Source organism: Cydia splendana, chromosome 17, assembly GCF_910591565.1.
Source record: "Cydia splendana chromosome 17, ilCydSple1.2, whole genome shotgun sequence".
Lineage (NCBI taxonomy): Eukaryota > Metazoa > Arthropoda > Insecta > Lepidoptera > Tortricidae > Cydia > Cydia splendana.
This window is the reverse complement of record NC_085976.1, coordinates 5,923,232-6,034,786: the sequence shown is the minus strand read 5'-3', so window position 1 is coordinate 6,034,786 and position 111,555 is coordinate 5,923,232. Positions and strand designations below refer to the sequence as shown.

General features: G+C 39.2%; 4 protein-coding genes and 2 long non-coding RNA genes across 6 annotated transcripts; 4 read left to right on the top strand and 2 right to left on the bottom strand.

The window, feature by feature from the left end:
• The first annotated feature begins 2,928 nt into the window (after nucleotides 1-2,928).
• LOC134798723 (large ribosomal subunit protein uL22) lies at nucleotides 2,929-7,519 on the top strand. Its single transcript, XM_063771107.1, has 5 exons — nucleotides 2,929-2,989; nucleotides 3,190-3,277; nucleotides 3,363-3,635; nucleotides 6,854-6,940; nucleotides 7,376-7,519. Exons 2-5 carry the CDS (start codon nucleotides 3,197-3,199, stop codon nucleotides 7,496-7,498), a joined length of 564 nt encoding a protein of 187 aa, XP_063627177.1. The 5' UTR covers nucleotides 2,929-2,989; nucleotides 3,190-3,196; the 3' UTR covers nucleotides 7,499-7,519.
• Nucleotides 7,520-14,552: 7,033 nt separating this feature from the next.
• On the bottom strand, nucleotides 14,553-18,366 carry LOC134798547 (uncharacterized). The gene is made up of 3 exons (XR_010145212.1): nucleotides 18,076-18,366; nucleotides 15,621-15,698; nucleotides 14,553-14,849 (listed from the first exon to the last, which is right to left on the bottom strand). It is a non-coding gene; the product is annotated as an uncharacterized LOC134798547 (long non-coding RNA).
• Nucleotides 18,367-37,455: 19,089 nt separating this feature from the next.
• LOC134798546 (uncharacterized) lies at nucleotides 37,456-39,998 on the top strand. Its single transcript, XR_010145211.1, has 3 exons — nucleotides 37,456-37,606; nucleotides 39,540-39,629; nucleotides 39,897-39,998. It is a non-coding gene; the product is annotated as an uncharacterized LOC134798546 (long non-coding RNA).
• A 126-nt stretch (nucleotides 39,999-40,124) lies between these two features.
• On the top strand, nucleotides 40,125-62,586 carry LOC134798545 (cytochrome P450 4C1-like). The gene is made up of 7 exons (XM_063770928.1): nucleotides 40,125-40,317; nucleotides 55,816-56,015; nucleotides 56,898-56,946; nucleotides 57,506-57,713; nucleotides 58,238-58,389; nucleotides 58,614-58,793; nucleotides 62,276-62,586. The coding sequence occupies exons 1-7, from the start codon at nucleotides 40,161-40,163 to the stop codon at nucleotides 62,455-62,457; spliced, it is 1,128 nt and encodes a 375-aa protein (XP_063626998.1). The 5' UTR covers nucleotides 40,125-40,160; the 3' UTR covers nucleotides 62,458-62,586.
• Nucleotides 62,587-69,548: 6,962 nt separating this feature from the next.
• On the top strand, nucleotides 69,549-95,247 carry LOC134798719 (alpha-tocopherol transfer protein-like). Its single transcript, XM_063771103.1, has 7 exons — nucleotides 69,549-69,673; nucleotides 70,649-70,736; nucleotides 72,678-72,837; nucleotides 86,270-86,516; nucleotides 87,772-87,882; nucleotides 92,311-92,444; nucleotides 93,882-95,247. The coding sequence occupies exons 2-7, from the start codon at nucleotides 70,649-70,651 to the stop codon at nucleotides 93,985-93,987; spliced, it is 846 nt and encodes a 281-aa protein (XP_063627173.1). The 5' UTR covers nucleotides 69,549-69,673; the 3' UTR covers nucleotides 93,988-95,247.
• A 2,900-nt stretch (nucleotides 95,248-98,147) lies between these two features.
• On the bottom strand, nucleotides 98,148-108,132 carry LOC134798654 (alpha-tocopherol transfer protein-like). Its single transcript, XM_063771022.1, has 6 exons — nucleotides 107,996-108,132; nucleotides 105,370-105,529; nucleotides 104,172-104,427; nucleotides 103,509-103,619; nucleotides 99,351-99,487; nucleotides 98,148-98,303 (listed from the first exon to the last, which is right to left on the bottom strand). The coding sequence occupies exons 1-6, from the start codon at nucleotides 108,081-108,083 to the stop codon at nucleotides 98,177-98,179; spliced, it is 879 nt and encodes a 292-aa protein (XP_063627092.1). The 5' UTR covers nucleotides 108,084-108,132; the 3' UTR covers nucleotides 98,148-98,176.
• Between the last annotated feature and the right edge of the window lie 3,423 nt (nucleotides 108,133-111,555).

Genomic DNA, 111,555 nt, shown 5'->3' with positions numbered 1-111,555 from the left:
TATGCCTAAACTTAATCAAAATAATTGTTTGAAACTACAGTTGATTTTTTTCTCGCTAGAGATATCTCACTCAGCTCACTAAAATACAAAACAAAATATAGAAAAACTTGTGTCGCTCTACTAAGGCCCAGTTGCACCAACCACAATTAACATACAATGTCAAACAACTATGGAATTTCCCATGCAATAAAATTTAGCGAACGCTTTAACAGTGACAGACGGTTTGGTGCAACCGGCCCTAAATCTCTACACTGATACCAATGAGTGTATCTCGTCTTGTAGAATAATGTAGATAGTATTAGAATATGTAGAATCTAGAGTCTATTAGTTGTAGAACTACAAGCAATCCTATTGAATTGAATTCATCCCATTTGATGTTAATCAATCTAGTCTAGACCTAGTCATTATTATAGGTAATATTATTACTCATTGACATTACCTACTGTAAATATCTAGATGTACTTACATTACATTCGCTGTAATTATAATAATGTCTTTGTAAATATTCGTTATCTGCGACTGCGATATCATAATAGGTACTTAAGTAACTATTTTTTTTTGGATATGCGATGCCTACTTACTTGTCTTAAGAACACCAAAGTTTCGTCACTCGAAAATCGGTGGAAAACAGCGATATACTAATTTTTGAAATACGAGCGATAGAAATTTGGAATCTAGTTGTATTGACCTTTCGTTTTCAATTCAATTAGTCTAATTTAAATGCCTAGTAGTGGAGATATTATTGATTGAAATACACGAAATCGAGCGGTCGAAATTCAAAAATCGGCCCCCAGATCTACATGATTATTTATTTTATTGTTTACTATAATTTGTATGTATACTAATATAGCATATCATAAACTATGTCGTGCACAGGCTAGTTAACAAACTGAAGAAATAGTGCTATGTTTAGACTCAAATAAATGCTATAAATAATTAATAACGATCATTTTTTTCACGGATTTAAGCCTCCTATCCTAATGCCATCTATTGTGTTTTTGCACGTAACTTTTAGAAATTACTTCGAATCGAATAATTATTAGCAATTTTTTGCCTTATAGTAAGTTTAGTAATGTTAAATACATATCATCATAACTCAAGCACCTACCTACCGTGGGTACATGAGTGTATAAATAGTAATAATTTAAAATTATGTAGTTACTTGGAATACATTATTATTTTTGCATTTGTTGTCACGGATTGTGGTGCAATGCCTTTTAGGGCTACTTGCACCATCCCACTATTTAACCCGGGGTTAACCGGTTAAACCAGGAGTTACCATGGTAACCAGTACAATTTGATACTGGGTTAACGGTTTAACGGGTTAACCCCGGGTTAGTGAATTGTTGCAAAGTGGCCCTTAGGCCCACTTGCACCATTCTACTAACCCGAGGTTAACGGGTTAAACCTGGAGTTACCATGACTACCAGTACAATTTGACACTAAGTTAACGGTTTAATCGCTTAACCTCGGGTTATTGGGATGGTGCAAGTGGGCCAATGAATTAAGTAAATAAAATTGGTAATATTTCACCTCTATGTATGAATTTATTATTATTTATAGAAAGCTGTAATGTGTTAGCCACAATAATAAAAACAAATGTACTAACCAACTTGTATTATTTTGTACTAACTGTAGGTACCTAGCTGTAATTTTCTAATCTTCATACCTACTAAGGTTTTTAGGCAAATTAATTAAGTATTAGGTAGGTAAGTACTTAAAGTATAGATAGACCGAAACGATATTATAAGTAGATAATTTCTTAAATTTACGATAAAAACAATGTTGCTACCTACGGACTGTACTTTTTTAGCAGTCGTCGAGACGATTCCAATGATCGGGATCCGAAACGGGCAAAACTTAATGAAGTAAACTTACTTGCCATGATTACATAATACATATGAATGCCTACGCCAGGGGTCGGCAAACCGCGGCTCGCGAGACACATGCGGCTCTTTGGAGGTATCTATACAATTTACGGCTCTATACGTCATAACTATGGGGTCGAAAAGTGCTCGAGTGGAGACCACGGACTAGCAAGCGCAGCGTAGGACGTCCACCCACAAGATGGACAGACGGCCTTTGTTAAGGTCGCCGGAGGACGCTGGATGCGGGTCGCTTCCAACCGGTACGAATGGAGGTTCAAGGGGGAGGCCTATGTTCAGCAGTGGACGTCTTATGGCTGAGATGACGATGATGATGATACGTCATAACGTCACCCATAAAATGAACCCTTGAGACGTCATACATAACTAAAATAAAAAAAAAAAACAACATTTGCGGCCCTTTAAGCTTCCTTAAACTAAACTGGTGATTTATACTGCAGTTGGCTTTTCTTCTCAAAAGTTTGCCGACCCGTCTACGCTAACTTTCGTCTCAATCGTGAAGGTACAAATCAACTGACGAAATAATGGTACCTATATATACACATTTTTAAAACATTTATTTACAATTTACATAGTTACTTAATATACAAACTATGAAAGTTAAATACAAAATATCGCTGGTTGACGCGGATAAATTTCATTACGGCAAAGAGAATTTCAAAATTCTCTTTGATTATACGGTTACTTTTGCGCCATCTAGTATGAACATTAGTTGAACTAGATTCAATCTAAAGCCATCACAACTAGCGCCACCAACAAAAATTGCTTATGGAAATGGAACTACGTGTACATCAGTTTGTTTTCATAAGAGTCCGATAGGTGGCGCTATAATCAGATGTTTATTAAAATAAAGAAGACATTACATTTTCTTTTCATTTTTCAAATTATTATTTAAATGTAGGTACAAGTTTTAATAATACCTTACACTGAGATATTAAATTTATTCGATATCTGAAATTTGTCTGAAATGATACCGAAAATTATTAGAAAAATACTGCTATATTGGCAATAGAGTATAATTTTGCCACTGACAGCACTGACGCAAGTGTCAATGTCAAAACATTTTGTCTATGCCTTTTCCTGTTAAGTTATTCCCGTGAGAGGTTGGTTTCGTGTTTAACAAAATCCGTTTTTATCTAAAATTATAATGACCATTGAATGGAATCTCGCTAATATGCTTAAAGGAACAGTGTTTACCGGTTATTCGAAAGTTTATTTCGTTAAAATTGTGAAAGTCAGCAGTGTTTCAGTTTATAACCTCTTTTGGTGTCTTGCGTTTGTAACTCAAAGCCGCCTGTTTCAGAAACAAAATGGGACGTTACTCTCGGGAGCCGGATAACCCAGCCAAGTCATGCAAGGCGCGTGGCTCAAACCTCCGTGTTCATTTCAAGGTAATTTCGAGCTTTGATCGTAATGTTTATATCCGACTCAGGTTATGTAGATAGTAACATTAGTAACCGAGTGTTTATATTGCAGAACACTTATGAAACGGCGATGGCGATCAGAAAGTTGCCTCTGCGCCGTGCCGTGCGTTACCTGAAGAACGTGACAGAGAAGAAGGAGTGCATTCCCTTCCGTCGCTTCAACGGCGGTGTGGGTCGTTGCGCGCAGGCGAAGCAGTTCGGCACCACGCAGGGCCGCTGGCCCAAGAAGTCCGCGGAGTTCCTGCTCCAGCTGCTCAGGAACGCCGAGTCCAACGCTGACTACAAAGGCCTAGATGTTGACAGGCTGGTTATTGATCACATTCAGGTATTTACCATTATTTACTATAAGTGAGTGCTTATAGGAGGTGTGAGTGCTCTGGTTAAATACTATCCCTTCACAGTCTTAAAGAAACAATTTGGTTTTAGTAAAGTGTATTTTACTTGAGTGAAATCTGCTTTTATACTGGTGCTACTGGTGCTTCTGTTGTGTTAGGTACTTTGTAAGGTTCATTAACTAAGTGACAAAATGAGTCTGTTATTATTGTGTAAATAACAATAATTGTGGTAATGTTATATTAAAAGTGTCAGATTTATGTAGAGACCTGTGTCAGAATATAACTGACCAAATTTATGTGGTACATGTTGTGTTGTGTGGTTTTAAGGACTTACCCCCTTATTCATAAATGTCTACTAAAGTTGACAAGCCGATAATAATCGTTTGTCCCTTTCCATCATACCAATATGTCAGAAAGGGACAAACAATTATTGTCGGCTTGTCAACTTTAGTAGATGTTTATGAATAAAAGGGGGTTAGTTGATTTGGGACTCCTATTTCTTAGGTGTATGTGAAGTCCCCAATCCACATTGGGCTAGTGTGGGGACTACAGCCCAAGCCCTCTCGCGCATGTTAGGAGGCCTGTGCCCAGCAGTGGGACATATTGGCTGAATTATTTATTTTTTGTTTCTCCTATTTCAAAGGAATATTCTCTTTTTCTATTTGTAGCCTAGTAGGGTTTCTGCTCGAGAATTCTCGAGGCGAGAAATCTCGAGAAATTTGTCCTAAGTCGAGACGGGAAAAAAAATCTCAATGCCTCGAGAACTCGAGAAATAAATCTCTTATGATAAGTAAAAAGAAAACAAGCGTGTAACACGTGATGTGTCTATAGTGTATTTCTTTAAGTAGTTAAATTAATGTAAGCAATGTTTTTTTTTACATTTTTAGGTACTTAAACCATTAATTTGGTAGTTAACCAACCAAATACGAAACTGCCTTGATCCATCCCCTATCGTTCTGGTTTCAACCAATTGTCATGTTTTGAAACTTTTGAACTATATGACATTCATGACGTGTATTTTTAAGCTTGTATTTTTATTGAATAACGCTTTTAAAAAATGTACTAATGAAAGCAAAATAATGCAAATGATCGTATGTGATTTGTTAATTGTTACATATTTGTCGTGATTTCTTTTTCAAAAGTGTTTTTCAATAAAAAGACACGTCAAAATCACGTATCTTTATTTCTAATGCTAAAAAAACGAATTATAGGACCATGTAAGAACAAATATTTCAAAACTAAATTTCTATTGATAAATCAAATCATCCCGATATTCCTATTAGCAAAATATCATAATTTTAGCAGCTTCATTGTTACGTTGAGTAAGTATTTATCTTACGTAGTAAAACTTCTGTAAGTTTGTCTCATCAAGTTAAATTGACTTGAATATTCTTGCCTAATAAAATATCATATTGTGGTTTGTTTACATTTTGTTAAATATGTACCTAAAGAAATCCACTATAGCTTATCACATCGCCGGCGCGCACCCCTGCATCTATAGTTTGTTATTGTTTGTTGTTGATTTTTTTATTATCAAGTGCAATTTATGGTGACGAAAAAATTACCATATGTTTTATTGATCTCACCTACGATTCGTATGAGTCTGATTTGTAATAAAGCAAAAAAATCAAAATAACATGGTGTTTTTTACAATTTTCAAAATTTCTCGAGAAACTCGAGAAATCCTGGTCGAGAATTCCCGTGCCTCGAGAAATGAAAAGGGCCGAGAAACCAGAAACCCTATAGCCTAGTCTTATTCCTTCTAAACACTGAAATTGTTAGGAAAAAAACATTTGGATCAAAAAGAATAGATAGTATGGGTCCTGTCATTGTAAATTTTGTAGTCACTGTAAATTTACTACCATCTATCGACACACGACTAAAACTCAAAATGAAAATGTATAAAGTTATCAAAAAATGTATATATGTATATGGATAAATGATTTTATTATTTTTATATCATTTTGATCCATGTTCATTCACTGTTATCTATGTGTTAAAATTGTTAAATATGAAACGGTGTCGTCACGCCATCTAGCCGAGGATAGGCTAAAGGTGTGTGCGGCATCTATTCGAGAATGACTTTTACTTGAATTCCGAGGCACGTTTTTTCCTTAGACTTTATTCGTCTTATACGAAGTTACATATGTCTTTGATTTGGATATAGCAATTTCTCATGAAAGAGCAATAATCAATAACAGATTTGTATAACTCGAATGGATGTCAACTGTGTATTAATTTAACCAAGATTAAGTCATTTTGGTCTTATTTTTGCCTTTTTTGCTTGACAATGTGTATTTATTGCACAACCTGTTTTCTAAAGGCAGAAAGTAAATGGTGTCAGGTAGTTTACAGGAAATAAATCATTTTATTTTTTGATACCTGTCACCAACATGCTATACTAGTTAGATTAGCTAAGTTTAATTCTTTATTTCTTTATTCGTTATTCAAACAAACACAAGTTAAGCAACCATCATCATTAATCCCCAAGTTTTGGTCCTTTCTGTGATAATGTGTTTTTCTGCATTAATGCCGAAATCTAATACCTTTAAAGAAGCAATTCTTGTTTATTTATATATATATTACGGGGATCTCGGAAAAGCCTCTAACGACTTTGATGAAATTTACTATATGGGGGTTTTTGGGGGCGATAAATCGATCTAGCTAGGTCTTATCTCTGGGAAAACGCGCATTTTTGAGTTTTTATATGTTTTCCGAGCAAAGCTAGTCTAGTTTCATTTACTAATCAGTTCTGTTGTGGGACAGAAGTAACAGCCATTGGAAAACCAGGTTGCATTTGGAATGTTGTGTCAGAATATGACAAACAATTGGATATGTTTTCCAACAACTATTTCAAATGATTACATATCATTTGTAACAGTCATTGGTGGGGTAGTAAGCAAAAAGAACACAAATACCAGATTGGTTTAGCATTTTGTTAGTTAAATGATTTTAAGCCTATTTTTAAACTTTTTGTTGGGGGTGCTAAGCAAATTGGGTCACACATCTGGGTTGCTATTGACAACATTTAGGGTTAGTCAAACCGTCTGTCACCAATAAAATATAAAATTTTATTGAATAGCAAGTTTCATAGTTATTAACTGAGTGACAATGTTCTGTCCGCGAATGTGGTTAGTGCAATTGGCCCTTAGATATTTGTAATGAATATTGACAGTATGACGGTACTCATAATGCATGTGTGTTGCAGGTTAACCGCGCGCCTTGCCTGCGTAGACGCACGTACCGCGCTCACGGTCGCATCAACCCCTACATGTCCTCGCCCTGCCACATTGAGGTAAGCAAGCACAAATTTAAAAGTGGAAAAAGTAATGGCTTGGGTGAGACTTGAACTCCGGTAGCCATTTAAGAAATGTAATACTCTTACGATAGGTATCGCTAGGGTCCCCTTAACCCATATGGTGGAAAGATTTGCTGACTTGTCAAAAATTAAAGTAAGCAAGCACCACCTTCATTTATACTATTTATAATATAAAAGTATGCAGTCTAAGAAAACATCATGTCTCTAAGGTTCGTATTCCACCAGTCCAATGTGCATTAAGTCTCACTCTCTCACTAAGCAAAATGTGAGACGAAAATACACATTGGACAGGTGTGCCCGATAAAACGACTCGGCCAAATGGAACAGTATTTCATACAAAATGAAATTACCTCACCCCGTGGCGACAGATGGATAGAATCCATATAATTGATAACCACGTACTGTTTGCAGGTGTGCCTGTCGGAGCGCGAGGCCGCCGTGGCGCGCGCCGCGCCCGCGGACGACGCGCCGGCCAAGAAGAAGCTCTCCAAGAAGAAGCTGGCTCGCCAGAAGGAGAAGATGATGAGGGAATAGAATAAACTACTCTAAACAGTATACGGCGATTTTATTGATCCACCCACTAACTTGGTCCAGCAAGGTCGCTCAACTGGGGCCTTTCTCCCGTGGGGCGATCCAAAAATGACTACTATAGTTCGTTTTTTTAGCATTAGAAAGAAGGTAAACAATCTTGACGTGTCTTTTTATTAAGAAATATTGAAAAACGCTTTAAATAATTAGATGTTACTTATGAAAGCAAATAAATGTAAAAGATCGTATATGATTTATAATTCTAACATATTTGCTGTGACTTTTTTTTTCTATGGTTATTTTTAATAAAAAGACGTCAAGATCGCTTACCTTCTTTCTAATGCTAAAAAAACGAACTATAGCAGGGTAAATCGTTAATTACTGGCCACTGTTTAATAACTAGCCACCTCATACTAAAAATGAGTTCTATTCATCAGTACCCTTATACGCTAAAAGGAATCCTGCGGGCTCAGCACGGTTCCATTTTTATCGACTATCACTATGCGCGTCCCTTTCGCACTTACATACTTGTTAGAACGTGACAGGCATGGTGACAAGGGATAAAAACGCGACCGTGCTAAGCCGCCTGATTATAAATAGGTGAATGGAATTAATTTTTAGTATAAGGTGGCGAGTAATTGAAGACTTACCCTAGTGGTCGACTCCACAACTCTTACCCCTCTGCTGAAAACCTTGCACAATAGGGAATATTACGCAAAACTCTGCGTAGAGGGCGTCACAAGCGCTATCACAGGGCCTACCGCGTAACACGAACATCGAAAGTTCGGTTTCTGCCTCTTATCACTCTTGCCTATTCGATCGATAGAGAGGCAGATGACGAAATTTCGCGTTTCGCACAGAAAATCACAACCAAAATCTCCAGTTACTAAATGCTCTAAGGCACAACAACGAATATCAGGTTGAAACTGTCATCTAAATATGCGTGCAAACGCGTTTGCTCGCGTCGCAGTTGAGTACGTACTTAGCCTGGTAAAGCGTTTTAATATCGAACCGCTGCCATGTAATTTTTTTGGAAGTTTAGCACATTAATTTATTTAGAAATGTAGCAAGTAGGTATATGTTATAACCCATTTTATTCTCTAGGGAATTATGGATATTTGATTGATTATGTCACCAAGTAATACAAATAAAGAAGGATACGAGTCAAATATTTATTTTCACCACACCAGCTCGGAAAGGCTTACTTTGCACTTCAAAAACTGATAGCAAAGTTGCATTTTATTCACATGTGAGGCAAAGTAATCAAATGCAAATGTTGAGTTGTTTTCTTATGTTTGCTGGTAGAATTGACTTTTTAAATGATGATTTTGGATGATTAATATTTAAAAACATTCATTTGGATTTGATTTTGTTTGATATTTTACATTTAATATTTGCTTCGGGTTGGTGTGGTGAAAAATGTTGTGTTTCACTTGGGGGCAAATTTTGTTTAACCCTCGTGCTTTGAAACCCACGCAACGCTCAAAATTCCATTTTCGAACCACTCGCTACGCTCGTGGTTCAATTTTGGAATCTTTCGCTTGCTTGGGTATCAATATTAGCACGAGCGGTTAAACAACAACTTTGCCCCCTTGTAAAACAAATAACTATTAAACTTCACTATTCATCATGCATGAGTTTTACTTTAAGTAATGTTTCATTTTCGACAGATATGCATTTTAATCGAGGTCCAGTCAGTTCAATCATGTACCAGAATCGGTTTCTCGAATCTTTATCAACGCTTCCAACTGGTAGCACGCTGCGACGAGATTTTTTTCCAAGTTATAATTCGACTCTGCTTGTCTCTTAGCATTTTTTCTTGCTTCTTCCCTTTTCTCTCTCGATAAAATAATTAGCTGATTTAATAATTCGTTTTCAGATTTTAGTTCGTTAACGGCGTTTGTCATTCTGTTCATTGTGATAAAACGTTTACGAAAATACTTACTTGTTTTTATTATTATTCAAAGAGCATATAATCACTACGTTCTAAGAGAAGGAACTCCATAGTACGTTTTTGTCAAACGGTTGGTTTTGACAGGACTTGACTGATGTATGACTGATGAGCATCTATTCATACCAACATAAAGAAAATTGTTTATAGCACAGATAAAGAAATATATTATCTATATATTTATCTATGGTTTATAGAAAGCAGTGCTGTGAAAAATCGATAATAGTGAGTTCTCGAAACGATAATAACCGACATGATAGAAAGTAGTGCTGTGAAAAATCGATAATAGTGACTTCCTAAACCGATAAAAACCATCCTAAACTCATTCAATTTTTTATCTTAGAAAATAAAACACCTGTGAGTTTATTACAAACTTTATTAATTTCTTAAATTGATACTTGGTATATACAAAAACTCATTTATTATAAATAATAAGTGTTCTAAAATGAATATAAAACTAAAATTAACTACAATTAAGATAACTGAAGCTAAAAATTTTGCGCCCTTGGTAGGGTACCCATCACGCAGGCAGCGTTCCCGCGCTGGATTGCTATGGCCAATCTTTGCGCGAGAAAGCTGCCTGCGCGAGGATCACCTGTGGCCTCCCTTAGGAATTTACTGAGCACCTTGTGGAGTCCCCAAGCCCCCCTACCCCATGGACCTAGTGTCTCGACGCCAAAGGCTACATATTCGTAGTATGCGCCGAGACAACTATATTTATTCGCCTTGAAGAGTTCTCGGACGTCAGCCGCCGCCCCGGCCTGTTTGCTGGTGGCTAAAATGTAGGACACCGCCAGCGTATCTGCGCAGGTGGCGTCGTACACCAGCGCCCGGCCCATCCGTCAGGGGATCAACGACATCCCGTCGGGGCGTTTGCCGTCGTCCCTTGCGATCTGGGGCTCCAGAGCCGCAGGGACGTCGGCGCTGACGAGCGCTCTCCTCAGGATGTCGTTGAGCGCGGTATGACGGGATAGGCGGCCGGCGCCCGAGGAGCAGGCGAGTCCGTGGTGGCCAAGGCGATCAACAGGGGCCCCACTAGAGGCACAGCTGTGGTCCACACATACATCGGCCCCGACCCGGAGTCCGATAGCAATTCTGAGTGTTTGGCTCGATGAAAGTGCCGTTGTTGGGTGATGGATAGGCGTGCAGCCATAAAATTAGTAAAATAAAATAATGTATTTACCAATAAACTATGGTATACATATTTACCAGGGGCCCCCGCACTAGGTGAGACCTGGGCTATAACCGCGAAAATCGAAGTTCGCAAATTGCGGGCATTTTTCTCTGTCACTCTAATTACACCTTTAATGGAGTAAAAGAGAAAAATCCCCGCAATTTGCGAATTACGGTTTTCGCGGTAGCCCCTCTGTATCGCGGGGAACCATTTAAGGCAGGGGCCTTAAATGGCCTAAGGGGCCCAGAATAACCCACGCTGGCCCATTGTGTATAGTTGAATTATCGAGAAGATGGAATTGCATTTGTAGTGGTTGTATGCTGATAGTACAAGAAAATAGAAAATTCAAATATAGAATGCCTGTAAACAAACAATACTACTACATATGCAATTCCACGCTCTCGATGATTCAACTATACAGGGGTACACAATGGGCCAGCGTGGGCCATTCTGGGGGCCGCATTTATGCGTTAAAGGGAGCAAGTGATATTGCTATCTCATTCTACCGCATGGCTGCGTCCCTTGGACTGGCCGGCGCTGGCCCATTGCGTACAGGGGCCTTTAGATTTGTACATGCAGTATCTGAATTTAGTTACTTAATAGGTATAGCATGCAAGTTACAAAATTACTAAAAATGACACTTAAATATTTGCGTACATTATAAAATATTACTTAGTATAGCTTCTAGCTGTTTCCACGTAGTTAAGTGATTGAAGAAGAGTGTAGGTAAGCTTTTTGGCCTCAATAACTGATCTGTCTTTGATTTGAGATAACAATGCTTTAGCATGGCACTGTAGGTTGAAGCCTTAAGGTGGTCCCCAAATCGTTTACCGAAGGCGGAGAAGACTTCTGGAACAGGTAGGTTAAAGATTCGGTTTTTGAGAAGCGAGACGTAACAAGTCATGAGTGTAGACGATTTGTGTGTAAGCAAAACGATACTGTGCAAAAATAACTGCCGAACAGTCAGGCCCATAGCTTCAGCGTAGAGTTCAGAAGTTGGAAATCGAAAGGGTCATTGTCCAGACTCTGGTCACAGCTAGGAGCCTTGCGTGGTCCCTTCCCGACGAAGTGTCAATTGGGGATTTTAGAACGGCAGTGGGGGCTAAGTTGTCCCAGGCCCCTATTGCCTCTCGGGTCTAGGTGGCACATCTGGCAGTTTAGCTAGCCAGGCTTTCTTGGCCTCATCCAAGCACGCGACCTCGCAGTTTGTTATTTTAAGGATTTTACCTGCGAGATCAGACGTGCTATGGATTGAGGACAAGAATGCCGGCAGAGCAATACTCGATATTTTGCGTGTTCCTAAACCGCCAAACCTAATGGGCAAAGAATCTTGGGTCACATTTAAAATCGATTCCAGTTGTGACTTAAGGAGACTATCGATAGGTTGGACTAAACTAGCGACTTTCCAGATAGCGCAGCAACGGAGCAAGTACGTAAATTTGGGAACCAACAACAACATTTTAAAATAAATAAGGCCGAATGGCTACTAATTTTGACTAAACGTTCTGAATCTGATCTAAACTCGAAAAACTTTGAAGTACCTAGGCTGCTAAAGAGGGTTCTACGTTTTCGGAAATGTACAATTCACATTTGTCGAAGTCAAGTTTCAGGTCAATGGCGCTAAATTTCTGTATAACTAGGGATAAGTCACGTCGCTCTCCGGATAGCCTGGAAAGAGTAATAATAACGGGAAAAGTTGAAGGCACGACACCTCAGGGCCCTCCTCCTACTAGATGGTGTGCTCAAATTACGGTACCTATGCTATTAAAACTGCACGAGGCCATGCGCTTGGCGGAGAACAGAACCCTATGGAGGAGCCTGGTCTTCAACAGAAGGATATGATGTCACGATCCTCAGTATTGAGGGACCGACTGAAGAAGAGGGATAAGTCTGCCAGAACCGTATTATATGTGAGTCTCCGCTGATGGTGCCGTCGTCCAGGTACCAAACATGCAGTATGAACGTGAGACTATGAATAGCTGAATTAATAGCCAGACTTAATATATGGTATATATATATATGTATATATATATATATACATATTTGTTCTTATTGCACAATTTGAATACTGAATGTACAAATATGCTGTACCTTTGTTTTTAAACACTGAACTGTACAAAATATATTCTGGTAGAATTTACAAACGGATACACTGTACTCGTTACAAAATCTAACATGTTTGTCTAAAGATTTTTCAAAAACTAATCTTAGAATTAATATATTTAAATAGGATAAGGTAAACACAAATATAACTGTAAAAAGGAAGTAGGAACTAACTGAATTACCGTCACACACTCAACTCAACAGTCGAAATTATATATACCTAGGTCTATTATATACTTTAAGCCGTATCAGCTGTGGGCTGTGTGTGATAGTGTGTGTGTTAATTATTACGCTATGAGCTGATCCTCATTAACCCCTGACGCAGAATGGCTACAGAATCACAATCTCCAAGTTAATACGCATAAAATAAAACTCATTCAGTTAAGACCCTACCAAAACGAACCCATAGATCTAACTTTAACCAAAATAATAAGTTTATGGCAAAAAAAATATTTTTGGTACAAGCTTTTATCGCTGACTGTACTTTTATTCCACGGGCAACTAATACGAGTACTCATCGAGACAATTCTATAAACCCCAAACACAATTAGGTTTCGTTGTTTTATCACAGAGTTCCTATGGCCACCTCCTGTCTCGCGTCTCGCCTTACTTATGTATACAAATTTCCAGCTTCATTGGAAGTCGGGAAGTGGGTCAAATTTAACTTGCAAGATTTGACCCGTACAAACATAGTTACATATAGTCTGTACTAAATATGGTGTGCATTGATACCATCAATGAAAATAGAGTGTATAGAGGCGGATTGTCAAAGTAAATTATGTAGCCACTGTAAATTTACTGCCAATATCTTTCGACAGAAAATTAAAACTGTTAGAACGCCATTTGACTTTGATCCATAAGGCTGATTAAGACGGCGCGCGAAGCGTATATGCGATTTTAGCTACATTGCGGACTGTTGGTTAAGTCCAATTCAACCGCCCGATCGAAAACCGCAATGTAATGGAACTGGCATGCGAGTTGTCGCATCGACTAAATGAGCCCTTTTATTATTTCACTGATATGTGTAAATTTGTTAAATATTGAAATTAACGCCATCTACTCGACTGTAGGCCAAAGGTTATGGCGCCATCGCTCGAAAAGATTACACCATACCTTTGGCCTACTCTCGAGTAGATGGTGTTAATATTAATATTTAACAAGTTTACACATATCAAATACTATTACTTATTCTGTGATATCAGTGAAAGAATAATGACCAAAGTCAAATGGCGTTCTAACAGGTTTAATCTTCTGTCGAAAGATGGCAGTAAATGTAGGTACTGTAGCTACATAATTTACCATGACAGTAACTCTCTATTTAAAATTCTCTTTGATACCATGTTTCAAAGATGGATTTAAAAACAATTTATCTGGTTAAAGTCCTAAGCTACCTATTAGGCAGACTCTTAATAAAGTAAACTCGATTTCACTTTCATGAGCTTCTTCAGCAATTCTTTCTTCGTTGTATTGTAATCTGTAACAAGTAAAATTAATTTAAATGAAACTCCGTAGAAATCTTTGGTCTCTTAAATGCATTCGTACAATGCAAACATAAAGTACATCCGCGGAAAAATTAAAAGATGTATGAGAACCTTTTACCAAGTGGATGAAATTAGGCTTGTTTTAAGCAATGGTATGTATGCAGGCAGAGATTAAAAAGTATTATTTGGTACTATTCCGCCGTATACATCCTTTAAAACGAAGATGAGATAATAATATACTGTGCGTAAATATTAACCAATAACTTTGGAATGAATGTTTCAAACTGCTGAGAGATAAACAAATTTTATTTTAATACGAGTAACAATACCATATTCACTTACCTAGTCTTTTGATTTGCTCGCTGCGTTTTTCGATTATCAGAAGCAAGAACTAGAGCAGCGGTCGGCAACCTTTTAGCAGCCAAGGGCCACATAGTAGTTAAGGAAGTTGACGCGGGCCGCACTTTTGTTAATATGTGTGACTTTAATCAGACATTGTTGTTTGACAATATTACATACAAAATAGCCAGGGGGGCTCGCGGGCCGCGAGTGAGAGGGCCGCTTGTTGCCGACCGCTGAACTAGAGTATCCCTATAGATCCGCCAGGTTGTTTGTCAGCAAAGCGGGGGCGTTTAGCTGGTATTGCCGCTGAAATCAAATAATCCGCATAATTATAGAGGTACTAGCTGCTCACCTCTTTATTAGTAGTATTAGTACCTACCTACTTAAAAATGGAGACCTATAAGCTCTAAAAACCACGGACCGGAAGACGCAGCGTGGGAAGGCCCTCTACAAGATGGAGTTGTATGGGGTCGGCGCGTGACCGGCCGCTGTGGAGATCGTTGAGGGAGTTCTTTGGCCATCAGTGGACGTCTTTCGGCTGATATGATGGTTATGATGATGATGAAGCTTTCGGAAACCCGTCGCGCGAGTGACTAAAAATACGTAAATGCTCTACCCATCCATGCAGTATCATACCATGACCGTGCTGTCGTGAACGTATCAAGCATGGAATGTAAGTTAGTAATAAATAAGAGCTCGTCAACATAGGTAGAGTTTTTTTGATACTCCTACAGTCAGCAGCAGATGTTGCTAAGCGGACGAGGTGTTCAAAATTACCTTGATACCATCTTGATACGCACTTATTCTCTTAACAATAAAAGTCGCGTTAAGATCATTTTGAACACCTGGCCCTTATAGTAAATAACCTTATAATCGGTCAAGTCCTATAAATTAAATACCTTTGTACTTAAATTACATACTTCACTGCAGGCTTCACTTATACGGACTCTACTTGTCTGGTCTAATGTATGGTTTTGAACCATAACCATTTCTTATTCGGTGGACAAGTCGCATGCTCAATAGGCAATAGCATTAATTGAGCCAATAACATTTTTTTTTTCTCAATTCTACGCTTACCTTTATCCAGTCGAATGCTTATTCCAGATTTCAGACAAGCTTGGCCTGTACTCGTAGATGCAGTAGCTGAAGTTTGTGCTGGAACATTTCACACGTTAAAATTTTAAAAATAAATTACAAACATAGGTACCAACATAAAACATTAATAGTTAGTACCTTCACTTATTTTTATTTGTCAGTCGTAGTTAGCTGTTAACCAAGCAGGTAAGACTTAGACCGTTTAAATACCTTACTTTGAACTTCTTATCTGTTTTATACCGATCCATGTTTTACCTAGTAATAGCTGATACTAATGACCTGCTTGAAGACATGCATATCGGCGTCCGCGTGAGAGCAAATCTCGCATACTACCGAATACCTAGTAGGTAAAGAATCCTCAAGTAAACTATTAAAGAGCATGCGAAGACCATCTCCGTATAAATCCTTAAGCGGACGCACACATTTAACCGGTTTCGATGAAACTTGCATGGGGTATGAACTTTAAGATGTTTTGCCCCGTTTCCAATGATACCACACTCGTAGTTCGTACCTATCAATAAGCGAGATTATCATACTAATACGTACACGTACATTAGAACGTTATTGATAAACCGGTTTTGATAAAACTTCCACTGAATAACCTACTAAGTTGAGATAAATGTACCTATGCCAAAAATATTTAATAGAAAAAACCGACTTGTCAAAACAGTCTGAAATGCCATAAATGAATGACGACTGGTCTGGCCTAGTGGGTAGTGACCCTGCATATGAAGCCGATGGTCCCGGGTTCGAATCCTGGTAAGGGCATTTATTTGTATGATGATACAGATATTTGTTCCTGAGTCATGGTTGTTTTCTATGTATTTAAGTATTTATATATTATTTATATCATTGTCTGAGTACCCACAATTAACACAAGCTTTCTTGAGCTTACCGTGGGGCTTATTCAATTTGTGTAAAAATGTCCTATAATTTTTTTTTTTATATATGTAATTTATTGGCTGGCATTTAACTGATCACAGTGATCACCATATATAGTAATCCACTTCGTCACCTTTACCTAGTAGCATTTCGTTTCTGTAAGGGTCGCAGTTCTTACCTAACCTAATATTAACCTTACCCACTTTTATACTCGTAGTAGCATTTCGTTTCTCTAAGAAGCGCTAGTGGCCTAGCGGTAAGAGCGTGCGACTTGCAATCCGAAGGTTCGCGGGTTCAAACTCGGCTCGTACCTACCAATGAGTTTTTCGGAACTTATGTACGAAATATCATTTGATGTTTACCAGTCGCTTTTTGGTGAAGGAAAAAATCGTGAGGAATCCGAACTAATCCCAATAAGGCCTCGTTTATCCTCTGAGTTGGAAGATCAAATGGCAGTCGCTTTCGTAAAAACTAGTGCCTACGCCAATTCTTGGGATTCGTTGCCAAGCGGACCCCAGGCTCCCATGAGCCGTGGCAAAATTCCGGGACAACGCGAGGAAGATGATGATGATGATAATGATGATTTCGTTTCTCTAAGGGTCACAGTTTTATCCTACCTAACCTAACCCACAAAATCGAAATCGCCAAATGTGTACTATGCGTCGTTCAAGAGTTCTGTTCTGATAATCATCAGCAGTTCCACTTCATCAAATGTGACAGTTTTTAATGTAAATGCTTGATTTTCTGATTAAAATACATAAATCTCTGTACGTATGCCTTTAAAATTTGAGGAGTTCTCTCGATTCCTCATGGATCCCATGTTCAGAACTCGAGCTTGACATAAATGTGGCTTAAAAACGTGAGCTATGCGTCGTTGAAGAGTTCCGTTCTTGGCCATCATCAGTTCTACTTCATCAATTGTCACTTTTTTCAATGTAAATGCTTGATTTGTTGTATGCCTTTAATTAAAGATTTGAGGAGTTCCCTCGATTCCTCATGGATCCCATCATCAGTAGGTACCTACTCGAGCTTAACAAAAATGTGGCTTAAAACCTTAACTTGCTTAATAGTAATTTCGAAGACCTATCGAATGATGTGCTTATGTTGATATTTCTCAAGAAAAAAACAATTTTAGTTTCATACGACGACGACCGGTCTGGCCTAGTAAGTAGTGACCCTGCCTGTGAAACCGATCGGATCCCGGTAAGGGCATTGTATGATGAACACAAATATTTGTTCCTGAGTCATGGGTGTTTTCTATGTATATAAGTATGTATTTATCTGTATAAGTATGTAATGTATATCGTCGCCTAGCACCCATAGTACAAGCTTTGCTTAGTTTTGGGCTAGGTTGATCTGTGTAAGATGTCCCCTAATATTTATTATTTATTTATTTACCTACCCATGGAGTGTATTTTAAACTACGTACCGAAGCGTAAAGTAAGTACATCAACACCACTTAATTAACGTCCATTAAGAGAAACGTGGACAAACTACTTGAGATCTGTGTGAAAACTAAAATACTTTTACCTAAAAGCAAAACTAGCATAATTACCATTTTCACTGTTTGATGTTGACAGAGGTACTCTGGCATGTGAAGATCTGATCTGAATCTGGTTTGCAGCTGAAATTTAAATTATTGTAAAAGAAATAAGGTAGAAGTACTAGTGCTTGACGCTGCACTAGTATTCGACATGGGCACTTTATGTCAAAGTAATATAGGTTAAATTTGAACAGCGAAGATTTTTCTGTATTCAAATTTAATCCTTGTCACTTTGACATAAAGTGCCCATGTCGAATACTAGTGCAGCGTCGAGCACTAGTACTTCTACCTTAATTTAACATTTTTAGATTAAGTACTATTAGGTATAACTCCATACGCCGTGCACCGCAATAACGCGGTTGGGAGCGGCAATTTATCCAGAAAAAAAAAAGATCTTCATGGACTTTCCATGTGCGACGGTAATCGCTTATTTACAGGTGATTCGTGTCCTCGTTTGCCTCCTATATAACTTATATAGAAAAGCCTATGTTTATTTTAATATCCTTATATCTTATAGTTCTTGAGTAAAATGGCTGTGATCTACGGACGGACGGACGGGCGGACTGACCGACGGACATGACGAAACTATAACGGTTTCATTTTTGCCATTTTGGCTACGGACGGAACCCTGAAAACGATCACAATTCGGACTAACCAATTCGAAGAGAAACGTGGGTAAACTGAGGGCCTCTCGCGAAACACGTTCGCCGTGTTACTTCTCTGTCGCACATACGTACGAATTTACAAGTGCGACAGAGAGGCAACACGTCGAACGTGGTTCGCGGTAGGCCCTCTGAAGTCTGTGTGAAAATACTTTTAAAGATAACTAGCATAATTACCATTTACCTACACTGTTCGATGTCGATGGTCTGGCATGTAAAGGTTTGCACCTGAAATTTAAAATTCTGGTGAAAAATTATTTTAATATTTTTAACATTAGGACATGATGTCACGATCCTCAGCATTGAGGGAACGACTGATGATGATGAGATGATCTATTTTTTATGGGTAATCAAATATACCTACTGTTACTGTCTGTCTTTCGGGGCTCCCTGAGGATGGGGGCCCTGGGCACGAGCCCCGTGTGCCCTTATGGGAAAGACGTACTGACTTATATATTAAACCACTTATTCATAAAACTTAGCATCTACCTTTGTTAAATTTGTCCCTTTCTAACAAACACAAATGACAAAATGACAAAAGCGTTTATGAATAATGTCATAAGAATACTGTTGTTGAAATTGAAATAAGTACCTTCAATTCAATCTCTCATAGCATAGCATACTTAGTACCTATTGATTGAAGTTTCTTGTTAGATGGACATTGTTTCCATCAAAAAATAGGTAGGTAATACTAATAAGTAATGAAAAATAATGAAATAGCTGTAAGTACCTACTCTGGACTGGAATAACCGTGATGTGCACAAAAACAGGCCAATTCGAACATACACTGAAATCAGAATAATAATTTATTTTAATCATCATCATGCATTCATTGTTAAATTTAGTCATCGTGCGTCTTGCCCGCACCAATACATGTACGGAAAAGTACGATATTTGAATGACATTAGTTAGATGTCATTATGATCCAACCTCACAAACACCCAATTATTTGACAAATTGTTTACAGTACCTATATTAGGTACTCAGTAAAATTCCTCCTCCTTAGAAGGTAGGCAGTGTATGCCGTTTATACATGTTTTAGGGTTCCGTACCCAAAGGTTAAAAGCGGGACCCTAATATTACTAAGACTCCGCTGTCCGTCCGTCTGTCTGTCTGTCTATCACCAGGCTGTAACTCATGAACCGTGATAGCTAGACAGTTGAAATTTTCAAAGATGATGTATTTCTGTTGCCGCTATAACAAGGAATACTAAAAACAAAATAAAATAAATATTTAGTGGGGCTCTCATATAACAAACGTGATTTTTTTGCCGTTTTTTGCATATGGGCACGGAACCCTTCGTGCGCGAGTCCGACTTGCACTTGGCCGGTTTTTTAAATTATAATATTAGGTCTTGGTACAAAGTTTGTTTGGGGTTAGCTGGATGAAGGGATAACTTCATCTTTATAATTTAAAATGTATCTGTTGCTGTGCTGGACTGTTTTAAACTTACCTACGATAAAATGTTTATTACTTACCTAATCACTTAGTGCTACTTGCATCATACCACAAACCCGGGGTTAACCGGTTAAACCATTAACCTAGTGTCAAATTGTACTGGTAACCATGGTTACTCTAGGTTGAATCAGTTAACCCCGGGTTAGTGAATGGTGCAAGTGGCCCTGTGGGCTACAACTAAGGCTAATTACTAATTATGGCTAATAGAAAGTTACCTCGTCTACTTGCAGCATGTTGAGGAAATTCTCATAATAATTGGTATTCCGACAGTGGAGGTGCGGAAAGATTTAACTTTGGATAGGCTCTTTTTAGGGTTTTGTAGTCACCTAGAAACCCTTATAGTTTCGCCATGTCTGTCTGTCCGAGGCTTTGCTCCGTGATCGTTAGTGTTAGAAAGCTGCAATTTGGCATGGGTACATATATCAGGCATTGCGGCAGCGATAAATTAAAAACTATAAAAAAAATGTTTTGTTCCAATAGCGTGGGGTACCGTTGGATAGGTCTTTCAAAACGAATAAGGAGACCCTTTTTTGATATAGTAAATTTTTCGGAAATAATCGCTCCAAAAGAAAAAAAATATGTGCCACCCCTGTAACTTTTGAACCATGGGTCCAAAAAGTATGACAAAAATCGTGAAACAAAAGCTTAATAAATAATTTCAATGAAAACTACTTATAGCAAACATGACCGGTCCAGTCGTTTTTGAGTTATTGCTAAAAATCTCCTTTTTCTTAGTAAAAAGACGTACAAAGCGCTGCAAATAGGTACTCCCTGTAATTTATAATGTACCTACATGATACTTACGAATATCCCCCGTTTGGCCTATTTTGACAGAATCGTAACTACGAAACTCTACACTGAGCAATTGAGCATGGCTCGACATGTAGCTTATTTTCTGTCTTGCCAAAGTCTCTCCGTTCAAAATGATCGCCACAAACGTGACGAATCTTCTGCAACTTTTCTATGGGTAAATGAACGAGATCTTCTTTTCCAGTCTAGCTTATCTAACCCAAGTTATACATCTGTAAGCAAAGTGGTTTTGGCTTCCTTTTCATTGTGTACTGTAAACATAATATTGAGGGACACAAATGATGCAAATTAAAATAAGTATTGCAAACATAAGAGGAAGATAGTAGTAGTAAGTATGTGCTTTAAAGTGATTGCGACATTTGGGTTCATGCAGGACTACTTTCAGATAACTAAAATATGAAATTGAATAACACGTAAGCTTTTATAGTAATAAAAGGTCATATTTGAAAAAGAAATGGAGATTATAGAGATTCGATGATGATAAACAACGTGCGTTGTGTCGGTCTAATAAGTACCCTGTGCCCTAACTATTAGAAGAGACTTACAGGTAGCAAACATAGCAAATTCAAATAATTCACCGCATAAGTAGCAAATAATATTTTTAGGAATTTATAAATTGAAATAGACGTCATCTTTGAATGCCTGGGAAGTATTTGACCAACAACTTTGATAACTAGAGACTGATGACCCCACAGTCAAACTCATTGTTGAGTTTTGCTGGGCTATGACTATTTTGAAGAATACCTCTGTATTTTATTAAATAAATAAATAAATAAATAACATTTAGGGCGAGCAATACGTGCTTGTTCCTCCTATTACGGAGTGGCGGACACCGGATTCGAACCGGCGTCTCGGTCGGTCTTTAGCTTGTTACGCGGCTGATAAATCAAAATGTTTAATAAAATAATTTGATTTGTTCCCTGGTATTTCGGAACTTGTAGACTTACCGCTGTTCATCCTTGAGAAATTTGGCAAAGAATCCTCCTCGAGTGATTTCTCAGACACCGCATATTTCACAATATCGGTTTTTGTCGGCCATTGTACTATTTTACAACAGTAGGTACGGGTTTCTGTTTCAAATCACCACAAAACTCAGGAGAAGCAAACTCAACTTTAGAAAACTGTTATTATTTTGCAAAATTTGCACACGAATTATGTCAATTTTGTATTTCAAAATGGTTGCCGCTCGTATACGCATAATGTCAAGTTGGCATTTCAACAGTGCTGCCGCCAATGCCACGCCGCTGAACTAATTATGACAAATATCTTTGCTATACGTTTGTTCGTAGTAAGAGAGTTTCTCGCCACTGATTATTATTAACAGTTATGACGTCCTAATAATTGGTCGTATTCAGGTTTTAATCGAATCTCTCAATTTACATGCTTTGTCCGTTATTTCATGCAGTTGTTTGCGAAGAGATATATTTTTCTGCTTCAATTCAATGGCTCGGGTCATATCAAGATGTTGTTTCTCAGTTTCGTCCCACAGCTGTTGCCGTAGTTTAAAGTTTTCCACCAAAAGTTTATTGTAATAATGCTGATGTTGGTCTATGCTTATCGGTTTACTTTTTTTCATTATTTAGTTCACAAACTCACTTAAAATTTCAAAACATTCATAACTGTTACGTATCTATTACTATATATGTAATCTGTTTGTCATGTCATGTCATAGTGTCAACAATGTGAACGCGTCAACTATGTTTTGTAAATAGGTAGGGTCCTACCAACCAAAAAGTTTGCTGCTTTTAATGATAATAAAAATCGGCCAAGAGCATGTCGGGCCATGTCAGTGTAGGGTTTCGTAGTTACCATTCTGTCTGAACAGGCTAAACGGGGGGATATTAGAATCGGACCAAGAAAAGTCTGCAGCGGATTTGATAGCCCACGCAGTGCAAGTGTTATTTAATACGTCATAATTTAATAGAAGTTTGACGTTTAAAATAACACTTGCACTGCGTGGGCTATCAAATCCGCTGCAGACTTTGGGTCTCATGGGTCTGACTCTAGAGTAAGATCAAGAAAACTGACACCGCTGAACTAGTACCTACTACCATTTTTAGGGTTCCGTACCCAAAGGGTAAAACGGGACCCTATTACTAAGACTCCGCTGTCCGTCCGTCCGTCCGTCTGTCACCAGGCTGTATCTCACGAACCGTGATAGCTAGACAGTTGAAATTTTCACAGATGATGTATTTCTGTTGCCGCTATAACAACAAATACTAAAAACAGAATAAAATAAAGATTTAAGTGAGGCTCATAATTTCATAAAAGTTTGACGTTTAAAATAACACTTGCACTGCGTGGGCTATCAAATCCGCTGCAGACTTTGGGTCTGACTCTAGAGTAAGATCAAGAAAAGTGACACCGCTGAACTCCCGCTGAACTAGTACCTACTACCATTTTTAGGGTTCCGTACCCAAAGGGTAAAACGGGACCCTATTACTAAGACTCCGCTGTCGTCCGTCCGTCCGTCCGTCCGTCCGTCTGTCACCAGGCTGTATCTCACGAACCGTGATAGCTAGACAGTTGAAATTTTCACAGATGATGTATTTCTGTTGCCGCTATAACAACAAATACTAAAAACAGAATAAAATAAAGATTTAAGTGAGGCTCCCATACAACAAACGTGATTTTTGACCGAAGTTAAGCAACGTCGGGCGGGGTCAGTACATGGATGGGTGACCGTTTTTTTTTAGCCGTTTTTTGCATTATGGTACGGAACCCTTCGTGCGCGAGTCCGACTCGCACTTGCCCGGCTTTTTAGTGCCCGTAAGGCTCGTCCTGAGATATACGTCAATGGTTGTGCCTAATTTCTCACGTCATCATTTTGGTTGTTAGTGGTCATGTCGACCATATCCACTTTAATATTTCTACGCGGAAGATGCTTGTAAATAACAATTACTTAACCTTTTGGACGCCAATGACCGATACATCCGCACCGCAGGTTCAACGCCAAAGATCGATTAATTGGTCACAGACCACAGAGCAACATAGACCTACGTGCATATGCATAAAGTTCAATTTCAGTTTTGACACTTCGGTGACGTGGCGTCCTCCGAGAGACAGCTTTTGTGTTTGACATCGCGTCGAAAAGGTTAAAGGCGGAAACAGTGGCTCACCTCGAACTCTGGCTCAGTCACCCAAATATCGCCTATCTCGTGTTGAAATTAGGTTGAGTGAGCTACTGTACCCGGCCTTTTTCTACCGAGCCATAGTTTCCTTGACCCTACCTACACCTTGAACTTATATCAGTCGTAGGTCACATGGGTAGGTACCCGATTCACAAACGTATTCCACCGTGTAGCTCATCACCAGTATAGTTTGGCTTCCCTGAGCTTCCCAAAAATTTCGCAGCCATTAATTACCTTGAATAAAGTGAATCCCATGTTTTTTTTAATCACATACTTAACACAACTTAATACTAAACACAAAGGTACTCCGCCACATGCTTCGTCAAAACCATCAATAAGCTAATCCCCACCCTGCACCAAGCGCGGAACAAAAGTTTCCATTATATACTGTAGTGTAGTGTTATTATAGTTTTTCAGTTATCTATTCTATTCTATCTTCTATACATCTATACATATAATAAAGCTGAAGAGGGTCGAAAGTCTGTACATGGAAGATATTCGAAAAAAAGTCGGCTGGGGATACTTAGAATCGATAACAGAACACGTTCCAACAGTTTTTAGAATTCTTGTCTGTTTGTCTGTTTATCTGTTTGTCTGTTTATTTGAACGCGCACCACGTGAAAACGGCTGAACGGATTTTGATGAAAACTTTACTAATCTGTCGAGAACATCCCCGGCAAGTTTATAGGCTATAAAAATTGAACTCCTAAAAGGAGGGGTAGCCACAACACTCGATTGACTTAAGTTTGCCCCTGAATCTTATGGCGCTACTTAGGAAGGAGGGGCAAACTTTTTTCAAATATGTGCTACCACTATAGAGTACCCTGGTAAACTAACAGATGACGCTGAATTTAATACGTGTTGACATGAATAAGCCTCCGAGGAAGGATTTTGCCAAATTAACTCTAAGTTTAGAAGAGGGGGTACGGATATCAACAAATTTAATTGAATAATTATGTTGATTTAATAATACAACAAAATTAAACGACGGTAAATTAATTGCCCCTCATTGCACAGTGCCATCTTTTGGGGAACCGAGTAAACATTAAGTAATCAAGAAAACTAAAAATTAGTTTACATAGTTACGTAGTGGTAAACTAAACATACATATCAACACGCGTATAATTGCATAATTATTTAAAACTACTACTACTAAGTTACGCTCTTCTAGCGCCCAAAATTAGGTAGCGAGTTAGAGAAGGATATAATAATAATAATATAATAATATAAGCCTTTTATTCAGACAAATTTTACAGTTTAAGAGTTTACATATTATTGTACTTAACTTATCAAAATATAAAATTTAACTTATTACTGTTTCAGACAACATCGGTTTGGTCTGTATGCCGTTTGGCAAAGGCCTCTTCCATCCCTTTCCATTTTTTCCTGTCTCTCGCTAGTCTAGTCCACTGTCTCCCTGCGAATTTTACAATTTCGTCTTCCCATCTCATTTTTGGTGGTGCTTGTTTTCTTTTTCTATCTTTCAGGAACCACCATATAATTCTCTTGCTCTATTTCTCTTTGCCTCTGATCATATGTCCTGTCCACCTCCATTTGAGTGATTTAACTTTAATGGTTACATCCTCTACACGTGTTTTAGATCTAATCACCTTATTTCTAATTCTATCTCTCAATTTAACTCCAATCATACTTCTTTCCATGGACCTTTGACATACTTGTAGTTTGTTTAGGTTGCTCTTAGTTAAAGTCCAAGTTTGGCTGCCATAGGTTAAGACTGGTAAAATGCATGTATTAAACAGCTTCCTCTTCGTGGCTATATTAATTTCCTTATTCTTCATTACTTCTCTCAGTGACCAGTACCGTTTCCATGCGTTTGTTGTTCTTCTAGCAATCTCTTTCTCCATCTGGTTATCCATGGATATTGTTTGTCCCAAATATATGTATTCATCGACATACTCGATGGTTTCTTCGTTTACCACTATAGGTGTCTTTTTGGAGTTGGTCATTGTTTTTGTTTTTTCTGCATTCATTCGAAGCCCCATTGCCTCGCTCTCGCAAGCTAGTTCCTTTAGCATATTTTGCAGGTCTTCAGCTGTTTTTGCTATCAGCACTAGATCATCTGCAAATCGTAAATGTGTAAGAGTAGTACCATTAATTTTAAGTCCGTATTTGGGATTCCCATCCCATTTAAGATTACGAAATATTCCCTCAAGCACTGCAGATAATATTTTTGGAGAAAGAGGATCCCCTTGTCGTACTCCTTTGTTTATTTTGATCTCTTCTCCCTTAGTTTCTAGCTGTATTCTAGCAGTGCTTGCTTCGTATATATTTCTTATTATCCTGATGTACTTTGGCAATACACCTTGCTCCTTCAGGGCTTCCCAAATTTTGTTATGTATGAGGGAGTCGAAGGCTTTGCTGTAGTCAACATAAGCTATGTAAAGTGGGACTTGGTACTCTTTGCATTTTTCAGTTAGTTGCCGTACTGTGAATATGTGGTCCAGCACTGAGAAATCGCGTCTGAACCCGGCCTGTTCCTCTGGTTGATTTTCATCAAGTATGTGTGTTAGTCTGTATAATATCGTCTTCGCAAATATTTTATAGACATTGGACATCAGACTAATAGGTCTATAGTTGTTTATGTTATACGGGTCGCCTTTTTTGAACAACAATATAATGTTTGAGGTAGTCCATTGGGTAGGTATTATTTCTTTAGAGATAATTTCGTTGAAGAGAGATGTTAGTACTGGAACCGTAACGCCTTTAGTAGCGATTATGAGCTCATTAGTTATACCATCTGGTCCAGGATATTTCCCCTTTTTTTGGGAGGTGATAGCCCGTTCGACTTCGGCTTCTAGTATGGTTGGTATTTCCTCCTCCTCGCCTTGTTCCAAATTTATTGTATTCTGTTGCTCTCTGGTTTCGTAAAGGTCCCTGTAAAACATTGTCGCTACTTCAAGTATATTTTGTCTCCTTGTTTCGCAACCATCCATGCGATTATTTACTTTACTGATCCAACTTTTTATGTTGTCTAATTCTTTCCATGCCTTTTTAATACCTCCAGTTTTGCTCACGTGCTCCTCTATGACACGTGCTCCATATTTTTTCCTATCTTTTCGTAAATTTACTTTTATTAGTTTACTTAGTGCCGCTATGTGGTTCCTGGTTTGTCTACTCTTTCTAGTTTCCTTTATAAGATTTGCTCTTTTTTCAATTAATTTTCTTGTGTAGTCAGTTATTTCCTTTTCCAATTTGTTATTTGTTCTTGTAAGCTTTTGTGTTGTTTGTTTTATTTTCCTTTCCCAAAGGTTGTATTTTTCTTGGACGCTTACATTCCTTATTTCCGTGTTGAAGTTGCTCAAGGTATCCTTGCTAATTTTATCAATTTCTTCGAAAGCATTGCCACATATCTTTAGAAGTTTAGGGTTAGGATTTGGTCTTGGTTTCTTTTGAGGTTTCACTTTCAACTTAGCTCGCACCATCCTAATATTTGAATGGAAATTTATGTTGTTCACAACGCCTGTATCTTGAAAGTTTTTGGGCTGGTTGGTTAGGATGAAGTCGATTTCATTTTTAACGCGTCCTCCTGGAGAAATCCAGGTCCATTTTCGCGATTCTCTTTTCTTGAATTGACTGTTTAGGATGGTTAAGCCATGTTCAAAAGCAAAGTTGATAAGGTTTTGCCCATTTCTATTTCTTTTCCCCTCTGTGTATTTTCCTAACACATTTTGTTCGCCTTCCTTTCTTGAGCCTACTTTAGCATTAACATCTCCCATGACTATGATGTAGTTATTTGCGTGTTTGTGAACAATGCCATTCAGCATATCGTAGAATTTGTTTATCTCCTCTTTTGTCGATTTCTGAGTAGGTGAGTACACTTGAACTATAGTCCATTCCTTGGAGTAATCTGGAAGGTTTATATTAAGGACTGCTATTCTTTCTTGTAACTCCAACTATCTCCCTTATATATTTCTTTAGGTGGTTTTTAATTAAAAATCCAACTCCGTGCCGTCCTGCCGTTTCACCTATATGATGCATTATAAAATCTTCGTGTTCTTTTATAGCTTCTCCTTGTCTTCGGACCTTACTCAGTCCTAGGATGTCCCATTTAATGGCTCTTAGTGCCAGGGTAAGCTCTGTTAGTCTTTCCGTGGTTCTCAGGGTTAAAACATTAAGTGTTGATATAAACAAGTTTGAGCATTCTTTCTTTCTATTTGTTTTTTGGGTTTGAAATTGGGTTGGAAGGTTTTGGTCCGCTTTGTCCTCCACGGTGACCAACCGGCTTGGAGGTGTAGTAAAGTTGCTTTTGGTTTCTTTTTGTTTGTTTTTGATGCCGATGCTGTCTGCGTTTCCCTATGCTTTATCATTTCTCCATGGTGATGTCCTCGCCTCCTGCTGTTGTAGTGTGCCTTATGTAGTTTTGCTGGTCCTTGATTACTGGACGATGCTCCATTGCTATCTTGCTGTGGGGACTGAGAGAGGGCCCTCTTCTTGTTGTCGGTTTTCCCTTTTACTATCAGTTTATCGTATCTTATATATGCTACATTCCCATTTTTCTTTTCTTCGTCCAATTGTTCTCTAAGTTTCTTCCTCTCTTCTAAAACCTCTTTGGGAAAGTCTTCTGTAACATAAACTTCAGTGTTCTTTTGTTTTAGAGTTCTCTTGTTTTTCAGGATTTTATTTCTTTTCCATTGGGATGAGAGATTGATCAGTATTGGGCTTTTGTTAGATTTCCCTAGTCTCCTGCTGAACTGAATCTCATTTCTTTCGAGTGTAATTCCCATGACTTCATTCACAATTTCTATCACTTTTTCTTCCTTTTCCCAATTTTCTGCGATTACGCCATGGAAAATGATGTTTCGCTGCCTCTCTCTATTTTCTACTAGCGAGATTTTATTTTCTAAGTGCTTGATCTTTTCGTCACTCTCTTCTTGTTTCTTTCGCACATCCGTGATTTCGTCGTTTAGAGAATCTCTAAGCCTATGATATATAGTTTCAGTCTGCTGTTCCATCTCATACTTCATTCTGGTAAAGATTTTCTCAAATGCCGCTTCCGACAGATCCATTTTATATTGGTTTCCGAACGTACAACTTGGCAAAAATACTTGAATCTGATGGACAACTTATTTTTGTTTTGTGGCAACACTGCCTCTGTTGTGTCAATCTTTCTTGAGGTAGGTAGATATGAATTTTGCCAAATGTTATGTCAGTCACACTTTATTTCACTTAAATTTTACTTCACCAGTTGGGTTCTCACAGTAGATAACGTTTCCAGTGGCTTTGCAGACTGTTTTCTTCCGTTTGGCGATAGTTGCAAACACAATCAACAGTTTTTACACTAGAGAAGGATAGCATACCATAAGAAACACAAAAACACCAAGGTATAAAATTTGTAGGTAATGACACTAAGGACCATTGATTCGGGAGCGACCGCCTAGTCCGAGGTCAGTCTCGTTTTGGTTGTTTTGTAAAAGAAATTGTATCTCAGGTCCCTTTTATTGATTTAATCTTAAAGATAAAAGTCTTCCTTTGATAATTAAATAGCAATTAGGTACCTCCAATAATCAATTAGTTTTATGGTGGTAGTTATTTTTAACAAGGAAGCTGGAAAACTGTCATTCTTCCGGAGTTTGATCAGGTCTGGCCAAATGTATAAACATTAGAATAATTTAATTGCTATATTCAAATATATAACAGAAGATTTCCCTAAAGAAGTATTGGAAGAGAGAAAATTACTGAAAGAGCAAGTAATACAAGAAAAGGCAAAAGGAAATATTGCATTTATCCGTTATAACAAACTGATAGTAAAAGAGAAAAACGATAGTAAAAAGAGAGCCCTGTCAGTCTCACCGCAACAAAGTGGTAGCCAAACACCGGCGAGCCAGCAAGGACCGGCGAAAGTACCCAAAGCGGGGACATCAGAAGATGCACGGGAAAAAACGGTGAACAAAGACATTATCAGGCCAAACATACTCAACTTCTTAGGGCGAGGACAGCCATCTTCATCAGAGACCCAAAAAAACTAACAACTGGGTGGCGACAGCACACCCAGAAACATAAAGAAAAAACAAGTACAGAAAATACGTCAAAAGATAAGCAAACTGATCAACTTCCAAGCAGCCGGCTTCGGGTCGGCTTCGGGTCACCGAGGAAGTTTACGACCACAACCTTCCAAAGACATCAACCTCAAAATGTTCAAAACACAACCAAGGAAACGAAAAACAACTTAACATAATAACCTACAATGTCAGAACACTGTCTTCCTATGAACGAGTCATTGAATCAAAAGAAGCTCTGGCAAACATAAAATACGATATTATTGGTCTATCCGAAGTGCGACGGCTTGGTAATGAAATATCCGAATATGAAGATTTAATTCTTTGTCACACAGGTCACACGCCTGGCAACTATGGAGTCGGATTTATAATAAAACCATACCTCAAACAATATATAGAAAGCTACATCGGAATATCAGAGCGAGTTGCTCTATTGAACATGAGCTTTCTGGAATCTGGATAAACAAATTTCTTTAATACAAGTCTACGCTGCTACCGAGGCGGCACCCGAAGAAGAGGCCAACTCTTTTTATTATACCATAAACGAAGCGATCAACGATTTCATACTTATGGGTGATTTTAACCCAAAAATTGGTCAACCCGAAACAACTGAATCTCTTGTAACACAACAATACGGATATGGAGTGAGGAACACCAGAGACCAAAAACTTGTGGACTTTGCTTTAGAAAACAAACTTGCCATCATAAATACTTTTTACAAGAAGAAACCCAAACTTAGATGGACCTGGTGTTCTCCAAATGGGCAGTATAAAAATGAAATTGATTATATACTCTCAAACCGTCCACACATATTTCAAAATATAGGAACGCTAAACATAAATTACCCATCAGACCACAGACCGCTCCGAGCAGTAATATCACTTATAGTGCCAATCAAAAGCAGAGCTAGATACCAAAAAAACAGTACAGCCCTCTTAGAAACGAAGAAGAATTACTAGTCTATAAAGAGAACTTGGAAAAACAAATAACTGCCCTGCTAGAGAGTAAACAAAAAGACACGGTGCAATCTTTACACGACAAATTGATACACTCAATCCAAAGCAGTCTACAAAGCGCATCCAAAGCAAACAATACGACTACTAAGAAAACCATAATTTCAGAACGCACAAGAAACCTGATGGAAAGAAAACAAAAACTACAGAAAACTAAAAACAAAACTCGGGCAATGAAAAATGAGCTTAAAGCATTATATAAACTAACAAGTAAGTACATACAGTTGGACTATCAGAAACATAGAACTACAACACTCGAAAAGCATTTAGAACTAAAAGGAAGCTTAAAAAAAGGATACAAAGAACTGAGAACAAAAAAAACATGGATTGAAGGATTAAAGGCTCAAAAAGAGACAAAATATGACCGCAGCGAGATCATTAATATTGCAACAGATTTCTACCGAACCCTATATGCCTGCGCTGCAAACAAAGTACAAGAAATAGAAGTCCCGAGTCACAGCAACATCATAGAAATAGATCAAACCAAACCAAATGTAGAGCCAATAAACTATAAAGAAATTACAGATGCTATTCACAAATTGAAATCAGATAAAAGTCCAGGAGCCGACAATGTTACAAATGAGGCTATAAAGGAGGCCCAAGATATTTTAGCGCCACCACTACTAAGTCTATTTAACAAAATACTAGAGACATATGAAACGCCGTCACAATGGTCAGAATCTGATATTATTTTACTATATAAAAAAGGAGACCACAAAGACATCAACAATTACAGACCCATCAGTATACTACCAGCAACATATAAACTCTTCTCTACAATCATAAATCAAAGATTAAGAGTCACACTAGAGAAGAAACAACCTATGGAACAAGCCGGCTTCAGAAAGGGTTTCTCAACCATAGATCACATACACACCTTAGAACAAATCATTGAGAAATACCAAGAATTTCGACGACCACTATATATCGGGTTCATCGACTACCAAAAAGCATTCGATACTGTTTCTCATGAAAGTATTTGGACAACTTTACAGGATCAAAATGTAGAGACAGAATACATAAATATATTAAATAAAAACTTTTTACAAAAAAAAGCAAACCGACTTCAAAAAGGATGAAATAAAATATTATCCTTTTTGAAGTCTATGCGTTACCAACTGATATGTTTGAAGTCGGTGCCAAGCCAAATTTTGAAGCATACCATGATTTTGGTGCGATTCGATAAGGATGTACCTACGTTGGATTGCCTTACACGACGACAATGAACGTACTTTCTGTAGGTACAGTCGACGTTAAAAATATGTTTACACTTTTCGCCTTATTACAAAGGAGTAAGGTGCAAAAGTGTAAATATATCTTTGACGTCGATTGTATCTAAGAACACACCTCAGAACACACGATCAAACCTTCTTGGCGCAGTCTGTACCATGTTTGTCGGCACATTAGTGGAAATCCAATGCATTTTTTTTTCGTCGGTTTTTTTAAAGAGCATTTCTTACTAATGCTCGAACAGTCTATAGAACGCAAGTGTGAGATTGGGACTGAGTAATTTCCCGTCCCTTATCCAGAGGACTACATTTCAAAATATAAAACAATTTAAGAAATTTACCTTCTTGCCAAATTTCACCTAAAGCGGTTCAGTTGTTTAGCCATGAAAAGGCGACAAAGAGGCAGACAAAATTACTTACACATTTGTAATAGTTATTAGTGCAGTTCTAATGGGATTTATAGCTATAAAGCTGATTATTTTGACTGGTATTGTTACTACTTGGCTTGGCACCGACTTCAAACATATCAGTTGGTAACGCATAGACTTCAAAAAGGATAATATTTTATTTCATCCTTTTTGAAGTCGGTTTGCTTTTTTTTGTAAAAAGTTTTTATTTTTCCATTTTTAGTTTTAACGCATTGTTAAGAGCGCGACGCATGAATGAAAAACAAGATCATGTTTAACACTAAATTCGTGTACCTATTACTTTAATAAATATGTATGTAATCAGGAATTTTCTCGAGTCCGTCTGGGAAATTATAATTCCTGTCACTACTACACTAAATCCATCCTCCGCCCCGCCACTGGCCCAATCCCTCAACGCCCCGATCACTTAACCTCACAGCGCATCAACCCCTGATCCAGGAACCCCTCGACCCTGAACCAGGAATTGTCTCGAGTCCGTCTGGGAAATTATAATTCCTGTCAACTAAATCCATCCGCCCGCCCCGCCACTGACCCAATCCCTCAGCCCCCCGATCACTCAACCTCACAGCACATCAACCCCTGATCCAGGAACCCCTCGATCCTGAACCAGCAACCCTTCAACCGCCATTCCCCGACCCGTTAATCTCTGACCCCTTAACTCCTAACCCTAACCCCCGATCAGTAGCCTTACCAGCTTACCACGAGTTTGACATTGATATATTCGCTAGCATGTGTGTAACTTTCTTCCCATGCATCTCGCTCGTACTAACCTTAGTGTGAGCGAGATGCATAAAAAGTTACATTTAGATGCATATATAAGACGTTAGCGAATATGTCAATGTCAAACTCGTGGTAAGGCTACAGTTGCAGTACATCAAATTGGTGGTTTTCGGAAGCAAATGCTCGAGTTACTTTAGAAAACCCCGAAATCACTTAACACGTGCCTTTAAAAATTGAGGAGTTCCCTCAATTACTCATGGATTCCATCATCAGACCAGAACCAAAAATAATACGGAAACACCTTGGAGGTAACTTCTTCCAAACAAAAAAAGAATTACTCAAATCGGATCACAGGTGCCAGAGTAATCGCTGAACATACTTACATTTAAAGAAATCATCATCATTATCATCAAAATAATCATCATCATCAGGTCTATTTCATCAAATTAGTGGTTTTCGAGAGAAAATGCTCGAGTTGCTTAAGAAAACGCCCAAAACACCATGCATGTGCCTTTAAAAATTGAGGAGTTCCCTCAATTCCTCATGGATCCCATCATCAGAACAGAACCAAATTAAAATGGGACCAACTCGGAGGTAGCTCCTTTCAAACAAAAAAAGAATTACTCAAATCGGACTACGGATGTCGGAGTAATCGGTGAACGTACATAGAAAAAAAAAAAAAAAAAAAAATAGCCACAACCGAATACAGAACCTCCTCCTTCTATGAAATTGAAGTCGGTTAAAAATATATATACCAAGAGCACCAGCAGAATAAAGCTAGAAAATATTGGTCCAAGTTTTCCAGTGGAAAAAGGAGTCCGGCAAGGAGACCCCCTGTCCCCAACAATCTTCATAGCCATATTAGAAAACATCATTGGTAAACTAGAATGGAAAAACCAAGGCTTATATATCCAAGGCAAATATCTAAGTCACCTCAGGTTTGCAGATGATCTGGTGATACTGGCAGAATCAGCCTGCAGTCTACAATACATGATCAAAACTCTCCACAATAGTAGCAAACAAGTAGGCCTTGAGGTAAACATAAATAAAACAAAAACCATGTCAAATTATAAAAAAGTTAATATAACATTAGATAGCAGACCATTAGAATATGTTGATCATTATATATACTTGGGGAAACAGATTGGTTTCAATAGCACAAACAACGAACTAGAAATAGAGAGGAGAGTCAAAAGTACATGGAACAAATACTGGAACTATAAAGAAATATTCAAAAGTGAAATGCCTACTACATTAAAAAAGAAAGTTATGGACACATGCATTATACCAAGTTTAATACACGCATGCCAAACATGGAATTTTACCGACAAGGTAAAAAATAAAATAATCACATGCCAGCGAGGAATGGAACGCAGCATGCTGAATGTGAAAAAGATATATAAGATAAGACACAGCACAATAAGAGCAAAATTAAAAACTATTGATGCTCTTGCTCAAGCAAGGAAATTAAAATGGAGATGGGCTGGACACGTCGCGCGTCTGAAGGACCGCAGATGGACAAAAACAGTCACGTCATGGAAAGGGCCTGATGGCAAACGCCGCGCCGAAAAGGAAAACCAACTGCACGCTGGGATAACGACATTAAAAAAATTGCCGGGCAGAATTGGCAAAAAACTGCTCAGGACCGAGAAAAATGGCTAGCTTTGGAAGAGGCCTTCACCTGAGGGGTTCCTGCTTATTAGACTAAGAGTAAAATTACTAACAAAAATAAATTTAACTAAAAAACAAATAAATACTAACCAAATCTAACTAACCAAACAAATCATGTACCTATCAAATAGCAGGAAATAAAAGGCTTTTTATTTTATTTATTTATTATTCAAATAGCCTATATTACGCTGATTCTAACAATATGTGATTTAATATACTTCAAACATAGAAAAGCTTAAATCGACGATTTTGTAAAATTTTCTTAATCTGTGCTGATCACCCACACCGGGGCCCCGCCACTTGACTACTTTTCGCGTTTTCGCTGGCGCCACTTGAAGGGATAAGCGAGGCCTTCTGCCTTACGGCAAAGTTGATCTTCTGCCTTAATTATACTTGGGCGTGGATCCAAATCCAAGCTTTCCTCTTTCGCAGCTGGCCTTCTGCCTTGCTCACACTTCGCCAATTTAATTCACTTGGTCAATGCCAAGCTCTGCTTTCTTGCATCTTTTCTGTATGAAAACAACCTCGCTGAGACCCTTAAATATCGAGTCCTATATGCGAAGCTAGGCTGATAAAAAACTGTCCCATCCCTTCTCTGTATGAAATCCTGGATTCGCGCCTGGTTGGGACTAAAAGTAAAAATGTACAACTGTCTATCAAATTGCGTTTTTTATATCGAAAATTTTTCGCGCTCGTTTCGCTCGCGTTTTCAATAACATTCTAAGATGTGACAAAGGTGACATTCGGGTGGAGACTGCAGCAGCATTAAGTACTCTGTTGCAACGTTACTGCTGCGGCACTGTCAATTTTCGTGATAAAATGATGTGACTGATTTCCATTCTTAGCTATAATGCGGCAATGAAACGTCACTCAATTTACCAAAAAAATTCAATGTAATCTTGATGACCCTAGGGAGAGGGGGCACCATGGTCTAGAAATGCTTTTGGCATCAAAATATCTTAATCCGGCATTGGTCGTTTGCGGAGTCAAACGATTTGGGACTCGCATTTTATACGCATTACCATGCCTTTCCGAAAAAATCGAATCATTCGCGAAAGTCTCGCAACGCATTGAGGTTACAAGGGGCACGTGGTCTTCCTCAGGAGTCTGAAGAAGACCACGGTGAGTGGCGCTCCAGCCCAGGCAGGCCGCTTCGCTTTTGCTCGCGCGCGTATACCTTACTGTATCGTCCGATATACACCTACTACTCTGTCTTTAAATCACGTGTACAATTTGAATAAGGGCGAAAAAAAAACTATTTATTTTGGAGTGTAGTTTTATTTAGTGGTACCTAACTGTAAAATATTTATCTGGACTACAGTCCTCTAGCATACCCATCTGTCAACTTTACTCAAAGTTCCGCCTCCAGGGAAGAGGGAGAGAAATTAGGATTAGAAATTAGCCGCTTAAGTACTGACACGGACCGAATTCCACGCGGGCGGAGCCGCGGGCACAGCTAGTTACTTATATGTAAAGTGAATTAATGACATTGCCGATAATGCAAAAAACATCCGATGAGTTAGGGCATCCGGAGTCCAACCGGTCTTTATACAGATCTTTTGAAAAGCCTAGGTAACTAGATATGGATTTATTTTTTCAAAAACAACCTTCATCACAGGCAACTATTTCAAAAGTAAAGACCAGCCTTTCATTTAATTCTGACCAGTGGAATGGCACAACGCGATTGGCTGATGGTTTTTCAGAGCAGAGCGCGATTGGTCGCAACTATTAGTTGCGTTGGACTGCACGTTTAGCTCGCTTTCATGTGCTCACCAGTGTGCTGAGCTGAGGGCCTACCGCGAACCACGTTCGACGTATTGCCTCCCTGCCACACTTACGCGTGTACGAATTTACAAGTGCGAGTGCAAGTGCCCTCAGGCCCCATTTCTTGGTGTCCGTCCGTCTTTACGAAGTAATATATCAATAAGTCAATGGTCAGCGGTCAGTTTATGTTGGAAATTCTTATGATAAAGTAGTCGAGTAACTATGGAAGCGTTTAATTTATGTATAGTTACTACGGCGCCATGTTTAGACAAGGTTAAGAGGCCCTCAGACGAAAGCCGATTGGGATGTCAAATCATTTAGCTATATATAGCTTAGCGCGAAGTGCGGAAGTTAAACATTAACGTATTAAATCTTGAGCAACCGGGCAAGAAAGTGTAAAATTTTGTACTGCGTGCTTATCGAGGCAGTCACAGCTTATGTAGAGCTATTTGAAGCCCTTTTCGCATAGTTATAGGGGTTAAAATGTTTTGGCAGCTTCTGCTGGTGGCGGCAGCAGTCGGTGCCGCTTACTACTACCTGTCGCGTCGTAGGCTCTACCGACTTGCTGAGCAGGCACCTTCAGGGCTGAAAGCCTATCCGATCATTGGACATGCTTATATGTTCACCGGAAGCTATGAAGGTAAATTATAGTTTAAACTAGTAAGTCCCGTCCCGTCCCGTAGTAAGTCCATTTTCGATTGGTAGAGAAAACCCATACTTCGGACTTACTAATTTCCACTTAGACTTAATGCCATCAAAAACAACATGTTCGTGTAAAATGTTGCCAAGACGAAACCACTCGCACTGTCAATAAGTTATCAGATCTCTTGTAGAGCTTCTAACTCAACAAGCCCTAATTTCAAAAACTCTACACCTTAGACAAAATATGTTCAGTTATGTTAAATAAAAGTAAACAAAATCTACCCTCAAATGGCACCTTAACCCAGACACAGATTATATAATAGTTCTTACGAACAGATACTTATCTCTCAAAGAAAACGCAAATACCTACCGGTTTGATACCTACACAAAAATACAATGGATTGACCTTCAGCGCGCCGTTCCCCGCACCGCGCGCACCGGCACAACGCTAGGGTTGCCGACGCGACGCTTAGAAATTTTTATACGTGTGAAGACCGGTCTCTAATTTGATTGATCGAACTATCAAACTGACATTAGAACTTGCCATAAAGTATATAACAGCATAGCGTTAAATAACTACATTTAAGCAAGTTAAGTTGCAATAATTTATAGTATTCCGTTTATGCGTTAGGTTAGGGTAGTGTTTGCGAAATACTCATTTTAAAAGGTTATATGTCCCTGCACCTGCAGTGACCGCAGTGTTTACGCCGTCTTATAAACCACGCAATGAACCCAGAAAGAATTAGTTTTAAAACTTCGTGTAATTTAAAATCAGATATAAATCTATATCTGTTAATCTATATGTTACGCAATAAAGAAAAATAATAGAGAACCCATGATAACAGGCAATTCATTATAAGATAACCAGAGCATAATAAATAAGTACTTACCTATTTTCCGGTGTCAAATTAAGATCTTACTGTCGATAAAATGATTATTTACCAAGTTAGCTACCTATTTCAAATAGATATCTAACTAACTATAGGTACATTTGTCGTAATAAACACTAACCTCCTGACCCAGATGAGGGTAGATGAAAACATTACACTTTCAAATAATGTAGGTTAAAGTCAGGTGGTTTAGTGACAGATCCAGGCGTAACTACCCGACAGTGTACAAATTGTTTGTTTACTTTTATTTAAATACCTAAAGCAGCGGTTCTCAATCTTTTTTATTGACGGACACTTCTAAAAACAATAGTTTTTAGAAGTGTGTTTTTTGCATAGTACAATTTTTCGAGGCGACTAAAGCATAGTGTTCTAAATTCTTGCGGAACCCCTGCAGGGGTGTCGCGGAACCCTAGGGTTCCGCGGAACACACTTAAAGAATGGCTGACCTAAAGATACAGACTATAGGTAAATGGCTGGGGTGATGTGCTTCTGACACTGGTTTTCCATTTAAAAATAGTTCCGAACCGGGGAATTCCCAGTTCTCGTCCTGCAAAATCAGTACCGGGACTAGGTATTCCCTAAAAATGGTCCTCTCTCCTGTGATCGTAAGGGCTCATTTAGACGATGCGAGAGCTAGCATGCGATTTTCATACCATTGCGGGTTTTGTGATCGGTCGGTTGAATTGGACCTAACCAATAGTCCGCAATGTAACTAAAATCGCATAGGAGTTCGCGCGCCGCGCCGTCTTCAGCCCTTAGTGCTGCAATAGCTATAGCAACAGTATAATGACTTAAGGACAACGAGTTCAGATTGCTAGAGTTAGACCAAGCTGGCAACGATTTTGATAGCCCAGACTGCAAGTGTTATTCTAAACATCCACGTTGCTATGACATTATGACATATAAATAACACTTGCACACTAATCTCTATTGCACAGTCTCGGCTATCAAAATTGCTATTAACTTAGGTCTAGCATTAAGGAAACCTCTTGTCCTCGCTCGTCACTGAAAGTTATTATACAAAAAATTGTTATTTTTCAGATCTAATGCTTTCTTTGCAAAAGATAGGTCGCGTAACTAACCAACAAGGTGGGCTTGCAAGTTTATGGCTTGCCAATAGACTGTTTATTAGTAAGTATTTATTTCATTGATGACAGTTTTAGGGTCAGACCAAGATAACTCTGCAGCGAATTTTATAGCATATTAGACGTGCAAGTGTTATTTTACCGTCCTAATTTCATAGAAGTTTGACTTTTAAAATAAATTTTGGATGAGTTGCACGTCTGTGCCATAACAATCGCTGCACAGTTATCTTCAACTCACAGACTAAGAGGTCTGACTCTATTAAATATGTTTAATAAATTACACCCTTCGACTTATTTTTGTTTTGTTTTCTAGGCATGACAGACCCTACAGCTATCGAAGTAGTGACTAAAGCTTGCTTAGATAAAGACGAGACCACACTAAGGTGTACGAGGATGGTCATAGGCAACGGATTAATTTTTGCTCCAGGTAAAATAGTTGTAGGTAGAATAAGATCAACTACTTATATTTTTATCTACGTACCTAATTCTATTTCTCCTTGCTTTTGGGCCATATTTGTTTAAGTTCGACATCAATTTGTTATTTGCAGTAAACATTTGGCACCGTCGTCGCAAAATTATGGCTCCTTTCTTTAACCTAAAGAACCTGCACCGCATAGTGCCATTGTTCAACGAAAAGAGTTCCATTATGGTCAATCTGATGCGCGCCGAAGTCGGAGCCGGAGACTTCCCTATCTGGAAATACATGACGACCTACTCTTTTGACACGGTTTGCGGTAATATTCCTATCCACAGGGTATGACTGGGTTGAAAGATAGATCGCCAAAGAGTCGTTAAGAAAAAACTGATTTCATATCACGCCGAACACGCCTGTGCACACCGGGCGCGTTGCGTAGACGGGCACAAATGGCACAATGTGTGTTGTAAATATATAGCTGGTCAAGCAAAAAAAGTCAGTAAATAAATAAAACCGGGCAAGTGCGAGTCGGACTCGCGCACGAAGGGTTCCGTACCATAAGGAAAAAAAAAACGGAAAAAAAATGCAAAAAAAACGGTCACCCATCCAAGTACTGACCACGCCCGACGTTGCTTAACTTTGGTCAAAAATCACGTTTGTTGTATGGGAGCCCCATTTCAATCTTTATTTTATTCTGTTTTTAGTATTTGTTGTTATAGCGGCAACAGAAATACATTATCTGTGAAAATTTCAACTGTCTAGCTATCACGGTTCGTGAGATACAGCCTGGTGACAGACAGACGGACGGACGGACGGACAGCGAAGTCTTAGTAATAGGGTCCCGTTTTACCTTTTGGGTACGGAACCCTAAAAAAGGCGCGAAATTCAAATTTTCTATGGGCGATAAAAATGCCTTAAGCCTTGAATGACTTAAGCCCGATAAGAGAGTAATACCTAACTGTGTGTGCTTGCAAAATCTGCTTGTCATTAAGTCACTGTTTTGTCTTTAGTGAGCTTACCACTGTCAACTCTGTGTTCCCATCAAAACAAAAATTTCCTAGCAAAAAAGTAGTGGTACTTGAAAAGGTACCAATTTTAACACTTGAGCTACCCCACATTAGCGTTTCTCGAGCGTAGCGTCTAGTCAACTCTATTGCTGCTGCTCGACGCAACGTTGGAGCAAATGCGCAGAAACGCCATTTTCCATAGTCTCGTAAGACCCAAGCCAATTTTTGCGCTTTTGAATTTCGAACTTTCTTTTTTTTTTTTTTTTTTTTTAAATGGAAAAAATCATTTATTTACATACAATATATATACAGTGGTACTCTAAACGAAATTAATAACTAGCTTAAATCTAAAATAGGCCCTTGAGGCATTGTACCAAGGATGCTGGCGGCATTTCCTCGCTGTATCGCAATGCTGATACGTTGTGCGAGGTAGCCGCCAGCTCTTCGGTCACCAGTTACGTCAACCAGACGCTTCGCGATTTCTGCGAACAACTTATGCGCGCTGGGACCCCATGGACCTAGAGTTTCAACACCAAATGGTACAAAATGGTACTCTCTACCGAGGCTCTTATATTTGTTACGTTTTAGAATTTCGGCGCTTTCCGCCGCTCCGCCCGCTTTTACAGTAGTCCGTTGGAGGTGGGACGGTGCCAGTGTGTCTACGCAGGTAGCATCCCACACCAACATCCGTCCCAAGCTCCAAGGAACTAAGGACACTCCATCGGGCCTCTTGCCATCATCTCTGATAATGCCAGTCGGCTCAAGAAGAGCAGGCACATTGATGGTGGCAAGAGACCGACGGACTATGTCATTAAGCGACGCATGTCTCGAAAAACGGCCTGCACTTTTTTGCACTTTTATTTCTATAAGAGTGCATAACTCGAATTTAATTTGTACTTGTACAAGTACGCGGGGACTTAAGGTGTGTTGGGATAATACCGGACGGATTTGGGACTAATTGGGAGACCTCGCGAAATATTTTTTCTTCTCGATCTTAGTACGTGTCAGCTTCTAGAAATATGGTGCAAATCGTTAAATAATAACCGAAGTTTAAGCCTGAATATTGGCAACCTTCAATGTTCAACGGTTTCAGTTTTATACGAGTGTAAAGATGAGACATATTTTTATTCGAGGGTAACGATGAATTTGTCATCCCGGGTTAACATCGGATGGCGAAAAATAACCGCTTCCAATGCTCAGATAATAGAGTATCTAAAAGGGTATATCCGACGTTTAACCTCCTCCAACGTATATGAATTTCAGCCACGAGTAACTGGAAACTTAAAAGTTCTCATCAAATTAAAACCAAAAATATTACTTTGCTAATCCGCGAAAAGATAACGTGCTAGTCAATCAGTGCTAACCCGTTATACTTACTTGTGTATTTTTTACATGCAATTAATGTTCCCAACCCTCCCACCGCAAGAATAAATACACAAATAAACATAACAAACCACCACCAAAAGAACAATACTCGACACGTGTTTCGCCTCTCTACGAGGCATCCTCAGGAGATGTTGACGGTCTGACGCCCGGCAACGGAATGACCTGAACGGAATGAACTGGAAATAATTAGGTACAACAATAGGGGGATGATGAACTAGCACAAAATATAAATGTCCCTAAAAAGTTGTGGAACTCCATAAGGCGTATTACACACAACACTCCCCCTTCCAAATCAGCTGATAATTTACTTCACTCTAAACCTACCCCTTTAGAGTCCCTTGATGCATGTAACATCCATTTTTCAACTGTCGGTTCAAAACTTGCAGAGGCAATATTGCTAAAACTAAATGACACTCAGAATAATTTAGCTGCAAATGTAATTACTGCCAATTTGAATAATGCCTCAGGTTCCTTTAATGTAAAGTCCTAACTCTTATTAACAAGCTTGACCCGAACAGTGCCCCTGGTCATGACGGAGTGAATAATATTCTCTTGAGAGCTATCGGCTATATCATATCTCTCCCACTGTCGGCTATATTTAACCTCAGTTTCTCTTTAGGTTCATTTCCTCGGGAATGGAAAACTGCCGTCGTAATCCCTATACATAAAGGCGGGCCTACTGATACGTCAAATAACTATCGCCCCATATCTCTTCTCGGGGCTTACTCCAAACTACTTGAACGCCTTATGAACAAGCGACTCGTTCAGTTTCTGGAGAAGAACCACCTCCTGTCAGATCATCAATTTGGCTTCCACCGAGGCAAGTCTACGGAGGACGCTGTTAAGCTACTGACAGATACCGTCACTTCTCACCTAGACGAAGGTAGAGGTTGCATCGGTGTTTTCCTCGACTTGGCGAAAGCCTTTGACACTGTGTCGATTCCTATTCTGCTCCGTAAATTTGAGGGCTTTGGCATTCGTGGAATACCCCTAAACTGGTTCTCTAGCTACTTGACGGACAGAAGCCAACGTGTCAAAATTGCAAACTTAACCAGTTCCTCCAAACCTGTATCTTTCGGCGTACCGCAAGGTAGCATTCTTGGCCCTGTGCTCTTCGCTGCGTATGTGAAGTCTTGTGCTACGCTGACGATACAGCCATTTTGTTCTATGGCGACTCTTGGCAGGATGCGCAAGATGCGGCTGTTTTAGGGTTACAACGTCTCTCAAAGTGGTTAAATCTAAACCTTCTTACTCTCAACACTGATAAATCTAAATTCATAGCCTTTCACAAAACAGCGGCATCCAGCCCATCATCCTTCCTGTCACATTTGAAAGGCCACTGCCACACTTGCATAGTCCCGCCGAACCCTCAATCTTCTGCCTGTTCCTGCAACTGCATTAAAAGAACCAACCAACCAACCAACCACCACACCAACTCACCCAACCAACCAACCAACCAACTCACTCAAATATTTAGGCGTAATTATTGATGAAAACCTTAATTTCAAAAACCATGTCTCGACGACCACTGGTAGAGTTCGTAAAATCATCTACACTTTTAAACTTTTACGTGAATCCTTCTGGTCAGATACTTAAAGCTGTTTACTTAGCCCTCTGTCAATCAATTTTAAACTATTGTGTACTTGCCTGGGGAGGCTCTGGGAAATCGTTCATGATAATTTTGGAGCGCGCACAAAGAGCGGTTCTGAAGGTCTGTTTGGGGCGACGCCGTCGATATCCAACAACTGAACTCTTCAAAGAAGCCCAAGTCCTGAGTGTTCGCAAATTGTTTTTGCTACGTGTTATTTTATATACTCATATTATGGCCAGTCGTCTACCGGATCATCAATCGCTCACTTCAAGTAGAATTTACAGTATCCCTAAACCTCGTGTTCTCACTTCTTTTGCGCAGCGCTTCTCGGCATTTCTCTTCCCGCACATTTACAATAAAGTAGTTAAAATTTGTGACATTAGGCACTGTAACGTATATGAGGCAAAAATTCGTATACTAAACCTGCTAAAGTCTTGGAACTACGAGGAATCAGAAGAAATTCTGAATCCTTCCCAAGTGACCCCTTACTCCACATACTCATAGGATTACTTCCTCATTCCTCGAGTTCTGTTTCAGTTTTTCATAACGCTCGAACACACTTAAATCTAATAAACTTTTACATTCATTACATTCTTAGATTTCATTCACACACTTTTCACTCCCTTCTCACAACAAGCTTACAAACACACAAGTTCATACTCCTCTTTCTTTCCTAATTCCTTTTTTTATGTGTAATATAATTATAATTTTTTATCACTGGTAACTCGTGATGATCATGACCCCCGCGATACAGGCCATGCCTAGTGCGGGGTTCACTGTAACGTACCTGTTAAACTTTTATTGTCAACTAGCTGTGCCCGCGGCTCCGCCCGCGTGGAATTCGGTCTGTGTCAGTAAGCGGCTAATTTCTAATCCTAATTTCTCTCCCTCTCCCCTGGAGGCGGAACTTGAAGTAAAGTTGACAGATGGATATGCTAGAGGATTGCATGTAGTCCAGATAAAATATTTTACAGTTACCACTAAATAAAACTATACTCCAAAATCAATAGTTTTTTTCGCCCTTATTCAAATTTTACACGTGATTTAAACGACAGAGTAGTAGGTGTACGTATATCGGACGATACAGTAAGGTATACGCGCGCGAGCGAAAGCGAAGCGGCCTGCCTGGCTAGAGCGCCACTCACCCTGGTCTTCTTCAGACTCCTGAGGAAGACCACGTGCCCCTTGTAACCTCAATGAGTTGCGAGACTTTCGCGAATGATTCGATTTTTTTCAGGAAGGCATGGAAATGCGTATAAAATGCGAGTCCCAAATCGTTTGACTCCGCAAACGACCAGTGCCGGATTAAGTTATTTTGATGCCCTAAGCATTTCTAGACCATGGTGCCCCCTCTCCCTAGGGTCATCAAGATTACATTGATTTTTATTTGGTAAATTAACGTTCATTGCCGCATTACGAAGCGAGCGCGAAAATTTTTCGATATAAAAACGCAATTTGATAGACCGTTAGTTGTACATTTTTACTTTTAGTATGGAAATCAGTTACATAATTTTATCACGAAAATTGACAGTGCTGCAGCAGTAACGTAGCAACAGAGTAATGCTGCTGCAGTCGCCACCCGAATGGCACCTTTGTCACATAATAGAAAGTAATTGAAAACGCGAGAGAAGCGAGCGCGAAAATTTTTCGATTTAAAAAACGCAATTTGATAGACAGTTGTACAATTGTACTTTTAGTATGGAAATCAGTCACATAATTTTATCACGAAAATTGACAGTGCTGCAGCAGTAACGTTGCAACAGAATAATGCTGCTGCAGTCGCCACCCGAATGTCACCAATATCATATCTTAGGAAGTTATTGAAAACGCGAGCGAAGCGAGCGCGAAAATTTTTCGATATAAAAAACGCAATTTGATAGACAGTTGTACATTTTTACTTTTAGTATGGAAATCAGTCACATAATTTTATCACGAAAATTGACAGTGCTGCAGCAGTAACGTTGCAACAGAATAATGCTGCTGCAGTCGCCACCCGAATGTCACCTTTGTCATACCTTAGGAAGTTATTGAAAACGCGAGCGAAGCGAGCTCGAAAATTTTTCGATATAAAAAACGCAATTTGATAGACAGTTGTACATATTTACTTTTAGTATGGAAATCAGTTACATAATTTTATCACGAAAATTGACAGTGCTGCAGCAGTAACGTAGCAACAGAGGAATGCTGCTGCAGTTGCCACCCGAATGTCATTCCTTGCCTTTGTCACATAATAGAAAGTTATTGAAAACGCGAGCGAAGCGAGCGCGAAAATTTTTAGATATAAAAACGCAATTTGATAGACAGTTGTACATTTTTACTTTTAGTATGGAAATCAGTCACATCATTTTATCACGAAAATTGACAGTGCTGCAGCAGTAACGTTGCAACAGAGTAATGCTGCTGCAGTCGCCACCCGAATGTCACCTTTATCATATTTTAGGAAGTTATTGAAAACGCGAGCGAAGCGAGCGCGAAAATTTTTCGATATAAAAAACGCAATTTGATAGACAGTTGTAAATTTTTACTTTTAGTATGGAAATCAGCCACATCATTTTATCACGAAAATTGACAGTGCTGTAGCAGTAAATTTGCAACAGAGTAATGCTGCTGCAGTCGCCACCCGAATGTCATCTTTATCATACCCTAGAAAGTTATTGAAAACGCGAGCGAAGCGAGCGCGAAAATTTTTCGATATAATAACCACAATTTGATAGACAGTTGTACATTTTTACTTTTAGTCCCACCCAGGCGCGAATCCAGGATTTCATACAGAGAAGGGATGGGACAGTTTTTTATCAGCCTAGCTTCGCATAGGGCTCGATATTTAAGGGTCTTTTTTTGCCTACGTTTTTGGTGCCCCCAAGACGTGGTGCCCTAAGCAAGTACTTATTTTGCTTAAAAGGGTTAATACGGCACTGCAAATGACAGAGGTCAATGTTTTTTTTTTCAAAGTACCCACCTTCGTGGCCGGCGATACGTATGAATATGGATTTGATATGGATGCGATATAATTACGATTAGGTATAATTCATGACGGAGAAAATTAATAATTTTAAATAATTATAGAATTATACGCGTGTTGATATGTGTGTTTATTTTACCACTACGTAACTATGTAAACTCATTTTTAGTTTTCTTGATTACTTAATGTTTACTCAGTTCCCCAAAAGATGGCACTGTGCAATGAGGTGCAATTAATTTACTGTCGTTTTATTTTGTTGTATTATTAAATCAACATAATTATTCAATTAAATTTGTTGATATGATATTGTAAGAGAGGGTACCTCTTCTAAAGTTAGAGTTAATTTGGCAAAATCCTTCCTCGGTGGCTTATTCATGTCAACACGTATTAAATTCAGCGCCATCTGTTAGTTTACCAGGGTACTCTATAGTGGTAGCACATATTTGAAAAAAGTTTGCCCCTCCTTCCTGAGTAGCGCCATAAGATTCAGGGGCAAACTTAAGTCAATCGAGTATTGTGGCTACCCCCCCTTTTAGGGGTTGAATTTTTATAGCCTATAACCTGGCCGGGGATGTTCTTGACAGATTAGTAAAGTTTGCATCAAAATCCGTTCAGCCGTTTTCACGTGATGCGCGTTCAAATAAACAGACAAACAGATAAACAGATAAACAGACAAACAGACAAAAATTCTAAAAACTGTTGGAACGTGTTCTTTTATCGATTCTAAGTATCCCCAGCCAACTTTTTTTCGAATATCTTCCATGTACAGACTTTCGACCCTCTTCAGCTTTATTATATGTATAGATAAAAAATATTCTTATTCTTATTCTAAATGAACAATTGAATGTTGCGTCATCGCCGTTATTACGAATTTTTCCATCTCATTCACACTTGCACAGTGGGGGGAGCAGTCAAGGTATAAATATGACCGACCATTCTAGACAGGTCATTCCCTTGCCGGGCGTCAGACCGTCAACATCTCCCGAGGATGCCTCGTAGAGAGGCGAAACACGTGTCGAGTATTGTTCTTTTGGTAGTGGTTTGTTATATTTATTTGTATACTTAAACTAATAACGCATAGACAGATAGTCCCCATACGGCTAACCTGTCAAAAGTGAAGCCGAAACACGATCGATGTGTGCGTGCGAGGCTCGTGTTTTACGCTCAGCAACACACACATATATACAAAAACGTGTGGCCCGGGGGGGTTTCGGGGCCCTACCACCATCCTCTGGGCCCAAGTCAACCTCACCTGCTCGCGGTCCCCCTGCTGACAAACGGACGAGGCTATGGCGAAACGGCTTCTCCCGGCTCTGCCCGGGTTGCGCGGGTCAGATGGTAGTCGCCGCGTGTAAAAAGCCAAAACACCAAACAAAAATGGAAAGTCGAAGAAGAAAACGCACCACGGATAGGGCGCCGCCGCATAACGGCGCGCAGGGGGATCGCCCTACCCCTGCGATAAGTGGGCGAGGGCTACCGGGTCAAGGGCGGGCTCGGCCAAAGACGTTAGCCCGAAAGGTCCGCTTTGCCACGTGGAACCTTGGCACGCTGTCCGGGCGTTCCCGCGAGCTAGCCGACGTACTCGCCAGGCGGAGGGTGGCAGTGGCATTCCTGCAGGAGACTCGATGGAAAGGCAACAGGTCCCGGAACATCGGGAATGGATACAAGCTGATGTACACGGGCTCTCCGAGTGGGGACAACGGAGTGGGGGTGGTGCTCTCTGAGGAGTTCAGGGATAGCGTTTTGGACGTAAAGCGTATAAGCGACCGCCTTATGGTTGTGGAGGTGCTTATCGAAGGGGTCGTGACCAATTTGATAAGTGCCTACGCCCCACAGGCCGGTTGTAGCGATGCGGACAAGGCGATGTTCTGGGAGCATTTCGGGGAACTGCTGCAAAGCATCCCGTTGTCGCAGAGTGTTGTTGTGGGTGGCGACCTGAACGGTCATGTGGGTGAGAAGTGTGAGGAGTTTGGGCGTGTCCACGGTGGTTTTGGTTTCGGGAGCCGTAACCCCGAAGGGGAAGAAATTCTCCGGACGTGTACGGCTGCTGATCTAGCCGTCGTGAACACGTTTTTCAAAAAGAAATCCGAGCATCTGATCACCTACAGGAGCGGGAGGAGCGCCACTCAGATCGACTACTTTCTCACTCGGAGAGACTATATCGGCAAAGTAGCCACCTGTAAAGTCATACCGGGAGAGAGTCTCACTGCCCAACACCGAGTCCTTGTGATGGACCTGCTCGTCAAGCCCCGAGGCACATACCGGGAGCAGTGCCGCCCCCAAACCCGGTGGTGGCTGCTTGAAGGATCCAAGTCTCATGAGTTTGCTGCCGCTGTCAACGACCTCAGTGTTGTGACGGATGGCCATTCCGTACAGCAAATCTGGGATGGAACTCAGGCAGCCATCACACGGGCGGCGAAGGCGGTGCTGGGGGTGTCTAAAGGGGGTCGCAGGCTTGACAAGGAGACTTGGTGGTGGGACGCCACAGTCCAGAGGGAGACTAGGGAGAAAAAAGCCCTCTTTAAAAAGTGGCAAGCGTCCAGATCTCCTGAAGACCACGCGGCATACAGGGCTGCCAAACGTGCCACTAAACAAGCTGTAGCCAGAGCCAGACATAACCACTTGCGTCCTCTGTACGATAAGTTGGAGACGTCTGAGGGGCAGAAGTTCATTTATAAGTTGGCACGATCGAGGGTCAAAGCGGCGCAGGACATCTCCAAGTGCCGCTGCGTAAATGACCCTCACGGTAACCTGCTATGCGAGGATCGCGCGGTAAAGGAGAGATGGCGCTCTTACTTCCACAACCTGCTGAATAACCAGCACAAAGAGGTGCAACCTCCGGATCTCCCTCCGAATCAAGGACTAGTGCCACCGATAACGCCGGAGGAAGTCGAGGCGGCTCTTCGCCGCATGAAGAATCGGAAAGCTGTCGGAGCCGACGGAATCGCTATAGAGGCGTGGAAGTCGATGGGCTCTCAGGGTGTGAGCATACTCACTGATATTTATAACCGCATACTCCTCACCGGGAAGATACCCAACCAGTGGAGGCTGAGTATCATTACTCCAGTATTCAAAGGTAAGGGCTCGGTGCGGGAGTGTAGCAAGTATCGCGGTATAAAGGTTATGTCTCACACCATGAAGCTCTTTGAGCGCATAATCGATGCTCGGCTCCGACAGGAGTGTACAGTCTCGGAGTGTCAATATGGGTTTCGGCCAGGGTGCGGAACGATGGACCCTGTATTTGCCCTGAGGACCCTCATGGAGGGATACAGAGCAAAGAACACGCCTCTACATTTCCTGTTTCTGGACATGGAAAAGGCCTTTGACTGTGTCCCTCGTGAGATGATCTGGTGGGCGCTGCGGTCCAAGGCTGTACCTGAGGCCTATATTGACACTATCCGGGACATGTACCACGATTCTGATTCAATAGTCAGGACCGCTGTTGGTGACACCAACCCCTTCTCTGTCACTGTTGGAGTACATCAGGGCTCTGTGCTCAGCCCGTTTCTGTTTAGCGTGATATTAGACGCCCTGTCAGCCAGCATCCGAGACTACCATGAGCAGCCACCGTGGCTATTCATGTATGCTGATGATATCGCGCTGACAGACTCTGATAAGGGCCGACTTGTCCAGCGTGTGAACAGATGGAGGGGGTCGCTGGAGAACGGCGGTCTTAAACTAAATGTGGCGAAGACAGAGTACATGGCCTGCAATAGTACAGATCCTCTACCCGTCCGCATAGGCGTGGACATGGTCGAGCGCACGGATCAAGTTAAGTACCTAGGATCTGTACTTAGCACTACCGGGGACATCGACAGCGACGTCAAAGCCCGAATTTCCGCTGCTTGGGTCAAATGGCGGGAGATGACTGGGGTTATTTGTGACCCCAAAATGCCGATTAAGTTGAAGGGACAGGTCTATAAGACCATCATTAGACATGCCCTTCTGTACGGCAGCGAGACTTGGCCTTTACTAGAGCGGCACAAGCAGGAACTGCGTGTCACGGAAATGAAGATGCTACGGTGGATGTGCGGAGTTTCACGCAAGGATCGCGTCCGAAACGCCCACATTCGGGGTAGTCTTGGCGTCCGTGACATTGCAGACAAACTGCAAGAGTGTCGCCTTCGTTGGTATGGCCACGTCTCGCGCAGACCGGCAAGTTACGTGGGTAACAAATGCCTGGCCATGCCGCCTCCTCCCGGTACGGGAAGAAGAGGCCGGCCCAAGAAGCGATGGCTTGATGTCGTCAAGGAGGACATGCGTGCCAACGGACTCACTACCAGGGATGCCGAAGATCGGGCAAAGTGGTCACGAAGGAGTCGGAAGGCGGACCCCGGGTCCTCGCGCCCCGCGCGGGGGCACAGCCGGGATTGACGCCAGGATGATGATGATGATGATGTGTGGCCAGTATATAGATATTTCCCTCAAAGTGGGGTATTTTAACCACAACCTTAACACTTGGTTATTAATAATTTGTAAGTGTGTAGATTTGATTTTGTAGCAAAAGCTTTTTATGTTCCTTTTAAGGATTTTTTGCATTTCTGTAGTTTTCAATAAAAAAACTGATACATTTTTACTATTTTTTATTTAAAATGTGCATAAAATAATACATAGGTTGAAATAAAATAATGAAACATTTAAAAATATATAATTTTTATACAATTATACAAGGAACTTCAACGAAGCGTATTCATTTTAGAATGTAAACGTCATGTCTCATTTTGAGGAAAAAATATTCACTACATTGGCAACATTTATAAGAAATGTCGGCCGACGAAACTTTGGATTTTTGTATTTACGATTAGGGGCTGTCCATAAATTACGTCATCGATTTTTGACCCCCCTCCCCCCTATAATCATCCAAAAATCATGCTTCAAATGACCCCATTTCCTCCTACTTCATGCTACCGTCATCCGATGTCCAGACCCCCCCCCCCCCCCTAATTTGAAATGACGTAATTTATTAATAGCCCCTTACGTAAAAATATCACATTAAACTCGATACTTACGCGTGAAATGTAATGTCAGTCTGTTTGTTTTTATGATATGAGGCGTTGCACCCATTCACTGCACAAACAACCATCTATCCTGTGTTTTTGATTTTTAAACGGGAGGTGTACTCAAACCGATATAGGTTACCGATTTTATAGCGAATTTTGCTCTCTTGCACGCCAGATTTGTCGGCCAAGCCGAGTTGCTCCTTAGCCGCTATCCGCTATCCTGACATCTAACTGTCAAAGTGTTATAAGGGGCCCGTGAAAGCCGAAAACTAAAAGCATCCTATCAAGTAGCGCTTTCGAGTGAAGCCGAAAAGCGAGCAGTAGAAGAGTCGTGATTACTTGCATAGATTCGATTTCAACCCACTCTTTTGTAGTTCGGCGTTAGGTCTTATGCGAGGCCTTCTGCCTTACGGCAAAGTTGATCTCCTGCCTTAATTACACTTGGGCGTGGATCCAAATCCAAGCTTTCCTCTTTCGCAGCTGGACCTTCTGCCTTGCTCACACTTCGCCAATTAAATTCACTTGGTCAATTCCAAGCTCTGCTTTCTTGCATCTTTTCACCTCTCTTGCATCAAACAACCTCGCTGAGACCCTTAAATATTGCAAATATGCAATATGCCTATGCCTATGCGAAGCTAGGCTGATAAAAAACTGTCCCATCCCTTCTCTGTATGAAATCCTGGATTCGCGCCTGGTTGGGACGAAAAGTAAAAATGTACAACTGTCTATCAAATTGTGTTTTTTATATCGAAAAATTTTCGCGCTCGCTTCGCTCGCTTTTTCAATAACTTTTTAAGATATGATAAAAGTGACCTTCGGGAGGCGACTGCAGTAGCATTACTCTGTTGCTACGTTACTGCTGCAGCACTGTAAATTTTCGTAATAAAATTATGTGACTGATTTCCATATCTCATATCTTGGTGGTACGAGTTCTCGTCTTTCCTATATTCCATTATGGTGCCGAGACGCTGAGCCTCAAAAAGGGTGACGTGCAAAGGTTGGCGCTTTAGAGATGTAGTGTTGGCGAAGACTGCTGCTGTGCTGCTTATACCTAGGACAGCTAGAAGAACAAACCCCTTAACTGGGGTTTCCACAACATCTTTCTTCGGAAATAAGTATTATGCGGTTTCCAACGCATGATGTGGCGAAACATAATATGAATTTAGGCCCAATGAATGGCAAACGTGCTCAGAGTGGAGCATGTGTGAGATGGTCGATGGCTGGCGGCAGTGCAACGGCTTCTGACAGCACGAAATTGAGACAAATTACATGTCGTCGTAATCGTCAGCAATAAGAAAACGAGAAAGAAGATACTTCTCACTGAGCCTGGTGCTTGTACGACAAGAAAACCATAACCATTTCAAGGATATTTGAAGATAAGCCATGTACAGCATGACAAAACGGAGTTACACAGAGATACTGATCTGATCGACAGTCATTGGGACCAGGTAACCCCTTAATACAAGCCAGTTACTAGGAAAATCAAGTTATTATACCTATCCTATTTATATTCATTTACAAACCCCATTTTACTCAAAACCTATTCAAAACTATGCGTAGATTACGTAGTTCACTTACTAGAAACCTGGATTAATCAAAATTTTCAAGATAAACGACAGATTAATGATTTATCTTTAAAAACCTGAAAGTCAAGGTCACGCCGATTTCACGCCGAAAACACGCCGCCGCCGCCGATTTTTCGGCAAACGCCGCCGCCGATCGTTTTTTAATCGGCGCACACGTCTAGTCGGGTTTTAGTTTTTGAACTTATTTTTTATTTAATTAATTTTAGGATCATGACTTCGTTACTATTTGAAGTCACTTTATATTACTTTTTCGAGGGCATCCTCAGTACAGAAATGCAAGCAGAGCGCCGCATATATCGGGCTGCGCCATCCTTGGAGGCGCATGGACGCGCTTTCGGCGCCCGGCTTTGGAACGTGTACAGTGCGACTCGTATGTCGGGCTACGCCCGACTCTTTTAGTATGTGGACGCCGAAGGCGCCCGGCTTTGAAACGCGTACAGCGAGCCTTTACGTCGGGTGTAGCCCTACTCTTTTAGTATGATTTGGACCACGTACAGCGAGCTTCGTACGTCGGGCTACGCCCGACTCTTTTAGTATGAGGGCGCCGAAGGCGCCCGGCTTTGGAACGCGTACAGCGAGCTTCGTACGTCGGGCTACGCCCGACTATTTTAGTATGAGTCGGCGCCCGCTTTGGAACGCCTACAGCGAGCTTCGTACGTCGGGCTACGCCCGACTCTTTTAGTATGAGAGGCCGAAGGCACCCGGCTTTGGATCGCGTACAGCGAGCTTCGTAAGTCGGGCTATGCCCGACTCTTCTAGTATGATAGTTCCAAAGTCGGCTTTGGAACGCGTACAGCGTGCCTCGTACGTCGGGCTACGCCCGAATCTTTTAGGATGAGGGTGCGGCTTTGGAACACATACAGCGTGCCTCGTACGTCGGGCTACGCCCGAATCTTTTTGTATGAAGGCGCCGAAGGCACCCGGCTTTGGAACGCCTACAGGGAAGTTAGTGCGTCAGCCTACGCCCGACTCTTTTAGTATGAGGGCGCCGAAGGCGCCCGGCTATGGAATGCGTACAGCGAGCTTCGTACGTCGGACTACGCCCGACTCGTTTAGTATGAGGGCGCCGAAGGCGCCCGGCTTTGGAACGCGTACAGCGTACCTCGCACGTCGGGCTACGCCCGACTCTTTTAGTATGAGGGCGCCGAAGGCGCCCGTCTTTGGTACGCCTACAGCGTGCCTCGTACGTCTCTTGTACAGCTGTTTCATACAATTTGTCTGATCTGGACTTCTATACCTATTCACGTTATAAAATATTGCAGGTCATTAAAAAAACACCATGTATATAGCGGCCAAACAAATATCTTTTGCAAATACCTTCTTGTATCGCCGTAGTCGGGTAATACGCGGATAGAATCCAGAGCGCTTGTAGATTCGTAGTTCAAATTACCTACCCGATAAATTAATGTTTTATCGGGTGCATGCAAGCAAAGCCGTGTGCAAAAGCTAACAATATGTATATATTTGAAATGTGCTAATTGATCTCTTTCAAATGATTTTTTTGGTTCGTGACTTTATGACCTCTAGAGGGCGCCGTGTTTATTTTTTTGTGACGTCATGTAGCCTATATAACCAGCGGACGATTAAGACGATTCGAATGAATTCGAGGGAACAAATGAACATACATACATACATACCCACATACCGGCCAAAATCATAACCCTCCTTTTGCGTTGCCGTAGTCGGGTAAAAAAAACAATACACTCTTTTTGTTTGGGCAGTCGTGCAAAAACAGAGTTATTGCAGTCATAAAAAATCAAAGTTTGACAATCACTGCTGAATTTTAAATGGGTAAAGGTCGGATTGTTGCTATCCGATCTTTACCTGCAAGGATAAACATCGGAAATCGGTCTACAGCAGTCGTAGGTCTGTTCTGATTGGATTGATTTAAAGATAAACCTTCAAAACGAAATTTGACATCAACTGAATCACAAAAACAACCACAGTTTTATCACAATACACGACATAAATTACAGGGCGAAGACCGGATGGCCAGAAAATTTACCAAAATTACCTTGCTCTCTTTAAAGGCGCGTAGCACACATCCCAGTGCATCCCAGGCGTCTTGCACATTGTTGTCAAAATTAAGAAATAAAGCCTATTTTGGCGGAAATGAATTTCCTAATACGTTCTTCCTCCGCATCCCATATTATCCCAACATACCTTACGAGGATAGAGTTGACTAGACCCTTAGGTATGAATACAATCGCATAATTACGCAATCGAAATTTGTAAATAGCGTATAGTATCTAAACCCCGGTAAAAATATTTTAATAACATTTCAGAAACCGCAGGGGGGCATAAAATGAATTCTCAAGAGAACCCAGCCGACCGCATCTTTCTCGACTCGATAAACGAAGTAGCGGAAATGGTGACGAAGCGCGTGCTACTACCGTGGCTTCACTCCGACTTCATCTACAAGAAACTGCCCGAGTACAAGAAGTTTTTATTTCATAAGCATCGGGCTTATGATTATATAGATGAGGTGAGTGTGGCCTGCAAGTGCTGCTTGATTCTTAATAAGAAGCGCATTTTGTACGGTGCACGAGGAAGTATGAAAATTCGATGCTAGTGTTCCATGTGCCCCGGAGTGGTTTTACTGACATTCCTGATTCTGGCCTTCTATTTAAATTTAGGCAGAAAAAACGAAAAATGGCAGATTAAATGTTGAAAGAACTTACATGCTGATAATGAACACAGTGACATTTCGTTTTTTTTGTCAGTTGTCAGTTTGTCCGTACCAGGGATCGGAAATTCGGATGCTTTTATACCCAAACTTCGGCCTCAGTACCTACACCGCGTTGTTGTTGAGTAGTATGGAGGCGGACTCAATTTAATTTTGCTATAAATTTACCAGGTTTCCCCGGAATACCAGCAATTAGGATATATATACACATACGAATTAAAGTATTCAAATAACATATTTCAGCTGTTTCTTTTTACAAAATATGTGTTACAGCCTGATTGTAGTTAAAACTTTGTGATTGCAGCTGAAAATAGTCATAAACTAAACCGGGGAATAAATAATGGAGATACAGTTCTGCAAGTACAGAATGTGTTATTGGAAATATCCTCCTCTTTTATAATATTAATTTTGGTTTCTTAAACATTAATACTTTTTGAGATATTGGGGAAATAAAAAATAACTATATAATTTTTGATATTTTTTGTGTGCTAATACACGAATCCATACTTCGAATACATTTTTTTAGGCATTATGACGAATCTAATGAGGTAAGGTAAAAATCACCCGTATTTTTAGGAATATTATCTCTATTTTTCACTGTTTTCTGAATCTCGAACAGACTAGGTCTTGGAGACGCTCCAAAATGACCGAACTACTCAAGTCAACTTTATTAATTTTCAGATTATACAAGAGAAACGCAAGCAATTTGCAACTGACGGGTTAAGATACAGTAAGTCATAGCAATGTGTATAGCGTAGATAATACTTATTGTACCTACTTAGATAATTAAAAACTAGGTACTAAAATAAGGACGACCTCGTCTTATCATATAACATGTATGGGTATGGGTAGGTATCGCATATCGGCACCAGAGTTGAGGTCAGACCGTTAGGAAGTGCATCAGCCATTCGCAAAATTGCAATACGTACTTTATCTAGCTCCTCTCCTGCCTTACCTCAACTCTCTTGCCGCCGTCTTTGATCCAACCGGAGATTAGCGATAATAATAAAAAAAACTACAAGAAATAATAAACATCGACTGACACAGCTTTGTTATCAGCAAAAATGTAGGTACTCATCCACCATACCCCCATTCCCCTGGGTGAGCCATGATATTTAATTTTACACCAGACCTGCTAACACGAGTTGCATTCTCGCGTGCGCCTCCATACATCTTGCGCGACTTCAACAAGTAGGTGTCCGGATGGATTCGCGCGAGAGAACGCACTTATAGGAGTTATAGGTAGGTACTTCTTCCCTTTCTTTCCACGAAACCTTCATTTGTTTTAGAAAACAACAACAGCAACGGTTTGATAAATTTTCTTGAGACGATAATACAAACTTCCGGTGGACTGGAGAAAGGATATTCGGACATAGAAATTCGCGAAGAGATCATCGTCATGGCCGTAGCCGGGAATGACACGTCTGCCGTGGGCGCTTCGTTTACCGCCGTCTTGCTGTCCCGCTATCCTGATGTGCAAGCCAAAGTGCACCAAGAGTATGCAGTGTTGTGAATAACGTTTGTTTTAGGTTAAAGACTCCAGTCCTCAAGACTCGTAAGTTTTGATGAATTGACTATATTTGAGAATTGTATTTATTTATTTTACGCGTATGGATGTAAGAAATCGTCTTTGCCGCCTTTGAGGCGTTAAGCCTCGAGAGTCTTAAAGGTTCGAGTCTTTAAAAAGCGAAATGAGCGTTATTCAAAAGCACTAAGGGTAGGTAAGTCATCTTGTTCTTCTTTCGCAAGTGAATTGTGTGCAGGGGTCAAATGACATACTTAAATCGAAGTTTTCTCTTTGTTGATGCTTTGCCATTTCTATCATACCGTGTGTAGCTTTCAAGAGATCTTCTTCAGTGCACATTGTGCATTGAGCATTACATCACGTGTTGAGTTGTTTGGAGGATGTCGCACACAGAGGGCATCTATTTGTAGTCCGATTCCCCACCTCTTGACCGACCAACTCGTCCTTAGTCTGTTAGCAATTTTATTTAGGAGCGTTATGCTTGAAATTATTCCAGACTGCAAGAAGTATTCGGAGACTCTGACCGTGCGGTGACTCCCGAAGACTTGCCCCGGCTGAAGTACCTGGAGGCTGTCATCAAGGAGAGCTTGCGCCTGTACCCACCGGTGCCGATAGTGGCGAGGGAAATCCGTAACGATGTTGCGCTACGTAAGATATTTGAAACTTCGTACACTTTTGGAATACCGGCAAAAGTTTAAACCATATCTAGTCTAGAGTTATAAGTGGGTATACTCGTATTCTGACTTGAGGTTGACTATGTATTCACAACCTTGCGACTTAAAATAGGTATGTCTAAAGGCACCCATTAAATACACGTTTTCAAACACGACAAGCAACAATTCAGGCACTAATATCACTTATTTTTTTTGTAGCATCAGGCATAACCTTGGTGGACGGCACGTCCATCCTGATCCACATTTGGGGCACGCACCGCGACCCGTCGTACTGGGGCGCGGACGCCGAGCTGTTCCGCCCGGAGCGCTTCCTTGAGTGCCCGCTGCGGCACCCCGCCATGTTCATACCCTTCAGCTACTCTATCAGGGGATGCATTGGTAATTTTTTATAAAAAAATGTAGCATTAGGCACAACTTTGGTGGAAGGGACGTCCATCCTCACCATCCTGATCCACATCTGGGGCACGCACCGCTACCCGTCGTCCTGGGGCGTGGATGCCGAGCTGTGGGGCTACCGCGAAAACCGAAATTCGCGAATTGCGGGGATCTTTCTCTTTTAGTCCAATGAAGGCGTAATAGAGAAAGATGCCCGCAATTTGCGAACTTCGATTTTCGCGGTTATAGCCCTGTTCCGTCCGGAGCGCTTCCTTGATTGCTCGTTGCGGCAACCTATCATGTTCATACCCTTCAGCTATTATTCTGTCAGAGGTGAGAGAATACATTGGTAGGTATTATGAGAATCTCCTATCGCAGCCAAGAAAGTATGACAGGAATGGTTTCATAAAGCTGTTCATATCAGATCACAACTTGTTTGACAAGTGTGGACAAGTGTTCAGGACGGAGTTGACGGGGCGGACCACCGCGGCACCGCGCCATGTCCGTAATACCTTCAGGTAATCTGTCGGAGCTTATAGTTTCACCATGTCCGTCCGTCTGTCCGTCCGCGGCTTTGCTCCGTGATCATTAGTGCCAGAAAGCTGCAATTTGGCATATGTAAATCCTGCATGACGACAGAACGGTAAAATAAAATCAGCGTCATGCGCAGTGCGAGTAGAGTATGATACTGGACACAGACCGCGTCAACCAGCTACCAAAGACTATTAGTCCTATTACAAGCATTGTTTCAGGTGCTACCTACGCGATGCTGTCCGCCAAGACAGCGCTGGCTAATCTGCTCCGACGCTACCGGCTGCTGCCACCGACCGGTGCACGCGCAGAAGACCTAACGCGCCCGCTGCCCGTCAAGTACAACATCATGATGAAGGCCTCGGATGACTTTCTTATAAGAGTCGAGGAGAGTTGGCGAAGACTGCTGCTGTGCTGCTTATACCTAGGACAGCTAGAAGAACAAACCCCTTAACTGGGGTTTCCACAACATCTTTCTTCGGAAATAAGTATTATGCGGTTTCCAACGCATGATGTGGCGAAACATAATATGAATTTAGGCCCAATGAATGGCAAACGTGCTCAGAGTGGAGCATGTGTGAGATGGTCGATGGCTGGCGGCAGTGCAACGGCTTCTGACAGCACGAAATTGAGACAAATTACATGTCGTCGTAATCGTCAGCAATAAGAAAACGAGAAAGAAGATACTTCTCACTGAGCCTGGTGCTTGTACGACAAGAAAACCATAACCATTTCAAGGATATTTGAAGATAAGCCATGTACAGCATGACAAAACGGAGTTACACAGAGATACTGATCTGATCGACAGTCATTGGGACCAGGTAACCCCTTAATACAAGCCAGTTACTAGGAAAATCAAGTTATTATACCTATCCTATTTATATTCATTTACAAACCCCATTTTACTCAAAACCTATTCAAAACTATGCGTAGATTACGTAGTTCACTTACTAGAAACCTGGATTAATCAAAATTTTCAAGATAAACGACAGATTAATGATTTATCTTTAAAAACCTGAAAGTCAAGGTCACGCCGATTTCACGCCGAAAACACGCCGCCGCCGCCGATTTTTCGGCAAACGCCGCCGCCGATCGTTTTTTAATCGGCGCACACGTCTAGTCGGGTTTTAGTATTTGAACTTATTTTTTATTTAATTAATTTTAGGATCATGACTTCGTTACTATTTGAAGTCACTTTATATTACTTTTTCGAGGGCATCCTCAGTACAGAAATGCAAGCAGAGCGCCGCATATATCGGGCTGCGCCATCCTTGGAGGCGCATGGACGCGCTTTCGGCGCCCGGCTTTGGAACGTGTACAGTGCGACTCGTATGTCGGGCTACGCCCGACTCTTTTAGTATGTGGACGCCGAAGGCGCCCGGCTTTGAAACGCGTACAGCGAGCCTTTACGTCGGGTGTAGCCCTACTCTTTTAGTATGATTTGGACCACGTACAGCGAGCTTCGTACGTCGGGCTACGCCCGACTCTTTTAGTATGAGGGCGCCGAAGGCGCCCGGCTTTGGAACGCGTACAGCGAGCTTCGTACGTCGGGCTACGCCCGACTATTTTAGTATGAGTCGGCGCCCGCTTTGGAACGCCTACAGCGAGCTTCGTACGTCGGGCTACGCCCGACTCTTTTAGTATGAGAGGCCGAAGGCACCCGGCTTTGGATCGCGTACAGCGAGCTTCGTAAGTCGGGCTATGCCCGACTCTTCTAGTATGATAGTTCCAAAGTCGGCTTTGGAACGCGTACAGCGTGCCTCGATAGTGGCGAGGGAAATCCGTAACGATGTTGCGCTACGTAAGATATTTGAAACTTCGTACACTTTTGGAATACCGGCAAAAGTTTAAACCATATCTAGTCTAGAGTTATAAGTGGGTATACTCGTATTCTGACTTGAGGTTGACTATGTATTCACAACCTTGCGACTTAAAATAGGTATGTCTAAAGGCACCCATTAAATACACGTTTTCAAACACGACAAGCAACAATTCAGGCACTAATATCACTTATTTTTTTTGTAGCATCAGGCATAACCTTGGTGGACGGCACGTCCATCCTGATCCACATTTGGGGCACGCACCGCGACCCGTCGTACTGGGGCGCGGACGCCGAGCTGTTCCGCCCGGAGCGCTTCCTTGAGTGCCCGCTGCGGCACCCCGCCATGTTCATACCCTTCAGCTACTCTATCAGGGGATGCATTGGTAATTTTTTATAAAAAAATGTAGCATTAGGCACAACTTTGGTGGAAGGGACGTCCATCCTCACCATCCTGATCCACATCTGGGGCACGCACCGCTACCCGTCGTCCTGGGGCGTGGATGCCGAGCTGTGGGGCTACCGCGAAAACCGAAATTCGCGAATTGCGGGGATCTTTCTCTTTTAGTCCAATGAAGGCGTAATAGAGAAAGATGCCCGCAATTTGCGAACTTCGATTTTCGCGGTTATAGCCCTGTTCCGTCCGGAGCGCTTCCTTGATTGCTCGTTGCGGCAACCTATCATGTTCATACCCTTCAGCTATTATTCTGTCAGAGGTGAGAGAATACATTGGTAGGTATTATGAGAATCTCCTATCGCAGCCAAGAAAGTATGACAGGAATGGTTTCATAAAGCTGTTCATATCAGATCACAACTTGTTTGACAAGTGTGGACAAGTGTTCAGGACGGAGTTGACGGGGCGGACCACCGCGGCACCGCGCCATGTCCGTAATACCTTCAGGTAATCTGTCGGAGCTTATAGTTTCACCATGTCCGTCCGTCTGTCCGTCCGCGGCTTTGCTCCGTGATCATTAGTGCCAGAAAGCTGCAATTTGGCATATGTAAATCCTGCATGACGACAGAACGGTAAAATAAAATCAGCGTCATGCGCAGTGCGAGTAGAGTATGATACTGGACACAGACCGCGTCAACCAGCTACCAAAGACTATTAGTCCTATTACAAGCATTGTTTCAGGTGCTACCTACGCGATGCTGTCCGCCAAGACAGCGCTGGCTAATCTGCTCCGACGCTACCGGCTGCTGCCACCGACCGGTGCACGCGCAGAAGACCTAACGCGCCCGCTGCCCGTCAAGTACAACATCATGATGAAGGCCTCGGATGACTTTCTTATAAGAGTCGAGGAGAGGAAAAAATAGACAGAATATGAACTTTTTACAGTTTTTACCAGAGTTCATGAGGAGCCGATATCGCACGCACAGTCTCAATCTCTACCTACTCAGTTATCGGATTTGAGCCATGTACGGATTCACAAACATCAACTTTACTGTACCCTGGCTAGCCCCGGAAAGTCAACGATTTCAAGAGCAAACTAACTAGACAGGTTTCGGTGTTAGCTCTCTACTCTCTGTCTATCAGCCTCTAGTTCCGAATGTGTTCGTGTCGCTCGTAAACACGAGAAAATTGAGTGATAGCGCCTCTTCCTCTGCCTTTCTTTCAACTCTTTTTATACATGTAAGCTTTTATTTAAGTTTATTAATGTTTTATTTACTGTACCTACAACTGAAACAGTAATTTTGGTGAGTCCAACTTTAAAATCTGCACAACGTAAACAGTCCGTTTTTAGCTTTAGCCTTAGACTTTGACTCATATTTGTTATCTAGTTTTTCAAGTTACAAGTGCCTAATATTCAAACCAGTTCTCGATGTCCGATTGAGTCCATTTATCTAATCTTATAAGTATACAGAATTATACCTCCTAGGTATAGGTGGCAAATGCGCGTTTTGTTAACAACGACAATGTAAAATAACTCATCGATGTATTACTCAACAATCTTTAAAAAAAAATGAGCTTAATGTGGGACTAGGTCTATGTGTGTTGTGAGTATGTCCCATAATATTTAAATATATTTCTCACTGCAACCACGTTAAAATATTCTGTTTTGCCCTATGAGACTGGTAGAGAATGCTTTAATGCCTCAAGTCCGCCATTTGTACTTACCTATTTTTAATCTGCAATAGTTTTATTAAATGTATAAATAAATATTTAGGCAAGTATATTTATTTATGACCTTGACTATCCCTCGAGCACTACGGTTAAGAGGAGGGGAGGTGGAGAATTCGTGAGGGAACCGAACTTACCGAACTACCCAAACTAATTAACTGTAGCCTAACAATTACGGTAGCGAGTCTGTAGGTGTACGTTTGTTCAGCTTCACAATAGTGGCCATAGTGGAGACCTAAACAGACAACCGACGTATAGTACCTATAGTCTGTATCTTTAGGTACCGTAAAACAGGGTGAGTAGGTTTCGCGGGGAGCTATGGGTTATGAATGGGGAGAGAAGGATTGAGAGGGGAGTGAGGTGGGTTTTTAAGGCTACTGCTACAAAAATAATGTATTCCAATTTAAAATGGAGCTATAGTAATATTCTTAATAAAAAAAATCGATCCAACAATCTTCCAAAATCACCTTTGTATGAAAAACCCTCTCACCCCAAATACGAGGCACTACGGGGTGAGGTGGGTTTTCCTCTTTATCGTCAAAGTTATGAAATGGAACTACCCAAAATAAAATACAAACGTCCGAACCACTTATTATATACACCATTCAGTTTTCACATGTAAAAATAAAATTTTATCGAGGTTTGAAAGTCAAATTTCACCCAAATCACCCCATTATACGGTATTTAAATAAAAGTAAACAAACAATTGGTACATTTATTGGCTAACCGCGACCAATTACAAAACCGCCTGTATCTGTAACTGAATGACCTGACTTTAACCTACATTATTTATGATCGTGTAAGTTTTCATCTGACCCTCAACTAGCTTAAGGAGCCATTTGAGGGTAGATTATGTTTAGTTTTATTTAAATACCTAAAGATACAGAGTATAACAGTTATATCCATGATATTAAGACTAGTGGCTCTGTGAGCTGTAGACCTCGCGAGCAGAGCTTTAAACTGAATAAATGTATGGCTCCGTTGTTTAATAGAATTTAGAGAATCAAATTTGACAATAAAAACTTAACTATCGAACCTGCTTACAAAATTCGGGGTTGGTTTAGAAATGCGACCTGTAGAGTAGAACAAATACGAAACAATTTTTAGCTAACAGGCTAATTCAATAACCATAATATTGCATTGTCATTCGATTTATACATGCATGCAAAATTTCAGCTCAACCGGAAACCAGGAAGTGGATCAAATTTAACTTGCAAGATTTGATTACAGACAGACAGACAGACAACGGACAGGTGAAGCTAAATAAAAAGCTTGTAATAAAATATAGTAAATAAAAAAAAACAATACGAAATTTAAGTGTAAAAAAATAAAAAAAGTTATATCCCAGCATACAAATACTGGGGATCGAACCCAGACTCTCTGTGCAAACAAAAAAAGCGAACGTTTACAAACTGAGCCAAATACTCATTCTCAAGTTAAAATTAGTTAAAATTAAATATCTCAATACCTCCGAAACCAGCGAAATAAATTTTCTGAATATTTGGCCATTTAATCTATAAACATATCTCAAAAAGAAAAAACTCTTATGATATCGATACAACTATTTGTTTAGGCGCGAGGTATCACGACTCCGCCATTTTTAAAAATTTCCAAAAACTGGATTGACATAAAAAAAATATTTAGTCATAGAATCTGGTCACAAAATTTCACGAGAATCGGTTGAGAATTGTGACCTGTAGAGGAGAACATCCGGACGGACATACGAAAGCAAAATGCCCGAGTCAAAACGTAGACCGCTACGCTTCGGTCAATTATTAAGTTGCCAAACAGACCTTGCACAGCACTAGGATGAAACCGGGAAAGTGGTAAGATGAAGACGAGGTATGCGACCTTAAACTTTAAGACCCAAATTTGGGACGGCAGCATATGACAAGTATAAGGTACATTGGCCAAGACCTGTCTTACAGGAAGTTCTTCCGATATAACCTTTCTCTGACTTCCGCATGGAAACCGCTAATTAAAGAAGCGCACGGTACCTACTGTAACTCTGTAAGTACCTCATAAGGAAAAACGGATAAAGGATGGCTCACGCTAGACCGGGCCGGGGCCGGACCGGAGCTTCCGGCGCTTCGTTTTCTATGAAAAGCACCATGTGATCACCGATCAGCCGTCAAATGACATGTCGGACGCCTCGGCCCGGTCTAGCGTGAGTTATCTTAATAGATCATTCGTGCCTATTTGCTCAGAAACTACTGGACCTGAATAAAGTTGAAAATTGGTACACATACGAGTATGTAAGGGCTTGGGCACAAATCACGCGAGGTTCGATAGGGGGAGGGGGGTCACGAAAAAATCACGATAAATCACGTTGGGGGAGGGGGGTATAAGGAAACCTCACGTGTATTTTTCTACAGTGAACGAAACTAAGAATAAAAACCTACCACATGAGTAGATACTTTCTCTCGGTTTCATTCAACATAAATCTTCACTCTGCACTTCAAAACAGCGAGTCTATTTAACGAAAATAGAAAAATAAACAAGATTTTCTATATACAATACTATTTATCGTAATGGTGGAATTAAAAAAATTCAAAAAATACACGTGAGCTTGTGTGGGGGGAGGGGGGTAGCCAAAAACCTCAACAAATATCACCAAGGGGGAGGGGGGCTCAAAAAGTAGCCGAAAACACCTCGCGTGATTTGTGCACAACCCCTAAGTCTGTGACCAAAAGATGGGTGTTACGTTATGACATGTAAATTCGAGGTACCTATACCTAAGCTAAGATCTTTCTGCTAAAGTTCAGTCTATTTATTTTTGCCATTTTGGCGTGATCGATTAATAAACTCAAATAAACATCATTAAAAATTCTAATTTGGGCCCAAGTGCTCATTTTTAACACGGTTAGCGCTATGATGGCGTTCTGTTTTTTCTCTACGTATTTCACACATTGCCATAGGTACACCGAATGTTTTTACACTAGATACTGTCAAAGAATGGAGAGTCATGCTTTTTGTGTTTACATATTTAGTGTGTGTCGAGTTTATTACGGTAAGGATCACACGAAGGCCAATAATAGTGGAATGCTTCACGATTAGCTACCGATATACAGGGTGTAATCGTTAAGTGTGGCCAGGCGATAATTCCGTAAATATAACAGATATCAGAAAACTTCAAATTGATATCGAAAGTGCGTTACCCAATGAGTAAAATTACATTAATAACTTTTTTTAAATAAACGTAGAAATATCCTAAACATTAACTTCAAACCCTCCCATATATTTAGTACGACGACTCACCCCTAGAGATAAAACTGCTTGAGATTCATTATTTGCGATAATAAACTGTAATAAAATAATAAAACTACCGTTTATGAAATAATAAATCTTACATTTATTTTTTAATCACAACGCAAATTTTAAGAAAAGTTCATTTAGAAACATTTAAGAGAGTCCGTCAATGTATCGCACAAGAAGGGCGTCACTTCGAGCAACTACTGTAAACAAAAAATTCACAGATTTCGTGCCTCACACGACTATCGAGCACATTGGAAATGAATCTACGGAATTCGAAAAAATATTGTCGCTGAGCGACGAGAAAGTCTGGATAAGGAAAAAGTTACAAAATAAAACTACAACGTTGAATGATAATTATTTTATTCTTAGACTAACACAAGTATCCTGGACATAACGCAAACGCGTGAACAAACAAATTGCAAAATTTCCACACGCGTATCCAAGTTTGAATAATTGTCGCCGTGGCGCATAAGTATAGGTACATATTTCATTTTTCGATTAATAAGCAGGATATATTAATGTTCAAAGTACAAGAAAATTATTACACGGCAAATCCGTAGTCAACTCGAGAAGTGGTGATCGACAGCGGCGCCAGCGGCCCATTTGCTGCAAGATATGAAATTTTCTTGACAGCAGTTTGACGCGACGAGAGATGACCATAACAGCGTTTGTCTATGTTGCACCAAACCTGAGTTCCAATAGGTACTACCAGGGTTCAGCATCAGCTCTATCTTGGGTACTACTCTCCTAAGTGCTCATCAAGACGAGTCGGATGACCAAAACAGCGTGTGCCTATGTTGCAACAAACCTGAGTTCCGCTAGGTACAACCAGGGTTCAGCATCAGCTATTTTGTGATTCTCCCTTGCGCCTCTCCCTCTCCCTCTCCCTCTCCCTCTCCCTCTCCCTCTCCCTCTCCCTCTCCTCTCCCTCTCCCTCTCCCTCTCCCTCTCCCTCTCCCTCTCCCTCTCCCTCTCCCTCTCCCTCTCCCTCTCCCTCTCCCTCTCCCTCTCCCTCTCCCTCTCCCTCTCCCTCTCCCTCTCCCTCTCCCTCTCCCTCTCCCTCTCCCTCTCCCTCTCCCTCTCCCTCTCCCTCTCCCTCTCCCTCTCCCTCTCCCTCTCCCTCTCCCTCTCCCTCTCCCTCTCCCTCTCCCTCTCCCTCTCCCTCTCCCTCTCCCTCTCCCTCTCCCTCTCCCTCTCCCTCTCCCTCTCCCTCTCCCTCTCCCTCTCCCTCTCCCTCTCCCTCTCCCTCTCCCTCTCCCTCTCCCTCTCCCTCTCCCTCTCCCTCTCCCTCTCCCTCTCCCTCTCCCTCTCCCTCTCCCTCTCCCTCTCCCTCTCCCTCTCCCTCTCCCTCTCCCTCTCCCTCTCCCTCTCCCTCTCCCTCTCCCTCTCCCTCTCCCTCTCCCTCTCCCTCTCCCTCTCCCTCTCCCTCTCCCTCTCCCTCTCCCTCTCCCTCTCCCTCTCCCTCTCCCTCTCCCTCTCCCTCTCCCTCTGCCTCTACCTCTGCCTCTATCTCTATTTCTATTTCCACCACCACAAGAATGCATAGATTGTCGAATAGTGCGTTATCTACGCCCGTCTCAAACAGGATAGATAGAGTTAGACCAAGAAAAATCTGCAGCGATTTTGAAAGCCCACGCAGTGCAAGTGTTATTCTGCCGTCATAATCCCGATAATTCACAACAAACACCGATAACGAACTCTGCGAAACATGAAGTCATAAATGTCCTGTGAAAAATGTCGTTCTGACTTTTTGACTATTTTAAGGTTAGGCTACAGGGCAAACCCTTAACCCGATCGTCTTTGTTTTAGGCTCAAATTGTAGCTGACTAAATTGTCCAGAGCCGTTTTTCTCAAATTTTTGATATCATTCTTTGTTTCCAAATTATCGAGCACCAAAATCAAAAATTCGGAAAAAATTGAATTTTATTTTCACTATTTCGACCATAACTTTTTTTGTTTTTGACTTTCTCGAATAATTATTTTTGCACCTTACAGCTCTCGTGATTATGCGTCTTTTGAGCCTATTTTTTAATATCATATCTTCACAACTTTCCGAGATATAAGGGGATCGCACTTTTTCGTGAAATCGGACCGTATACTGGAGCGAACGAAAAGACATTTCCAATGTCAAAATGTACTTCCTTAAAAAATAAGTTAAATGTTAGATTTATTATTTCATAAACGGTAGTTTTATTATTTTATTACAGTTTACTATCGCAAATAATGAATCTCAAGCAGTTTTATCTCTTACGACACCGACGGCGTTCTTTGAGGGGTGAGTCGTCGTACTAAATGTATGGGAGGGTTTGAAGTTAATGTTTGGGATATTTCTGCTTTTATTTAAAAAAGTCATTAATGTAATTTTACTCATTGGGTAACGCACTTTCGATATCAATTTGAAGTTTTCTGATATCTGTTATATTTACGGAATTATCGCCTGGCCACACTTAACGATTACAACCTGTATATAACTCCAATGTATGTTCAACGAAAATTAATCGTTTGACAGAAATCATTGCTCCCAAAGTAAAACAAAAAAATTTCGTAACAATAGAAAACAAACAAAGAAAATAAAATAATGGCAATAATAAGATTATTCCTAGAACCATTTATAACACAATCCGCACGCGAGTTGTCATGAACTCATGACATAATAAATACATGATAAATATATAGTAACTGTATCATTTTCCCTTTAACGCTACACTTATAAAGTATGTAATTTCATAAAAATAAATACCCTACAGGCCTACACGGAAGTGTGGACGGACATTTTTGAAGATCCAAGAATGTAAAGGTCCACTTTAACAAATAAATAAAACTTTTTACAGTGGTATTATTCCAGTAACTAGCCGGGCACGAGCGAGTTGTTGTCTAAACCAGTCACCGAGAGATCGATTATTTAAAGCATAATAGCCACGACTTGGAGGTTACAGTAACTCTGGTTGAAGCTACGGGAAAATCAGTAGGTATGTTATAGGTACCTAGCACTTGTAAGCTGAGATCGTCTGCCCAGTCAGTCAGTGCGGTGACACGCGGTGGGACGGTTGACACAGATATTTCAATTGACACTTATCGTAAACTTAAAACATCGCCGATTTTACATTGTTTCATTTTAGTTTATTTATTGTTGAGTTAAAGTGATTTTTAAGTAAAGTAAGTAATTTTTGATATTTTTTTATGCGATAAAATTTTTGATACTCGATCACGTTTCGATTGTCTCAATAAATTTCGCAACTTGAGAACTTGACTTTATTGTGACTTACGGATTTTTTGCACACACACACAGTGTTTTGATGCGAATTAATATTATTATGCAGTTTTTTGTGTTTATTCCGTTAAAAGAGTCCTAGGTCTAAATAATAAAATAAATAATAGGTAATTAGGTACTTAATTGCTACTTATTTACCTATAATAAATGTTTCACTTAAGTCCATCGATCAATTTGAGAATCAAAAATTCTACACAAATCTTAAAATTGAGCCGAAACATTAAACAACTAACTAGAGTCCGTCTGAGTTAACTTTGCACCGATATGAACAGATCAAAGTGAGGAAGTGTCATAATATTTTCATAGAAATTTGACATTAATGACATGACATTCCAACACTTTGTCATTGCAATTATTGCAAATGCCATGTAGAGTGAGCGTGGTCTGACTCTACAACTTGTTTATCCTCAATATTTCTGGCCGATTATTAAAAAGGGAGTTCGAGTCAGTATCATATTGTGTTATGAAATCTAATCCAATGTCGAATACAAATTACCTATATAGGTGAGGTAACATGCCAAATTATGGTCACTATTATTTTGACTCTTTCACATCTACATTCGTATTGATGAAATCTCATGATGATTTTGACATTTCTAATAGGTATTTTAAGTGATTTAATTTTTTACCACACATAATCATTAATCATATTAAGTTTTTACTGAATCTATTATATGCATAGCTAGGTCCGTAGGCATCTAAGGCATTCTAGATGCTCCAAATTCTTTATTAAATTTTCTAATAACGAGGGTAAACTGTTTTCACTCCCGGCACGGATGGCTGGTCAGTCAGTCAGTCAGTCATAATACCTAAGTACAATAACTTTCTAGCGACTTTCTCTCAAAAGTGTCGCTTGTCAGATGCCGCAGCAGACTCCTGATTTTGGCCACGACGTGACCTCCATCAGGGAATGGCTGACCAAGGAGCCGCATCTGCCTCAAGACTTCAGTGAGTACATACTATGCAAGGGGCAACAGGTATTTATAGGTATATACGTAATATTATCATTTTGAACTTATGACAAACGAGACAAATATTCATTTAGAACAGGGGTCTCCAAACTTTTTTACCTGAGGGCCATATTGCGCCTCAGAAACTTTCGCGCGGGCCACCGTCGCTGTCCGAGTTGCGAGGTCCATATCGTTGCTGCTACTCTTAGGGCTGAACCCCTGAAGCCTGGCTCCCGCGGATTTAGAAGGAAAAAAGAAAAGAAAGAAGAGGTTAGAGAAGTCAGGAGGAGTCGACGACCTTTTATTCGCAACGAAACCTTTGTCATGTGAATGTGATGCAATAAAACCTTCAAATTAATAAACAATGCCTTAATGAACAGATGTTTAAGAAAAACTGCAGTAGGCTGGAGCCGCCATTAACAGGCGTTCCCCTCTGTCGAAAATAGGCGGCCGATGGTCAACCACATGTCAACCATATGTATGGACTGACGTTTATCTGACATGACGTACCTATACATTTGATGTGCCCCCCCCCCCCCCCGCAAAAAACGGCAGACTATTTTGTACCGAAAATTTTAGACATGGCGTCTCGGTAATCAAAAATAAAAAAAATAAAGGCGTATATCTGCTAAATAAAAATATCTAACTTGATTCTGTTTTTTAACACTTTCGCTGCGGCATTTAGTCACGTCATGTATTGCATATCGGGCCGGATCGATTCGATCACGCAGCGGACAGCTAAGTATGTTTGTATATTAAAGCTTATATATACCTATTTGTTAAATAGTGACCATAGTCAAAAACATATAGGTAGGTAAGTACCACACCGAAATCGGATAAGTAGGTTTCAGTAGAGCCTACCAAACTAACCGATTAGGAAACGGTCCTATTTTGTAGGTACCTACCTATTTAATAAAAATTACTCATGTCATTATGTAAGTACCTAAATAGTCCGGTGTCAATTTTGTACATAAGTAGTTACACAGTTAGCTATTGCTGCTATTTACGTAGAAGTAGTACGTGTACATAAATCATTAGGTTTCACATTTCCATATCTCCTGTGTCAAAATAATTACAAGCCATTGCTTGAGTTTTTTTACCTATTCTATTACATATACAATGAAAAATCATTCCATTATTTTAAGGAATTTGTGTGAACTGGCTTCCGAGACGAATTATACCTACATCTCAAAACAGGTTTTTGTATTTAGGTATGAGACAGAAACTTGCCCATTATCATAAGGGCGTGTTAATTTATTCTTTAGGTATATTTGATACGGAAGTATATATATAAATAAATATAGTACGAGTACCTAGCGAGTGGCGGCAGGAAATCATATACAAGGCAGTACACGGACGTTAAAATAGAGGTAAAATGCAGCCGTAATCGAAAGAAAACCGGTTTAGGGTAGAAATGAAGGAATGCTGGGGAAGTGTTAAAAAAATTGAGCCCGTAAGCCTTAAATTTAAGATAAAATGAAAATACTACTACCTACTACTAAAACAATGAAAGCCTTAGAAATCTAAATTCTAGATTATATTCTTGCCTTACGGTTACGGCTAGCTGCCTATCCCGAATAGCAACAATTAAATTAATTAGTCATTAATTAAGGGGCCCACTGATTACCAGTTCGCCGGATGATATCAGCCTGTCAGTTGTTCGGAACTGTCACCTTTTGCATTTAACTGACAGGCTGATATCGTCCGGCGAACTGGTAATCTGTGGGCCCCTTTACACACCCGGAAACAACGTGTATACCGATAGCGCCGCGTTTCCAGAAAAAATCCTCATAAAATCTAGTTTATCCATATAATCTTTTAGCAGTGAAGAGGATCCAACCTCTGGCCTCTGACCCTCGCGCAATTTGAACTTCTAGGTCAATATTTCAATTACGATGAAGATATAAAAAAAAAACTTTTAATAAAACAACCATTACAGGTGACCTGATGATCAGAAAATTCCTGCACAGCTGCTACGGCAGTCTGGAGCGCACCAAGAAATGCATCGACCGCTTCTGCACCACGCGGGGAGTCATGAGCGAGATATACACCGACAGGGACCCCTGCTCGAACAAGCTGAAGACCGCCTTCGATGTCACGTAAGTTAAACTAGCATTATACTACTATAAATACTAGTAATTCTATTACTACATAGTATGTGGTTGAATCATGAAGTTCGTTCACAGTTGCCTCGGAGTCGGCTGCATGGTAAAATAGGTTAAATGTATCTGGAGTTTCCAATTTCCTCTTACAAAATTGTACCTGATTCAAAAATAACTTTCAAAAACAATTTTCAAAGGAATTACCTTATTATTAAACCTCACAAGTCATTTACAGTTTCAGACATTTCAATTTCCTACATTAAATTTCATATGTGAAAATGTGAAGAAGGCATATTATTAGTGCATTTTTTGCGCGAGTCTAAAAGAGTCGCAGTCGCAGGTCTCCTATCCGAGGCGCTTAGCTCTTGACCGAAACTCATTTTGAATCACCTATTCACTTTATTGTGCTACTATATCGTAATAACAATGGACGATTATTATTAATGTATCAAATTGAATACGCAAGCAAATAATGTTTGAACAAATATGGCTTACATTTCAATAAAGACAATACAATACTTTGGCACTATAACTGACTTATATTACTTGATGACCGACGTTTGGCTTAAGCATTATTTAAGGTGACTCAGTTGTGGAATCATTATTTTACAATGCGGATTAACAATTTAGAGAGTCGAGTCCGTCAAATCAATTAATCAAATTTCGGCTATCCTTGATAATGTGCATAAAATCTAACGAGGTGGTTTTTTCTGTCTTAAATATCCCTACATTCAATCTTTATTTACCTAACAATTAGGCAAACATTTATAAATGACTTACGATAGCTTAATTCAAGTATTTAAAGTTTTTAAATTAAAATGTAAATGTAAATAGGTTTTTTAAGCATTTTGTGTAAATTGAACTTCAAGAGTTCACACGACATAATATACTGATTACCTTCGTGTCAATCATACACTTATGAGTCTTATGCCTTGACAAGATTATCGGTTAGAGTAGAGCAAAGTAACAGGTTTGGGGTGAAGTTTTATGCGATTTTGCGACTTAAAAAATCCGTTGTGAAAACATTTTTTTTTTTCGGAATCGTAATTAATACTTCAAGAGAAGCATACAGTGAAATCATCAAAGAAATCTGTTTTCTAATTTTGCCTAGGGGACCAAATTTAGAGAGTATTTACCTAAATCCATTCTCCGCAGTTGTGAACTTTATTTAAGGATAGTTTTTTTTATATTATTATTTATGTAATTTAGTGTTTGTTCCATAAATAATATAAGTACTAATATTTAAATGTCTATTTATTCGTTATGCACTGCTAAAATTAATTTAATAAAGTTTACAGTTTTATCTGTAACATTTACATTAGGTATACTTACTTATAATATATACCTACATATAAAAATAATTTCGCAGACGGTTATATTTTGACAGTGACTTGTAGTTGACCTCACACTGACGCCAACCTTCAGCCCAGCCGGAAGGGGCGGACCGTCTCATCGGAAGAGGTTAAACTGGCATTTCTGAGGCCACCCTTAATCTTATTCTGACCGGCCATGTTCGTTGAAATCGATCGACTATCGGCCTCTCCAAACGTGTCCGATAATCGCATGCGATTTGCAATACACTGCGACATTTGATCAATATATGGGGTCGGCCGGTGGTATTTAGCAGATGGCACCAGCATAGCTTGCCCTGTCAATCCCTAAAATTGTGTCAAATTTTTGTTTATTTAATGTTCTGGATGCCAGCCCTTTAAGCCAATCTCATAGAAAAAGGGGCAAGCTATGATGGCGCCATCTATGCAAACCTTTGACAGTTGCCTACCCCATTGGTTGAATTCGTTGCTCCTACCTACCTTAGCCAGCAACTATCTAAAATCGCATGTCATTTGTTGCGAGGTTTGTAGAAGCCTTATATTTTATTACATCGCAATGTTTGTTACTTTCATTTCCTTTTATTTTCTAAAATTAACATTCGCTGATATACTAGAACATAAAATTTTATATCCACAACGCCAGGCTTCGTCAGGTGAACAAAAACTCACAAGCAGCAACAGGCTTGGTCGCAAAACAAAACAGCGGTAAAATCTGCAACAGGATTTGTCAACTTACGTACTAAAAGTATACATTAAAAAACTCTACAAATAAAAAACACCCTCTAACTCGCCGCCAGCAGGCAGTGTAGGTACCTACACATAAAATAATTTCATACTGTTTTGTTTTGTGAAGACTATATATTTTGTTGTTAAAAGATTATTTACATGTTTCTTACCTCGGCACATTCCAATTTATTTTTTATTTAAGCATATTATTGCACAGTACAAGAATGTATAAATGGCGGAATGAATGGCTTAAGACATTCTCTACCTACCAGTTATCATCCATTGGGAGAAGCAGACTAAACTAATCATTCGTATCCAAATTCATAACTACCTAGCGGCAGACCTCTGACAAACAATTGACGTATGATATAAAGGTGTGATAATGGTAATTAGCAAAGATGTCAGGTACGTTAGCGGATGAAACTACGCGTCAAAAAGTATATTTACAAAAAGAGATATGTTTCTATATGTGACATACTTTGTTGTAGCTACGCGTTGTTTTAATCCCCTTGACGATGTCTGTACTTAGCCGAATCCCTTAAAATAAAACTAGTGTACGACCGCAGTTTCGATTTTGGCAGGTTTCGGCATAAAAATCATGTTTCGGCCGAAAGTTCTGTTTCGGCCAAATAACTGCCGAAACTTGTGAGTTTGCACCTTCGGATCGCGTTTGGCTAGTTTTCGACAATGATAGATTCTATTTACTTTTCCTTCTTAATTCAAAGTAAGCGTGGTCCGAAGCGCCCTTGACCGGTTTTTTTATACCACTTACCTACACGAATTTTAGGTGTTTCATTGATCTTATGTCTGAAAATAATTTTTTTTAAAGATTTTAATACCATCATAAAGTTTAGGTTAACTGAATCTAAACATTTCCAGTTTCGGCCGGACACTAAATAAAACTTAAATAAAGCTAAAATATACTGCGTATAAAGACCAATAAGTAAATGCGCAAAGGACCTAGCTAAATAATATTACATCATAATGCGAATTAAAAATAGATCCTTAAATATTGGTAAAGTCAAGTGAATCGACGTCGCATATTTTATCCATATTTACAGTATTAAGTTTCAATAGGTATAATAAGTTGACTGTAAAGTCTGTAAAAATTATACGTAATCAAAGTTCAGGTTATACTTGCTTAAATTTATATAGCAAAGCGTTGTCAATAGCAAACCAGTGGTCTATTCCTTGCGCTTGACAAGCGCGGGCGAATTGCAGCTCGGTTCAGATTAATTCGATTCGGTTTAGGGCTATAACCGCCAAAATCGAAGTTCGAAAATTGCGGGCATGTTTCTCTGTCACTCTTATTATGCTTTCATTGGAGTAAAAGAGAATTATCCCCGCAATTTGTGAATTTCGGTTTTCGCGGTAAACCCCCAGATCTCATTTTGCTACGACCTTGAAGATCCCCCACGCTGATTGGTGCATACGAAATGAAGTGAAAGTCGTGCGTGAGTTGCGCGCCAATCACCAAGACGGTCATATCGAAACCAATTCAAAACCATAACAAATTTTTAGATTGGAATTGGCCCCCTGATAGTCCAGTTTAAGAGTATGCATTAAAAATACCTCAACGGGTTTAGGGACATAATTTATTTTCAGATATCTGACAGAAGCCGAAACGAAACGCTATTAGTGAAAATCCTAAATTGGGTAATTTATTTCAAGTTTTCATTAGCTTATTGTGCAGAAATATAATACGAGTACCTATGTATACATGTGGTATAGTGATTTATCAAAAAAAAACACGGAAAATAAACTAATCAAATCATAACGCTAATAACATTTCGTGATTTGCATCGGAGACATAAAACGTGTCAGTCAGTCAATTTCACCTACCTGGAATATTAGAGTAAGATGGATGACGAAATTTAGATTTTCGATTTTCGCGGTAGGCCTATTGTAAAAGTCATAAGAGCTTTTACAATAGGCCTACCGCGAAAATCGAAAATCTAAATTTCGTCATCCATCTTACTCTAATATTCCAGGTAGGTGAAATTGATAGATCTCTAGGCCACAGTTATTGTGGTTCACGAGAGCGGTGAACTCGTCTGCGTTTGATGAGCGTCGGGAACATACGGCCACTTTGCACGCTGGCCTTGGCATTACATGGCCGTGGCAAACATCGCTAAGTATATAAATATTACCATGCCAGCCTAATCGATCGATTTTACATAAGTCATGATTTTGGGGCCCATCAGATTTTAGTCCGAGTGTCAATGTTGGACAGGTGACCCACATATATTTTAGTAAACTTCAAATACATTGTATGAATTATTTCTAGTTTGTAGAATGGATAGTTTACGTGAATAGGTGGGTCACCAGTCCAACATTAAAAGAATCTTAGTAATCGTACACATTAACCCCCTTATTCATAAAACTTTACGGGCCTGATTTAGTTAAATTGTATTTTATCCATTTCTTACAAATCTATCTATACATATAATAAAGCTGAAGAGGGTCGAAAGTCTGTAGGTACATGGAAGATATTTGAAAAAAAGTTGGCTGGGGATACTTAGAATTGATAACAGAACACGTTCCAACAGTTTTTAGAATTTTTGTCTGTTTGTCTGTTTATTTGAACGCGCATCACGTGAAAACGGCTGGACGGATTTTGATGAAAACTTTACTAATCTGTCGAGAAAATCCCCGGCCAGGTTATAGGCTATAAAAATTCAACCCCTAAAAGGGGGGGTAGCCACAACACTGTATTGACTTAAGTTTGCCCCTAAATCGTATGGCGCTACTTAGGAAGGAGGGGCAAACTTTTTTCAAATATGTGCTAACACTATAGAGTACCCTGGTAAACTAACAGATGGCGCTGAATTTAATACGATGTGACATAAATAAGTCACCGAGGAAGGATTTTGCCAAATTAACTCTAAGTTTAGAAGACCCCTTTTCTAAAATTTCAATCAGTCGTACGGATATCAACAAATTTAATTGAATAATTGTGTTGATTTAATAATACAACAAAATTAAACGACAGTAAATTAATTGCCCCTCATTGCACAGTGCCAGGCCTCCGTCACACGCTCAAGGCCACGCGCTATATGCCTACCGCTCGGCGTATCGTCGACGATACAACCGACAGAGGGCCGCCGAACGCCCGCCTCAGCGCTCGCACCGCATTGCACCCCGCGTTTCCCGCGCTTATGCTTCGAAATGCCGAAACCATGGTATAATAATATACTCCGCCTGGTACTCCATTCCCGTCTTTTCTAGGTCACCTAACTGACACGGGCTTACGTCATCATGCGACAGCGCTATATGATAATATGCGATAGCGCTATATATAGCGGCCATGTTGTTGTGACGTAGCCCCGTGTCACTCTGGGAATGGAAGACCATGTTTTATTAGACTATGGCCGAAACCACGTAATTATTGTGCAGTAGATGGGTGAAAAAGTAAAAAAAACAAAGGAAAAAGCCTATAATAAAGATTCATCTTTTTATGGCGGGCTTAAGGTCCCACCTGAAACGTTTAATAATTATATTGAAGGGTTAGAAAAAGTATTTTTAAATAATTTTGACGACGTAATAATTAATCGGCCGGTAGCACCGTATTACAACTTTTAAAAACCGTTGCTTTGCTCCTGAATATTTATTAAAATTACATATTTACGCGATTTAAGATATTTTCAACTATAAAATTTTAATAACAGAGAATTCCGAGAAGGGAAAAAATTATAAATCATTATATTAAAACTAAAACATATTTGATTCGCAACATTCGTTTTATTACAATAATCATCATAGGTAGGGTAGCTACAACCCTAGCGCATTCTTACGAGGACGCGTTGGCACGTGACTCGCACGGCGGGCAACACAGTCTCGACTCTTTGTGCGCGTACATATGGTACATTTTCTTCTTGTCCTGAGCAGCAGGTATTATTATTAAGGTTTTGTAGGCTATTATAGCGTAGGTATTTTTGCTTTTGTTTGGGAATGAAGTATCTGTTACGTAGTAACTATTTATTAATCTGTGACAGTGCCATCTTTTGGGGAGCTGAGTAAACATTAAGTAACCAAGAAAACTAAAAATGGGTTTAAATAGTTACATAGTGGTAAAATAAACACACATATCAACACGCGTATAATTGCATAAAATTATTTATTTTCTCCGTCATGAATTATACCTAATCGTAATTATATCGCATCCATATCAAATCCATATTCATACGTATCGCCTCCTTAAGCACTTAATAATGGCCACGAAGGTGGGTACTTTGAAAAAAAAAACATAGACCTCTGTCATTTGCAGTGCCGGATTAACCCTTTTAAGCAAAATAAGCACTTGCTTTGGGCACCATTCTAGGGGGCACCAAAAATTATCGAAAAATTTTCGCGCTCGCTTCGCTCGCGTTTTCAATAACTTTCTAAGATGTTTATGATAAAGGTGACATTCGGGTGGCGCCTGCAGCAGCATTAGGTACTCTGTTGCAACGTTACTGCTGCAGCACTGTCAATTTTCGTGATAAAATGATGTGACTGATTTCCACACTAAAAGTAAAAATATACACACGTCTATCAAATTGCGTTTTTTTTTATCGAAAAATTGTCGCGCTCGCTTCCCTCGCGTTTTCAATAACTTTCTAAGATATGATTTCGAAGTCAACGTTTCAAGTATTTTCATTTCATCGACAAGTTATTGCGTCGAAGAATCGATACTAGTAAATTTAAATCGGGGATCTTTAATTGGTACTTGAGTTATTTTGCATATAGTTTATATCGTAGTATTTCTTTACGGGTTTTCTTATTTCATTTTGAATTGTATTTAATAAAATTTATCACGCGTAAAATTATTTCAATTTGTAATATTTCGTTATCGAAACTAAAAGCAGTCACGTCAGTCGGCTCACTCAGCGCGATTATAGCTATGGGTAGTTTAAGATATAAAATTGTTTTTCTGGACATACATAATTTTGAGAAAGCGGCAATTTTAAGTTTGCGCTCTAATTTTAAAGATATTATTTTACAAGGCTGCCATTTTCATTTTGGGTAAATTATAAACACACAATGTTGGTTGGTAACAATAATTTAAGCCGTTCATTTATGTGTAGGGTCGCAGTTCTAGCCTAACCTAAACCTACTTTGTAAGCTGTTCGTTTCTGTGTGGGGTCGCAGTTCTAACCTAACCTAAACCTACTTTGATAGCTGTTCGTTTCTGTGTGGGGTCGCAGTTCTAACATAACCTAAACCTACTTTGAAAGCCGTTTGTTTCTGTGTGGGTTGCAGTTCTAACCTAACCTAAACCTACTTTGAAAGCCGTTCATTTCCGTGTGGGGTCGCAATTCTAACCTAACCTACTTTAAAAGCCGTTCGTTTCTGTGTGGGGTCGCAGTTTTAACCTAACCTAAACCTACTTTGAAAGCTGTTCGTTTCTGTGTGGGGTCGCAATTCTAACCTAACATAAACCTACTTTAAAAGCCATTCGTTTCTGTGTGGGGTTGCAGTTCTAACCTAAGCTAAACCTACTTTGAAAGCCGTTCGTTTCTGTGTGGGGTCGCAATTCTAACCTAACCTAAACCTACTTTAAAAGCCGTTCGGTTCTGTGTGGGGTCGCAGTTCTAACCTAACCTAAACCTACTTTAAAAGCCGTTCGTTTCTGTGTGAGGTCGCAGTTCTAACCTAACCTAAATCTAAAATTCTTACAATAGAAAAATGTATAAACGTGTAGTACGACATATAAAAATGTATTAAAGTAATACGTCGAACAAATGAATTGCAATGTATAATAGTTATGCCAATTAAAATAATTTGAAACGAATTAGCGATCAAGTAATATTCGTAGAATAGTATTTGTACGTAGTAAGAAAAAAATAAATAAATAGTATATGAAACAAAATAACGCCAAAAAATATTACTAGTACGTCGTTTCGATGAATCGTTGTCGATGAAAAGATTGTCGGCAAAACAAGGGTACACCGCGGCACTTTCAATTTTCGTGATAAAATGATGTGACTGATTTCCATACTAAAATTAAAAATGTACAACTGTCTATCAAAATGCGTTTTGTATATCGAAAAATTTTCGCGGTCGCTTCGCTCGCGTTTTCAATAACTTTCTACCATATGATAAAGGTGACATTCAATTTTCGTGATATAATGATGTGACTAATTTCCATACTAAAAGTAAAAATGTACAACTGTCTATCGAATTGCGTTTTTTATATCGAAAAATTGTCGCGCTCGCTTCGTTCGCGTTTTCAATAACTTTCTAAGATATGATAAAGGTGACATTCGGGTGGCGACTGCAGCAGCATTAGGTACTCTGTTGCAACGTTACTGCTGCAGCACTGTCAATTTTCGTGATAAAATGATGTGACTCATTTCCACACTAAAAGTAAAAATATACAACTGTCTATCACAATGCGTTTTTTATATCGAAAAATTTTCGCGCTCGCTTCGCTCGCGTTTTCAATAACTTTCTAACATATGATAAAGGTGACATTCAATTTTCATGATATAATGATGTGACTGATTTCCATACTAAAAGTAAAAATGTACAACTGTCTATCGAATTGCGTTTTTTTATATCGAAAAATTGACGCGCTCGCTTCGCTCGCGTTTTCAATAACTTTCTAAGATATGATAAAGGTGACATTCGGGTGGGGACTGCAGCAGCATTACTCTGTTGCAACGTTACTGCTGCAGCACTGTCAATTTTCGTGATAAAATGATGTGACTGATTTCCATACTCAGCTGAAATGCAGCAATGAACGTCACTCAATTTACCAAAAAAATTATATGTAATCTTGATGACCCTAGGGAGAAGGGGCACCATGGTCTAGAAATACTTAGGGCATCAAAATATCTTAATCCGGCCGACTGGTCGTTTGCGGAGGCAAACGATTTGGGACTCGCATTTTATACGCATTACCATGCCTTCCCGAAAAAAATCTGATCGCATTGAAGTTACAAGGGGCACGTGGTCTTCCTCAGGAGTCTGAAGAAGACCACGGTAAGTGGCGCTCTAGCCAGCAGGCCGCTTCGCTTTCGCTCGCGCGCGTATACCTTACTGTATCGTCCGATATTCACCTACTACTCTGTCGTTTAAATCCTTAGAGAATATAACCAACGGAGACGCCATGTCTATAATTTTCGGTACAAAATAGTCTGGCGTTTTTTGCGGACGTTTTCTGATGTCGGTTGACCATTGGCCGCCTATTTTCGACAGAGGGGAACGCCTGTTAATGACCACTCCGTTTGGTTATATTCTCTAAGTTTAAATCACGTGTAAAATTTGAATAAGGGCGAATAAAACTATTGATTTTGGAGTGTAGTTTTATTTAGTGGTACTTACCTAATTGTAATAGTACATTACTACAGAGGCCGGGACGAAAGGGGTTGCCGGCCGAAGACATATAGACGGCCGAGCGAAGCGAGGCCGAATAGGTCTGAGCGCGGGCAACCCCATTTCCCGCCGAGGTATGTATAGTGCTTTTCTCAAACATGCAATGAAATAAATAAAATAAAAAATCCACGAAACCCAAGTTTTATTTATAGAAAAAACTAAAAGTAAACCACCCAAAATATAACCAACACGTACCTATATCATTATCACGCGTATGTTTTACACGAGTCGTGTATTTTTACTACCCGTATATTTTCATGTATCTTTGATTTTTTCGCCTTGTATCCGTCTGACTGTCGTTTTCGTCACATAAGTTTACATAGTCTTTCATGTTGATATCATGTTTCACATACATCGTTGCTTTATGCATGGAGTAAATAAGTATAATTTCCACAGTGTTGACGAATTTGTCAACACTGTACTGTATGTTTGTACATTCATTTAAAATATGCCACAAAACTGTTTCTAATAAACTGTAAGCCATTTTTCTTAGTTTCTCAAATAATAAAATTGCCATAAGCAACCATATACATACTTCGTCTTTGACTTGGCGGCAGAGGCAGCAAGTTATTAAAATCAATTCTGCTTACGCTGCCAATTCCAACACCTACGATTACAATTAATATTAATTTCATTATTTCGTCGGAACTCATATTAAAGTCAAAAAATCAACAACGCACCATAAATCCAATAAAACAGAATGAATATTTTTCAACTTTACCTCCATAACAATTTAAAAAATATAACTACGCGTGTTTGAGTAGACCTTTTTACCGCTAACGTTTAGATGAAATATTTTAAATGTTTTTATTTGTGTAGTTAAATTTATAATATAAAATTATAAAATTATAGAATGTATTATTTATTAAGTTCATGTTTATTTTATACAAATAAAACTGCAAATTATAGCAAACATTGTTTTTTGTTTTTTTTTTATAGGCGTAGTGGCAGAGTGTCATTACGAACCATAAAGCAAATACTGCCTCTAGTTTTTTTTATGGATGAATGCCACGATGCTGTGTCACAAATATCTGTGAAATGAATATTAAAAAAGAGGACTTTGCCGGCCTAGGCCTGCAAGATGTGTATGAAATTCCATTAACGACCTTTTGTCCTAGCCGCACCTGAAACGTCATACTTCGCAGCCTATTATAAGGAACATAACATAAATATTTCATTGCATGTTTGAGAAAAATATTTTATCTGGACTTCAGTCCTCTAGCATATACATATGTCAACTTTACTTCAAGTTCCGCCTCCACGGGAGAGGGAGAGAAATTAGGATTAGAAATTAGCCGCTTACTGACACAGACCGAATTACACGCGGGCGGAGCCGCGGGCACAGCTAGTAGGTACATAAGTCAAAATGATAGATAAAGACAAACGATTATTAGCTAATTAAGCTTTGTCGCGCGTTCATGAATAAGGGGGTAAAACTTTAATGTCTCTTTTTAAACACGATGTTGACTTGACGCCAAAAGTTTCGGCAGTCTTTTGGCCGAAACATTATTTTTATGCCGAAACCGAAACCAAAATTTCGATCGAATACCAGCCATTATTTATATGGCAAATGTTACTGAGTTAAAATCACCAGACCCAGAACCCATTCTAGTTCACAATAGTATTGTTACTTGGCAATAACATTATGTTTTTAAGACAAATATTGATTAGCTAACGAGCATGTAACGTTTTCTTCATTTAAACATGACTTGCAGAACAAATAATTATTTCCTACATAATATATTGTTTAGTTTTATCTAGGTTTGGCCGTATTATCTAAAACCTTATCTAAATTATTTTCGTTACCAGTTTCCATGCGTATAATGTGTTTTTTTCTTTCAAAATTTATTTTACTTTAATTATAAAGTTTTATTTATGGATATTAAATTAAGTTGTCTTCCTAAGACTAAGAGGATGATAATGAGTAGGTATTATTAATAAGTATTTGTAATTATTATGATTTTTTTATAAGTAAGCAAAAGGTTTTGTAAATACAATGATCGTTAATCCAATATTTAATCACTATGAGATCATACAATAGATAACAATAATGAGTTTCCTGGTTCATTTTTTAATTCTTTGTTTTAATGACAAATGCGTGGAACATTTGCATAATGCCAGGTTAAATATATGCAAATGGGATAAAAAACGTCGGAATCTTTTAATAGTTACGATTGTCACATCATGTCGTAGATACCTAATAAATAATAATCCTACGCACTACCATCTATACCATATAATTAAAATGTTAATTATTAGAAAATAATCAAACTTGTAATAAACAAACAAACAAGAATCTAATGAGGTGTCTCACGTCAATTCTACTCAAAAATGAAGTACTTAACAAAAACATAAAGCCAAAAAATATAGGTAAGCTTAAACAGACCGGTATCCATATCATTTTGATCCATGTTCATTCACTGATATCTATGTGTTAAAATTGTTAAATATGAAACGGTGTCGTCACGCCATCTAGCCGAGGATAGGCTAAAGGTGTGTGTGCCATCTATTCGAGAATGACTTTTATTTGAATTCCGAGGCACGTTTTTTCCTTAGACTTTATTCGTCTTATACGAAGTTACATATGTCTTTGTCCATACTAACCCGGGGTTAACCGGTTAAACCGTTAACCCAGTATCAAATTGTACTGGTAACCATGGTAACTCCAGGCCCTAAGACTATTTGCCGGTATATCAAGTAGTTATTTGATGATGTACCGTAAAATGGGGTGAGTAGGTGCAAAACTGACATTCAAACCTCGATAACATTTTATTTTTACATATGCAAACTGAATGGTGTATATAGTAAGTGTTCCGGACGTTTGTATTTTAGTTTTTATTTTATTTTGGGTAGTTCCATTTCATAACTTTGACGATAAACAGGAAATCCCACCTCATCCCGTAGTCCCTCGTATTTGGGGTGAGTTGGGTTTTCATACAAAGGTGATTTTGGAAGATTGTTGGATCGATTTTTTTTTATTATGAGTATTACTATAGCTCCATTTTAAATTGGAATACATTATTTTTGTAGCAGTAGCCTTAAAATCCCATCTCACCCCCCTTTCATCCCTTCTCTCCCCATTCATAACCCAACTCTCCCCGCGAACCCTACTCACCCCGTTTTACGGTAAGTATATAATGACTGAATACACAATCACATCATATGGTTTCCAAGTACGATCATGGAAAGGAAACTTATTTGCAACCATGTGCGCGTAAAAAACAATTGTCTTATTTAGCAACAGTATAATGGATCCCATACTTATATCGAATGTAATTTGAGTCATTAAGTGCCCTATAATGATGAGTTTACATGGCCTTTCAACCGTGATGTTATTATGAAAAGTTACTGTTTATAATCTTACCTCATTATCCCTGACTCTGACACGTGTATATGGGCTTTTAACCCTTGCTTTTCCGGTTTTCTGTCTGCTCCTGATTCACTTTATTTATTGTCAAAATAATCACTGTATGAGTACAGTAATTATTATATTCAGGGGGGTTTCAACTGCCTGTCAAATGAATATCTAAGTTACCAAATCATAATATTAAAATAACAAGTACAAAGAGGCTCCACTCCTTTATGAATGCTCTGAGATTGCGAATCTAGAGGTATAGTGATGCGCTAGTAAGACAAACTGTCACATGAAACTGTAAGCCCTCTAAGGGTAGAGTCCTATAAAAATAACCAATTTGCAAGACCGAAGTGATCCCATAAGAGCTCGGCGAATAGTTTTGTGCGGACCTCTAAAAATCTTAGGCAAAAAATCAGGCTCATAGATACATAAGTACATACAGACTACATACATACAATAATTATAATCTTAAAAACTAACAATTATTTTGGCGATACAACAGTTTTTTGATTTTGGTGTAGGATTCAGCCACGTTTAGCCAAAAATCGGAGTTCACAATGGTTCTATCGAACTATACTATAGGATAAGATAATTTTCGATTGTCGAACTACTATACTTTATGCGAATATCTACAATACAACCGCCGTATCCTTTCCAGGACCGTGGCAACATTGATGGCGGGTGACCAGGAGATCTTGATCCACCAGCTGGACGATCCGACGCTGGAGCATTTCGTGTTTTACGACCTCCTCAAGGCGTTCTCGCTGCAGGCAGACTACTGGCTGAACGACCTTGAGAATTATCCAGAGGGACATGTCATCATCATGGACATTAAGGACTACAGCCTCAGAATGCTGCCCAAATGTAACATAATGTTCTTTAGGGATTTCCTACTTTTTTTACTGGTAAGTTCGTAGTAATAATATTACATTCGTAGTTGGTCTTTATAGCTCAGACACCATAAGCCTAAAAACCGGCTAAGTGGAATGGATGAAAGTATTTTTTTTTACCCCTGTACTGGAATAACTTCGACGCGCACACGAGATTTTCTGTGACTTTTAAGGGCATTTTTTAGAACGCCTAAAAAACTGGATACGAGTTTAAGCATATTATTGACGTTATGAGCGTTGATAGCTGTTATCGCATGGGTAAGGCGAGCAACTTACCAGCCATTGTTTTTCGGAACTTCTGTATAAAAAATCAGTGCGTATTTAGTAGGTTTACCAGTCATTTTAGGTGAGGAAACTGGACTAATCATAAATGGGTCCTAGTTCATACTCTGGATTGGGATGTCAAATGGCAGTCGCTTTCTTAAAAACTAAGTAGGAAGTTCGGTTTCATAAAATTCCCAATCTTGGGTTTAGGTTACTGTGGTCCCTAAGCAAGCCTAAAAAATTCATGGACAATGGAGGTCCTTATTGGATTGTAACTAACACCTCATTGTGGCAAATACTGTTATAGCATAGATAGACAAAGAAGATTACAATCTTCTTTGTCTATGCCAGTGGTGGGCACCCAGCTTCCCAATTTCCCAATTTCCCAGCTTAATTCCAAAATTAAAAAATTAAATATATTAAGGTAAGGGAAATTAAGGTATTTAATTTGAAACGTGAAGGTTCCCATGAGGTTCTAGCGGTGTTTTATTACATTGTAAATGTAGAACTATAGTGTTGCATGTTGCAAAGTTATATCTTGTGCATACAAATAAACACGGGTACATCCTTTGACTACGAAATGAAATTTTAATTCTCAGCGCACATTACACAAGCCACATTACAAGATCCTTGAATGAACAATATATGTACAATTGTACGATATGTAGGTACCTACATCTTTGCTTTTGTTTTATTTGCTAAACAAATAGCTTGTAAAGTTAGTATTACTATGTCACATTTATAAAATTTAATTAGTACCTACGTTGCCAATAGAGTCGGATCACGCGTGGACCACGCTAAGTTTTCATACTAAGTGCTACGTCAACAATGGCGTCCCTATGTGATATCAAATCATGAAATCAGGCAACTACGGCTCATAAATAACTACACATACGTTACATACCTTAAAAACTAACATATATGGGAAATTTAATTGAGTCAGTTAAAATTCCAACAACTCAAAGTGATGTATGCCAGCTGATGTGTTTGATATTTCGCATTGCAGGAAGCCATGCCAGTCCGAGTGAAGTCCGTGAACGTGATCAACTACCCGTCGTACTACGAGAAACTTTTCGCACTAGTCAAGCCCGTCCTGCCGGCGTACATCATTGATGTTGTAAGTTGATCTGAGCTGAGATCAGAAAAATCTTCAACTAATTAGTCTAATGGGGAAAGCCATTAAATACCCTAGTGTACCCCTACTGTAAATTTTCATTAATTCAAGTCTCATTTTATATGGAAAATTGAGTTTCAAAAACGTCTTGCTTGGCGCGCTGTTCAAAATTCCATGCAAAATGGGACTTAACGCTAACGCCTACGTCACGTCACGCTGTCGAATGACATTTACACTAGGGGTTCTGAACTCGTGACGATAGTACTTTGTTTTTTATGAAACTTGACAGCCGCTTAAGGATGGCACTCTCGACAATGATATATTATTTAAACAGATAGTTGCCTTCCTCTTTATATACCTCTTGCCTAATGAAAGTGCAAAGGCCAGAGACGGTACTGTGCGTGTGCCGTGTGAGCTGGAACAAAATTTCAAGCAAGCTGAAACACAAACGGCACTTTTTATGATAATGATGTTATTATTATTTAGTTTCAGACTAGCGTTCTATAAGCGCCTATATTAGACGGTCTCCATCGAACGAAGAACGTTAGGTACATTTCAAATTTAATTATCGCAATAGCCGAATTCGACGACATTTACTGCAGGGAACAAACATGGTCAACTCGTATGGCCTTGCGTAAATGCAGTTGCTGCTTTTTTAACAATGCACGTACACATTAGAGGTCACTTGTAAGTGTTAGGACACATTAAATCCATCTAGGTCAGCTTTCGCCTTTCAAAGTCATCTAACTTAAACTTAATTTTGAATGCTTAGGTATCCAAGAATTTACAATACAATCTCACTAATCCGGCACTAATGCTGACACAAGACAGCCGGATTACTGGAAAATTCGGATTACTGAAGTCAGAGTAAATCTGCATATTATTTTAATGTGTTTTTTTAGTATCTCGTGGAAATACATTTAACTAAAATACTAAATTAATATAAAATTCTACTGTTATCTGGAACTTAGCAATTTATAAAAAGACTAGCTGTGCCCGAGGCTCCGCCCGCGTGGAATTCGGTCTGTGTCAGTAAGCGGCTAATTTCTAATCCTAATTTCTCTCCCTCCCGCCTGGAGGCGGAACTTGAAGTAGGTAAAGTTGACAGATGGATATGCTAGAGGACTGTAGTCCAGATAAAATATTTTACAATTAGGTACCACTAAATAAAACTACACTCCAAAGTCAATAGTTTTTTCGCCCTTATTCAAATTTTACACGTGATTTAAACGACAGAGTAGGTAGTAGGTGTATATCGGACGATACAGTAAGCCGTAAGGTATACGCGCGCGAGCGAAAGCGAAGCGGCCTGCCTGTGGCTAGACCGCCACTAACCGTGGTCTTCTTCAGACTCCTGAGGAAGACACGTGCCCCTTGTAACCTCAATGCGTTGCGAGACTTTCGGGAATGATTCGATTGCTTTCGGGAATGCATGGTAATGCGTATAAAATGCGAGTCCCAAATCATTAGACTCCGCAAACGACCAGTGCCGGATTAAGATATTTTGATGCCCTAAGCATTTCTAGACCATGGTGCCCCCTCTCCCTAGGGTCATTAAGATTACATTGAATTTTTTTGGTAAATTGAGTGACGTTCATTGCCGCATTACAGCTGAGAATGGAAATTAATCACATCATTTTATCACGACAATTGACAGTGCCGCAGCAGTAACGTTGCAACATAGTACCTAATGCTGCTGCAGTCGCCACCCGAATGTCACCTTTATCACATCTTAGAAAGTCATTGAAAACGCGAGCGAAGCGAGCGCGAAAATTTTTCGATATAAAAACGCAATTTGAAAGACAGTTGTACATTTTTACTTTTAGTATGGAAATCAGTCACATCATTTTATTACGAAAATTGACAGTGCTGCAGCAGTAACGTTGCAACAGAGTAATGCTGCTGCAGTCGCCATATATTAGAAAGTGATTAAAAACGCGAGCCAAGCGAGCGCGAAAATTATTCGATATAAAAACGCAATTTGATAGACTGTTGTACATTTTAATTTTTAGTATGGAAATCAGTCACATCATTTTATCACGAAAATTGACAGTGCTGCAGCAGTAACGTTGCAACAGAGTAATGCTGCTGCAGTCGCTATATATTAGAAAGTGACTAAAAACGCGAGCGATGCGAGCGCGAAAATTTTTCGATATAAAAACGCAATTTGATAGACAGTTGTACATTTTTACTTTTAGTATGGAAATCAGTCACATCATTTTATCACGAAAATTGCCAGTGCTACAGCAATAACGTTGCAACAGAGTAATGCTGCTGCAGTCGCCATATCTTAGAAAGTTATTGAAAAAGCGAGCGAAGCGAGCGCAAAAACTTTTCGATATAAAAACGCAATTTGATAGACAGTTGTACATTTTTACTTTTAGTATGGAAATCAGTCACATCATTTTATTCGGAAATTGACAGTGCTGCAGCAGTAACGTTGCAACAGAGTAATGCTGCTGCAGTCGCCATATATTAGAAAGTGATTAAAAACGCGAGCGAAGAGAGCGCGAAAATTTTTCGATATAAAAACGCAATTTGATAGACAGTTGTACATTTTTACTTTTAGTATGGAAATCAATCACATCATTTTATCACGAAAATTGACAGTGCTACAGCACTAACGTTGCAACATAGTAATGCTGCTGCAGTCGCCATATCTTAGAAAGTAATAGAAAATGCGAGCGAAGCGAGCGCGAAAATTTTTCGATATAAAAACCCAATTTGATAGACAGACAGTTGTACATTTTTACTTTTAGCATGGAAGTCAGTCACATCATTTTATCACGAAAATTGACAGTGCTGCAGCAACAACGTTGCAACAGAGTAATGCTGCTGCAGTCGCCATATCTTAGAAAATTATTGAAAACGCGAGCGAAGCGAGCGCGAACATATTTCGATATATTATTAATTTATTAAATCAACATAATTATTCAATTATTTTTGTTGATATCCGTGTCTTCTAAACTTAGAGTTAATTTGGCAAAATCTTTTGCTCGGTGGCTTATTCATGTCACAACGTATTAAATTCAGCTCCATCTGTTAGTTTACCTGGGTACTCAATAGTGGTAGCACATATTTGAAAAAAGTTTGCCCCTCTTTCCTAAGTAGCGCCATAAGATTCAGGGGCAAACTTAAGTCAATCGAGTGTTGTGGCTACCCCCCCTTTTAGGGGTTGAATTTTTATAGCCTATAACCTGGCCGGGGATTTTCTCGACAGATTAGTAAAGTTTTCATCAAAATCCGTTCAGCCGTGTTCACGTGATGCGCGTTCAAATAAACAGACAAACAGATAAACAGACAAACAGACAAAAATTCTAAAAACTTTTGGAACGTGTTCTGTTATCGATTCTAAGTATCCCCAGCCAACTTTTTTTCAAATATCTTCCATGTACAGACTTTCGACCGTCTTCAGCTTTATTATATGTATAGATAGATTGAAGTGTGATCATGTAAGCGCACATAGTAAATTAGGACATAGAATGATCATTTGTACCCCAATTTTAGTGGCGGCTTACTGGGTATACCGGACCATCGAAGTGCCGGATTATCGAGATATTCGAGATGTCACTGTAATTACCTTTACCTCATGCCTAAATAATGTATACATGAGTCATATTCAGACTTAACATTTTGTTATGACTTTGAACTGGCTTTGACGACCTTGAAGATCGCTCGCGCTGAATAGTGCATATGAAATTAAGTGAAAATAGTGCGTGAGATGCGCGCTAATTACCAAGGCGGTCGTCAAGGTCGTATCAAAACAAGGTTAAAACCATTTGACGTTATTTTTTTATCCTCCGCTTATTCCTCCAGCATTTGTGAAAAAGCACTCACTCAATATGACCTCCACATAATTCATTACAAGGTATACTTATCACTATTTCAGGGTTAGGTACTTTCTGCTATTTTTGGCAGTCTTTTGTTTTCCTTAAAGTTGTTTGGACCCTTTTCCCTTAAATATTTATTTAAAAATTGCAGTCTAAAGCAATCTGTTTTGCGCTATGTGTTCTTTATTAAGAAGATAGAGCGCTGGTGGCCTACCAGCTGCTTTTCTGAAAAATATGGAACATAATAAATAACAACAGCTTAAGTAAGACATGTTACAAACGCACTATAAATATAACGCCACTGAAGACCTTTCCGCTTATCTTGGTATCGAAGTACCTTTTGGATACCTTGACGCTGGTCTTCTTGGAACAAAATATCGTAATGGACCTAGTTTTCCCTTCTGGCTTTCGTAAAACGCAGTATCAGCGATATTCTTCATAATTAGAAATTCTTGGGATTAAGTAGCCAGGTTCCTTTAGGATGAAACCTAAGAAGCACTAAGAACAAAGTTGATATGGAGTTTATTTTTGTACTTGTACAAGTAGGTACGCGGGGACTTACGAGGTTATCATGAACTTAATCTGTATTTTCCATGTTCAGATCAAGTTCCATCCGGACCAGAGCAGTCTGCACAAGAGCGTCAGTAAGCAATACCTACCATCGGAGTACGGCGGCGAGGCGGGCAGCATGCGGGCACAGCACTGCGACTTTGTCAAGAAGATACAAGACAAAAGGTATAGTCAGCACAACAGCGTTTTCTTGAACCCACTGTTTTTGACCACCACACCACATATGAAAGGTTAAAATCATCATCCATCATCATTTTAGCCTCCAGTCGCCCACTGCTGAGCATAGGCCTCTCTTCGTGTACGCCACTTATCCCAGTCCTAGGCAAGTCTCATCCAGAAGTGTCCCGCGATTTTTCGAATGTCATCCACCCAACGAGCCAACGGACGCCACGTGCTTCTTTCATCCGAAAGCGGCCACCAATCCTTCAACATTTTGGTCCACCTGCCATCACTCTGCCTTGCAACATATATGTCCCGCCCAATTCCATTTCAGCTTGACAGTGACGTCACCCACGTCTCGCATCTTGGTGCGGCGTCGGATCTCGACATACAAAACGATAAAACAAATAGCGAAATTCATAAACGGTGTTTACCTACAGACAGTGCCTTAGACAAGCGAAAGTAGTTAAAGTTACTGTTGTGGTATAGGTTAAGTCATTTTCTTCCTTAAGGGAAAATCTTCATCAATACATTGTTAACCTACCTTTGTACTTCATTGTTACGTAACAACTTCCCATTGTTGTCTTGTAGTACATCTAGATATTCTAAGCGTACTAGCTATAGCTATATAGGTCATAGGCTCGATTTATAACTGGATCTTTAATAACAGGTCATAGGAACTTGACATGCTTATATTGCGTCTTTACTTTATATTTTAGATCCAAGTGATTTTTCGATTATAGGAAATGGACCCCAGAATGTAGACTACGCTTCATTCAGAAGTATTTTATTCTCTAGCAGTCTAGCATCTTAACAAAAACAGATATACATAGTTCGGTTTTATAGTAGCTGTGACATGTATGTGACCTAAGGTTTTTGTTTATACTTAAGTACTTATAAAAAGATAAACAATATAATAGCCATAAGTAATCATCATTTAGTTAAAAGGTGTGAAATAAATTTGCCCAAATAAATAAAAACAAGAAGTATGATTTTGACACGACCTAACCAAATCGTAAACCTTTACAAACTTTACAGAGTGACCAATATGTTGTCTCTCTCTGCATCTACTTATGTAGAACAATTAGACTGTAATAGATACTTTTGAATGCGAGCTGCAGAGATACATCACTATTTGGAAATGTATTCGAGGGTGGCAGATACTTTTGGCGCATTATTTCATCTGCTACTTTTGATGCTGACTGTGCCTATAGCCCAATATATGGGTAATTTGCATTTTTTTTGTACCTTTGTCTAATTTTTTCTTAACATTCTTAGTTTCGTAACGAAAATTAACCATACAAAAATGCAATTTTTTATAGCTTCTATAACTGAGAAAAAAATAGACAAAGGTACAAAAAAATTATATAGGTATTAAAGATGTAGATAGGTCTGTCGTGTTTGTATTCATGTCATAAAATTAATAAAAAAAATTTTTTTCAGAGATTATTACAAGAATGAGAATCTCTGGAAGGCTGACCTGAAGAAGAAACCAAAAGGAATTGAGAGCGCCATGACTGGATCTTTCAAGACACTGTCGATTGACTAGGCTTCAACGTCATTTTTTGTCTCGTGTAAGACCCACTATGTTTAAGAAGCAGCCTCTTAAAAAACCTAACTAATTATAACGGACAAATATTTTTTCTACGGCTCAAAAGACATTGGATCCTGGAACTTAAATCAAATGGTAAATATTATGAAGAGTGCTTTTTGGACTTAGTTAGTTTAATTAGTTAGTTCATTTCTCCTAAATAATATTTAGAATGAGTTTTACGAAAAAAAGTAGGTAATTATGAAGTACCAGAATAAGTAGATTTTTTCCTTAAATTGTTCTTTAATCACCTACACTAGTCTGACTTGTAATAATTATTATGATGTAATAAAAAACAACTAAGTAGTGATTCGGTGTTGTACGTATTACATATTTGAGCTTACAAAAGGATTTCCTTGTTGTTTTTGTGAGTCACTTCATGGCCTGGCCTTTGGCCGTTACCTGGGGGCCTCGTCAAGATGACAATCGTACAAACACCAAATTGGTACCAAATACCAATATTAACATAACCTGTGTGTGAAATATGGCTATTCTAGGTTTTGATTAATAATTGACATTCCATAGATAGTTACTTATCTCAGGAGGTGGTTGGTAAAGAAGTTGCGCGTTGATTTTATAACTGAAGGTAGCTGAGAATTCTGGGACCAAAACTAGTCCTCCTGACGACTGGGTATCGAAATTTGCTAGTATAAATTAAACTCTATCTAACTAGTTGACAAAAAATCAAAACTTGATTGGGGCCTATGTATTATGTGTAGGACGCCGGTCGTTCAGTTAAACGGTAGATCTAGGTATAGTTATTAGATTCCTTTTTTAGTTGAAATAGTAGGTAGGTATGTAAGTAGCTTCGAATGTATGCAACTCTCTTATAAAGATGAGGTTGAGGTTACTTCAACTGGTTGTGAATTTAATTTTAACTAAGTATAAGGAAATATTTGCAGGTAATAAACCGTGTGCATCTCTGTATTAAATCATTAAGATGTCTTGCTTATTAATAGTGAAGTATCTTTATTTTATTTTGCAGTAATTCGTAGGGCAGATTCACTTCTAAAACATGTATTGATTAGTTTTTTAAAAGAAATAAACAGTTTAATTTTTTTTACTTTAGAAATCGGTTACTTATAAGGTATTATTAGAATGGACCAACTAAAGTATGAATTAAGGGAGAGCATCATTGTTACCATAATTTATATTAAGCGATTCTATTTTAAGAAAAAAGTTGTAGCGCTTAGCAGAAAAAGGTCAATTATCTGTAGCTGTAGATATTGCAAATTACTAGATAGATTAACTATCATAGTTTCAACTGAAAGAAACGAGGATAGACTAGTGCGCTGTCATATGTCTATATTCTATTCTATGGTTTTTCACTACCATGTTTCACGGGCCAAAATCATTGAAATATTTTAAGCAAAAAAAAACTAATGAAACGGATGGGATTATAAGAATCTATTAAAATGCAAAGCTATTTTATTTCCTTTGTTGCTCTAAGATCCAGTGTTCAAGAGAAACATAACAGTATTTTCGTAAATAGGAGGTCAGCCACACCGAAATGAATGTCCAAACGAGTTTTTTGGCCTCAATCGGGTGACCTAGCGGCGTCGCAATTTATCAATTATAGCCACAGACCGCGTCGAATTATATTATAAATTTATGAATAAAATACAGCATCTTCAAATATACCGTGGGTAGACTGGGGATGCTTGAAACAGTATGAGTTTAAACGATTGTATCCGGGCTGCTCGGGGGAAGAGACCCTAAGGATTTAAATGATGTTTTCCCAAGAATGCCATAAGAGGAAATGTTATACTTAAGCATGACTTCGATTCGATTTGACATAAACATCTTTTTTAAAGCTTTTCAACATAGGACCATCCCCCCCATAGAGTACCCTTAAAGGGATAAGTTCGCCTTTGTACTAATGACGAATGTTATTTTTCCTGTTTTTTTTTTATTTTTGTACAATAAAGTGTTTACTACTACTACCATCAAAAAGGCGTTTTCCGTTGAGTGCTGATAAAAAAAATATAATTAATTTCAAAAAATATTTTAGTTTTGTAGGTAGAGTTAGACCAAGAAAAGTCTGCAGCGATTTTGATACCCCACGCAGTGCAAGTGTTATTTTAACCGTCAAACTTCTATGAAATTATGACGTAAGTATTAACACCACTTGCACTGGCTATCAAAATCGCTGCAGACTTTTCTTGGTCTAACTTTATGATCTAATCAATAATTTAAGGTAGGTACCTAAAATAAAAAATCCTTGAGGTACCCACGACTCCCACGACTACCTTGTCTATCAATTCAAAGTACGGAATGATCTTCTTCGTTGTTTTAAATTAATAAACTATAACTATTTGTTGATGATGTTAAGGACTGTAGGTATTAAGCGTGTTTCAACAATTTGACGTTTTTTTAAATGATAATAAATGTGTGTATCTTCAATGTAGACTTTTTACACATGCTTAAAATAAAGACACCATAAATTAAAAATTGTTTTATTCGCACCCTATAGGTATACCTATCAAAATAATTATAACAAATATGCTTAAACAATCACAATTAGCAATATAATATAAAAATAACCAAATATAATACTAAAACTTACATAATTACTTGTGGTACAGTCATCATCAGATATATCGGAGCAGCCGAGGTGCTCAAAATTATCTGAACACGCACTCTAACGCCTTGTTACGGCGTGTTCAGATATTTGTGAGCACCTTGGCCACTCCGATATATCTCATGGGAACTGTACCATGTTTTTTTGACGAGACTAAACTGACTAAATAACTAGATGATGTTATTGTTTTTAAAATTTAAAAGTGCCCTAACGATTGCTCGCATTTTTCTGATAAATTATGATAATGACAATACTCGACGTGATAATATGTATTGAGTTTATGTTACAGTTAGGTACAACCAACCACGCTCTGATCACGCTAAATGCATCTACCGTTAGTTATATATTTACACCTTGACAAGTTCTTAGATCTATTTCCTGCTTCTTGCGCTAAAGCAAATGTATAAATAATTTATATGTTACGGGTAATGTTAAGAAGGTTGATTAAACTTAAGTTCACCCGGGTATAACTAGTATTACCCAATAAAATCAACTTTTACACCATTACCCAGCCAGTGTTGGGTAGACCTAGGCGTGTACGGGTAAACCCCGAATACAGCTTAATGTTATTTAAATTTTCGGACTTTACCCAAAAGGCTTGGGTAATACTAGTCATACCCGGGTAAACTTAAGTTTAATCAAGCTTCTAAAATTACCCGTAACATATAGATTAGGTTTAAGCCCAAAAAATTACCTCAGAAATTTCAACTATACCTAAGATTCTAAATTTAACGCTAAAATAAACACAAACGTTACTAATCAATGTGTAAATATGACTATGGCCTTCTGTTTACGTACAAAGTTATCTTACGAGAATAACAAAATGCTCAGCCCTTCGGACATGAGCAACAGTCAGTACCCATGTAAAGCCCCCTCCTCACTCGTGCGCGAATCGCGGCGCGAAGCCGCGAACGCGAGTGTGGCGTCGATTTTCGCAGACAGCGAAATCGACTCCACACTCACGTTCGCGGCTTCGCCCGCGATTCACGCGCATAGTCTGGAGGGGGCTTAGCACGCGACATATTAAAAAGGAAATTCTAACTTTAGTTGTATCCAGAATTAGACAAAATATATGAAGATGTATTCTATTAATCAGGCATTTTTACTTAAAACATAAATGTCAAAGTAACGCGTTAATCTCACGCCCGCAATCTTTAATCTTTCCTCTCCCCCTTTTTAGGGTTCCGTACCCAAAGGGTAAAAACGGGACCCTATTACTAAGACTCCGCTGTCCGTCTGTCTGTCAACAGGCTGTAACTCGAGAACCGTGATAGCTAGACAGTTGAAATTTTCACAGTATATTTATATATCATATATTTATGTTGCCGCTATAACAACAAATAGGTACTAAAAACAAAATAAAATAAATATTTAAGTGGGGCTCCCATACAACAAACGTGATTTTTTTGTCGTTTTATGCGTAATGGTACGGAACCCTTCGTGCGCGATTCCGTCTCGCACTTGACCGGTTTTTTCTCTAATTCTGAATACTACGGAACTGCATGTTAGGTTGTATTTGTACTGTAATTACTTGTAGTTACCATCATCCAGTATTTGGATGGTATATCAATCTAAAGCTAACGTCCTGAAGGAGCCGGGTAGGTCTTTGACTTTGTCTGCGGTCTCCTTGCAGCTGGAGGGTCTCGAGGATTCGTCCACCGCCCACCGCTGGTCGTTGGTCAGGAACCAATCTCTGAAACAAGAGGGACAATGTATAATTTTTGGCTCTAATTAACCTTTTCGCCGCCATTGACTTGATATAAAGTCAGTACATTTCGTGCCCCACACGCCACGACTTGATATGTTATACTTTTTACGTGCAATTTGTGGCTTGGCGTTGATGACACTATTACTGCATTGACGGAAAAGGTAAGGAAAACATCATCTATTGTTTACTTATTGGCAGTAAACTTCTTGATCTACTTAATGTCGCTTGATCCATTCGATGTTGCCTGCATTCCCACCGATCAGCAGCTTGTAGAGGATATCCTACTTCAGTTCAAGATCTTGGTTTGAGGAGATTTATATTACTCTTGACCTTAACCTTCTTTCTCCATCGCTTGATTTTATTTTTAGACTCTGAATTCGGTTTTTGAAATGCTGAAGAGATAATGCTATTTACCTCTTGGCCTCAATCTTTTTGATCCAGTGTCTCTTGATCTGCTCGATTGTGCCCGCGTTGCCACCGAACTTCTCCAGCATCAGCTCCCATGGCGTCTTTATAGAGGGTGTCCGACTTCCCTTGAAACTTTGTCTGAAGAGACAAAAATGTTTACCTCTTGGCTTCAATCTTTTTGATCCAGTGTCTTTTGATCTGCTCGAATGTGCCCGCGTTGCCGCCGAACTTCCCCAGCGGCAGCTCCCATGGCAAGTCTTTATAGAGAGTCTCCGACTTCCCTTGAAACTTTGTCTGAAGAGACAAAAATGTTTACCTCTTGGCCTCAATCTTTTTGATCCAGTGTCTCTTGATCTGCTTGATTGTGCCCGCGTTGCCGCCGAACTTCTCCAGCAGCAGCTCCCATGGCAAGTCTTTATAGAGGGTCTCCGACTTCCCTTGAAACTTTGTCTGAAGAGACAAAAATGTTTACCTCTTGGCCTCAATCTTTTTGATCCATTGTCTCTTGATCTGCTCGATGGTGCCCGCGTTGAAACCTCATTCCTACAGCAGCAGCTCCCATGGCATGCCTTTATGGTCTCCGACTTCCCTTGAACCTTTGTCTGAAGAGACAAAAATGTTTACCTCTTGGCCTCAATCTTTTTGATCCAGTGTCTCTTGATCTGCTCGATGGTGCCCGCGTTGCCGCCGAACTCCTCTGGCAGCAGCTCCCGTGGGATGTCCTTGTAGAGTGTCTCTGTCTTTGGTTCGTGGAACTTTATCTGAAAAGCACAATGTATTTACATTAACATTCAGTGTTTTCATCGTATTGCATTTAAATAAAACATCGTATTGCTTGTTTGGCTGTAACCCCATATAACCATTCCAGTCGCAGAATCACAAAGTGGTAACTAAATGTCAGATGTGTCGTAACAGAGTCCACACAATGTGTCTAGAATTGTTTCGAAACAAAGTGTCGTCGCCGTGTCTACACTTTTCCGTAACAAGGTGTCGACACATTTGTGTGCACTTTGCGTGCGGTTTGCGACTAAATCTGACAGCAAATTTGTGACAGCAAATGTCAATATAAAATACCTCTTGAAAACCAGGGTTTGTCAAACTACATACTATTAGTGTCTCGTGTGCTCGTAATTCTAGTAAGTCATCATGGGCAATGCAAATGATAATAATCGACCGAAACCATATAAACACCCAACACCCGTCAACCTTTTACAGAAAAGTTTTTAAAGAAATTCAATAAGCTACTTAGGTCAGGCAACGAATGCTCTAAAAGTTGTAGAGGGAAATGCTCGGAACACAATTTTTGACTCCGTAACTCGGTTTGACAAGTTAGGAGGTGAACATATCAAAAGTCCCCGGCCGTAGCCCTTGAGCGGGGGGGAGAGAGGGGGCTTTGAAGGTCCCATTTTCCCGTTTTTCGATTATATCTCGGAAACTATGCATCTCAGCGACATGGCCACTTATACAAAATGAAAGTTAATTTAATTTGTTACAAGTTTATTCAGTCAATTTTTTCGATATGTTGAATAGTTTTTGAGATATCCGCTCTGGAAAGTTTATTTAGGGCTCTCAATTTTATCTTGATATATATCTATATCAGTGAAGGTGCTAGGCCGTGTTTGGTATCGTTTTCGTATAAATCTGGGGTGCTGAATCCATTTAAGATATCACATTGACACCATTCCACAAAATAAAAATAAATCTTTTTAGGGTTCCGTACCTCAAAAGGAAAAAACGGAACCCTTATAGGATCACTCGTGCGTCTGTATGTATGTCCGTCTGAATACACAAAATAGTTCTTTACCTATAGACGACAGGAAAACCTATTAGAAATGTGCAGTCAAGCGCGAGTCGGACTTAATGTACGGAACCCTTAATACGCGAGTCCGACTCGCACTTGGCCGGTTTTTTGAAACTCTTCTTGACGCTTAACCGCTGAACCGATTTCGTTGAAATTTGGTATAGAAATAGTTTGCGTCCCGGAACAGGACATAGGATAGATCTTATAACCAAAATCATCTTTTGAAGGTGTGAAAAGTGGCGTGGAAATTTGTACGGGAAATCAATAACCGCTGAACCGATTTCGTTGAAATTTGGTATAGAAATAGTTTGCGTCCCGGAATAGGACATAGGATAGATCTTATAACCAAAATCATCTTTTGAAGGTGTGAAAAGTGGCGTGGAAATTTGTACGGGAAATCAATAACCGCTGAACCGATTTATATGAAATTTGGGATGGTCTACATCTTTGATTTAGTTAAAAATGATGAAAAAACATGACTTCAAACCTAAACTTAAACAGTATTAACTTCAAGAAGTCAATTCTGAATTCCCCCCTACACCTCATTACACACCTTTAAAGGATGATTTTTGAGATAACTTATTATATCCTGTCTCGGGACTCAAAATATATGTGTACCAAATTTAAATTAAAACTGTTCAGCAGTTTAAGCGTGAAGAGGAGTTTAAAAGAAAGTATTTTAATAAGTTTATATGTTTTTACTTCGGAATGGTGTCAATGTGATACCTTAACTAAATTTGGTACTGCGAATTTATACGAAAACGATACCAAACATGGCCTCGTAGCTTTACTGTTGTAGAAGTCAAAATAAAATTGAGAGCCCTAAATTCTTATTACTTGGCCAAACTTGTGTAGAAGGAAAAGGTAAAATAAAAGTCTTCGGCAGGAATATAAGACACAAATATATTTCTTTTTTGCGTTACTATTTCATTCATCAAATATAAACATACCTTGATTATACTATTCTAGTGAGATCCTCATAGATAAACAAAAACATTTACTTAAAAAATTACAAGGTCTAAATGTCACGGAACTTGTGAGAGTAATATGTGAAAAATAAAAACTTTTATGACAAAAAAAATCTGGACACAATTTAAGAATCACCCAATTGCGTCGAGGAATCATCTGTATTTTTGCTTGTTTCATTACCTCCTCGCTTCTTTTTTGTCCTTTGTATTCTGTAGCAATTAGTTAGATCTGAAAATAAAGATAACTTGCGTCGTCACGGATGTCGATTTATAGGTTTTAGGGAGTGCAGAATTCGAAAACGATGATCATTTTATAATCCAAGATGGCGGCTACGTATTTTGTCATAAAAGTGGAATCCAAAATGGTTATCATTTTCTAAATCTGCGCCCCCCAAAACCTATAAAACGACACCCATGACGACTTTTATGACATAGTGCATGGCCGCCATTTTGGATTTCAAAATGGTCATCATTTTCAAAATTGGGGCCCCCTAAAACGTATAAAACGACATCCATGACGACTTTTATGACACAGTGCATGGCCGCCATTTCGGATTCCAAAATGGTCATTATTTTCGAAATCGGCACTCCCTAAAACCTATATATCGACACCCATCTCGACTTTTATGACAAAGTGTTTTGCTACCATCTGCATGCAAGACATTTCTATTATTTTTACGTACAAAAATGGCCCCCTGTCAACTTTCAATCGAGATTTAATCGATAATTTATTCGATTAATATTCAGATTAATTCAATTTCAATCTATGTTAAGTCGACTAAACTAATCGCGATTAAAATTTGAGAATTAACTTTTTTTATTCCATTAATTAGTCGAATAAACAGTTAATCGATTAATGCCCATCTCTGACCACGGAATTTTTACACTTTGAGAATATCTGAAAACAAATCAACACAAGGAGCCATTTTGCAAATCCAGTAACATACCAGTAACTTTGTTATTACTTTTGACAGCGCGTGTCATGTGTCAACACAGAGTCGACACAAAGTCGAAACATTGCAACTACTTTGTGACTGCAATATTTCTCAGCCTTAAACCATATTTATACATCATAATTAACAAGTTTCGTAGTATGTAAAGCGTTATTTCTGTTATTTAAGTATAGTATACGCATCGAAGTACTAAAAATGCTTCAAATAATATAGTTATGAACACAGGCACTGAGAAGTAAACAATTTAATTTCCGGCTAAACTAAAACAATGTGGTGGCGCGTTGATTATATTACACTTAGTTTATCAAATCACTCGAGCAGTTTAATTCCCCATAATAATTTAAGTCCTATTGTAATATAAATGCAAACAATATATAATTACGTCTTGTAATCCGTTTTAGAGATGGCGTATTAATGTCACTTATTTTTATTTAAGTATTTTTCCATCTGACAGTTTCCATTTGACAGGAACAAAATGAACGAATGAACGAATGATTTTGGCATAAAGTAGTCGCAAACCCGAAACAATGTGTGCACACGGCGACCACACTTTATGTCACTTTGTGTCATGTGTCGACCCTTCCCCATTTCTGGTAACTGTGTCGACACGGCGACGACTCTGCGACTGGAATTGTGACCGAAACAGGCGGTGTCGACACAAGATGTGTCAACACCGCGTCGTAACGGCGACTGGAAATGGTTGTATGGGACATCATCAATTACAATACACATACAATACACTACAAAGAACAAAGTTATGGTTTACCTACCTGGGACGTTACGGTCATATTCTTTAATTTGACCTTTAGTAAAGTAGTAGGTAGAATACCATACACCATACCTAGGTACCTAACAATGTGATGTCAAAATATAATGTCACTATTAACAACGGCCTAAAGTTTTGTTTTAGAAGTTTGACTTGTACTGTGCTGTTGCCAAGTACATTTACTGAAGAATAATATTGAACGGTCTATAAAATGTCACTACCTACCACTATTTCGGCGTATAGGAAACACTGAAGTTATGCTACCACCTTGATCATGCCATGTTGAAAACTCACCAATTTAGCGACCTCCGCCTTGAGGAAGGGTTTGCAGAGTGCGTGAATCTTATTGATGTAGGACGGAGCGTTGATCACGTGGACCTGCTTCAGTCTGATGGGCATTGCTTCCTGAAAATCAACAGATATAAACAGTTACTAGATGAAAATGTCTACATGATATCTTATTCCAACATGGAAATACAAATACGTAAACATGCAATATTGCAGCTGCAGGGGATAAACTTAAGGAGTTCTTGTAAATTTTGTAAAAGGGAACTTTTAGTAGGTTCAAGACGATTCAACTGATTGAAATTCCAATATACTAGTTAGACTACCTACATACAATATTTAGTCTAGTTAAACTTTTAGTCTCATACATACTATACATACTAACTACATAGATCAGAGTGGGCATAAATGTATATTTTGGTATTTTCTTTAAGAACTGTAAAAACTTTGAAATTTTCGCAGTGTAAATTTAAACATTTATGATAAGGTAACGTATTAACATAGGTAGGTATCTACTAACTGGAACTGGTAACTGGAAGTAATACCACTACTCTAAATTACCACTGTTCATCTAACACCGATGCACGTCGAAGATGTTTTGTTAAGTACGATGTACGGCTTTATCAGATTAAAAATATGAAACCCGCACAGACTGTAGCAGTTTCAACTCACTTGTGTGTACATCATATATTTCCGTAGCACAGACAAGTTCACTTTGCCGATGAACTTCAAGGAGACGTTGGCGGCGTCGAATATTGGTATTTCTCCAGCCGGAATATCATCCTCTTCCGTCAGCCTGGTGTCAGCCAGCATGAAGAATGTCTTCACGGCGTCCACGAACGTGAACAGGTCCAGGTCGGGGTTGTTGAGGCGGTAGATGAAAATCCGGTAGTTTTCTTTTGTTTTATTGGGAAGAGGCAACAGGTCTCTGTGAAGATATAAATAAAACTATTGTTACAACTGCAGGTAAGCTGATAAATTTTGGGTGTTCAACTAATTTTCTATCTGCTGTAATCAGTTGGGTGATGGGTCTAAGTGGGTTAAGAAACAGATTGACAACAAATATTCCAGGATAAGAAGACTTCAGAAGCAAAACCTGGCGAATTATTTTTAAAAGCATGCTAACCTGAATATTCGCAGTTTGTACTTAAACCAAATTTGACGGGAGCATAAGTACCTATTATTGTTTGTGCGAATGCACAGTGAAAGTAAAGCTAAAATATCTGAAATAAATTTATTTTTATTTATTTTTTATATAACCAATGACACCGGTTAGCATAACGAGCATAAATTTGATCTTTATGTGTGAAGTTTTCTGTTTGTCGATAAAACAAATATCAAACTACCACTTCAACGCATCGCAGTGAAGTCATCATGCTGGCTGTGTTTATTCAACCTCGACATTGGCGGAATTATCAAGGCCTTGATGAAGGCAAAAACGTAAATACTTAATATCGTTCATGACATTGTATCCTCGGCAGGCGTTTTCACAGGCATGCGAATTGCCTGTAGGTAATATTATCTGACGTTAACAAGGGCCGCAAAATATATCAATTCATTCATAATATATCCAAGCAATTTTACAGCTCGCTGTACCTACATGGCACAGAAAATATTAACACAAGTTTCTCAATGTAAAAAGGGTCAAGATCACAGGAAAAGGGTGTACGCTTGTAGAGGTGAAGGTGCCGTGACGTATAGAGCCGTTTCAAACTTTATGACCTACCGTGAAAATATAAAACATTGCCCTATGACATAACGCGGTGGGCAAAGTTATGTTAAAGGGCAAAGTTTTATACTTTTACGATTTATACCTACCTATACCTTTATGGAAACTTCCTAAACCAAATGCTCTCAAGCTAAAACTTACGTAATTTCAAAGACGCGTCTTATCTCTGGTGCCCAAGGGTCTCTTTTACAGAACAGCTCAGGGGCATTGGAGCGGATGGTGAAGAACAGGTCGAGGGTGCGCTTCGCCCGCTCGATGCTGTAGCGGCAGCTGTGTAGGAAACGGCGGAGCAGGATCTCGTCTGGAAGGGAGAAATAATTGTATACTTAAGGGCCTGAACTGTTCATGCCTTAGGCGATTAGGTTATGTCATAGCTGAATCGTTATATGATGTGACCGCGTCCTTAATAAAAGTCAGCTGCACTATTGTTTTGTGTTGTTCTGAGGACTTAAGTTTTACAAAAAAATTAATGAGATATTGCTTAAAATTAAGACATGGAAATTTATCATTTTATATAAATTGCAGTCTGTAGTCATAGCCATAAGTGCATGTTATGTACACTGGCGTTCAAAAGTGCATCTTCATTTCAACCGTAATATTAAGGCATTACGGTCGACCTCTATCCATGCACTTTTGAACGCCACTGTACGTTAGTATCATATTTTACATATAAAATACATATTTGTCTTAATGCATTTAGTATGGATATGACATAAAAGTGACTTTGTAAAGCGTCGAAAATGGAATAGTACTTAACCTATTTGTTTACAATGTAACAAGGCTAAAGCTAAATCACAAAATGAATGTTTTGTTTGTTTTGTCTCACATACCTACTTATATTTATTGCATAAATTAGCAGTTTAAAGTGTAGGTGTGTGTATAGGTACTTTTAGTATTTTATTTTAACATTATTGGTACATTTCAACCTACCTATTATTAAAACAGCATACTGATGCCATAATAATTCGCAAATTGCATGCATGGATCATAAAATTTGATAATTAACAATACATCTCTAAACTATTAACACATAACATCGAAAACATTATTCTTTCCGTCCCTACCTTAATTGACAAAGCAATAAACACTTAAGTTTCGATAGAAACATCTTCGCAATTCCAAAACACTTACCTAATTACTGAGCATAATATGAGACCTTCCGTCATTACAATAAAGTTGGTTGGTGAATTGTGTTTTCGATGACAACATCTCATCATTGTCGATTGAGTCATGCATTTAACACAGTAGGTAAGTCATATCGAAAGAAATTGTTATTATATGTTCTCCCTATGACGCAGGTTATAAGCTTGGAGTTATTGTCTGGGCCTCTGGGGTCAATTAATATAGGTAAAAACAATGAAATTATATCGCGGTAGACCCATTTGTGCAATTAAATATGTAATATAGGTAATTTCTGTTCAATAGGTATTTCATGTTTGTCTGAAAATTTATATCGATATTTATGCCATACCTTATGTCGTTTTTGTCGCACATTCATTTATTACGTGATTGAGTCCCATTTTAATCAAAATATTGACTAAAATGAAACTTAATAGCGTACAATTAAGTTTTACATTTACCTCTGACGTTTCAAGGATGGCGTAGTCCCCGTAGTCTCGGAGAATTTAGTTTAGTTATTTACATAAAAAATAAAGTCCCTAGATCCTACATAGGTACCTACAAGTTGACTGTACATTTTGCAAGTAGGCACCTAATAAGTTTAAAAACTTAAACCGGATGGACTTTTTCATATACAACCTCCGTTTTTTATCAGCAAATGCAAAAGAAGCCTTTATTGTTTACCGGCACTTACATGACTATATCTACAGTGGTGTGCAATATAGCAGTCAATGAGAAAATGGAAAACAAAGAAAAACCAAAACTTTAGATCAATCATATTGAAATTGTGTTTATTATATTATTCTGCATTAATTTAATGAACACTAGGTACCTACTTAATTCAAAATTAACTGAATAATTTACTCAATAGGAACTAAAAAAAAATTTCTTTATTTCCTGGCAGAAATTCTTATAAAACTGGAAAACCCAATGAAAAATATACATAGGTACAATAGTGTATAAATTTGAATTTAGTATCTTGCCCATTATTTTTAATCTAAGCTTTACTAATCTACATAGCCATCTCTCATCATCAGAAAATATAATACTCTTATACATGTAGGTATGTATATGTACGATGTTTTTCCTCGTAGAGTGGCCCATTCACATTCGGATTTTGTTGTTGATTTTTAACCGACTACTTGGTTTGTTTGCTTGCATGACGCTGTTATAGTGCCTCCCACGACAAACCGTGACTGTCTATATCCTATTTTTAGAAATTATTTACTCAAGATACTCTAAAATGCCACTATTTTGTACAGAGGTGCACTGCTAAAATCATAACCCTTCCTTTCGGCATTGCCGTAGCTAAGCAAAATCGAGATTGACACTATTTTCTAGATAAGTAAGTACTTACCGGAGGAAATTGAAAGAGTCAATAAAATAAATGTGAAATATATTCTGACATTTACTCAACACTCGCGGTCTTGCAGGTGAACGCACTTAAGCTTGTCTGTCCTAATGTGCTTACGTCAACTGTTATGATTAACATAACGTTATCGTAAGACGAACATAGTTTATATTGCTTGGGGTAAGACAAACAGTATGAGGATTCCATACAAGTGATAGTCTTACTTTATCCCACCTTACCTTATTACTTAAATTTAGGAAATATGTATTTAATTAAAATTTATGAAATATTTCTTACCGACTTCGTGAGGTAGATGGGGCTGCTTCACAAGCCAGTCTTTAAACGCGAGGAGATCCCTCTCATGGTCAAACTCTTGGTCCGGCATCCTGAAATTATAAACACAATATTGAAGATTATACGAAAAAAATACAGATATATTTCTGCAGAAGCGGTGGTGGCCGAAGTGGATCTGACGTCCGACTTTCAATCCGGAGGTCGCGGGTTCAAATCCTGGCACGTACCAATGAGTTTTTCGGAACTTATGTATGGAATATCATTTGATATTTACCACTAGCTTTTTGGTGAAGGAAAACATCGTGAAGAAAACTGCATACATCCGCGAAGAAATTGAAAGGTGTATGTGAAGTCCCCAACCCGTATTGGGCCAGCGTGGGGAATATAGCCCAAAGCCTCTCGTGAGAGAAGGCCTGTGTCCAGCAGTGAGACGTATATAGGCTAAATTATTAATTATTTATTAGAGAAATTACTCTTCGATTGGTGTTTGTCGATAAATTGTCATCATGGCTACGGCTATACAAGTAATGACGACATTGGAGCTTGGAGCCCTAATTGTTACTCTATGCGCAGATGTTAGGTTGGAAGGTTACTTCGCTGGCTCAAATATTGGCTCTAAGTACACGACGACCCAGACAAATATTCCGGTTAAGGAAACTTAAATGTTGACCGAACTAATATTTTATCCGGTTGAAATCAAATTAAATAAACTTAGAGTGTTAGCACTTGCACGTCCCGATTTTGAATACATTATTAGGTACTTTAGCTACTTACAGTATAATTATTATCTTTAGACATGTACTTAAGTACTTATCATTGTTACCTTCACACTTCCGTTATTAACATAACCTACAAAGAATATTTGCTGAGACAGTAGAAACAATATACTGAGATTAACTAGAATATCATCTATGCTAACTGCATAGCAATAAAAATAAATACAGTTACGACCGTAAATGTGGTAGACATTGCGACAGCGATCAGATGAAAAAGTGCATTATGTAGGTACAATCAGGTCAATCAGCGATCAACTACCAGAAGGTCTAAATATGTATTTAACATCAGTTTTAAGAACCTAGTTGTATAATTTTAGGTGTCATAAACAAGAGGCATAGAGCTGCAGTTTGAAGTTTCATTAATTTATATCTGGTTTAAAAGAACATCGTTTTAATTTGTTAATTATGTTGAAACCAATTGCAGTATATTTCATTAAACAAATCGAAAACATAAAAGACGAATAGGACATTTAACGGTTAACGCGCAAAGCGGTTAAATTTTTACAGGTATCAGTGCAATATCAAAAATACTCCAAATTTTTTCTTAAATGTGTCAAGATTGGTGTTGTTGCTATAAAAATGCCTCATCAATTAAAGTCCTTGAGCGTAATTTAACATCGCAAGTATCACAACTCGAGTTCAAGGAGTGTGGTGCGTCATCAGACATGAGACCTTGTACCTGACCCGAATGTAAATGCACTCTGTATAACAATGCTACAAGTATGCTAACAATTAAACAGCCTCACATTTATAAATAATATAATATATGCTATAGTCAGACCGAGCTAAATCTGCACTGATTTTGACGTGGCAAAGTGTACTAAACTTTATATTTTCAATCACAGGTCTAGAATGTACAGGATTGCCTGTCAAATATCAAAAGTGTGACGAAAATCGGAATGATGTCAAGTGTTATTGGAAGTATTGAAATCAGAAATAATATGTGATTTTGCATGTACCTGCATTATTTGGTTTTGTAACAATATTTAACAGATTTTCGTATTTACCAGTCCGCTAACCTTAAGTTTAGGTACCTATTACATTTACGCGAGCGGCCGCTATGAGGCAGAAAAGTAGTCACTTTTTTCATTTTTAGTGTGCCTATATCGCATTCATGAAATTGACGAATTACAATTTAAAACAAACTACAAAGGGAACCTGAAATTTTTCAGCGAATAAACTACATTTTCATGTTCTTTTGGTCAAACTAACCCGCAACAAATATCTGACAGGAAGAATTTTGAACCCATCGAAATGACACGGATTTACTACGTCTAGTTCAATTTATAGTCTGTAACCCTATCCAATCGATTTTTACATAGGTATAATAACGAGTTATAAACGGCGTAAAATTGTATAGGTACTGCACGGAATGGAAATTTCCATAGAAAGTAAATTTCAATGCTAAATGCAATGGTGCAATGGTAGGTATATTGATAAAACATGTTAAGCCGACCACTGACTAACAGTCCGCCGGGCGATATCGGCCGGTCAGTTGTTCGGAACTGTCAAATTTTTGTTCTAACTGACAGGCCGATATCGTCTGGCGGCCTGTTAGTCAGTGGTCGGCTTTATAGTAGACCCAAACCAAACGGACGACTTGGATTATATCTCTATCTCTCTCACTCCACCTTCAACCATGCGAGCGTGATTGAGAGGATTTACGACCCCGGTCGTCCGTTTGGTTTGGGTCTACTATAGTAACGCGGTTAATAGCGGGTTTGGAGTTGCACTCCAGGGCCATAACTGGACGCTGTGAGTGTGAGCGTGCATGGAAATTTCCATAGAATAGAAAGTAATCCGCTTTTAATCTTCTTATTTATACGTAGCCACGTAAATAGATAATCAACCTTTGAGTAATATGGCTTCATCTATTTACATATAATGTCGATGATTCCCATAGATAAATTTTCTTACGTTATGCAATAAATTTTTATACAGTTTACGATATATACCTAATTGTGAAAAAGTTATACTTCAAAATGATAAATTGTGGCCTCTAGGGGCCTACCCGAAAAAGGCTATAGGCCTCTGCCTATGCCTATGAATGCAATACAATAATAAAAATATATCATACTGGGGAAAATCGAAAATTTAAGTTACCTGGTTCCCTGCGATATAAGACGAATAGTTACATCTTCTGTAACCTGTATTTTTGGAAATGAAACCTTTAATATTAAGCAAGTATGATAAAATGGCAAGATGGCAACGGTGGATATTAGGTATATTGATATACATAAAATGTTAACAACGCGGATATGAATGTTATAGGTAACCAGTTTATAATATGTGACGTTCCACGGGTAAAGGTACCTTATGACGGTTGGCGCTTACGCTATTATTGACGATGCTCCAATACTAATGCGGTGCTACGCGACGTAAGCGCCGACCGCCATTACCTTTACACGTGGAACGTCACATATAACCTTTTTTACCGCCATTTGTTTTAAAAACCATCATAAACTCGCTTCTATTCAAGGCTAAGATAACCGGTCAAATAACTATCCAGTCGGGTTCAACTAGTTTCGGCAATACGCAACAGTGATGATACTGATGATATAATTAATTGATTGACTGCGATTTTTTAATTAGGTACCTACCTACCTATTTATTTTATGAAGTAGAAGCCCTATCGTTGCCGCTTTACGGCTCTGTCGGATAGAAAAAATAGTTTACACACCTCGGCCAGTAAACAAGAAAGATATATTATATATACTACTCTTTGCAAGAAAGCCTGATAGTCAGGATTACATGTTTGTCAACCTCGGCTTCGCTTCGGACGACAAT

Excerpts from the sequence above, each read along its gene's own strand:
- LOC134798723 (XM_063771107.1), top strand. The coding sequence starts at position 3,197 with ATGGGACGTTACTCTCGGGAGCCGGATAACCCAGCCAAGTCATGCAAG. Across the intron at positions 3,636-6,853 it reads TGGTTATTGATCACATTCAG|GTTAACCGCGCGCCTTGCCT; the intron begins GTATTTACCATT and ends TGTGTGTTGCAG. Across the intron at positions 6,941-7,375 it reads CCTCGCCCTGCCACATTGAG|GTGTGCCTGTCGGAGCGCGA; the intron begins GTAAGCAAGCAC and ends TACTGTTTGCAG.
- LOC134798545 (XM_063770928.1), top strand. The coding sequence starts at position 40,161 with ATGGCTCCTTTCTTTAACCTAAAGAACCTGCACCGCATAGTGCCATTG. Across the intron at positions 40,318-55,815 it reads CTCTTTTGACACGGTTTGCG|AAACCGCAGGGGGGCATAAA; the intron begins GTAATATTCCTA and ends ATAACATTTCAG. Across the intron at positions 58,390-58,613 it reads CCGTAACGATGTTGCGCTAC|CATCAGGCATAACCTTGGTG; the intron begins GTAAGATATTTG and ends TTTTTTTTGTAG.
- LOC134798719 (XM_063771103.1), top strand. The coding sequence starts at position 70,649 with ATGCCGCAGCAGACTCCTGATTTTGGCCACGACGTGACCTCCATCAGG. Across the intron at positions 70,737-72,677 it reads GCATCTGCCTCAAGACTTCA|GTGACCTGATGATCAGAAAA; the intron begins GTGAGTACATAC and ends CAACCATTACAG. Across the intron at positions 92,445-93,881 it reads AAGAAGATACAAGACAAAAG|AGATTATTACAAGAATGAGA; the intron begins GTATAGTCAGCA and ends AATTTTTTTCAG.
- LOC134798654 (XM_063771022.1), bottom strand. The coding sequence starts at position 108,083 with ATGCCGGACCAAGAGTTTGACCATGAGAGGGATCTCCTCGCGTTTAAA. Across the intron at positions 105,530-107,995 it reads CCATCTACCTCACGAAGTCG|ACGAGATCCTGCTCCGCCGT; the intron begins GTAAGAAATATT and ends TCTCCCTTCCAG. Across the intron at positions 98,304-99,350 it reads AAAAAGATTGAGGCCAAGAG|AGATTGGTTCCTGACCAACG; the intron begins GTAAACATTTTT and ends CTCTTGTTTCAG.